The following is a 144,179-nucleotide window of genomic DNA, read 5'->3' as shown; positions in this document are numbered from 1 at the left end:
TATTTGGGGAGAGATTAAGGTCACTGGCCCTCATTTGAGTTGATTGGTCTCTTGAAATGAGATGCTAATTGTGAAATTGATAGGCAGATTTCCATTTGATTTTACCACCAATAGTTTATGTTTATAATTAAAATAATAAAAATGGAAAATGTCCAGTTCAATCAGCATAATCTCCCATCTATTCTCAAGCAACATAACTGAAGTCAGATGCATCTGTGCGTGTAAGTCGCAAATTCCTTTTCCTTTGCCTCTGCTGGCTGGAGGGAAGGGGAGGAATAAATTGCTTAGAGTCTAGATACGTTGACATCGCCTCAGAAACTAGAGGAGACCAACCACAATGTTAGAATAAAAAGAAAAACTAAAAAAGAATTAGGGCCATTTTTATATACATCGCAGAAGATTCTTGTTTGCAATTAAGGTTATATTTGATTCATTCATGCAAGCAGTATTTACTTGGGTACATACTCTGCACCAGGCACTGGGGATGCAGAGGTGAATATAACAGTTGGATCCCAGGTCTTATGGTGCCTGCATTCTGGTCAGGAAGGGTTTTAAGCAGGGGAGTGGTATGATTTGATGCTGTTTCTGGTGGCCAATCACCCTGGCTGCCCTGTGAAAAATACACTGGAGGGAAGACAGGTAAAAGGAAGCTAGAAGATTAGTCAGAAGACTCTTGCAGTGGTCCAGGTGGGAGATGACAGTGGTTTAGAACTGGTGGTGACAGCGGCGAAGGCAAGAAGTGATGCATTTAGCATACGTTGTGGAAGTTGAGTGGAAAGGACTTGCTGATAGATAAGATACGAGGGGCAAAGAACAGAGAGGAATAGAGTTTTTTCCCCTCTCAAATGTAGGATTGTGCCCTATGGCAGGTGGGAAGACTGAGGGGGGATTTACAAGTTCCATTTTGGATTTCTTGGCTGTGAGATGCATCTAAATTGACTGACAGGTTGCTAGTTACCTGGGTTCCGGAGGGGGCTGGGGAGTTCAATCCTTGATAAGGGCTTGCTTCAGTGACTGAGGGAGGCAGAGTCTTCCTAGATATGGGGAGTGCTAGAAAATGATTTGCATGACAATTTAGAATAGGAAAACAATCTTGGCCAGCTGGTACATTGGGCAGCACCTGAAAAAAGAAATTCAATAAAGATGAATGAACCCAGAGACAGAACGGAGCTGGGGAGGTGGGGAGGGAGACAGAGGTATTTTGCATTACAAAAGGAGGGGTTGGGGTGCCTGGGTGGCTCAGTTGGTTAAGCAGTTAAGCATCTGACTTCCACTCAGGTCATGATCTCACGGTTCATGAGTTCAAGCCCCGCGTTGGGCTCTGTGCTGACAGCTTAGAGCCTGGAGCCTGCTTTGGATTCTGTGACTCCTTCTCTCTTTCCCTCCCCCACTGGCACTCTTTGTCTCTCTCTCTTTCAAAAATAAATAAACATTAAAATTAAAAAAAATTAGGAGGGGTCTAGGGAAGAGTAGACTCCATAGAAACCTAATGTGAAGAGTATGAAAAATGCATGTGTGTCCTCTTTCTGATTCTAGAGCGGGAAGAGTCCTGATTTAGGAGTCGGACAGATCTGGGTTCTAATCCAGATGCCATCACCTATAAGCTCTTTGTCTTCAGGCCAGTTCCTAAAACTCTCTGCACACATACTTTGGAAGATTTCTGTCTCCCCAAAACATTGAGGTCGTTAGATACGAACTAATTTGTTTCCCCCATCTTGTGTTGAGCAAAGATATATCAAGCTGCAGCTTGAAATGTCAGGTCAACTTGAGAGAGTGTGACCACATGAATTGAAATAATTGCAGCCAAAAGCAAAGGCAGTTTTCTTTAGGCATGGGTCTTATCTTGCATGAATGGGTCATTTAAGCTGTGATTTTTAAAACCTTGAGACAGGCTTTTGTATCCTTCAGGCTGTCTTCTGAGATACTGAGAGAGGGACCAAGGGGCCATTTTCCAAGAGTATTCCAGGTGATAAGCTCAGGGATGTCCAATAACCTTGACTACTTCTGCAGGAAATAGAGGTACACTCTCAAGAAATAAAAGACCTTCATAGCAAAAGCAACAAAAGCCAAAATTGACAAGCAGGACTCCATCAAACTAAAAAGCTTCTGCACACCAAAGGAAACCATCACTAAAAATGAAAAGGCAACATACTCAGTGGGAGAAAATATTTGCAAATCCTATATCTGATAAGGGGTTAACATAAAAAATATATAAAGAACTCACGCAACTCAAAAGCAAAAAACCAACCTGGTTACAAAATGGGCAGAGGAACTGAACAGACATTTTTCCAAAGAAGACATACAAATGGCCAATGGGTACATGAAAAGGTGCTCAACATCACTCATCATCAGGGAAATGCCAATCAAACCCACAGTGAGATACTACCTCACACACCTTTTAGAATGGCTAAAATAAAAAAGACAATAGATAAGAGCTGGTGAGGATGTAGAGAAAAAGGAACCCTCATGCACTGTTGGTGGGAACGTAAACTAGTGCGGTGGCTGTGGAAAACAGTATGGAGGTTGCTCAAAAAAATTAAAAATAGAACTACTATACATCCAGCCATCCCACTTTTGTGTATATAGCCAACAGAAGTGAAAACAGGATCTCGAAGAGATACCTGCACCCCCATGTTCCCAACAGCCAAGATATGGAAACAACCTAAGTGTCCATCAACAAATGAGTAGATAAAGAAGATGTGGTATATGTCTTCTCTGTACAGAAACACAGAGTAGAAAAGTGGTTGCCAGGGGCCAGGGGGTGGGGGAAATTGGTAAAAGGGTACAAACTTTCAGCTATAAGATGAATAGGGTCTGGGGATCTAATGTAAAACATGGTGACTAGAGTTGATAAAACACAGTATTGCATAATTGAAATCTGCTAAGAGAGCAGAACTTAAATGTTCTCACTGAAAAAAAAAAAACCAAGATAAATCTGTGAGGTGATGGATGTGTTAATTAACGAGATGGGGATTCCTTTCACAATGCATATGTGTATGAAGTCACCATAATGTACACTTTATCTTGCAATTTTATATGTAAATTATACCTTAATAAAGCTGAAACAAACAAAAAAGGACCTTCAGATTTCACGAAGAGGTATGCAATGCTTCCCCTGTCTACTACATTCTAGGAGTGTCTTTAGCAAAGAGTATTGTCATACCCTCCACCTCTATCAATTTTTACATCCCATTGGGAATGAGAAGAGATTTTCTGTTGTGGGGATGGTCTTGGCTGATGTCTGCGTGATATCATGGCATCTCATCTTAATTCTAACTCTAGTTGTTTGGTTCACGTAATGCCAAATAATTCTTGATACTTTTTCACCACGGGTTTTTCCGGTTTGATGGCTTGTGCATGGACGCTAGCCATGATGAGTTAGCCACGCTTCCCTAAATGTATATCATAAACCAGTACTTTTCAAACTTTACTGTGCATATAGACCGCCTGGGCATCTTGTTAAAATGCAGACTGGTTCAGCAGGTCTAGGTGGGGTCTGATGTTTTGCATTTCTGACCAGCTCCCAGGTGATGCCTGCTCATACCTGAGTATGAGCCCTCACACCTGAGTACCAAAGTTGTAGAATTCTAGTCTGTTAGTGGGACCCAAGTTGCTGGAAAAAGAGAGAGAGAGACTTGGGGGAAATTGTATATTTTATCTCCTGTTGTAGGTTTAAAATGCACCTTATTCACATCTTAAAGTCTCTAAGAACTCCTGCAGTTAAAAAACCGTTTATTTGTTTTACTCAATGTGAAACTCATTTGATCATGAAAGTCCCTTTCGAGGAAAACCATCAACATTCAGTAGAATTAATGTTCTTTGTATCAAATTTTGGAGAACAATTCAAGGCACCAAAGATAATCATGTTGTTGCAAAGAGTCCCTAGGCAGTCACCTGGGAAAATGCCACAGTGTGCAATAATTAAGAACGTGGGCTCTGAAGTGGGGTCAAAGCCTGTGGTTGAATCTTGGCTTTTCGCTAAGAGCTGTGTGACTGTGGGTCAGTTAGGCAACTGCTCTGAGCCTCAATTTCCTAATGCATAAAATGGGGATAATAAAAGATCCTGAAAATGGAAGCTGATATATCATAGCATAGTTGCCTGGGTTGCAAAACAGATGATGTTGAGCATCTTGGCTACAGCGAAAAGTGTTCAGGCTAGAGGAAACCCAGGGGAACAGTAATATGGGACAGATGGAGGTTTGAGCTACCAGGGCCTCTGGAGACGGATGTAGAGCCCTCCCTCTGTGGGTGGGGAACCTGGGCACACGGTGGAAGGAGTTCACCCAAGGTCAGCAGCAGAGAGCGGACCAGGATCCGGAACTCTGGCCTGAGTGCACCATGCCCTCTGGCCCACTGTGCCGGCCCGTCACTAAGTCACCCAAGTAATGCCTTCCTTGCAAGGAGCCGCATCTGTTCCACCATAGTGTTTTGGGACGAAAACCTTTCATGCATGGGGTCCAGGATCAGCACTGTTTTGTCAGCACCAGTGTTTGAAGCTGTGGCACGGTGAGGGGAAAAGAAACAAAGATTTTGCGTGTTGGCACCCTTGCCCCACTGCTGCCGGTAAGAATCCTCGGTTACCAGGGTCCCAATGGAAGTGGTGGTGACCTTCCCAGAAAGGCAGTGCCCAGGGGGTAGGAGGGTGTCTGTAGGACATGGTATAGCGTGAGAGGGACCCTGGAGACATCGGGCCAATTTTGTAGAGACCAGGCAGTCCCCTGGCCCACCAGGACACTTTCCTGTGGTGAAGGCGGCTGGGTTTAAGAGCAAGAGAGGTGTGAACGAATTGCTAGTCCCCCAGTCTCCCCTTTTGCTGTGGGTCCCAGGGCTTGTTGCTTATTCCCTCTGTGCACAGGCCAAAAGGACATGAAGGAAACAAACACCCTGCTTTACAGTTCCTGAAGACCTTTCCGTCTGATCTCTACTTTGAGTCTCTGAACATCCCTGGAAGGTGCCTCGCCTTAAAGCATTCCTCATCAAGGGTCCCTCAGCCAGGAAGAAGCAGATGACACACTCCCGCTGCTGCCAGTGGTGAGGCTGGGACTTGATGCCCAGGTCCGCCTGCACCTCTGTCTTCAGCCCCAGCTCTTGTCTTCCCAGAGATGCCTCTCAACAACCCAGACAGGTGCATCTGGTCTGACAGCTGAGGGCTGTTACCTACCAGGTTTCCTGAAACCTGGTTCTTCCTTATCCCTCTCACTTCAGGCCCTGGGGCGGGTGCACAAAAGGACAGACGATCCAGGACAAAAGGACAGACCATCCAGGATAAAACCTCACCAACACCCTAATCACATGCTCACCAACACCCTAATCACATAGGAGAGAGCTTCCAGAGTTCATTCACATCCATTTTCCTACTTTTTCCCTCTGCTAGCCTCATGAGTGGGCGGGGCAGGGCTTGTAATTCTCTTTTGTACAGATGGAGGAACTCATCATGGGTCCATTAACAAGATGGCAGGGGAACCCAGGGCTCCGGGCTGGGCCAAGCCACCCCAGGAGCCGAACGGGAGGTCACCACTTGCTTGACAGAGCTCCTCTGCTGCTGCCACGTCCAGGAAAATCTGTGTCCCCTGAAGAGCTGTGAGCCCCACTCTTTCCAGAACTGCCCCTTGCCCTGTGCCAGAGGAAAGTGTGGGTTGTAAGAAACATCTTGTAATAGCCCAAGACTCTGCCTGGCCCCCAGGCAGCCCGAATGCGTGCATGTGTGCGGGTAGTGGTGGGCAAGCGAGGGCAGGAAGAATCCCGGGCTCCGGGCCCAATCCCTGAGATTTCCCAGGAGGGGCGCCGGCCTTCAGGCAGAAAGCCAGGAGTGTCCCTCATCGCTCCAGAAAATGGGTCCTGGAGGAGCCGTCTGTTCCTCGTCTCCACTGCTGATGGGTAGCGCAGGGGTGACAAGAGAGGGCCGGCCTGTGCCCCCCGAGGGTTGCCACCAAATCCGGGAGGAAGCACGTATTTATCTTATTTCCTGTGCACCATTTTGACTTATTTTCCAGGTCCAAAGAAAGAGCTGCCGCGTAAACTAAGGCACAGTTCTAGGGGGCCTGTTGGCTCCTCGGAGTCTGTAATTGGGGCATTGAAAGGATACAAAAAAAAAAAAAAAGCCCACAGAGGAGTGAATGATCTTTTATACTTAAAGTTCCCCCCTCTATAAAAGCGACATATTACAAACCTCTTTCTCCTCTCGAACATTTCTTGCTAAGTGCATTCTGATGCCACATTGAAACGCAAAATAGCTGGAATCAAGCAGGCACCGAAGGCTATTTATATGCTAATCTCTATTTCCCAAGCTGAAGCAGGAACCTGGAGCTGGGTGCTGCTTCTAATGATGGCTCAGCTTTAACCTCTCTGGAAGAAAGAAAAGTATTTTCCTTAAGAAAACAACTCAGTTTCTTTAAGATGAAATGTAATTATCTATTATCAGATGTCCCTTAAAATGCAAGGCCTATTAAGGCTGCTAAAAATATTGAAGCCCTAATTTCACCATAATAGCATTTTAATTTCAGCAAATCATGGTTCTATTGTTACAGGACATTTTGCTGTAGGAATGTGGTAAGAGGTCCATCTTAGCATTCTTTTTAACATTTTCCTTTCTTTGAGAAGTACAATTAAATCATTGCAATCACCTAACCTTGCTCGACACAAAATTTTACTTATCAAGTGCGAAAACAATGGTCATTAGCATTTAAAAGAATTTGTTTTAAAAGTAGCTAAAGTTTAATTGCTTTAAATATTCTTGTTGGAGCGTGCAGCCGCTGTTGGTTCAACGTTCATATTAAAGAGAGGCGGTGTTTAATTGATCGCGGAATTTCATTGAAAAATATTTACTTTCTTTCCGGGCAAAGTACGAAAGAGACGTTTCGACGGACCCTCGAGGCGGAAGGGTTTGGGGGAAAAGGACGGAGTGTGGGGAGTTGCTGGCAAAGTGGCCAGCTGGGTGCTCACCTGGGCATTGAATCCATTCTCGGGAACTTTTCCTCTGGAAGTTTGTAAAATGAGCCCCCCTCCCCTCCTTTCCCCGCCCAATCTTGTTCTGAATAGACCTCGACAAGAAGCCTCTATGCTCCACGCAAGATCCTTGAACTTGCAGTCTTGTTTTTCAGAGCCCCTGTGGGTAATGAAGACATTAAAGACAGGGGGCTTGATGTCTGAGAACCAACCTGTCCCCTCGGAACCTTTTCAAACTGGGGCCGGGAGGAGGGCTGGGTACAGGGGCCCCATTCTGTGCTGGGTCTTCTGCCCACACCTGTTGGTGAAAGCAAACTCTTTAATCCAGATCAATCCACACCTCCTTCCTCTCTTACTTAAGAAATTTTAGGCCGTTTTAGTGGAGCTGTTGCCACTGAGTCTCACCAATTTTGTGGAACTTCTGAGTTCCTGGGGGAGGCTCTGGCAGGCAGGAAGAATTGTGATGGATGAACAAGGTGGGGCAGGAGGGGAATCAGCTCAATAGGCTACTGACTGAGGTTGGCAAAAAGGGTGTCATTGGGACCCTCAGAATCAGTATTTATTGAGCATGTACTGTGTGCTGAGTTCTTTATTTGCATCATTACCCTTAATCTTCACAATACCTTCTGATGGACGTTATTGTCCCCAGTTTCCAAATGTGGCAACTGAGGTTCAGATAAGTTAATTTGTGTAAGCAGCCAATGGGAGAACCCCAAATCAATCAGGGATCCATCTGGCAACAACTTCCATGCTAAGTAGCCTCCTTCTATTAGTGTCTATCCTTCGTCATGACCTTAACTCAGGCCTCTAGCTCAGACCCAGTTCACACTAATGGCAAGTTCCCCTGACTCTGTTTTACTTCCTTCCTGCCCCCTTTGCCTTGGGACCCTCTGGGCCCATGTACACATGGGATTTGTAAAGTCTCCATTCTTTTCCCCTCTGGGGCTCTGTTTGCTGCCTGGAAAATGAGGGACTTGGATGACCCAGTCTTCAAGAGCTCGGCTAGGTCCAAGTTTCTGTGGACTCGGTTCTGTTCCACAAAGATACTGAGTGCCTAATCAGGGTCAGGCCCCGGGGTGTGCAGAGAAGGGTATCAGGGCCAGGCCTGGGGTGTGCAGAGAAGGCTAACGTGGGTCCCTGCCTTCTAGATGAATGCTCTCAACAGCCAGCTCAGTGCAGCTGACCATCTTCTGGCTCATGGGGCTGATAGGTGGGCTCATTCAGGGTCTCAGGGTAATCTGAGATTTTGCTTGGTGTTCCCCTTGGTTTGCTGGACCAATTCCTGCCTTTCTTCCAACATCCACCTCAAGAGTTACCTCTTCTGGGGAGACTTTTTGGCCCCTTTTCAAACCTGGATTCTCATGGCTTTTCTAGCATTTCTGTCATGTAGCACCTCTTCGTGCAATAGAAGAGGAAGGATGTAGCTCGGGTTAAATTCCTGCTTCCGCTATGTACAAATGGATGCTCTCTTAACATCACTGATCCTGTTCCTTTATCTCTACAGTGGGGTAATAATAGTGTCCACCTCCCCCTCTGGTTGTGTCAGTGAGATTTGTACAAAGCTCCTACAATACTGTCTGGCACATAGAAGCACTTAATGGGCATTACTTATCATCAGTGTAGTGAAGGTACTTATTTATGGGTGTGTGTTACAGCCAGGCTGTGTGCTCTGCCAGGTCGGGCATCACATGGTTGTCACTTTTGTATCTCTGTGGCTCACACAGAGACTGCTGCCTATGGGAAAGTATCGGAAAGTGGCCAAGGGCAGGTGTTCCAATCCGGGTCATGCCACTTACCAGCTGTGTGACCTGGGGTAAGTTCCATGACTTCTCTGGTCTTCAGTTTCATCATTTTTAAATGGAGATACTTACCATGCCCTCTTTGTGGGATTATCTGGAGGCTTAAATGAGGCCATGCTGGTGAAGTTAAGGCCTCGCTGGGCGCAGTTGTAAGAGCCCAACCCCACAGTACCTATTAGGTTAACAGGTACTCATTAATCACTGATGTCTGTATTCCCCTTTCACATTCTTATCTCATTTAATGACTATGACAAGGCTTCTGGGAGGGGCCTCTATTATCATCTCTGGTTCATTAAGATCCTACAGCTGGTAAGAGGCAGGTCACCTGACCTCACATCCCCTCATCCCCCATTAGCCACCCCCAATACCCCATATTATGAAGTCAGATAGACAAGGGAATGATTCTCAAACAGGCCAAATAATCTTTCATTAAAGTTAGGTGGGGTTTGAAAAAAAAAAAGTTAGATGGGGTTTGGACTCGTTAAGAATTCCAGCTAAATTGATTTCATAATGGTGGGTCCTGAAATGACACCTCCAACAAGAAACTGCACTTGGCTTTTCATACTCTTCAGGGGCTGTTATAAATATGATTATATCTGAAATAGCAGATTTCAAGTTGAAGTCCCCTTTGTCCACTCTGGAATTCAGATTTATTTCTAAGAGACCAGTGCAATTTTCTTATCTTTGTTACAAATTACCACGGTCTGGGTTAATCTCATGCAGCAATAAAGCTGTTTGCCTAGGAAGCTGCCTGCGGTGTCAGAGCTGATGAATGGCTCAGTCCAGAACGTTGAAGAAACTTGGGTCTTGTGCAGCAAACTCTGCCGATGCGTTAGGCTGCTCAGCTGTTAGAGGTCAGACCCTCTCTCCTGGGTCAGGGCATCGGACCCTTTGAAGCTATGAGGTCTGTGGCACTCCGTGCCGTCCCCTCTCCTTCACAAAGAAGCCATTCCTGTCCAAAGTTTTCTGAGTGTGGCTGTGGATCCGGTGGCCACAGTGGAAGCCAGAACAGGGAGTGGGTACAGACAGGGTGGCCGCAAGAAACAAGGGAGAGAGTGGGCTGGTCTCAGAAGTGGAGAAGAATGGGGTACAAGGGGAAGGAGCAGGGGGCTTGTGTTGTGTTCATTCAACAATCGCCATGGTTTTTCTTTTCTAAATTCACTTATTTTGAGACAGAGACAGCATGAGTGGGGGAGGGACAGAGAGAGAGGGAGAGAGAGAGAATCCCAAGCAGGCTCGAAGCTGTCAGCGCAGAGCTTGACACGGGACTCTATGTCACAAAATTGTAAGATCAGGACCTGAGCTGGAACCAAGAGTCAGATGTTGAACTGACTGAGCCACCCAGGCCTCCCAACAATTGCTATAGTTTTTTTTTTTTTTTTTAATGTTTATTTTTGAGAGAGAGACAGAGAGTATGAGTGGGAGAGGGGCAGAGAGAGAGGGAGACACAGATTCCAAAGCAGGCTCCAGGCTCTGAGCTGTCGGCACAGAGCCTGATGTGGGGCTTGAACTCACGAACAGTGAGATCACGACCTGAGCCGAAGTTGGACGCTTAACCAAGTGAGCCACCCAGGCACCCCTTAAAACCTAACACACCATTGATTAGAAAATGCACTATAGACTTATAAGAACCCTTTTCGGAGGTATGAGGGAATAAATACAATCACTTTCAATGTACGTTTGGATTTTAAGACCCGGCGTTGAAGGCATTCTAGAAGGATGGATATCTGAAGGATAGTAAGAGATGGTTGCTGTTTGTGTGCATATGTGCACACGTGACTGTGTTTATGTGTGTGTGTGGGTATTTCTGAGCACTGGGGGACGTTTGGGAGAAAGCATTCAGGAGAGCAGAAGCCCAAAGCCCTGGAGACAAGAGGACTTGCTGAAGAAACTTTCTGGGGGTGCCTGGGTGGTTTAGTCAGTTGAGCACCCAATTTCGGCTCAGGTCATGATCTCGTGGTTTGTGAGTTTGAGCCCCACATCAGGCTCTCTGTTATCAGCTTAGAGGCCACTTCATATCCTCTGTCTGCCTCTCTCTCTGCCTCTCCCCTGCTTGTGCTCTCTATCGATAAATAAATGAATGAGTGAATGAATAAATAAATAAATAAACATTAAAAATAATAATGAAAAGAAACTTTCTGAAAGAAGGTCAATGTGATTTTGGGAGAGGAGATTGTGGGAAGGTGATGCTGGGGATCAGCAGGTGACAACTCATGCATGCAGGTGGGATGAAGGGTTGAGATGTTCTTCTGAGGACAACGGAGAGGCCCTGAAGAGGTTTAAGTGGAGGACTGATATATTCTGTATGTGGGGCACATGGGAGGCAAAGCAACCACAGCTTGGAAGACAGCTGGGTCACGGAGAAGTTGGAGCTGGGGAGGACGCACACACCCAGAGGGTATCCCCACCCAGGACAAGCACTGGCTTAGCGGGCATCCGGAAGTGCCTCAATAAGACCACTTAAAGTACGATTTTAGAATTTAGGAGACAGCACACTTCTCCAATTCTGTAAGTCAGAATTAACCTCTTCTGAGTGTCCATCCCTCTAGGCTGGCAAGATCAAGTCTTCATGTGGGTTTCTGTTCCTTTCCTTCCCGCCATGGCTGAGTAGTACAAATGCCCTGGGGGCGGGGGTTTACCCGATCCACTCTGGTCTTCAGTCCCCTCTGGTCACTGTGGATTAGCTTTCTGTTCAAGCCTGCTCAGTATTTAAAAGGTGGGGTGCTCCTCAGCCCTTATGCTACACTTGATCACAGGGATCTTCTCAGGTGGGTCCAAAGGCCACAGATCTTAGTATTCACCCCTCCCCCTCCATCACACCTTCTCATTGCAGCACCTTCCTGTCATGGGTGCCGTGTACCCATTGGTCTGTGTCCCACTTGGAAACTTCTGAGAAACCTATCCTTTCTCTTCCTCCTTCCCCTAATGGCCTAGCCACTTTGGTCCCTTATATTCTAAGCATTCTCCCACTCTCCCAATCTGAGATGATCCAGTGGATAAACTCAGGGGTAGGTTGTCTTTTCCTACCTAGGAGTTTCAGCTTTTGTTGCTTTAATACCAAAGCCCTGAAGGTAAGGGTAAGAGGACATGCTCCCCCTGACCCTTTCTTTCAAACTTAAGATATTGTCAGAGTCCTAGTTTAGCTGATAGAGTCTTTTCCTGTAAAATGGGCTGAGCAGGGAAGAGATGGCCTTGTCAAATTTCCACACATCTACGCACCCATCCGTCCATCCGTCCGCTGCTTTTGAGCAGGAATAAACATTTTTTTTTAATGTTTATTTTTGAAAGAGAGCACAAGTGGGGGAGGTGCGGGGATGGGGGTGGGCAGAGGATCCAAAGTGGGCTCAGATGCTCACAGCAATGAGCCCGACGCAGGGCTTGAACCCATGAATCACTAGATCATGACCTGAGCTGAAGTTGGATGCTCCACCTACTAAGCCATCCAGGTGTCCCAGGAGTAAAAAGTCTTCAAGGATGCCATCCAATTCTTTGATGACTGCCCACTTCTGAGGATAGGTGCCTTGTCTCTCCACTAGGTGCTGTCTGTCGTCCATGATGTCCGAGACCAATACAGTATAATGTTAAAGCCCTCGGCTCTGGAGTCAGAGTCCGTGGGTTCATGTCCTGGCTCCATCACTTGCCAGTTATGTGAATTCAGTCATGCAAACCAGATTTTTGTTATGGAACTTACCTCATCTGTAGAATGAGGCTAACAGTAGCACCTACTTCAAAGGCTTGGTATAAGGATTAAACGAGTCAATATGTGTAAGACTTTGGAGCAGTACCTGGTATTCAAGAAGTACTCCATAAAAATTAGATATCGTGAGTGCTCTTGGATCAGGGATGAGCATCTGACACCAGCTGGGCCAGTCTGATTCTCTCTCTTCTCTTCGAAGTTTGGAATCAAGACTGGAGTGAGTCTGGGTCATACAAAGCTGCTGGCTTGAACTGAGATGTTGTAGTAAGGCTGCCCTGGACTTTGAGCCGGGAGAAGCTGGTCTATAGGGAAGAAAATAGGAATTGAATGTCTGGAGAGGAGACAAGAGGCCTGGTGGATCTGAAGAAGGGAGAGAGAGGAGGAGAGAAAACGAGAGGGAGGAAGGCAGATGAGGAGGAGGAAGGAGAGGAGGAAGGGAAGGAGGAGGGAAGAGGAGACATGTTTAAAGATGCTTAAGTGCTTGGGATCCCAGTCCCAGACTTGCTCCTGATGGTCAGTGTTCACCCTGTGTCCAGGTCAGTCCCCATTTGCTTGATTGTTTTTTGATTCAGTTTTACTTTGGAGCAGGTGTCTGAATGGGAATGAAAGAAACAAAGGCAAAGACAAGCAGATCACAGCCCTGCCTTTGAGGAATTTGCCATTGTTATAGCCTGAGTGTCCCCCACGTTCCTATGTTGAAACCTAATCCCCAGTATGATGGTGTTAGGAGGTGGGGTCTTTGGGAGGGGATTAAATCATGATGTGGAGCCCTCATGAATGAGATTAGCCCCTATGAAAGAGGCCCCAGAGAACTTTCTGTCCCTTCCTCCAGGCCTCCATGTGAGGATGTAGCCAGAAGATGGTCATCTAACTAGGAAGCAAGCCCTCACCAGATGAGGAATGTGCTGGCACCTTGATCTTGGATGTCCCAGTCTTTAGAACTGTGAGAAAGTTTGTTGCCTAATCGATCCAGCCTATGTTATTTTTGTCATAGCAGACTGAAAGGGCGAAGACAACCATGTAGCTGGTGAGGACAGGAGATACGATGTGGGTATAGCGAATGGGAAAACAAGGATGGATGGGTCTGTAGGAGAGGATGAAGAAGGGATATGCTAACGCTGAGGAGAAAGCCAGGGGGATGGCAGAGGGCTTGATGGGGGAGGTCACAATGGCATTAGGTCTTGGGGAATAGATTTTCCCTAAACTTCCTTTGCAGAGCTGAGCTACGTCCACTGCCTTTGGCCATAATGGCCCACTGGGGCTATGGACAGAAGAAGCAGGTAGACCATGAGAAAAAGACTCTCATAGTAAGGTTCCCTGGAAGATACAGTGTGTGTTTTCCCTCCCCAGTGTGTCAGGGCTTTCCAGTTTGACAAGGTACCGCTCAGTCCTCTGGGGTTTTGCAAAGGGTGACCTTATTTACCAGCATCCTTCGATCTCAAGGAGTGTCAGAAGGCAGCTCTAAGAGGGATTTATAATTTAAGCTTCCCCTTTCCCCACACCAGTCATCTTGAGTATTAACCTCACTGAAAAGGCTGAGGGAGCCAGCAGGGAGTTCCATGAGGCAGGCTCCTCCTGGAATCAGATCAGCTGCCCCGTGGGGTCAGATCTACAGCCCATGAACCCAGTGGGACTAGTTGCTGTTCCCCACATCCGCTCTGGGTAAAACTCCTCACTTCCAGGCCTTTTTTTTGTGCCCCCTCCCTGGGCCCCCCCATGTCCACCCATGGGAATACCACCCATTCTTCAGTGCCCATCTCCCTTTGTGCCTTTTCCGTAATGTTCTCTTCGCCCCCCGCCCTCCCAGATGAGGTATGGCTCTGCCCCCGTGCCCCCTCAGTTTGTACCTCTGATGCAGCATCATCAGAGTGTATTCTGAGCTTAACTGTAACACTACGCTGTTGTTTTATTCTCCTTTGTTCAACCCCCACCAGACTGGGACCTCTTCAAGGACAAGACCTATGGTTTATTCATTCTTGCATCTCCAGAACCTCCATAAATGTTTATTGACTGCATAATCAGACTTTGTAGTGCTTTAAAGTTATTGATAAACTACAACCAGAAACATGTGGTGCTAATCATATTCCAGGAAGAGGATTAAGATCAATCATTTTGTGTCATCCTGATGCCAGCCCTGTAGGTAGGTGGCACCATCATCACCATTTTGCAGATGAGAAGAACAGATGGGGCTCTGAAGAATTAAGTAAGGCAGGGCATGCAGCTGGTGAAATGGCAGAATTATATTTTCAGCCCCAGACTATTTGAGGCCAAAGCTTTCAACGCTTGAAAATGACAAGATGCCGTGACCCTTTTCGAGGACACCCCCTTCCCCAAAGCTAATTAAGACAACGAAGAGGTATCATTTCAATTAACCTATTAAGTGAATTAAAAAGGTAACATCGGCGTGGACAATGTTGCAGTGGATGCGATAGTCTCCCGTACTTGTGGTGATCATTAATGCCGGGTCCAAACGTGGGTCATTCCCTTGCACCCAGATATTGCATTTATGTGGAAAAGTCATCTTAAGGAAATAATCCCAAAGACTGGGGAAGGACACAAAAAATACAAAGATGTTCATGGCAGCATTGCTTAGGTTAGTGACATGCTCACCAAAGGAATAGCCGAGTGAGGGATAGCACCGCACCACTCCATGGAGTACGAGGCGGTCATTCAAATGACAGTCATGAAGATTGCATATGGTGCCGAAAACGTTTAGGATGTCGTATGGGGCCATGAAACACTGGGGACACCGTTGCAAGAGCACCACAGTTACCAGGAGGTAAGATCTAGAGCTGGGGAGAGAGGAAACCTACGGAGAATGCTAATAGGACTCATGTCAGGGTGAATGAGTTATGGCTTATTTTTGTTTCTTTTGTTTCTTCTATTTTTCACTTCTTCTGTAACATAGTTATATTATTTTTTATGATGAAAATGATGTGTTTTTTTTAAACCTGATGAATAATTCCGTAGCTGAGTTTTATTAGCAGCCCCAAAGTGACCTTGTCTAAAGAAGATGTTCTTGGCTTTGGACCGGACAGCATGTGGTATGTGCCCGGGGGGTGGGAGTGGGCACAGGTGGACACCTGTGTGTGTATGTGTGTGTGAGTGTGTGTGTGTGTGTGTCCCCTTATACGGAACACTACCAACACTGACCCTGGGGCCCCGGAAGGGCTGCACGCTGGGAAGGTTGCCTAGCTTTTCGGGTAACACAAGCACCCCAAACCTCCCTTTTCTCTCTGAGACGTACCAGCTTGTACACACCACTGTGCCTCCCTGTCGGCTCTAGCCTGTGAGTAGCAAGTTCGGAAGCTCAGGGAGGAAGAAGCTGGATACAGCACCTGTATTTTTAAGTAAAAGGAGACACCAACAACAGAAATGAAAGCTGAGGGACTAAAGATGTGATTGACGGTTTGCAACATTTTTATTATCTGCCCAGTTCATTGAAGAGCGCTCTGTGGTCTCTGACCACTTACAAGGCAGTTGGCCCGTGTTGTTTCTGATTTTCGGCCACTCTCAGTTTTTCCTCAGCTTGTAGGGCTCTTTGGCACGTTAAGAACAAGGTGAAGGAAATGGGTGTATAGAAACTGCCTCGGATTCCCATCTGGTTTATGTTGTGAAAGCCCTCCTCGGGGATGCTGTGCTCCCCTCTGAGGGAAGGTGACACTGTATGTAAGAAGGTAAAGCCAGATGTGAGCTCTGTTTTAGCTGTTTACTAATTGTGGTTAAATTATTTGGGCAAATTCCTTCATCTCTCTGAGCCTCATTTTCCTTATCTGTGAAATGGATGTTAAGGATGGCACCTGCTTCAGAGGGTTGTGATGAGGTAAAGTGAGTTGAGGGTATTGAGCAGTGCGGATCTGGGCCATTCTTTGTGCTTGAGAAGTGCCAGTCCTTATTATACTATTATGCAATGACCACCCCCTCCTCCGTTCCCATACTGAGATTCATGGGCTTTTTCAAACAGAACTTTGCTATGGCAGAAAGAAAAGGTGATGGTAGCAGGAGATATGGGAGATAATCCGCAGACTTCCTATGGTCTTTAACATTTTTGAGCCTCAGACTCTGCCCCTGCAGGAATTCTCTTTCCCAAATATCACCAGATCTTTGGGACTTTGGTCTGGCTGACACCCTCCTGACCTGTCTCTGTTGAAGACGACTTCTTATTTCCCGCCAAGAACAGTTGATCTCCTGAGCATTTCTTCATTCCTGCCAAGGACTCAAGACCATGGTGTATCATACACAAGGTACTGTGCTAAGAGCTATACATGCAACTTCCAATTTAATTCTCACAACCTTTGAGGTAGTACTTTTTTTTTTTAATGTTTATTTGTTTATTTTTGAGAGAGAGAGAGACAGAGAGACAGAGACAGACAGAGAGAGAAGGAGAGAGAATCCCAAGCAGGCCCCATGCTGTCAGCACAGAGCCCGACTTGGGGCTCAAACTCACAAACTGTGAGATCATGACCTGAGCCAAGATCAAGAGTCAGGTGCTTAAGTGACTGAGCCACCCAGGTGCTCCAAGGTAGCATTATTATTATCACCCATTTTAGAGCCAAGGAAATAGAAGCTCAGAAAGGACGAATAACTTGTCCAAGGTCACACTTTTTTGAGTAAAAGGCGGAGCAAGGATTCTAAATGAGGCCAATCTGATCATGAGCTCTTAACAACTGCAGCTATAGACGATGACACTAGTAGCTGCTGTCCAGGAGGCTGTGCTGGGATTATTAGTGAAGGTGAAAAGTACACATAACCTCTAATGTGCTAGGCAAATAAAAGGGCATAATAATGTATAACAACATAGACAGGAGGAACTACGGGAGGAAGTAGGCTTGTGTTCAAATTCTAGGCCATCCCTTATTGACCCCGTTTTTTTTAAATGTTTAAGCCTTCTCTGAAAAATATTGACATAAAGGTAGTGTATGTCAATTGCGTTTTTTTTAATGTTTATTCATTTATTTTGAGAGAGAGAGAGAGAGAAGGAACAAAAACCAGGGAGGGGCAGAGAGAGAGAGAGAGAGAGAGACAGACAGACAGAGAAAGAGACAGAGAGAGACAGAGAGAATCCCAAGCAAGTTCAGCACTGTCAGCACAGAGCCCAAGGCAGGCCTCAATCCCACAAACCGTGAGATCATGACCTGAGCCAAAATCAACAGTCGGACCGACTCAACTGACTGAGCCATCCAGGTGTCCCCTGCTTATTGACCTTCTCTCACTTAAGCAATGTTGGGCATATCGTTGAATGTTTCCAAGCCTCCATTTCTTTCTCTGTAAAACAGGGAAATCTGATGGGGTTATGGTGACAAATGTGGTAGCTTGGGGGAAGCCCTTAAAACAATGTCCAGCACATAATTGACAATAAATAAATAAAACTCTATAATGTGAACTCATTGATGGGAGAGGGTACTGTTTGTCCATTCATTCTTGCATACCCAGCACCAAGAGCACCTGTGCATCTCTGCATAAATGAATGATGGTGGTCCTAGTTGTAGCCACAATGTCTCTGGTGTGGCCACTTTTCTTCCAGGGATGCTCAGCTGGGTTGGATCTGTATGAAGGGCCGGGGCTGGCTCTGTTACTTTAACAAACAATTTGATGGATGGACCAGGGCAGCCTGTACACACAATGGTCTGAATGGCCTAATCCAAGGGCAGTACTCAGAGACAGTCACACTGACACTCCAAGGGCTGCTTCTACCTGAGATTTCATCATTTCGCTGTGAGCTAAGTCCATCTAGGCAGCTCTTTCTGGCCTAATTGGAGTTGCTTGTCCAAATTTATTGTCTAGAGTCAAAGGGAAGACCCTTATCAAATTAGGATTACATAGGGCTAGAGAGACCACCAGGGCTTGGGCCTCCTACCCCATTCTTCCCTAATAGGAGGCCACGAGTAGTTAGAATTCAATTAAACCTTGGTGAAGGGAGTCTTCGAGGCAAAGCTGGGGCAGGCCCGTGTCTGGGCTGAACAGAACAACCGATTTAAGCTAAATCAACGCCTACTTAAGTGAGCCGTAATAAGCATTCTGGGGGCAACGCCAGCCTGGGGGCGTCATTTATCACCGGGTAATAGAAAACCGTAATGAATAATAACTTGGGCCCAGCAGCTGGAGCACGCATACATTACGGGTTCGAGCTGCTGCTGTCCACTGAGCCAGGAGGGTGGGGTCCGAGGCCTGGGTGGTGGGGCTTGCATATTGAATTCTGCCTCTTTGCAGGAAGGCCTTTGTTATACATGAAAGCCATTAATCTCACGCCCGCTTTGCCAGTCTTGCAGTTGGCGTGGGGGAACACACGGGCTATTTGCTTGTGTTGTACCAAAAGGGACCAAGATGCCCCTGAGGAGAATACGTGTTCTTGAGAGATGCTAGTTTTGGCTTCTGCCTTGGCCAGTGTGTGAGAACAGAGACCTCAAATCAGCTCCCTCTGAGGCCTGATCCTACAGTCCCGTTAATTTACAGTGTGAGCACCAGCATTGCACACAATTCTGCGTGAGCAGTGGTGGGGTGTGGGGGTAGCACAGAGATGGGGACATAAAGTTCTGCATCAGCAGTATCTCATTTGCTGTCAACTAACTGCTTTTGAGATAGATGTTATATACGTGCCCCATTTTACAGACAAGGAAACTGAGAACCAGATGGGTTAAATGGTTTGCACACACAGCTAGGAAGTGGGAGTCCTGGAATTTGAATCCAGGCCTTCTGATGAAAGTTCTGAATCCTTCACCTTTTAGCACTTCCCCTCCAGGAAGTGTATTTGGTATCAGGTATCCAGGTATCTGATACCATTCCCTTGGGCTCTGGATCCACAGGAATTAGTTATTGCCCTCCCTGTCATGTCCTGGCAGACCTCTCCTCTCCTTTTGAAAGTTCTTCTAGTGTCTTCCATAATACACCTCTGCCAGTTCACCTCAGCCTCCACAGCAGGGTTATTACTATGTCTCACTGCTGTTGTGATGATAACGCAGCAATCTGTACTAAGTCAAGATTCTTCTGGTCCCACAGGTCTGGGTGTCAGAGAAGGCCACAAATAATAACCAAACAATGTCTTCCTGACTCAGACCCCACCACAGGCTCATTTCTAATCCATCCCCTCACATTCTTTGAGGAGTGCTGGGGTACCTCATGTTGCTGGCAGCTTCTGTTGTTTCCAGGGCACCACCGTGATTTCCTCCTGTCCTCTCTGTGAGTCCATCGAGTGGCTTCCAGTTCAGTGTTGGCCTCTTCTCCTGCCTCCAACACTAGTTTCTTAGTTCTGGGCCTTTGGAGTTGTCCTTGGTTCCTCCTGACTGGGGTTCACTTCTCTTTTGCTCTTTCCAAGTACCCACTTCAGATGATGGGGAGGTTGCCTTCCTGCTCATTCACTAGTTCATTCCACAAATATTTATTCATCTTCTGGTGGATGGAAATTCAAAGAGGGTTTAGACCGTGTCCTCCTACACCAGACAGATGCCTTCCTCGGGGGCTGCCCCTCCTTGCTCACCTTCATATTTCTTATGGATTCCATAGTTCAACTACAGAGCTGCAGAGTCTTGTGTTTTTTATTTCCTGAAGAATCTGCTACTCCTGCTTTTGTTGTTGTTGTTGACTGGCTCTTGACCATACACTCAGCTTTTCAGTACTGATGATGAGTTCATGGGAGCCTGGAGCAGAGTCAGTGCCATGAGCTATGCTGGGCTCAGATCTCCTTCCCTTCTGACCTCAGCCAATGTCCTCGGACCAAGATGGGACCTGGGCCTGAACTTTCATTGACACCTTACACTGAATAATCAACTGCAAGAGATTCATAAGCCATTGTAAGTAAATGGGAAAAAGTCACCTTGCTTTATTTTTAAGAAAAATTTAAAATTTTTAATTGAAGTAGAGTTGACATATAATGTTATTTTAGTTTCAGACATACAACATAGTGATTTGACAAGTTGATACATTACGAAATGCTCACAGTGATAAGGGTAGTTACCATCTGTCACCATACGAAGTTATTATGATGTGATTGACTATAATCCCTATGCTATCCTTTTTATCCAACCTCATTCTAATCAACCATAAATTGATAAAACCCAGTGGGGCCAGAAGAAAACGAGAAGTGTTCTAACACTCATGTGAGTTGTAATAGCTTTGCTTTGACCTATTTTCTTCTGGTTTGCTCTCTGCTATTTGAGACTCATCATCCCTTTGACTCTTTCATCCTTTGGCCACCTGTGTAACAAATCCTCTGAGAACAAAGCATCTTTATGATGACGTCAGCCATGTGAAGGTGGCCATTGGAGGTGGGCCACTTAGCTTTCCCTTCAAAAGAGCCATGTGACTAGAGTTGGCTGATGGGCTCCAGGCGCTGCTCCTTTGGACTTGCTGTGATGTTCAGCTGAGGATACATCGTCCCAGGGCTGCTCCTGGCCAATGACTGAGCACTGTGGGGTCACAGAGCTGGGCCATTTCTGCCTGGAAATGCAGGAGCCCTCTCTCGGGCCATCTTTGCCCCAAGCTTCCTATTGGCCTGGCCATGACATTCTCAGAGCTGAACTTCACTTTGTGGCTCTTTCTGCCCAATCCTCCTTTTGTCCCCCTCTCCTGTCAGAGGTGTCAGATCAGTATATGAAAGGCTTTCCTTGATCATTCCTGCTTCAGGTCCCCTTTATCCTTCACAGGCATTTTCCCACTATAAATACCTGGCACTTCTAATTCTGTCCTAGCACCTGCTTCCTGGAGACCTGGGCTGACATGCATACCAAGAGAGAAGCAAATAAAAATGTATTTAGGAATCATACCAACACTTCAGGTGGCTTCAAGGGACCAGAATAGAGGCTCTAGGGAGGATGGTGCTCTCAGCATCACCAGGGTATCCCCTGAGGTTTCTAGCATGGACCCAGCTTTTGACTGGGACTCAGTGAGTGAGGATCACTGGGACTCTTCCAGCCAGACCACACTTAGGATAAGCCTGTTGTGCCCAGAGGTAGAACTGGGAAGCCAAAAGGTCTTGCTTTGACCTACCTTGTTTAACTCCCCTTCCTATGCTATTATCACCAAGAACTGTGTCAGTCATTGATATTAAAGTGGTTGCCTGCATTCTGTATTCCAAGGGACCATGGGACCTCAGGAAGGATTCTCAAGAACCATCTGCCAGTTCTAGCTTCCAGAAGGCCTTGACCTCTGTGGGCTGAGGCACCTGTTGGTCCTCATACCCTGAGAATATGCCACCTCATTCTCCACACCACCATCCCCAATCTTCAGGAAAGTCTGCAGTTCCTTTTGGAGGGAGGCACTGTTCAAAGTCTGTTCCAACCTTGGGGACAGACTGACAGTGATCTGAATGACAGTTGTAGTGGGTGGTAGTTGGCTGGGGTGGCCAACTGGCTAAAATTGGTAAGCAGGGCATGTGGCCTGAGAAGTTGTTAAGGGGCTGCAGGAATGTCCAGGGGGCAGAGAGATACTGCTTCTGGAAGGTAGGAATAGTGGTGCTCCATGTTGCTAACCCCCAGGGTAACATCTCTATCTGCATTTCCCGCCATTGCAGCAGAATTCCCCACAGTTGGCACCCCTCCTGTTTGTTAAAGACAAGCTTGTGTCTGTGTTCGTGAGGGATCTTTGTCTGCACTTAATGTGCCCTCAGTAAAAAACAACAACAACAACAACTCCTGATTTACTCCTCTCTTCCCAACTTGTTCATCTCACCATCTTTTTATCTTAGTGATGGGGCTCATTCAGTAACTCATCATTCCTGCGGAGGTTCAAGGCAAGAACTTTGGAGTCCTCTTCTTTTTTAAGAAAAAAAACTAACACCACTAACAGCTAATCCATTAGTAAGTCCTGCAGACTCTTCAAAAATCTATTGCAGAGAGCATCCACCTCTTAACCACCAGCCCTGCTACCATTTCAGTCTGCGTCATGGCATCTCTTGCCTGGACTGTTATAACGATCTCCTGTACGATGTCCTTGCTCTGCTCCTGCAGCCCAAGTGGCCTCTTTAGAATTTTGATCAGATCATTCACTTCCCTGTTTGAAACCCTCTTATCATATTGAAAATGAAACCCATCATGAGGATGAAAGGTAGAGCATAGAGAATATAGTCAATTGTATTGTAAGGCAAAAATAAAATAAGGTCCAAATATCTTACCATAACCTATAAGGCCAAACATGAGGGCCTCCTGCCTATTTGTCTCAATCTCCTAGCATGTCCTTCTACCTACTCCACTCAGGCCCAACTCCTTTCTGAATCCTGAACACAATTAAGATTCTAAGATTTTTTTTCCTGTTCATGGCCTTTGCACATGCTGCTCTCACTGCTTATTGTGCTCATCTACCTAATCTTTGATGCATAGTTGCTCTTTCTTATCACTGTGGTCTCACTTAACGTATTATCCCTTCAGAAAGGTCTTTTCTGATCTAATATAAAGAAGCTTCTCATTCCTGTTGCTTTCTTATTCCATTATCCCCTTTTATTTTCTTTAAAACCCATGTTGTTAATTGCAAAATGGCCACAATTTTCAATTCCTCTGTCTACTGATGCTGCTTTGCAATGTGACTTTGCAACACTTTCCGTTGACAGGTAGAATCAATTTCCCCGTCCTTTGAACCTGGGCTGGAGTTATGACTTTGACTAATAGAATGTTTTAGGGGCACCTGGGTGGCTCAGTCGGTTAAGCATCTGCCTCTTGATTTCAGCTCAAGTCAAGGTCTCGTAGCTCATGAATTCAGGCCCGACATCGGGCTCTGTGCTACCAGCTTGGGATTCTCTCTGTCTCCCTCTCTCTCTCTCTGCCTCTCCCCCACCCCACCAAATAAATAAAGTTCAAAAAAAGAGAATGTTTTAGAAATAAAAGTGTGCCAGCTCTAAGCCTTGCAGCCCTCCACTGTTCCTTTTGGACCCCAACAACTGATATGTGAAGAAACCTGAGCCAGGCTGGGGGAGGATAAGAGAACACATGGAGGGAAAATGAGGTATCATTGGCCTTCCCTAGAAACAGAGCCACTTGGCTGATGTGAGCCAATTGTAAATGCATAAAGGAGCCCAGACAAGACCAGTAGGACTGCCGAGCTGACCTGTGGTCTCATGAGCAAGAATAAATGGTCATTTAAAAAATCACGGAATATACTATGGTTGGTTATGCAGCAAAAATGACTGATATAACTTATGCCATTATTTGAAGCTATCTTATATGTATGCTCATTTCTATATTGTGTCTCCTCCACTAAAATATAAATTCCTTGAGGGTAGGGGGGTTTGCTTTTCATTGCATTGTAGTGGTTATACCTATAGCATGGGTCAAAATGACAATATGACAATATGGTATTTTGAGAAAGACCAAACTGTTGGCATTTCATTAAAAAAGGTGAGATGTGGCCACCAAAATCTTCTATGCTTTATTCAAAGTTCTTCCTGAGGGAAAGCCAGGGTAGGACCGAGGCAATTTTGTTCTTCCAGGAGAATGATAGTAAAAGTAAAGTACCCAGGGGAAGAGGAATTGGGCAACAGTAGGGGATCCAGCCCTTTCCTGGGAGGGGAGCAGAGCAAATTTAGCCCTGGGGAAAGGAAGCTTGGAGGATCTGAGGACCTCATTCTTCACTTGTCCCTTCCCTACCCCCCAATCCTGCTGCCATATCCTCCTTTTGTTTGACTTAATGGGTTCCCTCATCTCCTATTCTAAGGAGACTCCACTGGGCCCTCAGAAAAACAGCAGAACCCAGACTGGCTTTGGGAACAGTATGACTTACTAATGGCACTCAGCCAAACCAACCGAAGGGAAAAGCAAACAATGACCAAAGACCCAGTGATCCAGGCCATGGGATTTTAACAATACCAGGGGAGAAATACAGACAGAGGGATTTCTAAGTGAGCGCTTCTTGGGCCAGTTAGAAATTTTGATGTAGCATAAAAATTTCTGGGTATCTGTCCAGATGTAAGTAATTCAGATTTCAAATTTTAAAAGATACTGAGATAATGGTACTGTGCCAATAGAAATATTAATATTTTGATTCTTAAAGCTAGTATGTGATACTGAAATGTCTGAACACCTACAGCCTGACTGCAATAGCCATCACGTCCCCAGCACTTAGGACAGCTCCTGGCAGGTGCTCAGTCTGTGTCTGAGTAGGTGAATGAAGAAATGCTCACCAGGATCCGGCTGTGGGAAGGGGCTGGGTGGACGTCCGCACACACACTTACACACCCCTCGAATATACACGCACACCACCTCCCCAAACAATAGTGGCCCCACTGCACAGGCTCCCGGATCTGACGGGGGAGCAGGAGGGACACCGTGGGTACTTCCTAGAACGTGCATTCCAGGACAGCATGCCTGGCAGAGGTGGTGATGCAAGGCCTCCGTATCCTCCTGGCTTGGTGGGGCTGAATCTTCTGGCAGAGGAACTGACGCCATAGGCTCCTGCGTCTCCAACTTACTGACTGCGGATCTTGGGACTTTTCAGCTTCCATAATCACATAAGCCAATTCCTTATAATAAATCTCTTCATATCTATATATACATCATCTATATCCATCTATATCATCTATATATCTATCTCTATATCATTTGTATCTCTATCTCTGTATCTCTATATTTGTATCTATACATCTATATCTATCTATATCTATGTCCCATTGGTTCTATTTCTCTAGAGAACCCTGACTCATACATCCAGAGAGGTTGCTTTCAACTGTGACTGCCTATTAGCAGCACTTGGGAGGGCTCAAAATCACGACTCCCTGGGCTCCATCCCCAGAGGTTCTAGTTCAGGCATGGGCATTTCTATTTTTAAGTTTATTAATTTATTTTTGAGAGAGAGAGAGAGAGACAGAGAGAGAGAGAGAGAGACAGAGAATCCCAAGCAGGTTCCTTGCTGTCTGAGCAGAGCCTGATGTGGGGCTTGAACTCATGAACTGTGAGATCATGACCTGACCTGAAATCAAGAGTCAGTCACTTAACCTACTGAACCACATAGGCACCCCATGGGCATCTCTACTTTTAAAAAGCTGTCCAGGGACTCCCTTGTGTAGTTGGGGTGGAGAATCTCTGAGTTGGAGCATGGGGCTGGTGGAGGAGAGGAAGGCAAAGGATGTGAATTCATTCAGGGACTCTGCATTGCAGGCATTTGCATAAGTTTGCTTGTATAATAGATACAGACAACCACATGTGGCAGTGATGATTCTTTTCCCTATTTTTAAGGTCAGGAAATCAGTTGTTCAGTGAGTGAGTGGGATGCGTCCAAGGTCACAAAGCTAATAAGTGGCAGAGCTGGGATTCACACCCCGGGCCGTTTGACCCTAAAATTTAGAAGATAAGCCTGGAAAGTTTTGCCATCTACTCTGAGAGCATGGAGAACAATGGAGCATGGTGACCCCCACTCTGAGGTCAGATCGCCTCACCCAGAACCCCAGGCTCCTGCCTGGGACGAGCTCTTTGAGCCTGGGGAGCCTGCAGGATTTATGAGTCCCATGATGATGTCTTGTGCTTTTTAGTGTCATGTTAGCAGAATATTAGCATTTGACTGGACCTCAGAAATGAAAGCATTCCCCATCCCCCTGCCTTTCTTCCAGGATAGGGACCGTGTCGCATTCATTTCTTGATTCCTTGACAGCAATGCTTGGCACACAGTGGGTACCCAATTAATGTTTATGGAATTGAAATAAATGGTTTTAAAGGTCACAAAACTGATGCAAAAAAAAAAAAAAAACGCTCAGTGAAGTTTAATTGTCTTTCTCACACAGAGTGAACTACAGCAGAGCTGGGACTAGAATCAGTTCTTCGGATTCCAGCCAGGTGGCCTTTCCATGCTGCTGTTCTACAGTATTGCTGGTTTCAGAATCAGAGCCTTTTGGGGCTGAATGGGCCTCAGAAAAAGTTTATACAGTATTTAAAAATAGTCTTCACTTTCCACATCCTTTGCAACTCAATAGCAATGGCTGTCTGCTGTGTTGCGTAGAGAAAGATTTTGAGACTCATGAGGAAATAGTGACATCATTGATTAGTGATGTCTGCCAGGGATGTAGGAATGGTTATTGGTAGCATGCATACCAGATATCTGCTGTTCCTGAGTTGATCCAAACCCTTTAATTTATGGTTAAGAACATTCCGGTCCTTTTTGCCATCCATAGAATGCCATCCAAAAAAATAATGGGAGGCCCTTCTATAAGTAATAGGGGACGGTTCCGCAAATCCCAGGTATTCTAGAGGCTCCTTAAGAAAAGCCAGCATTGGGGTTAATGGCAAACATTCTGGACTTGAAACTGAATGAAGAAATTGGTGCACACTCTCTTATGCTCAATGACAGTGTGATCTCACACATGTCCCTTCTTCTTTCTGAGTTTCAATTTCTCCATCTGTAAAATGGAAATATAATCACTATCTTTTAGGGTTGTTATGAGGAATAAATTCAAGAGAGTACGAAAAACGTCTCATCAGCTATGAAGCATTATAGGACTCATTCTTTATATAGATTGCAATATTGGTCTCACTTCTTTACCTTTCTCTGTATCTCTATGCCCTTTGCCATGTGACTTTGCAGTTCTTTCTGTAAGGCAAAGTATATTTCCCTGGCCCTTAACTTTGGGCTTGGCCATATGACTTGATTTATCCAATGAAAGGGGACAGAAGCCAAAGGGTACCAGCTTGGGCTAGTCCTCAAGAGGCATCAAATGTTTCCATTTGTTTTCTTGTGCTTCTGTCATTGTCATGAGAAGAGCATGTCTCAGCTAGTCTACTGGTCCAGTGACAATGAGAGAAATGAGGAGCAGACGTAGACCTAATTTGCAGTTTATTGCTGCCCAGATGAGCCCAAGCTGACCTTTAGATGCCTGAGCTAAATGATTGCTTACTGTGGTAAGTGACTGAGATTGTTTGTTATGCAACAATAGCTGACTGAGGCACCTCTGAAGGTGACATCTGGCGAGAAGTAGATTTCTCTCTCTGGGTTTGCAGTTCTATTGCAGTGTAAGTAAAGGACAATGTGTTACAGGGGAGTAAGGGCACCTTGTCACAGACTGGACTTCCCTCCCTTTTCTGCCTGTGGGAGGTGCCTAGAGGCTCTTGGATGCTACTGACATTGAAATATGCAACAGCTTGTGTGACAGCCTCTCAGCCCAGACATAGCTCCATGGCCTCCTGTAGTCCAGTGGCTCAGTGCAGAGAACATCAGTGATTTCAGTTTTGTTTCCTCAGTCTTGAAAACCATGGCTTCCCCCAGCCACAACCTCCTTGTACCCACACCCCACCTTCTGGGGTTCTCACTGACTGTTCCCATTCTTCACTCCTCTGCATCCCACTTTGGGCTGGACTTTTATTCTCTCACTGCAGGAGGAGGAGGAGGAGGAGGGGATGCAGGAGGAGGTCAGTTGCCCCAATTAGCTGTGAAGGGAATGGGCCGGAGCCTCACCAGGGTGCAGGGCTGCTCAGTGGTGGGCAATGGAAGGGCACAGAGGACTGAAAGAGTCCAGGAGAATATGCAAAACTCTGCATTAAAAAGGCAAAGGCTCAGCTTTCCAAGTCCTTTGCTCTGAAGTTCAAGCAGAAAATGTGAGAATTGATATGCTAAATGGATGCAAAGAAATTCTTCCAGCAGGTGCCTGGATCTGAGAATTTCCCCCTAGATGAAGAAAAGAAAGGTGATGTGTGTTCTGAAGCCATTTTCACTGATATTTCTCAGAGGAAGAGGCCATTTGACCTTGAGATCAACAGGTTGAGAGAAAGAAGCTAGGGCCAGAGAGGGTGGGGACTTGTCTAAGATCGCACAGTGATTTGAGGCAGTGCTAGGTCCTGATGGAGCTCTTCCTTTGCTGAGTGGGTTTTCAGACAACTTGGTTCAAGAACAGGGTGGGGTCGCCACCCTTACATGGTTCAATTTTCACTCACCTTCTTGCTGGAATATACCCCTCTTCAAGGTATTCTCATGGCATGGCCCTGCTCTCCTGGGTCTAGAGGGTCACTCCCATGCTCACACTGTTGGTGATGGGGCTATGCACCTGCTGCCTGTGAAGCTAACTGAACAGGGCTGCCTTCTCACATGGCTGGTGTTTGGGCTGCTGTCGCCCTTGGCACTGTGGATAAAATGTGGAGGCTTTCTGCACTGCTCTCTCTGGCCCACCTTGGATGGATGGGGGCAGCCCACTCTTCTTCAGTACTTCCTTTCTACAGAGTTTGGAGCCAAAGACGCCCTCCTGCTTTGGTAGACACAAAGGAGTCCCCTGCTCTCTCCACCTACAACGCTGGACTGTTTCTTTCTCCCAGATTAATGACATTGTGGGATAATTGACAGTGAGAATATTTACCCCCTCCCAGGCAAAAATCCATTCCTATCCTTGGTGTTTCCCCCACAGTCTTGGCAAGGTAATCACAGAACGGTCCCATATTGGTATCTTTCCCAGGGTTGGGTTTTCCACTTAGTTTTATCTGTGGTTACTTTATTATACCCATGTGTTAAATGGGAAGCCCTAAGGGTGTGAGTGGCTTGCCTGAGAGCAGGTCACACTACGGGTTATTCTTGGAGTATTGTATTGTTGGTTATTGTATTATGGGCTGAATATTTGTGTCTCCACCCCCCCTCCCCACTGCCGCCCCAGAATTCATGTGGGGAAACCCTAACCCCTAATGTGATGGTAATTTTTTATAAGTATTTATTTTTTTAAGTTGGGCTCCAGTGTGGAGCCCAACAAGGGGAATGGGTGTGGTTAGGTTTACATAAGATCAGGAAGCTGTTGTCTTCATGATGGGATTAGTGTCCTCACAAGAAGAGGAAGAGACATGAGCTTCTGCTCCCTGCATGAACACATGTTGAAGTGCAGACCCCACGGGCACACCGCGAGAAGGTGGGCTCACACGAGACCCAAATCTGCTGATACCTTGAGCTTGGACTTCCCAGATCCAGAACTGTGAGAAGCAAATGTTTGCTTGGGCTGCCCCATTGATGGCAGCCTGAACTAAGGCAGGAAGTAAGAAGTCAGGCCTCCTACCTCTCAGCCCAGCTTTCCTTCTGCTTCACAGCATCTCTGGGGGAAGGTAGGCTGTACAGTCTCACCACTGAAGCCTTCGTTTACCTGGCTCATCACGGGAGGGTGAACTTCATTCTATCTTTCTGCTGAGGACGATGGAGTGGGCTTTGCTGAGATCCATCAGCCATGGTGACACAAAGTTGGCAAAGTGTCTTTCTCCAAGAACACTTGTGACAAGAGAGCAGAAGCAGACATCTTGCTGTCCAACAAGTGAGGTAATTAATATTCCATTAACAAGGCCATTACAACTCCTGAATAGAAATATGCTTTCTCTTAAGGTGTGAAGCCCACTCCTAAGTGAGGTGTAACAGCTGAATAAGCATACCTGCTGATTTATGTCCATAAAACTTAATTTATTAGCAATGTCTTAATTGTGATGGTGCATACCGTCCCTAAGCCATTAGCAAAATCCTCTAAAAGCCGCTGACGAGAATAATATGCCCAATAAATGGGATGAGCAGCACTTTTTCTGCTTCTGAGGCTATAGACTTGCTAATAAGGCTAGACCAGTCTTTTAATGGAGTGGCCAAGTGCATGGGTGGGAGCTCCTGGAGAGTGTGATGGGGGGTGGCCCACAGCTGTGTCTTGAAGGATGGGTGATATTTGGACAAGTGAAGATAATGGAAGAGGGTGGAGGGAACAGCAGCGGATTCTGCAAGGCATAGAGAGCACGGCACAGAGGTGGAGCGGGAGGTGTGTAATGCCGATGAGTTGTTCAGTTTGAGAATAAGTCTGTGACTTTAAGTATTACCTCTTCCCTCCCTCCCTTCTTGCCTTCCTTCCTATCTTGCCTTCTAGTCCTACCAAGAGCTTGGCCTGTATTGAGCACACATAGCACTTTAGTATTTGGGTGTTTGTATGGATGCCAAGAGGTGGACCCTGATCCCTTCTCATGTGGATTCAGGCATACTGGCCTCCTGAAGTACCTGAACTCAGAACGAAAGCCTGGGAGAACCAACAACCCACGGGTTTTGGATGGCATATTATTTTGTGCGTTGCAATAGATGAATCTAGGTTGCAAAACAAGACGTTATCTCCTCTGGGAACTCTAATGGGCAAAGAAGAATCGTGTTCCTTCTCCCTGTCTTTCCCCCATATGGGAAGGAAAGGTGTTGGAACCCTCATCATTAGGGGAAGTACTTCCAGTTTTCTCTATTTCTTTTTTTTCTTTTAGTTAAATTTATTTATTTATCTTGAGAGAGAGGGAGAAAGCAGGGGAGGGGCATAGAGGAAGAGAGAGAATCCCAAGCAGGCTCCACACTGTCAGCACAGAGCCCGACACAAGGCTCAAACTCATGAACCATGAGATCATGCCTTGAACTAAAACCAAGTTGGACACTTAACCCACTGAGCCACCCTGGAGCCCCCTTCTCTATTTCTTTCATGGGCACCATTTTCTGAAAAGGACAAATGGAAGGAATGGATCGAATAGATATACTCCTAGGCAAACTTTGTTCTGGAGTGTCCTGCTTGCACCCTCCCTTATCGACTGCAATCCTTACAGGGGCACCAGAGGGGCCCAGGGCTTCAGTGCTCTTGGGATGGAATGCTCTAGAATCCCACAGAGCAACGCACTACAGTTCTACCCAAGATACTCATTTTGGTCAGCCCAATTTTTGTTCTTTTTTTTTTTTTAAGTTTATTTATTTATTTTGAGAGAGACAAAGACAGTGTGAGTGGGGGAGGGGCAAAGAGAGAGAGGGAGAAAGAATCCCAAGCAGGCTCTGTGTTGCCTATACAGAGCCCCATGTGGGGTTCGAACTCATGAACTGTGAGATCATGACCTGAGTTGAAACCATGAGTCAGACACTTAAGTGACTGAGTCACCTAGGTGCCCCAGCCCAACTTTTGCTCTTAAGCTAGTTTGGATTGGAGTCCTGTTACTTAAAACCTAAAGAATCTTGATTAACGTTATCTGCTAGGTATCACCCACCGCTTCTTACTAAACAATGTGGGGGGAGGAAATGTGAGAAAAAATCCAGCAACATGAGGAAAAGATACTGGCTTTGAGAAGTATCAAGGACAAAATCCTGTTCTAATGCGTTTTTTTTTTAAAGTCAACTTTACTGAGATGTAACTTACATTAAAGAAAATTGACATGTTTTAAGCATACAAGTTGATAACTTTTGATAAAGGTACACACCTGTGTAACTACCAGCCCAACTAAGATGTAGAACATTTCCATCACCCAGAAAGTTTCCTGTTGCCAGTCAACCACTGCTCTGATTTCCATCCAAGTACTAACCAGGTTGGACCCTGCTTAGCTTCTGAGGTCAGATGAGATTGGGCACGTTCAGGGTGGTATGGCCGTAGATTCAACCACTGTTGTGATTTCTATCACTGTTGATTAGTTTTGCCTGTTCTAGTATATTGTATAAATGGAGGCCTATAAATCCTACAACGCATGCTGCTTTTTATCTGGCTTCTTTTACTCAGCATAAGTCTTTTGTGGTGATTCATTCATGTCAGGTGTATCAATAGTTCCTTTTTTTTTTATTTTTATTTTTTTTGTAGAGTAGTATTCCGCTGTCTGGATACAGCACAATTTGTTTATTCATTTACCTGCTGATGGGCATTTCTGTTGTTCCTACTTTGCGGCTATTATGAGTACAAGTGTTATGAACACTTATGTATAAATATATATACATATATAATTATGCACCTAAATTATTTATGTATCACATACATTATATATAATTTCTCTTGGGTAAATAGGTAAGAGTGGAATTGTTGGGTTGTATAAGCATACATTTAACTTTGTAGGAAACTGCCAAATTGTTTCCCACGGTGGTTGTATTGTTATATAGTCTCACCAGCAGTGTATGAATACTCCAATTCTTCCACATCCCCATCATCTGATCTTAGAACTGTCTGGGTTTCAGATTTTAGCCATTCCAGTGGGCGTGAAGTGCTGTATCTCATTGTGGTTTCAATTTGTGCTTCTCTGATGACTAATGTTGTTGAATATCGTTTCATGAATTGATGGGCCTTTTGTATGTCTTTTTGTGAAGTATCTATTAAAATTTTGCCCATTAAAAAAATTGAGTAGTTTGTCTTTTTATTATTGATCCATAAGAGTTTCTTAAGTATTCTGGATGTAAGTAAGCTCCTTGACAAATATGTGTGATACAAATATTTTCTCCCGGTCTGTGGCTTGCCTTTTCTTGATAGTGTCTTTTAAAGAACACAATGTTTTATTTTGATGGAGTGTAATTTATCTTTTTTTCCCTTTTATGACTAATGTATTGTTTTCCTGTCTTAGAAATCATTGCCTAAACCAAAACTGCAAAGATTTTCTCCTATGATTTCTTCTACAAATTTTATAGTTTTAGGTTTTATGTTTATGTCTCTGATCCATTTCAAAATAATATTGGCGTATGGTATGAGGTAGAGGTTGAATTTCCTTTTCTTTTATATGACTATGTTCTGACACCATTTGTTTAAAACATAGTCCTTTTCCCATTGAGTTATGTTGGTGCCTATGTTGTTGAAAATCAATTGGCCATATATTGGCCAATTTCTGGATTCTCCAGTCTGTTCACTTGATCTATATGTTTACCCGTATACCAATATCATTTTATCTTGATAACTGTAGCTTTATAGCATAAATCTTGAAATCAGATAATGTAAATCCCCCAACTTTGTTCTTTTTTTTCCCTATTTTGCTTGAGCTATTCCAGATTCTTTGTATTTCCATTTAGTTTTAGAATCAGTTTGTCAGTTGGTACAAGAAAATCTCACTAGGATTTTGATTGGGATTGTTTTGAACTTATAGATCAATTTGGGGAAAATGAACAATGTTGTTATACAGAATCTTCTAATGTGTGACCATGTTATATCTCTCAGTTTATTTAAATCTTGTTCAATTTCCCCCAGTAACATTTTGTAGTTTTCAGTGTAGTGGTATTGGGATCTTTTAGAAAAAAATGTTTGTTTGTTTGTTTATTTATTTTGAGAGGGAGTGGGGGGGTGGTGGAGAGAGAATGACAGACAGACAGACAGAGAGAAAGAGACTCCTAAGCAGGCTCCATGCTGTTGGTGTAGAGCCCGATGAAGGGATCGATTTTACAAAGCACGAGATCATGACCTGAACCGAAATCACAACCAACTTAACTGACTGAGCCACTCAGGCACCCCTGCAATCTTTTCTTAAATTTATTCTAAGCATTTTTTTCTGATACCATTACAAATTGTGTCATTTAAAAATGTTTATTTTCCTATAGTTTGTTGCTAGGATCTAGAAGGATAATTGATTTTTGTATATTGATCTTCTGTGATTTTGCTAAATTTTCTTTTTTGCTCTATTAGATATTTTTTTGTAGATTACTTAAGATTTTCTACAATTATGTCAATTGCAAAAAAAAAAAGATCATTTGACTTCTTCTTTTCTAATCTTTGTACTATCTATTTCTAATCCTCTGTCTTTTCCTTGTCATCTTGGCTGGGACCTCCAATATAATGCTGTACAGAAATAGTGAGAGTGGACATCCTCACCTTGTTTCTGACATTAGGAGAAAAGCATTAATTATGTTAGTTGTAGTTTTTTGGTTTGTTTGTTTTTTCATATATACCCTTTATCAGGTTGAGGAATTTCCTTCTATTTTTAGTATGCTGAGAGTTTCTCTTTTGAATCCGAATCCCCTGTTTGTATTGATTTAAGTATTTTCCTGTATGTTAAAATTAATAAATACTACATCAGGAGGAATCTTAGAATGAAAAATACTAAAATGTAAAAATGAAAGCTTAAGGATAACTAAAAGGAAACATGGGAAAACATCTTTATATCTTTTTATAATTTAGTGGTGTGGAGGTTCTTTCTAAGCATGACTTCAAAAACAGAAACCATAAAAAAAAGTTATTAGATTAGGCTACATGAAATTATAAATTGCTATTCTTAAGATATTATAAACACATGTAGATGGGTAATTACCACCTGGTTAAAAATGTGCACAACATATATATGTTAGGTAAATGATTGTTGTTTCTAACATATGAAGAGTCCATACATATCAATAATAATAATTAGCACAATCTCATAAATAAAAGGGCAAAGGGCACACACGAGCAATTTGCAAAAGAAATAAAAAATATCAACAAAAGTAGGGAAAGATGTTCAGTCTCAACAGTAATAAAAGAAATCCAAATTAAACAATAACAAATGCTGTTTGGCAGCGTGGCAGAGGTAAACAGATTGATAATATTCAGTGTCAAAGAGGTTGTAAGGAAACATATTGGTGGGAAAGCAAATTGTTATATCATTGGAGGGCACGTGCTAATATTTGTCAAAAATTTTAAAACGTGCATATCCTGGAGCTCTACGATTCCATTTCCAGAATTTATTCCAAAGCAATAATCAAACAAGTGAAAAGAGATTTATTATATAAGGATGTTTATTGCAAGTCATTGTTAACATAAAATTTTGGGTACGACCTAAATATAAAATTTTGGGTACGACCTAAATATCCATCAACAGGGACCTGCTTATTAAATAAGTAAATTATGGTAAAGCCATTCAGTGGAATGTTATGTAACTATTTAAATGAATTATTTGGATTTTAATTTATCAAAATAGAAAGATGTCCCTTGTTAAATTAAAGATGGCATGGGTATATTAAGATCCTATTTTTTGTATTAAAAAAAGGAAGTGCGTATATATGCCCAATACAATGACTGACACATAGTAGGCACTCAATAAATGTTGACTGGCTAAGGTCCAAATCAAAAACAAAAGGCTAGATGTGTGTATATCAAGTATTAATGATGAATATCTATGGGTGGAAGGTGTTAGGTGATTTTTCCATTCTTCTCTATTCATTTCTGTATAGTCTGAAAAAAATTTTTAATAAGTGTGTGTTATTTTCATAATCAGAAATTGTAACAGATGTATTTATTTTCTAGAAAGTAAAAGAATCAATAGGACTCGATCAACTTTAAGTAGATGTGTTGAGGATGCCAGCCTGTATTTTGGCTTGAGTGACTGCCTTTAGGGTTCTGTTTTCATTGGAGACAGGACTATCAGGAGGAAGAAAAGGAGGAGGAACAGGGTGTGTATGTTTGTGTTGGTCTTTAAATTTTCCATCTGTTGTGTTTGGAGTGCTGGTGGGGCACCCAGTTGGATATATGGATCTGGATCTCTAAGAAAGAGGTTGGATGACCAACCAATGACTGTTGATCATAAGGTGTGAGTCAGCAGCCAACGTGTGGTAGTTATAGTCACAGTCCTAAATGCTGCTTGCCCAGCAGAGAGAGCGGAGTGTGGAGAGGGCAAAGGGGTAGTTCTTCAGAACACCAACACCTTCATGGAGGGTAGGAAGAGCTTCCAGGAAAGGAACCAGAGGAAGAGCAGGGAGTTAGGAAGGAGGAGAACCAGCAAGTGGTGTACTGAAATAATGGGACAATAATACATAATAAATAATAATAAATGCAGCTGGGCAGTCAAGCTAGGTGCAGAATGAAAAGTTCTCAGGGGCTGTGGTGGTTAGCAGGGCATCCATGACCTTGGTGGGAGTGGTCTTGGTGGAATGGTGGGTACGGAAGTCAGAATAAATGAAGTCAGGGGTGAATGCCATGTGAGTCTGTGGGGGCAGTAAGTGTATTTTATTCTTATGAGACACTTGGATGAGAAGGTAAGACCAGACCTACGGTGGTAGCTGGAGGGAGAGGGAAGGGCAAGATCTAAGATACTTTTTCTTAGGACGGGAATGATTTGAGCATGTTCAGAGGTTGAAGGGAAGCAACCAGTCACAGGGGAGCCATGAAAGATCCTGGAGATGACGAGAATGGCTCCTCCTGTGGGTCAGAACAGGTGGCAAGGGACGAGATCTGTGGCACTGTGAAGGTTAGTCCTTGACCAGGGAGGCACCCCTCTTCCACCATGCTAGAGCCGGGGGAGAGGACCGGTGTGGGTGCAGAGGCAGCTGTTAGGGTGGGGGACAATAATTAGAGGTGGTTCGTGCTTGATTTTCTCCAGCAGGCAAGAGACGCACTCCCTCTGGTTGGAGTTTCATCATCTCACCACCAGAAAAACCAGAGTTTTAAGGTTCCCGCTTGATGAAGTTGGCTTGACGCAAAGCAATAATGAAAGTTGCCAATGGAGAATGTGGCAGGAATCAGCCCGGGTGTCAAATTCACTCAGCTCCTGTGTGCAAATAGATAATTACGAGGCGTCTCTACCAGTCGAAGGGATCAAGATTCTTCTCCTGCGTAAGCCGGCACATGTTTAAGATTTCCAGAATACAGATTTCCGAAATAATGATTCTAATAAACAGCGGTTATCTTAACTTTATTTTCAGGCCATAAAACACATCCTTTGATAAATTATTTCGCCGTCTATCCCCAAGTGCACCTCTCCATGCAAGCCTCCCCTCCCCCGGCCAGCAGCCGCCCAACGGCAGCTCTCCATATATTATTCATTCCAATCAAATAAGACACAGTGGTGCCTCAGTAAACTTGCTTTTCATATCAGAATTGCTCTTATTGAGTAATACACACTGCAGACCCCAGCTTCCAGCACCAGGCCTGAAATGAGCAATTCTCTCATTGTAATAATGTGCCTCTGTCATCTCCTTATTATCAGCATGATAAAAGATGAAATATTCACAGATGCTGCCCTCCTAACCTGATCACAGCTTGATATTTGAGCTTTGGAAATGAGTTTTATAAGCTTTAATATACTCCTTGGCGGAGTGACCCCTGAAATTAAACATTATTACAGAGCGGATATTTAAAAAGCTGGGGCCGCAAATTACATCAAAATGAAAATATTAAGGAGTATTACGAATATACCAAGTGGGAGCTCACAGCTCTGGAAGCCGTGAACGCCGGAGAACTCCACACGCGAGTGTCAAAAACATCAGAAAAAATAATAACAGCAGAGACACCTTGACTTCGGTTATTTTATACTTAGGACTAAACGAAATTATTTGAATGGATTTTTTTTTCCTCCTGTAGGCTAGCTTTCCAGGAGGAAAAAAAAAAAGCCCATTATTCTCAACTTTAGGTTCCTAATACATTTCACGCTTGGTTTAAAGAGGCACCTTCCTTTTTCCTTTTTTTTTTTTCCTAGTGCATGGATAAATAAAAGAAATACCTAAATATAATGAAACCAAAGATCATGCTAAGAAAAAAGTGAGCAAACACGACTAGAAAGAGCCCCTGGATTCAATTTCCCCTGCGATTGGCACACTGATGGACAGGCTCCCAGAAACATTGGGGCTGCAGGAAACCAAGGAGGAGAGCGGGGAGGACTCACCAGCCTGCAGTAGGACTGTGGCAGCTTCCACATGGGGACCTGAGGATTGCCCAGGAGCACAGCACCGTCTGCTCCAACTTCACAAGGGATTTCTGTTTGCCTGATGGTGGGTCCTGGAGTTGGGTACTATGGGTGCAGACTAGTGATTACTGATTTAATGCTGGACTCTGTTGCTGGATTGAGAGCTTTATGAGGGCAGGGATTGTGTCTGCCATGTTCCCAACTGTATTCCCAACCATAGCCCCAGGACTCGGGTTGTCCTTAATAAATAATGTATTTGATGAATGAATGAAGTTCTTTTCCTTCTTGGCCCCCATGAAGAAGAAGTCTATGGAAGAAGGGTTGTTTGTCTCCATGGACCTGCAGGGAACTCACAATGAATCTTTCCAAGGTCTCATCCTTTTGTATTTACCTGGGGCTATAAAACTAAGTTGCAAATTATAATTGGAGACTATTACAAAAATTTTTTTTGATGCAATATACACATTTTGCTATTCTGTTTCCTTTTTTTGTCATTGCTTTTTTTAATATTAATTTCTCTGAGATTCTGTTTCCTCAGCTGCAGAACTGGGACACTAACACTCAACTTGCTGGTTACTGATAGGATAGAATGAGCAATACCAGACACATAAAAAAGTGCTCAATGTTGCTCCCCATCAGGGAAATTCCAACCAAAACCACGATGGGATACTGCCTCACACTAGTCAGGATGGTTAAAATGAACAACTCAGGCAACAACAGGTGTTGGTGAGGATGTGGAACAAGGGGAACTCTCCTACACTGTTGGTGGGAATGCAGACTGGTGCAGCCACTCTGGAAAACAGTGTGGGGTTTTTATCCAAAGGATATTTATCCAAAGAATATTTATCCAAAGGATACGAAAATGCTGATTTGAAGGGGCACGTGTGCCCCAATGTTTATAGCAGTGCTATCAACAATAGCCAAATTATGGAAAGTGCCCGTGTCCATCAACTGGTGAATGGATAAACAAGATGTGGTGTATACACACACACACACACACACACACACACACACACACAATGGAATATTAGTCATCACTAAGGAATGAAATCTTGCCATTTGCAACGACGTGGTTGGGACTAGAGTGTATTATGCTGAGAGAAATTGGTCAATCAGAGAAAGACAAATATCATATAATTTCATTCATACGTGGAATTTAATAAACAAAACAGATGAACGTAGGGGAAGGGAAGGAAAAATAAAGTAAGGTAAAAGAAGAGAGGGAGGCAAACCAGAAGAGACTCTTAAATCCAGAGAACAAACTGAGGGTTGCTGGAGGGGAGGTGGGATGGGCTAAATGGGTGACAGGCTTTAAGGAGGGCATTTGTTGGGATGAGCACTGTGTGTTTTATGTAAGTGATGAATCACTAAATTCTACCCCTGAAACCAATACTACACTCTATGTTAACTAACTTGAATTTAATTAAGATCTTGGAAGAAAAAAAAGATGGAATGAGTAAACATATGCAAAATAGTATGTTAGGCCCCTTCTCTCCTTTTTTTTTTTTTTTTTTTGGCTTGCAGATGGTGCAGATGTATTGACCAGTTTGAAACAATCTTTCTTTTTTTCTTTAAAAGAAACAAAAGAAACAAAAATCCTTCTCAGTGGCAGATCAGTTATTTTATAAATCTCAAATGCTTATGTGTGATGGGGAAGAGAAAAGAAATCCACAGCATAGGGGATAAAAATATGGATTTTGGAATGGCGAGACTGAGGTTTGAATCCTGACTATGTCTATCTCTAGCTTTGAGACTGTAGGCAAGTTATTTAATTTTTCTGAGGTTCAGTTTCCTTATTTATAAAAGTAGGAATAATGGTAATGCTTATCCCATTTGCCAGTTCCATGATAAGATATATACGTAAAAAAATTAAATACAAGGTATAAAGATTAGGAGAGAAGAAATAATAGTTTTATTTACAGGGTCTCCTGGCTGGCTCAGTTGGTGGAGCATGGGACTCTTGATCTCGGAGTTGTGGGTTCGAGCCCCACATTGGGTGTAGAGATGGCTTAAAAATAAAATCTTTTAAAAAATAGTTATTTGCAGATCTATTACTGACTCTGTAGAAAACCCCAAATAAACTATAGATAAGTTATTAGAATCAAAATGAGACTTTAGCAGGGTTGCTGGATACAAAATCAATATACAAAAGTCACTTGAATTTTTGTACATGAATACCAATCATGTATAAATTTAAAATTTAAAAGAAGGCATTCACACTAGTAACAAGAATATAAAAGTACCTAGGAGTAAATACAACAAAAGTATGAATTTTTATGTAGAAAATTATAATTTTTTGAAATATGTTAAATTACAAGCTAAGTAAGTAGATGTATCATGGTTCTTGGATAAAATATCCAACATTATAAAGATATAAATTTCCCAAACTGCTCTTTCGAATCAGTGCAATTCCAGTTAGATTTATAGTGAAGTGGGAACTTGACAAATTAATTCTTACATTAATAGAGTATAGAAAAGGGCCAAAATCCTTCCAAGGAAGAATAAGCGAGGGGGATATTCCTGTACCAGATTAGCAAGATTTATCATAAAGCTATAGTAATCAGGATAGTTATAGATAAATAAGATGATGGAATAGAAGAAAGAACCCAGAAACAAGTTATACATACATGGAAATTTGACTCTTGATGGTGTGGCCAATGCAAATTAGAAGGGTATGAATGGAATATTCAATTCATGGTGCTGAGAAAATCGGTAATCCTTCCTAAAAAAAAAAAAAAAAAGATTTTGGTTCTTAACCTTACAATCTAAAGATAAATTCTATGTGGATTAAATCATTAGAAATGAAGAGAAAAACTAGAAAATGTTTAGAAAAGAGAAATACTTCATAACCTTGAAGTCATGAAGCATACATGTTGTAAAGACAAGATTAATAAATTTGACTATATTAGAGTTAAGAACTCACTCATCACAAGACAACATTGAGTGAAAAGACAAGCCATACCCTGGGAGAAGATATTTATAACACACAAGACCAGCAAAGGATTGATATCCAGAATATATAAAGAATGACTGCAAATGTGTAAGGACAATACATTTGTATCAGACTAAGGGGCAAAAGACATAGGCAAGTATTTTCCGTAAGAGGAGATATGAACGGGCAATAAACATATGAACAGATGTTCAACCTCTGATAATTAGGAAATTGCAAATTAAAACAATAATCATTACACGTCCGTCAGAGTGCCAAAAATTAAGAATACAGGTAGCATCAAGTTTCTGGGGATGTGGGATAACAACTCTCATCTACGACTGCTGGGGGTTGTAAATTTGTGCAACCATTTTGGCAAAATTTTGGAATTACCTAGGAAAGTTGAACACGTCCATATGCTATGACCCAACAAATCCATTCCTAGAGTATATCCTAAACTCTTATACATGTTCACCAGAAGACATGTACAAAATGTTCATAACATCATTTTCTATAGTAGCAACGATAATGGACTTAACCAACATGTCTATGTATTGGATCGTATAATGGATAAAGAAATTGTGTTAAACTTATGCAATGGACTGCTATTTTGAAATGAAAGTGCACATATTACTACTATTTGCATTAACTAGGATGATCCTACAATTCAATGTTGGGTGAAAAAATGAGGTCATAAAGAACATCTATAGTATGATTCCATTTACAGAAAATCCATAAAAATGTAAGTAAAATAATATTTTGTTTAGGGATTCATACATAGATGAGAAAACTATAGAGAAAACATAAGGAATGGTTCAAACAACATTGACAGAGTGGTTAGCTTAGGGTGGGGTGGAATCCATAGGAGAATGTATGAGATGGTGAGTATTTAGGGGGCTTCTAAGAAACTGGCAGTATTCTATTTCTTGGCCAGGGTTGTGTGTACATGGATTTTCATTTTCTTGTCATTATTCACATTTACTTACGTGTTTTAAACCTTTGGTATGATATATTTCATAGTGAAAAACAAAGCAACAAACCCAGAGGGGAGAAACAACTTGCCCAGAGTAAGAAGTAAACAAGGACATAGACCACAGTCCTCAGGCTGGTGTCCTTTTTAGAAGCATTAATGGATAACCCTTAACCTTCTTTTGACTGTGGCTCTTTCTCTACACTTACACTTATGTGCTCATGACTCCCTGGGTCCTGGGGTGACTTCATCCAATGTGTAGTCTTCCCCATGGGATAAGTAGCTAAGTTATGAGGCCTTATGTCTAATCAGGACTGTGTATTTTCCTTCAATCTGTCATTAGGAGACAACATTGAAACCCAAGTATCAGATGTGTCAGTCATCAGCACAAGGGCAGTTTGCAAGTTCAGTTTCCTTCTATCAGACTGATGGCAATAACACTAATATTAATAAACATCTATTGAGCACCTACTGTGTGTCAGGCCTTATGGTAAGCACTTTTACTTAGTCCTTCCTAGAGTCCCTGAGCATACTATTATCATTCCACATTATTCCCCCAGATCTGGGATTCACACCCAGCCAGTCTGACTTCAGAACGTTGGCCATACTCCATACATTCAACTATTACATGCCTGCTATATTCAAGTGCATGAAATAAGTAATGAGCAAAACAGACATGGTCTCTGCCTTTTTTATATATATAATTTAAATTTATTTTTTATTTTTTAAAGTTACATCCAAATTAGTATATAGTGAAGCAATGATTTCAGGAGTAGATTCCTTAATGCCCCTTACCCATTTACCCCATCCCCCCTCCCACAGCCCCTCCAGCAACCCTCAGTTTGTTCTCCATATTTATGAGTCTCTTCTGTTTTGTCCCCCTCCCTGTTTTTATATTATTTTTGTTTCCCTTCCCTTATGTTCATCTGTTTTGTCTCTTAAAGACCTCATATGAGTGAAGTCATATGATTTTTGTCTTTCTCTGACTAACTAATTTCTCTTAGCATAATACCCTCCAGTTCCATCCACATAGTTGTAAATGGCAAGATTTCATTCTTTTTGATTGCCAAGTAATACTCCATTATATATATATATATATATATATATATATATATATATATATATATCACATTTTATTTATCCATTCATCCATCGATGGACATTTGGGCTCTTTCCATACTTTGGCTATTGTTGATAGTGCTGCTATAAACATGGGGGTGGTCTCTGCCTTTATGGGGCTAACAATCTGGTAGGGAAGGCAAACATTCCTCCAAATATAAAATCACAAATAGTGGTAGGGCTGTAGATGGGAGAGAAATGGGGAGCATGATGACATGGGTCGGGGGACCCATGTAGGTTGGGAAATCAGGGAGAGCTTTACTAGGATGTGACACAATGAAAGTGGGGAGGGCATCAGCCAACCTGGGGGTTTCATTTTCACACTGTCACTGAGGAAGGTGGATATAGGGCAGAGGGAGACCAGGGCAGTGCAGGAGGAGGGTACAAGCCTCTGGGACAAAGTCATAGGGACAGTGACACACTGTTTTCACAGGAGACTTCACGTTCATAGACCACTCCAGACTTAGCAAGAAAAATAAGGGTGCTGGAGAAACATCCTATTCCATCATACCCAGATGGGCTGATGGGATTTAACATTCTAACACCATCTTGGGCAGCAGCTTGTTTATCTGGGATGAAATGGGAAGGCAGGACTGATATCCTGCCCCTTCCAATTTCCCTTCCTGGGCTCAGGGGAGCTTCTCTCAGGATATTGGTTTCCTTCCCCTGTGATGGAAGTGACTGCTTTGGGGACCATGGCTGAATTACTTCTTTGCACCTGGCTTTAGGAGCTTGTTCATACAGGAAGCCAAGACATTCAGTCAGGTCTCAGTGTTATCCAGCCAAGTAGGATGTGGCTGGGACTCTGTCTTTTGTCCTTTTATCCTTTGACTTTAGTCACAACCAGGGTCTGCTGCTCATTGGGCCATCTCTTCCAAAGTTGCTGTTTTGTAACTTTATATGAATTAGGACCAATGCTTGCAACGGTCATAAACTCAGCTGGAGCTAGCACAAAAAATGGGGGCCTATTATAAGGGTGTTTCATGTTTTGGGGTGTTTCATGAAATCTGAAGAGAGTGATGAGGCCGGGTCTCAGAAACAAATGGGCCCACGTGGTGGAGCATTGAGCCCAATCCCTCCCCACAGCTACAACTGACAGGGAGAATGGCTTCTCTGCCTCATTCCCTTGGTCACAGGTAGTATAGAGAACAGGTGAGCCTGCCCAGGAAGCAGAAGAAAGCCCATGCTCAAGAAGAAGGGGGTGTCCTACTTCTTGCCATCAACCACGGAAACTAAGATCATCCATAAAATGTGGCTCAACGAATGTCTAGGTCTGGCCAATGAGATCCCTCATTTCTCTCCAACGAGAGAAGCAAGCGCCAAGATGTGGAGCACAGCTAGCGTGTTGCTAGATGTAGCCGCCTTTATGAGCGGAAGTGGAAATAACAAGGCAAAGAGAGAAGACTTCCTGTCAACCCTGGCAAATTGGGTAGGGTCTCAAAATGTCAGCGAAACCAGCAGGACACTCATGCAGTGGCCCTGGCCTATGGCCGGATCTCATTCCGTTAACAGTGCGGTCTGCTCTGATGTCAGAGTCGGTACTGGCTCCTCGTTAGTCCGTCTCCCACAAGGTGGCGATGTCAAAGGCGGGACTGACTTCCTATTGGCCGGCACACTCCCAGTGTTGTCATAGCGGAAGTGAAGGCTGACTGCTCATTGGTCCAGCTGCTTCTGTCTTTCTTAGGTCATCAAAATGAAATGCCAGAAATAAATACATTTTTTGTATTCGTATTTGCTAGTGGAAGTAAAGTTACTTTTGCTTTCTTAACTATAGTTCTTGGAGAACATGAGCATGCCCTGTATTTGCTTTTCTCTTTCTCTTTTTCTTTTTTATATTTTTAAAAAATGTTTTTATTTATTTTTGAGACAGAGAGAGACAGAGCATGAGCAGGGGAGGGGCAGAGAGTGAGGGAGACACAGAATCCGAAGCAGGCTCCAGGCTCTGAGCTGTCAGCGCAGGCCTGACGTGGGGCTCGAACTCACAAACTGTGAGATCGTGACCTGAGCCGAAGTCCAAGTTAGACGCTCAACCGACTGAGCCACCCAGGCACCCCCTCTTTATTTTTCAAGGTAAGATCATCATGAACAGAATTGTAAGAAAATTCTTGTTATACATTTTGAAGATCTAGGTTCAAGATGTGGCACAGAGTTGGAAAGAGGATTCCTTCTGTGTCTGCAGGGAACCCACCCTGACTCCTCCGCCCACCCCCCCATCCCCTCAATGATCTCCGCACAGGGTGTGAGGGGTTGGGGTCTCTACCCTGCCCTGGGGGGGGGGGTCGTAGTGGTTGCCCCTGACAGTGGCTAGTCCTCTATTCTTCAGGGTTCTCTTTACTTACCCTTTATTACTCCTGGAATAAACTCTTTTTGTGTGTGTGCACTAAAAAAACCTTAATTGTGGTAGGAAGTTAACATGAGATCTGTTCTCTTAAATTTTAAGCATCTAATATGTTACTGTTGACTCTACGTGCAGTGGTGTTCAAGGTTATTCAGCAGATTGCAAGTTTCCTCATCCTACATAACTGAAATTAGATGCTTGTTAATTAATGACACCATTTCCCTCCCTGACAGCTCCTAGTAACTACCATTCCAGTCTTTGATTTGATGAGTTTGACTATTGTAGAGAACTTCTAGAAATAAAATCGTGCAATATTTGTGTTTCTGTGCCTGGCTTATTTCCCTTAGTGTAATGTCCTCAAGGTCCATCCATGTTGTCACACGTTGCAGCATTTCCTTCTTTTTAAAGACTGAATAGTATTCCATTGTATGTATATGCCACATTTTCTTCATCCATTTTCTGTCTGTGGAAGTATTTACCTTGTTTCCACTTCTCTGCTATTGTGAACAGCGTTGCCATGAACTCGGCAGTGCTCATATCTCTTTGAGATCCTTAGAAACCTTATGATTCCTGTTACAGTTCTAATTCTTATATTAAAGTTTCCCTGTTCAAGTTACTGTGTACTTTCTCTCTCCTGATTGGACCCAAATGAATACATCCAGGCTGGAGAGATATGGTTACATCAAAGCATAATGTACAAAAATTTCAAATTAAGTTTGATTATTCCCATTTTACAGATGGGGAACTGAGACTAAAGGGGATGCACCTTTGGCAGCAGATGCCGGGGGTACCCTGCCTATTTCCCCTTGCCTTTACCATTTTGGTGCACCGACATCTGCCAGCACTAGTGATTCTGTGCCTGAGGGATTTCTCTGTCAATGCTCAACTTTCCCCACCTGTGCAATGGGGCCAGGGGGAATGACAGACTCTTCCAGAGCAGCCCTCAACCAATGACTGATGGGACTTGTTACATAAATACTCCTCCTGTCTCCTTGCTCCCTGGGGATGGGACAGCTGGCTGCAGGTCTACTCTGACCGCCGGAGTTTCCGTAGTGGGGTGAAGCTGCGTTGCAAAACGGATACAATAATGTACCCTTTATTGTTTGTCTTCCCTGCCCTGTCTCACTTCCCCCACGCCCCTGCCAGTGTCTCCTTCACCTTCAGAACAAATGGCTTGCGATCAGATCACTTGCTCCTGGGAGAACCATGCCAAAGCATTTATCCAAGGTCACACAGTGAAGCAGGGGTAGATAAGGGACTGGAACCCAGTTTTCCTACTCTGTAGACCACGTTCTTTGTGCTGCACTGCCTTGCTCTTCTGTTCCTTAGCAAGCCCTGCTTCAAATAAGACTTTACACTTGAACTCATGGTTATTTCTCACACAATTCTCGAACTTTCTATCTGGCTGAAACTATTGGATGTGTCAGTCATGACTTTCCCAGTTACATGCCCTCCCAAAGTAGCCTCTTCTACTCAGGCTCCTGCTCAGAGGGAGAGGGTTTAAGTGCCTGCTGATAATAACTTGGTGGCCCTTTGCGGAAATTTCCCTACATACACCAGACACTTTGTTAAGCACTTACTTGCATTGGCCCATACAGTCTGTACCACTATCTGGTGCAATAAGTCCTGCTCCCGTAATTCTTCCATTCCAAGACACATACATCCTCTGTGTATTAACTTTTTCGGGGGTGGGGGACACTATCACATTAAATGCACGAATCGATTATAAGACATAGCCCAATTTCAGAACGCTAAAACGTGGGGAAAAAATACAGGATAATCTTCACTTAACAATAAGGTGTTAGAGACTCAAAGAGATGAGTCATGTGCCCACCCTCAAACAGTAAGTGGTGGAGTTGGGATTTCTAAAATTTGTGGTGGCAAGCATCGACCTGGTTCCTTTTCTTCTCCTTCTTCCTGTACCTACTTCCAGCGGTGGCCAGCTGGGACAGGTATGACCCTCTGGTCTCCAGCTGTTGCAAGCTTTGTCTTTTTCTCCCAGACACAAAGGGAGACTGAATCTGCCCGGAGCTGCTGGACTAGGAAGCCTGAGAGGGTCAGAGACAGGACAGGCCAGAGCCTGGGACAAGCTGAAGTCCAGGGTAGCAGACAGGGTCCATAGAAGCGGGCAGTTGGAGGAAGGAGATAGATGGGGCAGACCAGCTGAGACGGTGAGATGGGGGTAGCCGCCCTTGTGATGGTCTCACTCTCCTTCCTCCGGGAGGGCTCTGAAACATTCTCCTGAATAAAAATCACATGTATTTGCCAGGTGCTGTGCCTCGCGTTTTACATACGTGATCTCGCGTTCCCTTCATGAGAACCCTTTGGCAAGCTGTTTTCTCATGCCATGTTACAGTGAGAACACAGGCTCGGAAAGGTGGCTTGCCTGGCTCAGTCTCACAGCTGGAAAGTGGCTGATCTGGACCGGGACCCACGAGGTCTGTGTCCAGAGCCGGGCTTCTCATCTCTACCCCACTTTACTTTGGGAATCACTAGAAACAATACCACCAAACAAACAAAGAAACAAACCAACCCCAAACCACCCTTATATTCACGCTGGTTCACGTAAATGTCTGATCCTTGGTAGCAGGCAATTGTATCTGGAAGTTTTCACAAAGGATTTTGTTTTCCCCTCAGGGTTTATCTTGTTTGACTTTGGTATCGGTGACAACATCTGCTTTGTGTTTTTACAGACTCCTTTTCAAAGCATGCACCTGAAGCATGACTGAGTATGTGGTTTTGGGGGCTGGGTGAGTGAATACGTTTTATTTCTCCGAGAACCCACATCTTTTGGGGCCATGGTGACTCAACTATCTGGATTGTCTGATTCATCTGAGCAGTCCATGCCCCAAACGCAGCTTACTCCTCCTGTATCCCCCTTGATGGATGAATCCATTTGAACAGGGTTTTACACTTGCCATATGATTTATTTACTAACTCGGGTGCTCATTCAGCAACTGGGCATTTGCTGAGCTCCTGCTTTTTTTACTAGATGTTGTGCTGCAGTCAGAGCCCCAGTGCCACACCCCTGCTCCAAGCAGCTCACGTGGTGGGGTATGGAGAGGGAGGGGAGGGGAGAAGGTCGCTGAGAACCCCACAGCATTGCAGGTGCTGTCACAGAGCTAAGCATAGATGACAAGACTTCAGAAGAGCAGTGCGTGCCTCAGCCTGGGGTCTTATCAAGGCTTCCCAATCAGTTGACGGTGGGGTTGGAGGACAGGTGGTGTTAGCTGTGTATGTGAAGCAGAGACAATACCAAGGATCAAAGTCAGGAGGAAAGTTAGGAAAACTGTGAGTCACCTGGCATTGGGAAAGGCACAGGTGACAGGGATATGGACACAATGACCAGGGATCACACTGGAGAGGTTTACAGGGGACAGACGGAGGAGGAGGCTTAATAACAAGGGAAAGAATTCCATGGAAGGTTTTATTTTTTTTTATTAAAAAATTTTGTAATGTTTATTTATTCTTGAGAGAGAGAGAGAGAGAGACAGAGCGTGAACAGGGGAGGGGCAGAGAGAGGGAGACACAAAAGCAGGAGTCAGGCTCTGTGCTGTCAGCACAGAGCCTGATGTGGGGCTCAAACTCACAAATGATGAGATCGTGACCTGAACCAAAGTCAGACACTTAACTGAGCCACCCAGGCACCCCTCCATGGAAGGTTTAAGTGTGGGAGTGTTGCATCTGGGCTGCTTTCTTTTTCTTTCTTAAAAAAATTTTTTTTAAATGTTCATTTGTTTTTGAGAGAGAGAGAGAGGGAGGGAGACAGAGGGTGAGCAGGGGAAGGGAAGAGAGAGAGGGAGACACAGAATCCTAAGCAGGCTCCAGGCTCTGAGCTGTCAGCACAGAGCCTGATGCGGGGCTTGAACCCACAAACTGCAAGATCATGACCTAAGCTTAGCCGACTGAGCCACCCAGGTGCCCCTGGGCTGCTTCCTGATGGTGGCAGTGGGGTGGGTGGGGTGGAGTGATTTTCACTGTCAGAAAATCCAGCTGGGAGGTAGATACTCTAATCTAGCAGAACAGTGACAGTCTGGATTTGAGAGCCATTTGGGAGGTGGAACTGGCTGGGCTTCTTGACAGAATGGAGCAGTGGGTGAAGGAGAGGGGGCATCTTTCATTCTTAGGTCATTGGTTTCGGTGACCATGTTGGTGGCATCATTTACTGAGATGGTGTTGGAGGTGGTGGAACAGGTGTGGAGGCCGGACTGAGATGGAGAGATGCGTCCGGATTTGCATATGCCAAAATAGAAGTGCCTGTGGGACACATGGGGGGTATTGGCAGGAGAACACCAGAGAGGGGCAGAACCCAAGAGACCCATGCTCAGACAGCATCCTATAGCTGTCCTGGGAGTGAGATGTGATGATGGGGTAAGGCAAACTCTTTTGCTTATCTTAGGCATCCCATTTCTTACAAGTTTTTTACTTGGAAAAACTCCCCTGTCTGTTTTGAGGGTAGGTGGTCAAATCGCAATGTCAGTGCACCCAGCACTCGCAGTTTCCCTGGAGAGATGCATCTTCCCACCCATTTGGATGCAGCACGTCGGAGCTGATGTGCAGGATTCCGCTTGCTTGCAGTTCATGGCTACGTTCCTTGCATTTGGTACCCACCGTCCTCTGGCCATCACCAAGTCAACGGGATTCTAATATTCCTTTCCCTGATCCAACCAAAGCTCTTTGTAAATTGGACTCAGCAGGAGTAAGTCCAGTGACCTCATAAATAGTGGAAATGATTGCAAATCAGAATTCATATATGTTCCCAACTCAGTGGGTATCCTTCTTCCCCACAAAGGAAGCAATCATCGCTTTCAAATTTCTGTTTGCCCTTTCACTCAGCTATGTTGGAAGAAAATATAGAGAGAGATTTTGCTGTATAAGCCTGAAAAGTCCACTTCCTCCAACCTGAAAAAATAAAAGTCTTATGTCCGGCTCTGTGTAGTCACGTGGTCGCACTTGGGGAATCACCCAGAGGTGTGGGGGATCTGGCTGGGGGCTCATAGAAAAGGTCTTCCATAAGCACCAGGGAAATACTTCATACTAAAAGAAATGCTTAAAAAAGTTGTGGCAGAGGCTGCTGATGCTCCACCAACACCTGTGTTTCCCCCTCCTTCCACAGCACATGGAGAAGGAGGGGCTGCCATGAATCATTTTGGTCAGTGGAATGTGGGAAGAAGTAGTTATTCCCCTTCCAGACTTGGTCCTTCATAGGACCTTCTGCATGCTCTTTCTTGCCTATTTTCTGGCTTTTGTAGTGATCCAGTGGAGGACTCTGAGTCCCTAAGAAGTGACGGAGCAAATAAATGGAAGGAGGTTGAGTCCCTGAATGACCATATGGAGCAGAGTTCTGCCTACTGGCCTGTATTGAATTACGACTCAAACAGGAACGAAACCTTTCTTGTGTTTAAGCACTAAGATTTGGGGCCTGTCTGATGTGGGAATTAAGTTATCCTTTCTGATACCTGTTTCTTCTCTGAGTACTGGTTTTGGAGACCTGCTTGGATTTGCATGACAAAGGCTTCTTCCCTCCACCTTCCTTGCCTGCACTCCCTCTGCTTTTCCCTGTAGAGAGACAGGTGAATCCAGTAACTGCTGGTTCTGATGCATAAAAGGTGCCTAAAATAGAGAGAGAGCAAGGGATTGCTTGGGAGACAGCATGAATAGTCCTGGATTCTCATCTTGCCTATACCATATATTAGCTGATAAAGCATTTAATTTTGTCTCATCTCAGTTCCTGCACTTGTGAAATGGGCACATATGAAGAAGAATTGCTATGAGGGTTTGATGAGATGATATATATGAAAGCCCTTTATAAACTGTGAAGCTCGGGGCACCTGGTTGGCTCAGTTGGTTCAGCATCTGACTCTTGATTTCTGCTCAGGTCATGATCGCTTGGTTTGTGAGATCAAACCTCGCATCGAGCTCTGTGCTGACAATGCTGAGCCTGCTTGGGATTCTCTCTTTCTCTCTCCCCTCTCTCTCCCCCCTGTTCCCCCACCCCGTGCATGCATGCGTGCACGCTCTCTCTCAAAACAAATAAATGAATATTTTTTAAAAATTAAAAAACCTCTAAAGCTCAATATGCCTGTGGCAGATTATCAGGGAGGTAGGAGGACGCTGCCACTTGGCTGAGTGATGCTTCACTGCTATTGTCCTCTCCTTTCCTCTGCAATTCTGGGCACCCACATTCCTTCATTGGAGGCACTAATGTTGAACCCCGGTTCTCTCACATCACACCTGCCAGAAATATTCTTTGGATAGCATTTATAGAAAGTTAAGGTTAATTTTGCTCACTCTCAATGCTTTTTTTTTCCTTTTCTTTTAGTTGTTGCTAGATTTATGGAAGGAGAATTCATAGAGCAGAGTTAATAAGTCAATTAAATTTCATTTGGTTCACAAAAAAAAAAAATCTCCATTCTAAAACCGCCCAAGAAACAAAACTACATCTATTCACACAAATTGCAATGCTTTTCTCTGAATAAACAATTTCTTTTTGTGTTTTATTGGTTTTATGTCCTAAAAGGACAGAGAGATTCACCCGTCTTGGAGTTTCCATAATTTAAGAACAATCATTTGCTTTTTCTAATTTGTCCTAATGAGCCCACATTTTTTCTTTATCAGACCCATTTTCTCTGGCAAAAGGTCATCACAGGCAATCATCCATGTCTGCTGGGTATAAATTGTTTTCATAACAATTTTCATTTGCCTTGGAAAATGCGCCAGGCTGAAAACATGGCCACTTTGTATCTATGACAGCATGCATCGTATTTCCTCCCATTTATTTTGGAATATCAACCCTCAGAAGAATAAGAAGCCTTGGAGTCTGGAACAGGAGCTGGTGATGTGGACTGACAACACCCCATTCCTGCCTTCCAGACCTGCACCACTGTCCTGTCTCTTCTTTGTGGTTCACTCATGGATCCAGATCCCCTTCTCACTTCCTTTGCCTCCTTGCTGAGCTTTCTGGCTGCCCTGACCTAGTCTTATGGGCATTAATTCTCCTTCCTTCTGTGCCCCAAAGCTGAGGCAGATCAAGCTTATCCACCACCCTCGCTCCATCTCAGCTCCTAGAGGTCCTGTCCCTGAGCTGGGAGCCTGTGATAGAAGAAGGGAGGAGTTTTAAAAACATTTCATATTTCATCTTCGTTCTCCAAAAGCTCAAGCATGTATTCTGTTGATTCATTCAACTCATTCATTCGACAGATATCACTGCGCATCTACTCTGTTCCAGGAACTGGGTACAGAGATTACATTCTTGCCCACACAATGCTTTTGGTCCAGAGGTGGAAATAGGCGATGGTACAAGAAATTATGTCGCCATTGTGGGAAGCTCAGAGGCACTGGGGGAGGAAGGTGTCTGGTGAAAGTTTCTGCCCAGACTCAGGGGAACAGACACAATGTGGTAAAGGAGGGGCTAGACAAGCACTGTCCAAGAGGGATATAATTTGATCCACCAATGTAATTAAAAAACTTTTATTTTAAAAATGATATGGTAGTGGCTCAGTTCCTTGAGCACTCGACTCTTGATTTTGGCTCAGGTCATGATCTCACGGTTCATGGGATCGAGCCCTGCATGGGGCTATGTGCTGTGCATGGAGCCTGCTTGAGATTCTCTCTCTCCCCCTCTGCCCCTTCCTCACTTGTGCACACATTCTCTCTCTCTCTCTCTGTCAAATAAATAAATAATAAAAATTTTTAAAAACTATATGGTAAAATTAATTTTGTTTTCTCTAGCAGTGTTCAGTTCTAAGAATTTTAACACAGGGAATAGATTCAAGTCCCCCCCACCACAGAATGTAGAATAGTCTGGTCACTACAAGAAACTTCCCTGTCACATCACCCTTTGTCACAACACCCTTTCCCACCCATAGTCTCCTGCAACCACTCATCTGTTTTCCACCACTACGGTCTGGTCTTTATAGGAACACCCAGATCAGTGGAATCATACAGTACAAGTGAGCTCTTGCGATTGACTTTTTTCACTCAGCATAATGTCTTTAAGAGTCAGCCCAGTTGTTTGTTAAGATTTCATTCCTTGTTGCTGTGAGTAGTTTTCCATGGCATGGATATACCACAGGTTGTTTATCCTTTCCCCTGTTGAAGGAGATTTGAGCTGTTTCTTAGCAAGACAAACTGCTGTCTTCATCTGTTCCAGCTGCCATAACAAAGTACCATAGACTGAGGGGCTTATAACCAACTGAAAGTGACTTCTCACAGTTCTGGAGGCTGGAGGTTCAAGATCAGGGTGTTGGTACCATCAGGGTTTTTGTTTGTTCATTTTTGAGAGAAAGAGAGAGAGAGCAAGCCAGGGAGAGGCAGAAAGAGGGAGACAGAGGATGGGGCAGTGAGCCTGATATGGGGCTAGAACGCATGAACCCATGAGCTGAAGTTGGATGCTCAACTGACCGAGCCACCCAGCACCCCTGTACCATCAGGTTTTGCTGAGGGTCCTCTTTTGAGCTACAGACTGCTAAGTTCTCTTTGTGTCCTCACATGGCAGAAAGAGAGAGAGAGCTCTCTGGGGTTCCTTTGTAAAGGCACCAATCCCATTCTTGAGGTCTCCACTCACATAAGCCACTCATCTCTCCAAGGTCTCACCTCCTAATACCATCACATTGGGGATTAGATTTCGGTATGGAATGTTTAGGGATGGGGGAACAAAAATTCAGCCCCTAACAGCTGTTCTAACACTTGTATAGGTTTCTGTGTAAACATACATTTTCAGTGCTCTAGGGCAAACACCTAAGGATGGGATTTCTGGAGTATATATGGTAAGTGTATGGCTAACTTGGTAAGACACTGCCCAACCTTTTCCAGAGTGTCCATACCATTTTGCATTCCCAGCAGCAATGAGAGCTTCAGTTATTCCTCATCTTTACCAGATCTTGGTATTGCCAATATCTTTAATTCCAGCTATTCTAATGGGTGTTAAGCAGTATCTCTTGTGGTTTTAATTTGCATTTCCCAATGACTAGTGATGCTGAACGTCTTTCCATGTCCTTATTTGACCTCCTCATACCCTCTTTGGTGAAGTGTCTGCTCAAGTCCTTTGGCTGTTTCTTATTATTGCATTTTGAGAATTCTTTATGTATTCTGGATACAAATCCTATGTCAGATACATGGTTGGAAAACATTTCTTCCTAGCCTGTAGCTTGCCTCTTCATTCTCCTGTTAGTGTCTTTGGTAGAGCAAAAGTTTAAAATTTTTATGAGGTTCCAGCTTATCAGTTTTTTCTTTTATGTATCATGCTTTGGTATCACTCCAAGAGCTCTATGTATGTTAAACTTTCTAAGTAGCCGTTTAAAGAAAAGTCAAAGGGAATGGGTACAATTAATTCTAATAATATATTTTATTTAACCCAGTATTTCCAAAACACTGTAATTTCAACACATAATCATTCTATTATTTTTTTAAAAGTATTATTTATTTATTTTGAGAGAGAGAAGACACAAGTTGGGGAAGGGCAGAAAGAGAGGAGAGAGAGATTTCCAAGCAGGCTCTTCAGTGTCAGTACAAAGCCTGACTTGAGGCTCGAACCCACGAACCAGGAGATCATGCCCTGAGCCAAAGTGAGAAGCTCAGCCGACTGAGCGAGCCATCCAGGTGCCCTAATCATTTTAAAAATTAAGGAGATATATTTCACTTATTTTTTGTACTTAGTTTTCAAAATCCATTGTGCATTTCATGCTTAGAAGTCATCTCAACCCATCCACATTTCAAGTGCTCGATAGCCACGTGGGTTAATGGCTACTGTGTTGGAGAGCATAGAGCCAGACCAGGTGACAGGTTTTCAAAGCTGACGGTTGACAACTCTTGAACGCCCCATGCCCACCAAGGGTACAAAAAGGAGAGGAATCCGACATTTGGAGCCAGTTGATGGGGAAGATTTCTTCAGGGAAAGCTGTGCTGTGAGTTCTGGCCTCCTTCCCTGGGGAGCCATGGGAGCTGCTACTTCTTAATCCTCAACCAGGTGACAGGGACAGCCAAGAAGAGGAGGATGTGGGAATTGGAGCTTCCGAAAGGGGATGGAGATGTACTTTGCCAATGGAAGGGCTGTGGGATGCCTGCCTCTTGCTTCACATCTTGAGAAAGGGCTTTACTTGGAGAGCTTATTGTACATCCCCTCCAGTTAGAGGGACACCGTTAACTGGCATACGATTCATACCTAAGAAACCTAAAGGTCAAGAGACTGACTGAGGCAGCCCAAGGCAGTCCTGGGAGAAGTAGCTGCATTTGGAGGCACTGCACTCCCATCTGTTGGGATAAAGAATACAAGAGTGTAGCTGAGAATGTGTGAGGGAGAGAAAGCCAGTGTAAAGTCCTATGTGGGACTTTGGTCATCAGACCTCAGCAGAGAGAAGCTCCAGGTGCCACCCTGGGACTGAGGCATGGCAAGTGACTGGCTGAGGCAGAGATACATGTGCCCCTGTCATGAGGACTGCAGCCGAGAGAGAGCATGGAGTCTCCCAAGGACCCATGAGAGAAAAAAAGGTCGGCTGTAAGCGTCTGCTGAGTTCAGAGAATGGCACTGCTAGATCTCCATGTACCCGTCAAAACAGAACTTTCAGGCTCCCCTAACCTCTTCCTCCTCTTCGCCTCCCATCTCTGGAGATGTCAGAAAGGTGGATGGCAAATGGGAGAGGAGGAGGAGAAGCGTAGGCGAGGAAAAAGAAGAGGTCTACCATGTCTCTCTTGTCTGACTGCAGGCTTCCCACCTGAAAGTAGTCTGGAGTAAGGAGTCTAAAGCCTCAATTTTCAATCAGGTTTAAGGGTTTGATTGTTATATGAGACAGAACATGTAAATTACTTAAAGTATTCTGTGACTTAAGTGACTGTAAGACTGTTTATGCTTCTCATCTGTCTGATGTCATGGTCTCATGACTAGTCTCCTGCCTCTAGACTCCCTTCTGCTCGCTCTGCTATCCCTTCTGCCCACTGACTTGGATGTAGCCTACTGAATTTCAACTCTGATCATGTCACACCTTTTCTCACAAACCTGTCATGTGCAAACCTCTCAAGCCTTTCCATGGGGTAGAAGATGATGCACCCTCCATTCAATCCACAAGCATCATGGTGGTGGTCATGGTGAGGGTCTTACTGGTGGTCATGGTGGCAGAGAGCACACTCGTGTCAGGTGCTCCTGGGGCCCTGGCCACAAAGTACAGATATAGTTTAGTTTACTTGCAGTAAGGAAAATCAAGCGCACTGTTAAGTGAAATTGATCAACTGGAAATGTTGACGTATCATTAGATTGTCATTGAGTGAAATAAACCAATCAGTCATCAAGCGTGTTTCATAGAAAATGTAAGAGACTAGATTGGGTGATTTATCCATTCAAGAATTGTTTGCTGAGCCAAACACCATGCTAAGGAGCTGGGCATACAACAATATGGTAGTCACAGCCCCTGCTCTCATGCAGTTTGCAATTTATTACATGGGATGTTTGCAAGAAATTATAGTGATGTGTGAGGATTGTTATGATGTAGAAAGGCCCAGGTGCTTTGGATGCCCATGGCAGAGACAGTGTCTAAAGCCTTACCAGCTTGAGTTTCCATCATTAGGGGATCAAATCTATAAGCATACACAGATGTGGAAAGGAGACACATGTTGAAGGGCCCCAGCCCCCAAGAGAAGTAGAAGGAAATAGCATTAGTGAGTAGGAACAGAATTAGGAGGCAAAAGGCAAGAAAAGATCTGACGTGTCCGCAGATAGATGGGGAAACAGGATGACACTCATCCTTCACGGGAAGAAGAAGGCACCGAAGAATTATCATTGGCTTTTGAGATCCTTTACTGATTCCTTGCAATGGAAATAAAGCACTCACATCTTCCAGATAATGGTTAACAGTGGGTGTTAGTGTGATGCAGTCCTTCTGTGGTGGCAGTGATGAGGAGCCTCTCACATTTCCAAAGCTTGGGAGTGCAACTGACCAGCGTCTCCATTGCTGAGCTCTGAAATCCTTGGTGCATGTGCCTGAAGGTCATGCTTCCTGTGTCAGTCCCCAGCTGCTGACAGAGCATGGCAGGGCTACTAAGGCAGGCTTGTTCTGAGGAGATCTAGGGCCCTTCTGATGGGTGACTTCCCACTTCCTTTTTTTTTTTTAAGTTTATTTATTTCTTTTTTGAGAGAGAGGAAGAGAAAGGGAGAGAGAGAGAGAGAGAGAGAGAGAGAGCAGGAGAGGGGAGGGTCAGAGAGATGGAGACAGAGAATCCAGAGAATCAGGCTCCTCCCTGTCAGCACAGAGCCCAGTGAAGGGCTTGATCTCACGAACTGCAAGATCATGACCTGAGCTGAAACCAAGAGTCAGAGGCTTAACTGACTGAGCCACCCAGGTGCCCCAACTTCCCACTTTCTTTCACTTTCTTCTCCCCCTAATGAGTTTTTGCACTTCTAATCTCAGAGGACACAGATTAACACACCTTCCCAAGAATGTTCCTGAGGAAATGAATAGATGTTTCTTAAACCATCAGTGCTGTGATGGTGGGCTCAGCAGGGGAGGGGCGCCAGGCCAGGCCAAGTGGCATGGCCTCACACACATCCTGGTTCAAAGCTCGGCTCTTCCACTTAGGGCTGTGGGACCTGGGGCAAGTTACTTAATCTCTGCTACTCTCCATTTCCTCGTCTGTGAAATGGGATACTCATTTCTTCCTCACAGGCTTTAATTTGGTGGGAATAATTGAGGAAACGCATGCAAAGTCTTACCACGGTAACGGGCACATAGTTGGGCTGGCTGCTTTCTCCTTCATCCTCGCCCCTGAGTGCATTGGTCCTCTTTCGTTTATGGCTCCTTGATGTACCACCTTTTAATAGGGCTTCATGGAGGCCCTACTTCTCCAAGAAGCCCTGACTACAACAGCTCCAGGGTTGAGATCTTTTGCCTCATCTTCTGACCTCCTGTTAGTGTCCCTCTTGTGGTTCTGATTGTGCTGGGCCCTACATGGTTTGCAGGGGATCTTTCTCACTCCCCTTTTCTAGAAGCCACTCTTCCTCCATCCATGTAATTATTATGGGAGCCATGCTGGTGCTTTGTAATTCTATCCCCTGGTTACAGTTTGTTGTTCCCTGGGTTCTGAAATGAGCCATCAGTGCCTTCCCTAGGAATTTTAGACTCAGGAGTGTCCTATTTGTCTCTCTGGGGGCAGCTAAGGCCATCACATCTCAAGCTGTGAAGATATTGGCAGCCCAGCCATGTGCTCCATTGCATGGAAGTCGAAAGCCAGGCCACAAGGCACTGCCACACACGAGGGGGAGAGATTGGGATGGAGAGAGGTCTGGCAGCGTTGAAGTCCCTGGTTCTGATTGTTCTACAGGTTCTGAGAGACACTCCAACATTCTCCTAACCAGTACCCTCCTTGCATAAGCTAGTTGGAGTAGGGCATCTGTCACTCACAGAACTAGGGTTCTGAGTAATCAAAGTGTTATTTTGTTCCATGTGTCTATCCTGCTTTCCCGCCTTGACTGTGGGCCTCTCAGGGAGCAGAGACCATTCCCCTCACTCTGCCTCTGCCCCCCGTGCCCGGAATAGTGCCTGGCCCCTGCAGCTGCTCCAGACAGATGTGCAGTTGACAAGAAGGCTAAATCAAATATTGTGCTCGTGGAAGGTTTCTATATATTCTGTGCATGATGTCACAGGACCACTTTAAATCTATGCTCAAAATTCTGGTTTATATGTGCTAAAAATGTTCGGCGGCAGGGACTGTGGACCCTTTTGGAGAAGAGCTCCTGGCAGGTATTTTGTAAGAGGCATGGTAGAGTTTTAAGTTGATGGGGGTTGCTAGAAGAATCACTGTGCCTGAGATGAAGCGATGTCGCTACCCGCCCCACCCTCAGCTCCACTGCTCCTCTTTCCTTCCCTGTTCCACCAGGCAGCCTGTTTTAAAAATGCAGGCACGAGGAGGGCACCAAGGCCTCAACCTGCCCATCTGTGGTTGTAGATGCACAGAGGGTTGGATTTGTTTTCAAGGCTCTTTGCACACATTATTCCATTTGACTCCTGATTAAGGTGAAAAACCCAGGAGGGCAGAAATTTTCGTATTTCATGCACAACCTAGAACAGGCTGGCCTTTTTGGTAAACATTAGGAATTCAGGTTCTGCTAATATTTGTTACAAGCCTCCATGAGCCGGGACTGAGGGCTTTCTCACATGCTCTCTCATTTCGCCCAGAAATCCCATGACCCAGGACTTGGGATCCCCATTTTACAAATAAGCAAGAAGACGCAGAGAGGTCAAGAAACTCATGTTGTATCGCACACCTAGCTGGTCAGTGGCTGAGCTAGAACTTGACTCCATGTTCGGTTCTGTTTTCTGTCATAACATGTGGGATAATAGACAATGGACGAGCCTCATGGGTGAGCTGTTCTTTCTAAAAGAAGAGAGTGGAAAATGATTCCCTCAAATTGGGGAAAAATTAGTCCCCAGTGGGGTTCCTCTTCTTGATTCTGCAACACAAGCAGGGCTGGGACTTGGGTGAGAGGACTGGACATTCACCTAGATGTAAACTGTAAGGGGATGCTGAAAAACTCGCCATTGAGGTACACAATATTTCAATACAGTATTTTAAAAAGTTAAAATCGATGACAAGAAATCTGTGATGAATGAGATTTTAGTTAAGGATGGGATCTGTTGATGGGGCCAGGACCAGGGTGTGGTGGATGGGACAGACCAGGTGAGTGTGGGGTTAGACCTTGGAGGGAAGGTCCAAGGACAGAAGACTCTGCTTTGGGTTCACCAGGAGCCATTTGTCTTCCTCCTTGGCTTATAGATGACAACATGTTTCATTCTCCTTTGCAGTTAGGTGTGGCCATGTGACCAAATTCTAGTGGAAAGTCAGTGGAATTGATGTGAGTGAGTCACTCCAGACCTGGCCACGGAAAACTCCCACATTTGATTCTCCGTAGCCTCTTCCAGCTCAATACCCACGAACATGGGGACCTCAGAAGCCAAAGGTTGAATGTGACAGAGTCACCAGATAAAAATAACCCCGAAAGTGGGGTCACTGGTCACTAGGAAAACAGCCCAATAGTCAGATCAAGACCCCTTTCCGGACCTGAAGAGAATTAGAAAAAACTTATATTGTATTAATGCACTAAGAACTGGGGGGGGGTGGGGGGGTGGGGAGGGTTATTCTCCAGCAGCTAGCATTGCCTCAACTGATATATAATCCAGTACCAGAGTGGGATGGTGCTGTGACAAAAACCTAAAATATCAGACGTTGCCTTGGTGGTCAGGTGGCATGCAGCAAGGAAACGAATCTCAGAGGCTGGAAATATGGAGACCCAGGATGTGCAGGTGCAAAACCTTTGGTACAACCGTTACCTTGTGAGAAATTGGAAGGCAGACTATGTGCCTAATGGGCCTGAGGCTCTAGGGGACTCAGCTGGCAAGAGTCAAAGCGATAACATGCTGGATTTTACTCTCTGCTTTTGGCAACGTGCTACAAGAAAGAGATAGACTTGAGACAGATTTGGCTGAGTAGCCTTGAAACAACTCCTGAGTCCCCAAACGTGCACGAGAAGGCTGCTCCAGAAGGTGCACAGCCTTGAAGGAGGGAATGGTCTCTGCCACCTGCTTCAGATGTGGCCACAGAAGATGGTGGGCCAGGAAGGGTCTCTGAGAGCCCGGAGACAGGAGCCACAAAAAAATAATGAATGTGGACGATCCTCCCAGAGGACAGAGCCAGCACCTGGTTTAGGACATTTCCCCATCTTGAGGGTGGACACACCTCTGCTTGCTCCTCTAAAGTCTGGTGGCGGAGTGTTTATCTGGGCCTTTCCCACCTCCCCTCTTGGTGGGCTGTGTGCCGTTCCATGCTGGGGTGGTGCGGAAAGTGTTGGTGAGATTGGCGTTGCCCATTCCATGAGCAAACAATATAACCTTTCCTGGAACACGGCACCAACCAGGCGGCTTTCAAGTGCCTGTGGTCTTTAGCCCAGTAATTCTACGTGTAGCAATCTGTTCCAAGGAAACAGTCCGATGTGTTAAGATGTATCAAGATTTAAGCATAAAGATATCCAACGCAGTGTTATTTAAATAGTAAAAAATGTGGAGACTACATAAATATCCAACAGTGCATTAAATAAATGATTTAGTAAATGTATCGGATATTTTATAGCATAGAATATTACTCACCCATTAACCTTTTTTGTATATGAAAGTTTTTCATGACTTGAGAAAAGCTTATCGTGCAAAATTATACATAAATAAAGATTGCAGCTCAGGAAAGACATGCACACAGAAAAAAACTGGAAAAGGAATCTGTTAATATGTTTGTGGTGATTTTATAGGGAATTGTAGGGTTTATAGAGACAATGTTGTAGAGTTTTCATTAATATACAGATTTGCCACAAAGGGTGTAGATAGCTTTTATAATTAGGGAAAAGAATCTCCCTTGAAAGAGAAAGAATTGATGATGTTATTAAAGCCTTCTTATTCCTGCTGCTCTTCTTTTTTTTTTAAATTTTTTAGTGTTTATTTATTTTTGAGAGAAAGAGAGACAGAGTGTGAGTGGGGGAGGGGCAGAGAGAGAGGGAGACACAGAATACGAAGCAGGCTCCAGGCTCTGAGCCATCAGCACAGAGCCTGATGCAGGGCTCAAACTCACAGAACCGTGAGACCATGACCTGAGCCGAAGGCGGACACTCAAACAACTGAGCCACCCAGGCGCCCCTGGCTGCTTTCCCTCTGATTGCAGCATTTGGCTTGATGAGCCGGGGACACCATGGGCCTGAGAAGCAGGAACCCTGACTTTCGGATTGAGTTGCTGGGTGAGCCTTAGCCTCGCTTGGGCCTGTTTTCCTATTTGTACAAAGAAGGGGCCGCATGGGATAATAGTGAGCTGGCCTTTCTGGTTCAAAAAGTCTGTATACAAATGTGCTGAATCACCCTCTACTTTATCATTCTTTGAGGTAAAACCAACCCTAAATCTTGGAGCCTGATAGACTTTGAAATTGGCCCTCATTTTAATTCTCAAGTTCTTAGCGTGAGAGCAACATTCAATATGGTTCTGAAATATCTCATGCAAAAAAGTGCCAGAGTCATAGACTGAAATATTTATTTGAATATAAATGAACTCAGATTTGCCAAAATACGTTCCCCCTGTTGTCATGGACACAAATGCCTGACTTTCTGATTTGCATTTCTGTTTTAATGGGTACAATATGTTTCAGCTCCTCATTGGTGCTGGGATTGGATATGAGAAACTCACCCTTCTGTGAGCTCCCCAAAATGTCAGCCAGTGGGGAACTTTTGTGCCTCTAGTTCTGCTTCACTGAGCCAGTGGGAAGTAAGTTTGTGTCCCCACGGGGTCAGGACGGTGGCTCAGAAGACTCCTGTCCCCTCTCCCTGCCAGCTTCTCTGGAAGATACTAGCAGTGGATTCTAGAGAGGTCAGGGTGCCTTCCACCTGCTGCCTCTCGTGGTCTCTCTTCTTCCTGCCTCCTCGGAAGACCACCTTTGCAACTTGTTCTTGAATAGTGAGGGTTGTAGGAATTCTTGCACAGATATTCCTGGTCCCTGCCAACAGTGTTCCTTTCTTGTGCTCCCTCTTGGTCCTAGGTCACCAACTGCCCTCCCTCTAAGCTCAAATCCTCAGACTCACATTCTCCCTTGCCTCTTCACCTCAACAAAGACAGTCGCCAAATCTCCTGATTCTAATTCTACCCCCAGTCATTCTCCCTGCTCTCACTGAGCTTTGTTTTCCATGTGCCAGGGAGAAAAGTCTTTCTAAAATGCTAACGGGATCTTGGTATAATTTTTCTTAAAACCCTTTAGTGGTTTGACCCCGATGTTAGGAAAAAGTCCAAAATCCCTGCCATGGCTTTTGAGACACTGCCCTCTCTGGCTCCTTATCTTTCTTTTCAATCTCATCTCGCTGCATTCCAGGCACACTGGCCGTCTCTGTGTGTCATGCTCCAAATCCCTCATGGCCTTTGCACAGGCTGTCCCCTCATGTGGAGCTCTTTCGTCTTGCCCCCAAGAGGACACTTCTCAGTTTTCAGGTTTTACTTTAGATGTCTCTCGTTCAGGGAAGTCTTCTCTGATATGCCCGATAGGTTACAGAGTCCTTAGATAAATGTTCAGGCATCCCCTGGACTTTTTGTCTATGGACTTGTCACAGTTGGAATTAAATAGCGATCTCGTGTCTAACTTGTCTGCCAATCCCTAAGCTCAGTGATGGCTGGGATCAGGTTGGCGCAGTTTGCCATTATATCTCCAGCCCCTTGTGGAGTGTCAGGGACATTACTTGAATGAAAATGAGTTCTTTGGACTGGTTGTCAGAATAAATTTCTAAATCACAAATCTGACCCCATAAGCCCCCAACCCACAACAAAACCAAGTAACTCAAACTTATCCCAGGGCTCGTTGAAAAAAAAAAAAAAAGGCAAAATTCCCCCACATCACACACATGGGCCACTGGAGTCAGACTCCCAGCCCATCTTCCCAGCCTCATTGCCTCACAAGCCTGCCGGACCCTGCACCCTCCAGGTACACCTGCCCCTTCAGAATCTTGTGACCCACACGTGGCTGCCATGCTCTGGTCTTGGTGCTTACTGCTGTATTCTTCTTTTCCCTTCTCTGTGGAGAACTTCAACATACCCTTCAAACCCAGCTTGGATGAAGGAACCAAGGCCTTCCCCTCCTCTGAGAAGCCTCTTCCACCCCCAACCAGCTGGTTCAGCTCTGCTGGGTTGTATTACTCATGTAGAAGCTTACAGCCTGTGTAACCCTCTTGCGAGTTGAGTTGCTTTAGGACAGGAAGCCCATCTTATTCTCCTGTGGCACCTGTGACCAGGCCCACAGTGTGACAAGGGGACATCGTTTCTCCTCTCCCCATGCTTTCTCTCTGCTCCTGCCTCCCTTCGTGCCTGGAAGTGTCCCCTCTCCAACCCCTTCTTAACTGTGCCCTCCCACGGGAGATGTTGATAATCTGATGGGTCAGAGTAAGGACATTCTCTGGAACAAATTGCACTCGTGGGTGGCATGTCTGGATCTTAAAAGCAGGGATGGAGGCTCTGCCCCTCTTCCACCTGCGAAACCAGCCAGGCATGCAGTCCTGCTTCCTTCCTCTCTGATGAGAGAGGTGTCACATGGGGCCTGCTCCGAGGGTCTCACCATCCTAGGTTTGGAGGTTCAGGCCCCCCCGCCCCCGGCAAAGCTTTCCTCCTGGTCTCAGCTTTTTTTGCAGAACCCTGCATATAAAGAGGTGAGGGATAGACACTGGACCCATTACCAGTTGCCAGGAACAAAGGCTGCTTTGTTTCCTATGTGACTACGGTGCCTGATGTGTGTGCTTCACCAGCCAGGCCTCTGTGGCCCACGCTGACACCCTCATGTGGTCACTGAAATGCATGTCCCCAATTCAGAGTGCCTGGGTTCAAATCCTGGCTTGGCTACTTGCGGACTGAATGACTTTGGGCCAGGGACCAGGCCTGCATTTCTTCATCTAAAGAACGGGGACATCCATGGTGTTCACCTGTGAGGGCTGTTGTGAAGATCAGGTGAGAGATTCTGATCATGATGCCTGGCACCCAGGAAGCACCAAGTGGCAAGGAAGGCACCCAGAAAGCACCGAGTGGCAAGGAGGGGCACCCAGGAAGCATCGAGTGGCAAGGAGGGGCACCCAGGAAGCACCGAGTAGCAAGGAGGACACCCAGAAAGCACCGAGTGGCAAGGAGGGCACCCAGGAAGCACCGAGTGGCAAGGAGGGGCACCCAGGAAGCACCGAGTGGCAAGGAGGGCACCCAGGAAGCACCGAGTGGCAAGGAGGGGCACCCAGGAAGCACCGAGTGGCAAGGAGGGCACCCAGGAAGCACCGAGTGGCAAAGAGGGGCACTCAGGAAGCATCGAGTGGCAAGGAGGGGCGCTGGTAGGGTGCCGGAGTATAAGCTTTCTGAGGGCACGCATGTGCCAGCCTTGTTCGGGGCTGCATCTGTCACTCCTGGAACCGAGCCCCACACATAGCAGGTGCTCGGTGAATGCCAGTTGTATGAATATTAGTGTTTCCGTTGTTAATAATGTGTGGGAGGCACTCTATAAAGCTTTTAAGATGAGTGAATGGATACATGAACGTCTCTCCAAAGCCAGCCTCCGGTACACAGGCTCACTGAAAGATATAAAAGAGTCTGTTTTAATAAAATCACACACTACATGGGCATAGACCGGGGAAACCTCTCTACTTCGCGGTTATCTGAAATGTGGGCGGAATTCTCTAGTTTTGGACAGCACTGACATTTTAGAACAGTCACGCGACAGGAATGATGTCCTTCATTCTTTCCTCAGGGGTTGTTGACCTCCTCCCTGTCTCAAGTTCTCTTCTGGGTCCGACAGACACAGATGGGCCTCAAGGAGCTCCAGGCTCACAGGTGAGATTGTGGGCAGCACCTGGGGGACTCTGTGAGGTACCCCCCATGATCTGTGACTTCATCTCCAGCTCTGTCCCTTTCTAGGTGAATCCCCTGAAGATTCCCCTTCCTCTCTCTGGAACTTTTATGGTGGGGCTGGACTGGGTCAGTAGCGTTCCTTCCTGTGAGCAGAGGAATCCTTTGTTCTAGTGAAAATCCTATGTGGAAAGTGAGGATAAAAACAGATGAAAGGGAGCTGATGCGGAAAGGAGAGGTGGGCTCCGTCCATTTGCTGGGTCCCTGCCCTCCCTTCTCCTACTCCCCCACCTCAGGCACTCCAAGGGTGGGCACAAGGGCCCTCCAGCAGTATTCATGATTTCGTGAGGTAATGCAACGTAAGCAGGGTGTTCTGGACTGCCCGAGGAGGTTTTGTTATTTTTTGTTTTCTAAATCAATTTTTATTTATTTATTACTTATTTATTTAATTTTTTATAATTGTTTTAAAGTTTATTTATTTATTATTGATAGAGACAGAGAGCACAAGCTGGAGAAAGGCAGAGAGAGAAAGAGAGAAACAAAGAATCTGAAGCAGGCTCCAGGCTCTGAGCTGTCATCCCAGAGCTAGACAAAGGTGGCAGGGGGAGGAGGGAAGGGCCTCGAACTCACCAACCCGGAGATCATAACCTGAGCCGAAGTCAAACGCTTAACTGATTGAGCTACCCAGGCACCCCTAAATAGATTTTTATTTTAAATCAGTTTTATTTATTTTTTTAAATGTTTACTTTTATTTTTTTTACTTTTATTTTTTGTTTTTTAAAAATTTACATCCAAATTAGTTAGCATATAGTGAAACAATGATTTCAGGAGTAGATTCCTTAGTGCCCCTTACCCATTCAGCCCATTCCCTTCCCACCACCCCTCCAGTAACCCTCAGTCTGTTCTCCATATTTATGAGTCTCTTTTGTTTTGTCCCCCTCCCTGTTTTTATATTATTTAAATGTTTATTTTTGAGAGAGAGAGAGAGAGCACATGCATATGCACCCATGTGAGCAAGTGGGGGATGAGCAGAAAGAGGGAGACTGAGGTTTGGAGGTGAGGTGGGCTCTGCACTGACAGGAGAGAGCCCAACACAGGGCTCGAACTCACTAACCAAGAGATCATGACCTGAGCCTAAGTCGGACGCTCAACTGACTGAGCCACCCAGTTGCCCTAAATTAGTTTTAGATTGAGAGAAAAAGTGTGAAGAGAGTACAGAGAGCTGCCATATAACCCACACCAAATTCCCCCTATTATTAACTACTTATGTCAGTCTGGTACATCTATCACAATCCCAACCAATACTGATGTGTTGTTATTAACTAAAGTCCATACTTCATGAACACTTCCTTAACTTTCCCCTAATGTCTTTGCTCTGTTCCTGGACCCCATGCAGGACACCACATTCCATCATGTGGATGATGAGGACACCAACTCATCATGGCTTCTCAGGCTCCTCATGGCTGGGATAGTTTCTTAGACTTCCCTTTTCTTGATGATCTTGACAGTTTTGGGTAGAATGTCCCTTGGCTGGGATTAGTCTGGTATTTTTCTCATGATTAGCCTGGGGTTATGGATTTTTGGAGAAAGATCCCGGAGGTGAATGCCATCCTCATCACATCACACCATATCAAGGATGTATCCGATCCACGTGACTCATCACTGCTTGATCAGCTGGGTGAAGCATGTTGGTTTCCCCACTGAAAAGTTACTCTTTATCCCTACTTTCCATACTCTTTCCATACTCCGTACTCTTTGGAAGGACGCCCTAGGACCTGAAGGTGGAGAGTTATGGTCCACCTCGTTGAGGACAGAGGATCTACATAAATTATTTGGAATTCTTTGCATCAGACATTTGTAGCTTCTCCCCCTTTATTTATTGGTTCACTCATTTATCTTTGTATGGGCTCATATATATTTATTTTATACTTTGGTTGTAGTCCAATACTATTTTTTTGTTGATTAAATCATATCCAGAGGGTTTTGATTTCAGAAGGACTTGGGCACCGGCTGGTCCTGCCCCCAGAAGGAGCCTGTCGGTGGGGAGACAGAGTTTGGTGCAGGAGGAGGGATGGGGCTATTGGTTATGGAGGCCTCCACTCCATCTGTGCTCTGTGCTGGAGGAGGGTCCCTGGCAGCTGCTGCCGAGGATATTTTGGGGAGGTGGGAAAAGTGGAGGCAACCCCCACCCCTGCTCACCACCCTCGAAGAATCAGAAAAGAAGTAAAGAAGCTAAAGAAAAGCCGGCTTAGCTGGAGCCCGCTCTCTGTTCTCCTGAGTGGTGTTGATGGTGGAAAGTAAAGGGCCTGCTACGTGCACTTACACCGTCTTCTGTCACTGTGTCACATGTTGACAACCCTGTTGTGTACACTGGGGCGCAAAGCAAAAGGAGAGGCTCAGTGATTTCACCTGCATGTGCAATTCAAAAGCAAGACCTCCTTAGTGGGAAGAAAACAGAAGTGGTGTGTGTGTGTGTGTGTGTATGTGTGTGTGTATGTTAAGACTGGTCCTGATGATTCATGGCATCTGCAGAGGGAACGGACCCCAGCACCAGCATGGGGATTTAGCTGCTCGAGAGGGGCTGTTGGGGGGCAGGAGACTTGAGTTCCAATCCCTGCCCCATTGTCAGCTTGCCAAGTGGCACTGGGCAGGATGCTCTAAGTCACACATCCCTGGGTCTTGGATTCCTTACCTGTGAAGTGTGGGTCTTAGGAGCAAAGAGAATATACCATCAGCAGCAAGGCCAGTGATAATACTGCCTTTATGAAGTTCTTACTGTGTAGTAGGTGCTACATTAGGTGCTCTCTACATGCATCATCTCATTTCGTCCCCACAACAAACCTGAGAGGGCAGTGCTATTCTCAATCAACACAGATGAGGAAACAGGTTCAGGTATTGTGAGGCCAATAGATCAGGAAACAGTTGCCACTGGAAAGACAGGTTGGTACTCACAGTTACCAAGAGGAGGGAGCCACGCAGGGCCAGGGGAGGAAGCCCCAGGGCTGGTCAGGTAGAAGAGATCACAGTTGATGGCCGATCTGGGAATTGGATCTTCTCCCCAGGACTGGGATGCTTATGATTAAGAACACAGGTGCTGGTGCAGATTCCCTGGGCTGAGATGCTGTGCAACTCAGGCCATTTGCCTCAGCTTTCTGTGCCTCCACTCCCTCATCTGTAAACAGGATCAGTAATAGAATTTTCCAAGAGGACAGAGGCTCTGTCATCTGAGACATGGTCCTGGAAGGAAAACCTGTGCAGGGGAGCTGAGACAGCTTCAGGATACAGATGCATACAGTTCAAGCTCATTAATTCAGACTTTGGTGGTCTGCAGTCTAGGGTGATTTGAAGCCAGTAAAACCGGGCTTCCTTTTCACTATTAATAAGAGCGTAAACAAGATTGGGGGGGAGGCGCGCAGGGAAACTAAGGTAGGCCATTGTTATCATAATATTGCAAGGGAATGTTAATTCACACAAGCAAACAAACTATTTTCAACTACTTTGAGGCTGCTGTTTACATATCAACAGTGTGCTAATTGCAGATGACTCCTCTCTTTCTCTGTGCCGCCTTGGGTCTATTCTGTTAGCTTTTGGTGGGAGCATTTTTTACATTTGAAGACAGTTAGTTATCCTGCTTTTCTTTAAAAATACTCTGTAATTTGGACTCTTCTCTTCACCTCGCTATTTACTAACCATGGAGGATCCCCAGGATTGAGGTAGGGTTGCTCACGGGAGAGCGTTGCCTTGGAGAGAGGTGGGCAGGGGCTGATGGAGAGCTACAGAGAGCTCTGGGCATGGAGGTGCGTGAGCAAAGCCTTCTCAGAAGGGACCCTCTGCTTGGATCTTGAAGAGTGATGGGTCTGACTTGATCTGGGACCCATTGCTCAGCTCACACCCCTCTTACCTGTCTTGTGCACTTCACCTGTCTGTCCAGCTCCCCTTTCTTATTTGCCCCACCTTTCAGGTGCTCGGCTGCCAGATTAGATCCCCAGGGCCAACCCCCCTTGGAAGGCATCACCTTTTGGGGGATGGGGCTGGGCTGTGTGGGACCTGGGAAGCCCAACAAATTGCCCCTCTGAACTCATAGGACAAGACTTTAGGGCAGGAGGGTAGAGTAGTAGTTCTCAAATCTGGCTGCACATTAGAATCACCTGGGAAGCTTAAAAAATTTTTTTTGAATTCCCAGGTCCCACCTCAGATCAATTAAGTCAGTAGGGTGGAGGGTCACAGCTGTAGAGTTTATTACTTACACTGCTTGAAGGAACGCTTGATCCCACTATATCTTACATGGCTGTCACACTCTTCTGTGTGTTTTCCTTGCTTCTCCCTCATTAACGAGCATAACGAGTTCATTACTTCCATTAAGTCAGCCAACCTTTATTGAGTGTCTGCTTTATACCAGGCATGAAACCATAATTTGGAGGTCCAAAGATGGATGGCGTAGTTCCTGCCCTCAGGACTTCGTAACTGGGGAGAGAGAAACATGCAATGAAAATGGTAACTCTGGTGTGGCCAATGCTGTCATGGAGGAGGGGCACCATTGTGCAGGAGCATAGAGGAGACAGTGGAGGACTCAGCTTGGAGGGGACGAAGAACATTTCCTAGAAGATCTAATAGCATCAGCGGTGCACCTTGAAAAGAGAGTAGGAATTCTCCGGGCAGAGGGAACAGCATGTGCAAAAGCCAGGAAGTGTGAGGCTGGGTTGTGCATTTATCCCTCTGTGTCAGACACCGCGTTGAGCACTTCACGTTCATGAACTCTTCCTAATCCCACAGGGTAAGAACTATTTTTACCTCTAGTTTACAAATTGGGAAACCGAGGCATAGGGAAGTCAGACAATGTGGCTAAAGTCCCACGGCTGGTGAGTAGAGAGGTTGAGATGGAAAACCAAGCTTCACCCAACCCCAGAGCAAGATCTAGGTAAGGAGGGTGGGAGGGGGTGGGGAAGGGCGGGCAACAGGGTGGGGGATGTGTGTGACAAGGATAGTGCTCAAAATGGGACCTCACATTTATAGACTGTTTATGTAGTGCTTCATGATTTCTAAAACACATTTCCATTCCCTTGGTGCCCATCCGTTCCTGGTTGGACTGACTTTCCAGCACCACCACTCAGCCCCCCTAAAGCCAGACGAATACAGGAAGGGCAGTCAGGGCTCTGGACCAGTGTCAGGGTGAGCGGAAACTCTGCGTGGGGGGTCAGTGGCCTTGGAGCTCCCAGGCTAGACTGTGGGACTCTCTGGCTCTGACTGGGGAAGCGCTATGCTGTGATTGCCTGGGGCACAGAGGGCATAACTTGGTGACTTTAGGGATTCCTGCGGTCAAGGGTTAAAGACTGTCATTGATCTGAAGCAACACAGACAATCGTTTTGGTGCCACTTTTGGATCCCCATGAAATACCCGCAGTTTCTCTGAGGTTGTCCATGGTTGTGATACTATATGTATATCTTTCGTAAGAATGACATTCTTGGGGCAGAGCTAAGAGATCGCTTTTACTCTTTTTTTTTTTTTTATTTTTTTTTTCAACGTTTATTTATTTTTGGGACAGAGAGAGACAGAGCATGAACGGGGGAGGGGCAGAGAGAGAGGGAGACACAGAATCGGAAACAGGCTCCAGGCTCTGAGCCATCAGCCCAGAGCCTGACGCGGGGCTCGAACTCACGGACCGCGAGATCGTGACCTGGCTGAAGTGGGACGCTTAACCGACTGCGCCACCCAGGCACCCCAAGAGATCGCTTTTAAAAAACAAGAGCTCTGGGCTTTGAGTCAGTGGAGCTCGTTTTGCTCTTAGGGCAGTAGGTAAGTGACCTGTTCATAAGGCAGGAGGGGTAAGATGGTCTCACAGTGCATAGGGTCAATCTGCTTCCTAGAACTTGGCTGCGGGGTCATTTGTAATTCCTGAGGCCGGTTTTGAGGGACAAGGACCACTTGGTATTACAACAGAGCTCAAGTGGAAAGCTATAATCACATATGTTACCCTGATGAAAGTGAAGACTTGTTTAAAACGCGTATCTCTGAAAATCTTCTCTTGCAGAGACAAATGAAGTAGTTTGAGGAATAGGCTGAGTCTATGTTAAACACAAAGGGGATGAAATTAACTAAAGGGGAGGGGTGGGATTGATCCCCATGCTTGAAGCCGTGAGTCTTGCTTGGTTTGACCTATCCATGACAGCCTCTGATGTCTGTGAGGGGACACACCTCAGAATGCATCCTCTCTTCACAGGGCAATGAGGAAATGAGATTAGCAGATGTCATAGGAGGCATTAATGGGCAGTGGTTCTTATGCAGGGCTAGTCTATACAGCATCTGAGTAAGAACTACAAAAGGGAGCCCCTTCTGGAAGGAAGCAGCCTTGAGAGTGCCCGCTTGGCCAACAATGAGACGCTGGTTTCTCTTGTCTCCCTGCTCTGGTGGCCCAAATGCCTTTGTGGAAACTGTGTACCAGTTTCTGTGCCTAGCAGCCCTGTTTGCAGGGGTCCTGAGGTTGAGGTTGGTTCTTTCTCTGTCTCTCTGCCTCAGTCTGCAACAAACATGTGGCTGGATAGGAGCAGCACAAGCCAAGAGGAGGTGGAGTTTGGTTGCCAGCCAAAGACATCTCGGGACACTCTTCCCCCAGGTCTATCTGAGAAGCCATGGGCCTGAGGACTGAGCATCCCAAGAGACCTTCTTGAAAGCTCCCTTGGGCCTGACACTGGCAGTGTCACCAGGGAATCATTGGGAGGCACCTCTCGTGTGCCAGAGGATGTCTTAAGAGCCGGGTACTGAGCTAAGGAAGGACCACAGATTTTGTGGCTTAAAACAACACAAATTTATTCTCTTCTTGTTCCGGAAGTCAAAAGTCCAAAATGGGTTTTATTTGTTTAAAATCAAAGTGTTGGCAGGCCTGCGTTCCTTCTGGAGGCTCTTCAGGAGCATCCATTTCCTTGTATTCCTGGCTTCTAGAAGCCGTCTGTATTCTTTGGCTGGTGCCCCTTCCCTCCTCTTCCAAGTCGGCTACGTACAAGTAGTATTTTCACAGCTTTCTCTTTGATGCTGACCTTCCTGCCTCTCTCTTATAAGGATCCTTGTGATTAGTTGTAATTGTAACAACCTGGATAATCCAGGATTGTCTCTCCATCTCAAGATCCTTAACTAAGTCACATCTGCAAACTGCTCTCTGCCACATAAGATAACCTAGTCACAAATTCCCAGACATAGGACTAAAATGTAGACTTCTGTGGGGGCCATTATTCTGTCTACCATGGCACCTATATGTTTTGCCTTTTTTTGGTTTGTTTGTTCACAATGTCTATGTCTCTGTCAGACTATGAGATTCTCGAGGATGAGAATTGTATAAAGTTCATATCCTTGGCATGTATGACATTACTTAACACAGCAAATACTAGTTCTTTAACAAGTACATCCTGACTCTTCACCTTATGCATAAGATCACTGAAGCCTAGACAGATGTGTGGCTTGTTTAAGGTTATACTGATCTAGCTGGGTTCAGAACCCAGGTCATCTGAGTCTTTCCACTTTCCTGTTCAAATAGACAATGGTCCAAAGTCTCAGTGTACAAGACAGCCTATCCTTCTCCCTTAGGATGACATTGACATCCCTCCCAACTCTGTTGCCTGGGGTCGTTTAGAAGGACGTTACCTGTCCATACAGAATGGAGCCGCCTCTGTGTGGCTTCTTACCATACAGAGTAAGAATCCTCCTCCTATGGATTTCTTCCATAAGAAAGAATCCAGGCTATGGAACCTCTAAGACCTCTGTCTAATTCTGCTTCCACTTTATAGCAGCTAGCTATTGCTGTGTAACAAATCATCCCATAATCTAGTGACTTAAAACAACAATAATTTATAATTTCTCATTAGTTTATGGGTTGGTGAGGGTCCTGCTAATCTAGGCCTGACTCAATTAACCTTTGCTAGGTCTGCTTGTGTCTGTGGTCATCTACTAGGTCAGGTGGGGGCTGGCTGGTCTGGGATGTCCTGAGCTGGGACAAACCAGCTTTGTTCCATGCAGTCTCTTATCCTCCAGTGGGTAAGCCAAGGCATGTAGTCATGGCTGTGGCAGGTTCTGAGAGAGAGAGAGAGAGAGAGAGGAAGGGCCACCAGCTCACAACTGGTGCATCATCATTTTTGCTGTATTCTCTTGACCAAAGCAAATTGGAGACTAGATTCAAAGGGTATGGAAATGTCTCCACTTCTTTATGGAAGGATCAGTGAAGTCTCATTGATACAGGGAGGGGTGGAAAATTAAGGACAACTGTATAGTTAATCTAGCTCATGCCTTGACCCCATGACAATAATAAGACCAGCAATTACTATTATTACTGTTTTTGTTACTGTTATTATATAATAATCATTCCTATGATTACAGTTACTACAAGGACTGGCAGAAAACCATGGTCCTGATAAGAGGTAACAGATACTGGCGTGATGTATCTCAGTTGGTGAGGACAGGGAAGAGGCCAAAGCATGGCCGTTTTTCAGGTTACTGAGCACCTATTACCTTTTCCTTCCATCTCATAAGGAGGTGACTATCATCAAGGATAAATATGAAAACAGCATTTAGGGGCAGCGTGGGACTTGAATTCAGAGGACCTGGATCCAAGAACTGGTTCTTCATCTTGTTGGCTGTGAGAATTTGGACAAATTATGGTACCTCCCTGAATCTCAGTTTCTTTACCCATTAAATGGAGATAATAGTACATACTTCCCAAGCCTGTGATGTGAGGTGACTCAATTGTGATGGGTGAAGAAGAGCTTTGTGAGCAGGAAAACACTAGGCAAATATTCCATAATCAGTTCTTTCCTCTTTGTCTTCTGCATTTGTGCCCTCAGAGGCTCAGACTGTCTCAGGATGATGAGCTTTAAGAAGCTGATGGAAGTTACTTGGCTCTCTGGCTGTCTGTGAGCAGGAAACTTACTTTAACTTGTGTGTTTTCCAGCAGTTATTCAAGCTGAAAAGTTTCATAAAAAGGGACAAACTCTGAATGTTCAACCTTCTAAAAATCAAAAGGGATGACTCACAGGTCATTAGCATCCCTGGAACACAGTGGCTTCTGTTTTATTGCTATTAAGTAGGATTTAGCTCTATTTTATTAAGGCAATTTCTACAATCATATGAGAGGTTAATGCATTTCACACATAATCCACTACCTAGCTCACTAAATGCTGAACCCATTAAAGCCAAGCCATGCAGGGGAGGGTTTCAAGACAGAGTGACAAATTATGGGTGGTATGCAATGAGTGACTAAAAGTATCTGAGGTTTTTTTTTTTCTCTTTAAAATTTGAAATGTGTTCTCCAGCAGGAAAATAAGAGGGCTGTCTTAGCAAAAATACTTAGGAGTTTGTTGCTGCAACTGGCAAGCTCTGGTGGGCATCGATGGACTGATGTCCAGGTGCTGAATGACTAAGAGAGCATCTTTTCAACAGTTCCCAGCCCCCTGGCCACTTAGGTCTTCTTTTATTATTTCCCTACATCCTGGGACCTGAAAGACAGTATTTGCCAGGAATCCTGCATGTATTAAGCAATAATGGACTGCCCCGCCCTCTGTACTTCCTGCATCGAAGACATAGCTGGTTGGTTGGAGTTTTGAGCAGTAGCAGTCACGGCTATCCATTATATGGATATCTGAAGCCTGGAGAAGGAGACAGGAGCCAGATCATGGAAAACTTTGCCAATTATTTTTAGAGTAAACATCTAGATAAATACCTAGATATTTTGGGTAAATATCCAGGGGCGGAATTGTTGGGTCAAATGAGGAGCATATGTTTAACTTCTCCCATACTGTTTTCCAAGGTAGTAACATTTTGCATTCCTACCAGCAATGTATAATTCCAGGGGCTCTACATCTTTGAAACCTGAGCCATTCTGATGGGTTTCTAGTGGCTTCTCATGCTGTTGCAATTTGTGTTTTCCTGAGGACAGGGGATATTGGCATCTACCTGTGTATTTACTGAGGGCAGGATTTTAAACAGTGGACTCATGGGGTCCAGTCTGTGTTTTAGGCTCTTGAACCAAGATGCCAACTAAGTTCTTGAATTTGGTTTCTCCTCATTGTTCCTGCTGAAGTTGTTACAACCAAAGTAACAGGGAAATTCTACATAATTTCTGAAAACCACAAAGAGATCTTAGCCACTTCTCTGAGACCTCTGAGAGTTTTAGCAAAACAAAACAAGATAAAAATGGAAGTGGACAACTCAGGTAGAGGCAGGTACTGGCTGCTTGCTCTGCTATCCATTAGTTGGTGGAGGGAATGAAACAATTTTACTCTGCCCTGCTCCTTAGTTCTTCTTGGATCAGAGTGGTACAAATGGAAATAAGGGAAAAGTTCTATGTTAGAAATATCTGGTGGCAGAGGAAGGAGTAAGATTCAGGCCTTTTATGGCCATCTCCAAGAATGCAAAAATAAATAAATAAATAAATAAACCCTAAACAAAACATACCTAATATCCATTCTCCCTTTTTTTCATAGCAGACTTTTTAGTTGGTCAAGTGGCCACTCAGAATAAAAATTACATTTCTTAGTCTCCCTTACAGCTAGGTATGTTTATATGGTTGAGGTTTAGCCTCTGGAAGATAAGTAGAAATGATGATGGCCATCCCCAGGAAGTGTTCTTAAAGGGAGGTGTATGAGTTTCCCCCCCAGCCTCCTACTTCTGGCTGGATTATGGACTTGAGGGCTGGAGTTGAAGCATCCACTTTGAGCTATGAAGTCAGACCCCATGCTGAGGGAGCTGCAGCAGCAAGACTGAATGAGCCAGAACCCTTGACACTGTGGAACACTGAATCAAAGCTACACTGACAGGGACACCTGGGTGGCTCAGTTGGTTAAACATTCGACTCTTGGTTTCAACTCAGGTCATTATCTCACGATTTGTGAGTTCAAGTCCCACGTCGGGCTCTGTGCTGATAGTGTGCAGCCTGCTTGGGATTCTCTGTCTCCCTCTCTCTGACTCTCCCCTGCTTGCTCTCTATCTCTCTCTTTCAAAATAAACATTAAAAAAAAGATACACTGACAGCTTCTGAATTTCTGTTTCTTGAGAGAGAAATGAACTTATATCTTCTTTAAACCACTGTTATATATATATTTTTAATTTTGTCATTGTAGCTGAAGCTAATTTTAATTTATGAACCCCAATTACTCATTGCCCTTGGTCACTTTTGGGGAAGATATAGTAACTTACTAATTACTAGCGGATTACCCAAGGTGAAGATCAACAAGTATGAGGAAATGGTGAAAAGACTTAGCAGTTCAAAGAGAGGGGCTGCCCATTCAGCACAAACATTGTATGTGATGGGAAAAATATTGCAGAAAGTATAGAAGAACTTTAAAAATCCCTCCTTATTGTATGAGATGCCATTATGTTGATTTTAAAAGCTCAATCCGAAGGGGCACCTGGGTGGCTCAGTCGGTTGAGTGCCTGATTCTTGATTTCAGCTCAGGTCATGATCCCAGGGTCATGGGATTGAGCCCCACATCAGGCTTTGTGCCGAGTGGAGCCTACTTAAGATTCTCTCTCTCTCTCTCTCTCTCTCTCTCTCTCTCTCTCTCTCCCTCTGCCCCTCTTCCCTGCTTGTGCTCTCTCTCTGTAAAATAAAAATAAATAAAATAATCTGAAAACAATAAAGAGGTCTTAGGAAGAAAAGGTAGCTTTTCATTCGCTTCTACTCCATCAAGGCTGTACCTAGCCAAATGAAAACTTTGAAGAGCAGCTGATTAATTAGAAAACTAGCTTAAGAAATTCTCCCAAAACTCAGATGAAGATTTTGAAGAGGTAGTACACAAATGATAAGCAAAAAGGAAAAGAACTTCAGAATGAATGTGGAATATAAGTAAAAGTAGACAGGGAGGGCCAGAGCCCCAGGAAATTCACTGTCCATTTGGTGGAAATCCCAGAAGCAGACTGCTTTACAGAGGTGACTCTATAATTGAAGAAGAGAGTGTCCTTGAGTTGAAAAACAAAATACATCTTCAAGTAGGCTTGGGGAAGGAACATTGAAGGAAGTTCAAAACTTTAGAGAGGGGCGCCTGGGTGGCTCAGTCGGTTGAGCGGCCGACTTTGGCTCAGGTCATGATCTCACGGTCCATGAGTTTGAGCCCCACGTTGGGCTCTGTGCTGACAGCTCAGAGCCTGGAGCCTGCTTCGGATTCTGTGTCTCCCTCTCTCTCTGCCCATCCCCCACTTGTGCTCTGTCTCTCAAAAATAAATAAATAAATTTTTAAAAAAAAATTTTAGGGAATCAAATTGTTGACTGCTTTGCCTTCAAATTATGCTGACATATGATGGAAAATATTTATGAAGTTTGGAGGCTAAGTAATTGTGACTCTATAGTTTTTCCTATAAATAAACTATTAAAATCGTAACTGCTTTGGTTACTTACTGAAATAAAACTATTAAAATAATAGCTTTGGTTACTATGTGACAGGCACTGTTCAAATCATATAGGTTGAATAATTTCACTTAACACCCTCAGTAACCACACAAGGTAGGCACTCTCATCCTTTTTATAGATGAGGAATTTGAGGCACAGAGAGGGTAAGTAACTTGCCCAAAGTCACACAGGAGAGGCAGAAGAGACGCAGTATAAACTCAACTCATGCTCCTAACCACCATACTACATTGCTTCCTAAAAAGTGTTGAGAAATATTAATCTCCTAGTAGGTGAACCAGACTTTAACAGATATATGTTAAGCTGCAACTATGATAAGTGCCAGTAGGGGGTGCTATAGAATTTTTATGCTTGGGAATCCAGCCTGTCATTTCCCAGATGAATGGCATGTAGCGACTGTTTATTGAATGCTTTCTATCAGGTACTGAGTGTCACCCAAAGGGAAAAACTAGGGGAAGGATCTGGGTGATGATTTTCCACTTACATGCAGCACAGAGAAACTCAGACTTGGGAGGAACCCTATCAGAGGAGAAGATTGTCTTCACCATATCCACTGTCTGCTGATAAACCCCATCAATGGGGAGCTCACTACCTCTTGCAGCACCCTACGCCTTCATTGGACACCTGGAGACCAAACAGTCCCAGACTTCAAATCCGAGATTGTTCTTGAGGGTTTGAGATAGAAAATGATCATGAAGTCCTGACTAGTTAACATTAAAGAGAATGGGACAATGTGCTTTAAATTGTCTTTCCAAAAGGCAGGTCACGCTTGTAATGGAAAAAGGAAATGTTTATAAAGGCTGCGATGCAGGTTCTCAGGGGCTGATCTCGCAGTCTTGCCTCCTGGATGTCTGGAGTAGCCTCTAGTGCTCAGTGGGTCTCCCGACTTCCTGATTCACTCATTTATCCATTTATACTATCATTCATGGATTTTTTGTGTGTACACACATCCATTCATTCGCTCCTCCATTTACTTGTTTCATTCATTCATTGATTCAGTAGGCATTTGCTAGGCCCCTGCTGGCCTATGCGCAGGCCAGGGGAACAGGATCCATCCCTGGGAGGTTCTGCAAGGTATACGCTAAGACTCAAGTTACTAACTATGAAAAAGCCTGCAGATTCCCAGAGCGTGTGGGGTCTGTGAGAGTGGGGACTGCTCCCAGCATCCAGTCAGAGGACCGGAACTGGGAGCTGAGGGGCAATTGTATGTGCTGTCCAGGCCCAGATAGGCAATTCACTGGAGGCACATGGCCCCAAGGACTTATGAGTAAATAAAACAGCACGTGAGTTTTCCAGTTAGCTCCCATTTTATCATTGAAGATCCAGGCCCAGACCTCATGGTCCTACGCCGCTGTCTGAAAGCAAGGTATGGGCCTTGCGTTAGTGCACGTGGACAGTATAGGGAACAATTATGTAGCAATCAGTTTGAAACCATTGACACTCTAACCAAACTCACAGTGTCAATATCTGAAGCCAGACACGAGGGGGAGGTGGGGAGAGACCGGAACCAAGAGAACAATCGACTTGGTTTTAACATAGTTGTGAGGATGAAGGAAAGGCAGGATGCCCCTTGTAGGCCAGGGGAGTGCTTGGTCAAGGGTTGGGGTCAGGGCCACTGGGCAGACTGGCAGATGGACCACAAAGCCTGAAGAGTAAGTGGAATTCAGACCCCGGGTTTTTGCTACAACCTGGCGTGTGACCAGGGTTGATCTCGGGTTTGGCTTAGGGGCCACTTGGTACCAACAGCGCCTTCTTCAGGCACATCTTTTATGGAGCTGCTTCTTTCGCCCCATACTGCATCTGGGTGTCTCCCAGGGCCGCCATCCCCAGCCTTCAAGAGCAGCACCCGGAGCAAGGAGCCGCCCACAGAAGGTATAATGGGGCCCGGGTCCGTGAGCCACCAGCCTATCCCCACTTCCCCATCTCTAAGCTCACTCTCCCTCCATCTCATGCCTCTCCCTTCTTCTTCCCTCCTTCTCTACTCCCTTCTTTCTCTTTTTGTCCCTCAGTTTCTTCTGAGTCGTTTCTTATCTCTCCCCATTGATCTGTCCTATCCTCTGACCTGAAAATATTCCTTTCCCATCATTGCGATAAATACATAGCAATGCCTCCCAGCTGCCAGATGCCAGAGGTCCCCTAATGTGGGTCAGGGTCCCCTAAATGTGGAGGAGCTTGCAGGGGAGACAGAAAAATACTTTGCAAAGTTAGGAGGAAGCTTCAGGTGAAGTGGGAGCATGGGGGAGGGATCAAGGATTAAATCAGTGGGTATTGGGAAAGGGGGAGGCAGGGGAGAGAAGGAGGTCAGGGAGAGTTACAAAGAGGAATGGATGCTTGAGATGGGCACTGACCAATGCTTGGGAGTTCACAGTGGGACGCAGGCCTTCCAGGGAAAAGGAACAGCATGTGACAGAAGCTTGGAGGCGGGGAGAGGATGGTGGGTCCATGAGCCTGGATCTCGGGGGGTGTGGACTTGGTGGGAAGTAACTGATCACAGAAGCTCATTCCACACTCCGAGCAAAAGCATTCTGCAGAGGTTCAGTCTCCTGGCCAGAAGGAATTGGGGGGAGAGCTCCACCTTCCCCTCCAAGCTGGAGGGAGCTGATGAGCTATGAACATGCAGGAAATAGGGGCCAGGTACTGGGCCAGGGGGAGCTCCTTGCTGGGCCCCTGCCCACCTTGTCCTGTCCTGCTGCCTTTGGGACTGTGAGCTATGGGGAGAAAGGGAGGCAGAGGAAATTGCGGGGAAGAAAGCATTTTAGCTGCCTCTCAGCTGAGACTTCACCGGGCCTGTCTGCTTGCCCATTGGTTATTCAGGGTAAGGCAGGGGCAAATTTCCAAGGGGGCAGGGGGAAGAGATCACCTTTCTGAAAAGGAAGATGTCGACTCCTTGTGTCACAAGCTTCACGTGCACCGGGGCTTCTTTCAGACCCGGACAATTCCCGTGAGGCCTTGCCTAGCACTGGCGCTTTCCTGGTGAAATCATTGGCTGCTCAGTGCAGCCCTGGCATGGGCCCAGCCAGGCTGCATAGGGGTCTGTGGCTCCTTATGAAGCCAGGCCCATGCAGAGATCCTTAATGAGCCACAGAAGGGCTTCCACAGGGCCCAGGCTGCTGGGACAGGGTCCTTGCAACAGGCTGGGAACCCTGCAGTCCTCCTGAGGCTGCCGCCAAGCCCCCTTTCCACTGCGCGTCCCTGAGGGGCTCTCCTCTCCCAGGTGCCACAAGAGACAGTCTTCCCACAATGTCCTTGGACTGTACCCACACGGCCAACTGTGCAAATCTCTGCTCAGCCTTGCAGCCCGGAGCTGAGCCAGAGGCCTCTTGACTCATTGCTGTAGCTGTTCTGGAACTTGGCACAGTTACTAGTATTCCTCAAAGTCGTAATTACCACCACTTAGCCTGGGTTAGTGATCTGGAGCAGGGAGCAGCCCAGCCCGCGTTGCCTCCTGCTGCCAGCAGACCAACTACTGGTGATAGCTTCGTGGTTCGTAATAATAATAATGATGATAATAGCTATCATTTATTGGACACTCGCTGCGGACCTGGCTCGGGGCTAGGTGTTTTACATGCGGAACAGAGCCTACTCCTGTTCCTCCTCCGATTCTCTCCACCCTCCACCCCCCAGCCTGGGTCTGGTTCATAACCAATGATTTGCATGACAGCTTTTATTTTAGAGCAGGGGAGGAGAGGGTGTTCTGAGGACGAGGTTGGAGTGGATGATATGTATTGTTTCCCATCTGGCCTTTCATGTGGTCTGGGTTTGAGCTGTTTGGTCAGCAGAAGGCCAGGAATGGGCAGAATGCTTTTTTTTTTCTCCCCCATGAGACACCTGCTAAGATTCTGGACAAGAAATCTGGGACAGAAATGGACACAGAAATCCAGGGAGACTTTGTGAGGCTCTAGGCAAAGCAAAGCTGCTTTGGAGGGTGCCCCTCTCCCCACTTCTGCCTGGACCCCAAAGGTCGGTGGCTTTGGAAGCAGCCAGCTGTTGGTGGCCACCTTACAATGGACGGGGCAGGGGTGAGGCTTCTCGTTGCAGATTGTGTTCTCCAGAGGCAGATGCTGATAGCGAGATGTTTTGGGGGTCAGCACCTACGAAGGAGAGGGAGCATGTGCAGGAACGGGAGGAGGAAGACACTCCAATACCACACAAGCCCGACAAGGTCTTGGCCAACTTGATGGGGAGCTTTGAAATGAGTTTGTCCATCAGAGCAGAAGTTGGCAGAAGTTGGCAGAAATGCACAGCCCTCATACGCCCACCTCGCTGTCACCAGACACGGGTTGTCCAGGAAGGAAGCCGAGGGTAGAGCTTCTGGGGCAGACCCTGAAGGAGCTGGGGGCTGTGGTGGCTGCAGGCTCACCCGTTGTAGCTGGAATTCTCCAAGTAGCTTCATGGTGGAGGGTGGGGGTGATGTGGGGGCCAGAAATGAGGGGGAGAAAAGGAACAAATGGGGAGGCCGGCTGTCTGGTTTTGTGAAGATGTGTGAGATTCCCTTGGACAACTCCTAGAGAAATTGCAGCACGCTTTGGAGAGACTAATTTTCATCAGTCAAGTGGCCTGGAGCCACCATAATTTGGTCACGAGAAGTCAATGTGACCTTATTTTCTGGTCAAGGGCTGGTGAGATTACACATATGTGTTCGGTTAATCCTCCCCCCACCCCCCAATATCCCCACTTAAGAGATGGGAAGACAGAATTCCTTGAGGGTGAGGTAGCTTGGGTGTTCAGTTCACCATGGAGCCAGGACTTGAACTCAGGTCTATCTCATATCTTTCCCTGTGGTCTGCTGCCTCTCATCATTGGTGTGGGGAGCTGGGGCCTTGGGCAAAGTTGCCCCTGGTGGATCCTCATTGTGATTAGCTCCATTTCAAAGAATGGAGGGCAGGACCCCATGAGTCTGCCGGGGCTGCCATAATAAAGCACTACAAACTGGGTGTCTTGAAACAACAGAAATGCACTGTCTCAGTTCTGGAGGCTGGAGGTCCAGAGTCAAGGTGCAGGAGGGTTGGATCCTTCTTAGACTTCTGAATCAGAATAGGCTCTACAACTCTCCTGGCTCGGGTAGCCCCAGGTGCCCCTAGGCTTACAGATGCAGCACTTTAATCCTCTGTCACATGGCCACCTTCCTATAGGGACACCAGTCATATTGGATGAAGGACCTGCCCTACTCTGGTATGACCTCATCTTAACTAATTACATCTGCAATCACCTTTTTTGGCGAATAAGGTTACATTCTGAGGTATTGGTATTCTGGGACTCTAATACATCTTTTTGGGGACACAATTTAACCCAGAACAGACTTCTAAGACTTTAGATTCTGTCTGCCCTCCTGAACCCATCAATAAATTCTTCCACTGCCATTGGTTCAATGTGCCAGGAAAATAAAGCTGAATGTTGGGGTTCACCTGCAGGGAAGGTGGCATGCGGGACCCCTCCTTGCTGGAGGACGTAATTTTTCCCTAAACCAAGGGTGTTTATTGTATCATAAAGCATCCTAGCAGGGTCTCACCACAATGGCAAACTAAACCCTGAATCCCCAGACAGCGGGACTGGAGACTCACACTTACTACTGTCCCCCGTGGTGCCTGGTGCATGGCAGAGTTTGAGAACGGGAAGGGACTCTGGAGGAACTGGCCTGCCACATAAAGTGCAGCACAGTGGTCTGGCAGGACAGGAGTGAACGGCGACCAGCAGACTTGGCAGGGTGGTGGCCGCTGGTGAGTCGGGGATAGCAGCTTTGTGGAGCTGGGGACAGTCACCAGTCATGCTGCGATGGGCTCAAGAATTGGGATGAGGGTTCGACAGTAGTTTGGGGGAGTTTGCTGTGACTGAGGGAATTTAGACAATAGTTGGATGTTAGGAAGGGGACCGTGAAATAAAGTGAGGGTTTTTTTGAAATGGGAAGAGTTGAGCACGGTTGCATGCTGACAGCAAGTGCAGGGTAGGAGAGAGGGCTTGAAGGCGCAGGTAAGAGAATAGAGGACATTTGGCTGAGGCTGGCAGGTTTGTCTACCCTGAATGCCTCTAATCTACACCATCTGCTCCCACCTAGAGATTTAACGCCCCCCTCAGCTTGCCCCCATTCAATTACAGCCCGTCATCCTTGGCAGGGGCACCTGGGGGGCAGTGGTGGGGTCTCCCTTGCAGTTTTGGTCCCAGGGTGGGGCCTGGAGGCCCCGTGTGCTGTAGGATGATACCTCCTCCCTCCCCCGAGCCTGATACCCGCGGTGGAATTTCTGTGGTTTAGTTACCAACCTCCTCTGTGATTCTGTCGATTTCTAGGCCCTCAATCAATGTTTGCTGAACGGTGAATGAATGGACGGATCCCAAGGACAGGGTTACCGTGGGGCTCCCAGGCATTTATCTTGAATCTGGAAAATGCAAGAAAAATTGGGCCATCTGTTTCTGTATTATATCAGGATAGCAAAAAGCCACAGAACTTAACTGTAGCCAACTCAATCATGTGTGACAACCTGGCAGTAATGCAGGACGCCTTTGTGTAAAACACTCTGTGTGTGTGTGCGTGTGTGCGTGTGTGCGTGTGTGTGTGTATCTGCAAGAGTGGGGTGTGATTGCATATGCAATCACAGGCGTGGAAGAGTGTGTGGGTTAACGACTGTGTGCGCCTATTTGTGCGGTTGTGTGTATCTGAGCAGATCCGTGCAGGAGCGCATGTGTGTGAGTGTATGTGAGTCCCCACGTGCACACGCACCGCAATATGGGCTCCAATGAGCAGGTGCACTGCCGATTGCCGTCTGGTTGTGTCCATACATTATGTCCCCCTGAAAAGTCTCTTGTTACCGTGCTCGTGGTGCCGAAATGTATCTGAGAACTGCCCTACCTCACTCATTCGGCCCAAGCTGAGCTGAGGGCCGTGTGAATTGATTAAAAACCAGAATCGTCAAACACTTACTGTACAGAACAGCTAGTAATTAAAACAGGCTCACCTTTTGCCCAGTATGAGCATTGTTTCATCTACCGGCGCTTCTGACAGAATATTCTGTGATGATGAAATTGTTCCAGGTCTGCACGGTGTTTTGCAGGACACGATGCCGTCCACATGTTAGACATTTGAAATGCAGCCGCTGTGGCTGAGGAACTGAGTTTTTAATTTTAAGTCCTTTCTCTTTTATAATTTTTTTTAATGTTTATTCATTTTTGAGAGAGAGAGAGAGAGAGAGAGAGAGACAGAGACAGAGACAGAGTGTGAGTGGGGGAGCGGCAGAGAGAGAGGGAGACACAGAATATGAAGCAGGCTCCAGGCTCTGAGCTGTCAGCACAGAGCCCGATGCAGGGCTCAAACTCACGGACTTTGAGATCATGACCTGAGCTGAAGTCGGACGCTTAAGTGACTGAGCCACCCAGGCGCCCCGAGTTTTAAGTCCTTTTAATTAATATACATTTAAATACAAATAGCCATATGTGGCTAGTGGCTGCAGTATTGGACAGTGCAGACCGACGGCCTGTGTTCCAGGCTTTTCTTTCCACACTGTGTCCCTAGAGCCTAGCCTAGGCCTGACACTGGGAAGGGGCCCAGTAAATGCCAGCTGGCTGAAGAACCCGCAGTCAGGGCAGACCTTTGGGGATTTGCATGAATGAAGAGGATAGAAGAAATGTGGTATAATAAATGGAAAAATAAATGATGTTTGTAGGTAAATGAGTGCTTCTGAAGTCTCGGATAAATATCTTCTTCCCTAAAGAGGTATACGATATTTTCGTGGTGGAGCTTATCCTCAGGGTTTATTAAGACTTTGCCATTTCTCTCTGTCTCTTTCTCTCTCTCTCTCTCCCTCAAGCTTAGCATGAGCAAACCTCAGACTCACATTTGCATGAGGTATTAATTTCTCCCCAGGGGACGCTCCGTTGGTGATGGAATGAAGCTAATGTCACCCCCACACGCACCTTTGTGTGTCCTTGTGAGCTCGCTATCTCGAAGCCTGGGTCGTTGACAAGACGCTCCCTCTCATGCACATCATGGGAACGACGGAATCTCTGAATTAGAAGGGTGCTCAGCAGCGACTCTGTCTATTCCTAGAAGTCGTCCACTCCAAGCTCATCTCACCAGGTCACAGTCGCATGTAGGAGGTGCGCCGGTTCCTACTGATTTGGCAGCCTTCTACAGGGACCCCAGTCATGTTGGATTAAGGACCTCCCGACTCCAGCATCTCTGCCCACTGAAAAAGAACATGAAGTCTTCCAGACGCCCTCCGCCTCTCTCACCTGGACCGCTGTGTCTCTGCAGCTGCGTTGCTGGTGTTGTTCACCTGAAGTGCATGATCCCGTGTGCATCACCTCCCATGAGCCCTCTGTGCCTCAGTTACTGCACCTATAAAATGCGGATGATGTTAGGACCCATGGTACCTGCATCATGGGGTTGTAGGGACAAGCACATAAATGAATGCGTGGAAAGTACTTAGAAGAGCCACTAATGTAGTAAGCTCTAAATAGATGTTAGTTACCAATATTAGCCTTATTATTATTTTAACGTTTATTTATTTTGTGAGAGAGGGAGAGAGAGAATGAGAATGAGCAGGGGAGGGGCAGAGAGAGGGAGACACAGAATCCGAAGCAGGCTCCAGGTTCTGAGATGTCAGCACAGAGCCCAACGTGGGGCTCGAACTCATGAGCTGTGAGATCATGACCTGAGCCTAAGTAGGGAGCTTTACCAACTGAGCCACCCAGGTGCCCCTACTTAGTTACTTTAAATGTCCTAAGTGAAGATGTCAGTTGACTTCATTTTTAATGCTTTTTCTTCCTCCCCATCTGGAGCCTTCCTCCATTGTCTTTGGCTGATTTGCCACAAAACCCTTCCTTAATCTCTTTAGATAGAGAGACTCTTAACTTCTGATATCCAAAGTTGTTCTTGCAGGGAGTTTATGGACACTCATTAGAGATGCTGCTATTTCTAGCCTGTCAACATTTCACATCTCTCTACCCCACCCAGCAATCTGAGTTTCCAAACACAGGGGCTAGTGCTGAGGTCTTCCTATCCTTTCTGCAGCCCGCCGAAAGGCCAGGATCAAAGTAGACAATAAACATTCGCTGAACAAGACATTTTCTTAGGAAAGAGCAAGAAATTTGGAGCCAGAAGACCTGTAGTTAAGTCTTGGTTCAACCATGTGACTGGGTCAGTCCACTCAACCTCTCTGAGGTTCAGTTTCCTCATCTGTAAAGTACAGAAGTGTGTCTCATATAAGGCTGGTGTGAGGAGTCAGTCATATGAAGTTGTGTCGCTGAACTTCAGTCGTATGAAGTTCTTTGTAAACCGTAAGGGGGTGGATGTGAGTGAGGGGATTGTTGGTACCATATCTACGGGGGGCAACTTTGGCCTGGTGAGCCTTCTGGGCTCCCTTCTGGGGCTGAACAACAGGGATGGATTCATTTGTAGAAAACATTTGCTAATTATTGTCTGGTTTGAATAATTATCCTGGGATCCTGGAAACAGCCCTTCCCACGGATCAAACTGTCACATCTGCTGCCGACCTTTAAGTAATCTGAGTGGGGGTAATTACAAAGGGCTGGTTTTCTCTAAATATAGCTGTTCCCCAGCTAAAGGTCAACTTGAGGGAGCACAGTTTGATAATTGCAAGCGGTTTGATAATGAATTAGGGCAAAGATTCCCAGGGGTGCAGTGAGAGGTTTCCTCTTGCAAAGACCAGAATGTGGATGTCCTGATGGGGAGGCCCTGGCTTTCTGACCCCTGCTGGAGAACCTCACAGTTCCCACTTTACTAAAATTCTAGTCCTAACGTGATAGCATTCCTGGGAAAGATAACTGTAGTAAAAACTGTTACAGAGGGTGGGGTTCGCCCTTCCACCCCCAGGCTCCCTGAGTCCTGTGTATTCCAGTGCTCTGCTGTGGTCTACTATTTGCTTCTTAGCAGCATGCCTCATATCCCCAGTGGGACTGTTTACTCCCTAATGGCTGAGACCCCAAAACAAAAATATCTGACAGTACAAAATCAGAGATGACTTAGGTGTGAGTCCTGGCCAGTCAAGGGACTTTGGACAAGTCACTTTCTTCATCAGGTTCAAGTTTTCTTATCAATAAAACAGAGCTTGTGAATGACTGCCCTGCCCTGCCCACCAGGATAGGTCATAGGAAGATCCAATAAAGAAATAGATGGGAAAGTGCTCTGCAAGCTTCAAAGAGCTCTGAAGATGCTAGACGTCAAGACAAACTCAGTCTGTGCTATCTCCTTTTTTTTTTTAAGTTCATTTATTTTTCTTGAGAGAGAGAGAGAGAGAGAGAAATGGTGAGGTAAGGGAAGAGAGAGAAGGAGAGAGAGAATCTCAAGCAGGCTCAGCGCTGTCAACACAGAGCCCGACATGGGGCTCAGTCTCACGAACTGTGAGATGTGACCTGAGTCGAAATCAAGAGTTGGATGCTCAGCCAACTGAGCCACCCAGGTGCCCCTGTGCTATCTCCTTAGCTTGGTGTTAAGCTTCTCTGGGGTGGGCCTTCTACTTCCCTTGCAACTGTCTCCTCTCCTCACCTTCTCTCTCCCCACTTGATGCTTAAATTCAATAAAAATTTGAGAGAAGTCAATTGAAATAAAAGAGGTAGGGGAGGAGAACCAAAGTGAAGGAAGGCGACAGCTGTGCAGAATGTGAGGCTTGGGGGCTACAAGGTGAGAGTCAAAGATCTTACGTTATCATCCCTTTTCTTTGTAAGATGCATGCTTCACTCCCACCCCTTCCCCCCCGCCCCCCATACCCAGGCTCCCTCTTAAGTCTGTATCTTAGGTCCAGACAAGTTTCTCCCTTGCCTGGAGTTTCCCCAGTCCTATCACTTACAGTACCTAGGAAGGGGCTCCCTCCTTTTGGCTCAGCAGCGGTAATGTTTAGTAGAGTTGGGCTGCAATATCCCCTTTGCCAGTAGGTGTCACCACTGAGCACACAAACTGCTCTCCCGCTCCTGTGTGTTGAGGCTATGCCCTCTTCTAAGCATCAGAACAAACAACGTCCCTGCCCTCAGGAGTAAGGACAATAACTAAACATTTGGTATCTGAGCATTTATTTAGTTATTGTCAGATAATGGTGAATGCTATGGAGAAAGGGCAGGTGAAGAGGAGAGAGGCTGCATGGAGAGGGAAGGCTATTTCCGATAAAGTGAAGGAAGGTGATACAAAACCATCTTAAGGCCACCTTGCGTGTTTCCCCATTCATGTGTGTGACGTCTATTACCTTAAATGGGTTTCTACTACTAAATTGACTTTTGGCCTCTGAATCCTTGTTTCATAGAGCTTGAGGGATAGAGATCACTCTCCATTTTCCTTAGAGATCCCCACTCACAGGGGAAGAGTTGCGATTCTGGGCTCTTAGGCAGAGCCAAAGCATTGGGAAGGAGAGTGAGGGAATAGGCCTCTTGCCCCTGGTCATTGGTCCCCATGGCACCCTCTTCTACGGCTGCCTATAGGGCCTAGTGGTATGTTGGTGCTTCTGGGTCATGCTTGAAGTGGGGGAATGATTTAAGAGTCACTCACAGTTCCACCTGCCTAAGTGACCCTCCCAGAGGCCAATGAGAATGGGGTCCACCCATCGTCTCTCCTGTCTCTCTCTTCTGTGCCCTGGGGGCGGGGTGGGGTGGGATGGGGTGGGTGGGATTTCTACCCAAGGAGGGGATGGAAAGAGAACCCCAGCTCTCCCCCCCTGCTTCTGGACACTTCTTCAGGCCTGAGAAATCCCCTTCCCCCATGGAACACAAAAGCCGGAGAGATTTGCAGGCTATTTCTGGTTTTTGCCCTGTTGCCCGCCTCTCTCCCAAAGCAGTAAGCACAGTGCTGACGACCGGCTTGGGGGTGGGAGTGAGTGGGGAAAACACAGGGGAGCAAAAGCCCAGATTGGAGAGCTTCAGATCTCAAAATATCCTCGCAGCCACACCTGTTGGAGAAATTCCAGCCTCACTTCACTACTCCTCAAAGTTCAACATTCTGTGTGTCCGGTGGGCTTAAACCCAGGGTCGCCAGACCTCTGTGCGTTTGTGCCCACGCACTTGTTCAAAGCCACACTTGCTTCCTCTAAGGTAAAGTATGGTTTCTTCTAGCTCAAGTGTGGGAAACATGCAGTGATATTAATAGTCACCCCCCCCCCCCCACAATGAAGAGTGATACTGCCAGGCAAAAGGCAACAAAAAGCATTTCATTAGCTTTCGGGTGACTTGGAAACTCTTGTCTAAAAATACGGACAAGCAGGAGTGTGAAGGAGTGTGTGGGAGGGCTGTCCCCACAGTTCCCCACAGTTAGGACAACTGGGACCAGTTGTGGGAAATGTGCCAAAATGTCCCTGCCTAGAGCCTCTTTTAAAATAAGCTCCCCTCCCACCCCGAGGTTTACAGGAAACTTCTCAGCAGATGCGGGCAATTTTCCCCCAGCCCTTGAAATGGAAGACAAAGGAAGCTGAGTGACAGGGCATCAGAATGCGGAGAGAGGGCTCACTGGGCAGGCCGGACCAATTAGCTGCCTTCCGCCCCTCGGCTCTCTGCGGTGGTCTCGGGGCGTTTAGTGGAGAAGTGAGGGGAGCCTGTGGGCCCTGGTGTGCTTGACACCCAATTAGTGCTCATCCCCCAGCTGACCGGCCAGCCTGCTCCCTTCCAGCTGCTCAGAAGCCCTCTCAACAGCAGCTCTGAGAACAGAGGGTGCTAATTGGATGCTGACACCCCGACGACACCTCTCCATCAGCCCAGCCCGGCCTTGTCCAGGCCCTGGCTTTCCGGAACGAGCTCCTGTCCCTGGTCCTATCACCAACTCATCGTCCCTGGGAAAAGGCCGTTCCTTTCAAGTAGAAACAGAGGAGCTGGCCTGCAGCTTCTGCCGGGATTCCTGAAGAGCCCACGACAGGCCAGAGGCAAGGTCAGCGGGGGATACTGGGAGGGCATGGGACTGGGAGGCCTGTGGTCATGGGGTTCTCTGGGGCATTGGAAAAGCCCTGAGGTGGGAGACAGGGAGGCTTGCTGCTGACTGTCTCTGGTACCTTTCCTTTCTTGGGCCTCAGTTTCCCCATCTGTGTACAAGGGGGTCCAGGGAGATGCCCTGCACATACCCTTCCTGTCCTGGTGTAGAGAGTCTCTGCCAGCTCTCTGGGGTGTCCGACAGACCCCTGCGGGGAGGTGGGCTTGAGCCTCTTGGGACTTTGAGCCGCATGAGGCCTTTTTGAGCCAATGAAGCCCTGGCTGTGGACGATGAGGGCCCGAGCCTGCCTCCCAGGAGACTGGGTTCTCCAGGACAAGTCCAGGTACTTGGGGGACAGACACTCGTCCTGGGAATCCAGATGCTCAAGTTGTTCTATTGTTTCAATGATTCAGTGTCACAGTGGGTCCACAGTGGGGTCATGTGCTCTCTGGAAGGAACCACGGCCCCACGCCTGTTCCCGTGGCAGCTCCAGATGTGTGTGCACGTGAACAGCCTCAGTGTCTGGCCTCAGTGCTCACCGAGGACGGGAGTGGAGGGCCTCAGTGAGAACTCAGATGATCGTGTTTCTGTGGCTCTGATTTTTCACTCCATCCCGGGGTTAGAATTACACATCCACACCCTTTATCATGTGACTTTGCAGGGTGTTTTTTTAAAGTTTATTTACTGAGAAAGAGAAAGAGAGAGGGAGGCAGGGAGGGACAGAGAGAGAGGGAGAGAGACTCCCAAGCAGGCTCCGCGCTGACAGCACGGAGCCCGACGTGGGGCTCAGACTCACAAACTGTGAGATCACGACCTGAGCTGAAACCAAGAGCCGGACACTCAACCGACTGAGCCAGCCAGGCGCCCCTACTTGCAGTTTTTGCAGCCACGGTGGCGGGTGTGTAGCATGGCGATGACCTGGGCCAATTGACTTGCTTTGGCCACTGCAACATGACTAGTAGGGACCGTGCACTAGTTTGGTGCATAGACCCTGAGCTCTGTCCCCGTTCCTCAGACTTCTTGTGCGCCTGTGATCTGGTATGAAAAGAGCATGCTCCAGGCAGCCACTGCCGCTCCAGCCTGGACCCTGGAGTGTCACATGCCTGGGAGACTTGAATCTACCCCAAAGCCTGGGTCCAGTTGGGGCCACGTGAACTCAGTCTAGAGTAGCCAAACCTAGGTCGACCTGTAGACCCATGAATTCAAAAATAAACGTGCGTTGTGGGAAACCACTGGGATTGGGAGGTTGTTGTGTGACAAATGACAGACTAATATACCAACAAAGGTGAGAGAAACTGCCAGAAAAGGGCTGAGGAACAGCACTTCACAGGCATCTAGGAATGGGGTGCGATAGAAAATGGTGCTATCACACCATTAACGCCAGGGAGCTGGAAGCCCACATCACCACAGGCCAAACGTGGTCACCCAGGGGCCTCCTTATAGCACACCCAGGCCAACCCAAGCTCCACTCTGAATGGCACTGGGGAGAAGCTCCTGAACTGTATTTCTGGAAATTCCCCAAGGTGAGAGTGGAAAGGAATGAGTGGGTAGTGCTGTTAAGCAAGTAATATGTTATGAACGAACCCGGCAAGGGGAAGGGGCAGAAACAAAATCCCCAGGACTGCGAGGGGCATCTGGAGATGACCCTGGGATGGTTGGGATCCATGCAGATTTGAAAGCCTGGGCAGGAGCCCTACTCATTGCTGAGACTCAGGCATGATGCTAAAACAGAGCAAGTGATTCCTAATCAGTTTAACCAAATGCCAGATGACTCTTTCCCGGGAGTCTGTGGCACTGAGAGAATTGCTATAATTGCAGGCACTTGGCAGAGAAATCAGGTGCCTGCCTCCAGTCCCTTAGGCTGCATACCCTGGGGACCCCCGGTTCAGAGACCCTCCCGCTGAGACTTGGTTCCCTGAGCTGAGCCGATCCCCGCACCCGTGCCCCCCCCACCCCCCACCCCACTGTGGATGTTGACCGCAGCCTGTTAGCATGTGGCTTGAATTTTGGTTAGGGGCTTTCTAATTGCAGCCTGATTTGTCATTTAAAATATGCACAGAAATTAGGATGCTCATGGAATTCTGAATCTAGCCTTTCTTTGTGCTTGGAGAGACCAGGCTTCTGCCTTTTCCCAGGGAAGGCTGCAGAATGTGCTATGCGAGGCACCCCTGTGGCTTTCCAGGAGTTTCAGTTACACAGGGAGACATGACAAGCCGGCCTCGATGTCAGCAGTCAGGGTTCTGGTCCCGGCTCTGCTACAACCTCTATGCCACTTTGGGCAAGTCTGGTCATCGTGCTGAGCGTCGGTTTCATTCTTTACCACGTGGGGAGAATAAAAACCAGCCTCTGAGGGGTGTTGGGAAGACCAAATGAGATAATGCAAGTAAATGCTTATCACCCTGTCTGGCACCTAATGTCATGTTTGGTTTTTTTTAATGTTTATTTATTTTTGAGACAGAGAGAGACAGAGCATGAGCGGAAAAGGGGCAGAGAGAGAGGGAGACACAGAATCTGAAGCAGGCTCCAGGCTCTGAGCTGTCAGCACAGAGCCCGACGCGGGGCTGGAACTCATGAGCTATGAGATCATGTCCTGAACCAAAGTCAGATGCTTAACCGACTGAGCCACCCAGGTGCCCCTCGTTGTTATTAATAAAAGCAAAGCAGATAGCAAGTACTCCATCACTGGTAGGCTCTAATGGTTGTGATGATGATTATTAACACGTCTGATTGTGTGGGTCTCGTGTCTGAAATCCTCGCGCGTGCTCAAGCCCTCGGAAGTGGTTTTCAAACTGCCTCGCTCGGTGCCCAGGTGTTCCAATACTGAGCACTTGTCCGTGTGATGTTCAGGAACTGAGTTCGGGTACTTAACTGTGTCACTGTGAAGTTACACAGCTGGAAGTCCAACCCAGTTCCCAATGCGTTCATTGTCCAGGCACCCTGGACTTCTGGCACCTTTTCCTAGGACTTCTCTGGCACCTTCATACTCATGCTGCATTGTGCAAATCATTCCCTCTCCCTGGCAACCTTTTTCCACCTCTCTGCTTGTCCAAAACACTCCCTGGTCTAGGAAAGCTCCCTGAGCCCCTCAAACAGTCATTGCTTCCCTTTCAGGTGTCTCTCTGTTAGACCCTGACCCCAGCTTGTGAAGGTCTGTCCTTGCATTTGGCTGTGAACCCCCAGGGCCCCGGGCCTAGCTTCCTCCTCATTATCCCAACCTCATCAGTGACTAGTGCAAGACAAGTGGTAAGCCAGCCACTGAGGCCGATCCTAGGCTGGTTATAAATGCGCCAGGAGGCTTAGACCAGGTCACCTCACCCCTGCATCCACCACACCCTGAGCTCATACTCATGAGGAGAGAGCAGGCAGGACAGCCAGAGTCGTACAGGAACCCAAGTCTGGGCCATGTCTGTACATATTAGCTTTACGTTAAGCACCACAGTGAGATTGCCAGATAAAATACAGGATGCCCAGTTAAATTAGGATCTCAGATAATTTCTTTTTTTTTTTTTTATATAAGAATGTTCCATGAAATATTTGGGACTTACTGAAACAAAAAGTTTTTTTTTTTATCTGAAATTCAGATTTAACTAGGTGTCCTGCATTTTTATTTGCTAAATCTCCCAACTCAACAGCATAGGCACATCTACATGCACCGTCCTGAGACAGGAGTCTGGACATGTCAGCAGACAGGGTCTCTGAGGCAGCTTCCCAGGGCGTGTCTGTACACACTAGCTCTGGGTGTGTGTCCACATGGACCAACTAATTTTCTAATATCATATCTCATATAGATGCTACGAAATCCACTTCTTCCTATTTTAGCATCTCTATAACCAGGACCCATCTTGTGATCTTAAAATCATTGTTCTTCTGGCAGCGATGGTGGCGTGGCCAGCACTTACCCAACACGTGTGATCTTTGTGGAGCTGCAGGGACGCCTGACCAGGCACCCACAGCCAGCCCCTGGATGGGTCAGTCGACAAAATACCCTATGGCTGTTTGAGGAAGGCATAAGTCTTGTTTGTGATCTGAAAGCCTTCTGTGGACACCTTCTGGGAAGATCAAGAAAGAGCCAGCGTCGCAAATGCAAAAGAAGTATCAGTAGCTCGGAAGAAAATCTCGGAGATGCGGGCGGAGTGCTCTGTGAGAAAGTGCAGCATCCTCTATGCCTGGCGTCTCAGAGGATGACACTGCGTGGGAGACGTGGACACGGATGGCTCTGAGTTGAAACATGATCCGGAGCAAGCTGGACCCTGAAGCTGGCAGGTGTGGACCCTGAGTAGGAAGGCTCGAGATACTGTAAGCAATTCATTGCATTTAAAATATGTGCACTCACAACATTCCATGACATATAACAATGATTAAATAAGTATTAACGAACATTGTCAATAAGTATCAAGTAAAAATCGAAGTGATGAGTAAGCACTGGGTCACAGCATCATTTCCTTTCTCAGCAGTAACTGAAGCAGTGATTCCCTTTACTAAAATCAGTGACATCCCTCCCAGTCTGGCTGAAATACAGGTGGCTGAATTCAGTTCAACTGACTAATGAACTTAGATTTAAAGGAGCCCAGGAGGTCATGAACCTTTCCTTGGTGAGATGGCCCCTGCCGGTCGGTGGCAATGGGTCTTGATAGACGGTCATTTTGCAGGATGATCATTTCTTTGTATGGAGACTATACAGAGGGGGAGCCAAGGGCATTTTAGGAGGGATAGTTTTGTGGGAGTAGTCCTGTGTTGCAGGATGTTTAACATCCTTGGCTTCTACTGTGTTCTGTAGTGCCTCCCAGGCATTATGACCGCGGACAAAATCCCCAAAGTCACCATATGTTTCAGACGCCCCCTTGGGGGCAGCACCACTCCTGATGAGTCCACTGGGCTGTAGGATGTGGGAGGTTTGACCGAGCCCCGCCGCCTATTGGTGCACAGCGCTCCCCCCGCCTCCCCGCTGCCATGGGTTCCTCATCTTCCAAGAAGCTACAGCCCCGTCAGGATTATTCCAGCCTGGGGTGTGTGCCCAGCCCTAGTTTGGAGGGGCTGGGGGCAGAGCCCCGGACATTTCTGCCTCCCCTGTCAGACCCCAGCCAACCTTCCTCTGCCCTGTGTCCTCCTTCCAGAAGCATTTTCTCGGCATTCCTAAAGGCAGCCTCAGAGAGAGAGGCACGTCGTCAACTCCTTTTCATTTACATGGGGATTACTGGAGACCAGAAAAGTGCTTTAAAATGATATAATGTCTCTGCACCTCATCAAACCCTTCCCCTTCCACCAATTTCTGCCTGATTTACAGTTAATATTGCACACTCCCATCACCCTGCCGGAGAAGCGGTGATTATTTCTCCATTGCCATAAAGAATGTAAAGGAGATGGGAAAAATCAGGTGAATTCAGAGAAAGTTTAGTGTAAAAAAAAAAAAAAGGTGCTGGGGGAGGGGGTGTCAGGGAAGGCAGTATAATAATGGGAGCAAAACTGTTCCTGGAACCAATTTCAGAGTCAAGCAATTCCTGCGGGCCTGGCGATGAAGCCTGCAGGCGTGAGGCCCTGGCTGCCTGACAAAAGCACTGGGGCCAGGGCTGGGGCTGGGCTAGGGTGGACCCTGTTGTGGAGCCTCGCCAGGATATTCATCCTCTGGTGGGGAGGGGGTCTGGTCCAGATAAAGGAGAGTCAGCTCACCCTAAGGAGGTGAGAGCTCAGCCTGTCTGTTCCCTCTTTCCCTGGACAAGAGGGCTTGGGGAGCATGTAGGCTCCTATCTTTGGGATGCAGACGTGGCTCTGACTTCAGAGTTCCTGGGCAGGCATTTATTCATTCTGCTTGTTTTAGTTGCTTGCTCACAGCCTAATATGGGGTCTGGGCTCCAATCGTGGCTCTGATGAGTCCTGGCTATGAGATCTCCGACAGTCATTCACTCCCCGGAAAGAGCCTCAGTCTTTCATGTCTCTAAGGGAATGGATTGGCCTGTGGTCAGTGCTAAAACAACCACCCCTGACTGTTTTCACCACCATCACTCAATCAGTGTTCAACGGTAGCATTGTAGTTACCATCTTTGCCGGGCAAGTGTGCGCGTGTCCATGTCCTTCTGAGTTTGCTAATGGCGGACCTTTGCTGACTTTCCCATTAAGGAGCTGAGTATCATTTGTGTTTCTTCAGGGGAAAGAGATAAAGAGATGTTCTTTATCCATTGGCCAAAGGAAATGATGGAATCCACTGGGTTTATTTACTAAATTAACCCAATGTTTCAGCTATCTGCATAACACACTACCCCAAAGACCCTGACTTACAACGCAACCATTTCATTATTTGCTTGTGGTTTTGCATTTGGGCAGGGCTTGGTGGGGAGGGCTCATCTCTGCTCCATGTGGCTTCAGCTGAGGGCTGGCTGGCATAGCTCGATTTGTGTCCTGATGTCTGAGGTCCTGGTTCTCATTTTTGTCTGAGCTCCTCTTTTCTTCGTGTGGTCTCTCCAGGTGGTTAACTCAGGCATCTTCACAGCAGCAAGATGGCCTCAGTATAGTCATGCTGCCAACATAGTGGTTGGCTTTCTCCCCAGAGCACAAAAGAATGGAAGCCGCCGTGACTTCTTAAGGCCTTCTTGGAACTGGAATAGTATCACTTCCACAACATTCTACCGGTTGAAATATGTCCCAGGGCCAGCGCAGAATCAGGAGGAGGTGGGTACCAAAAAGCATGAAAACTAAGTGGTTCACTGCAGACCATACAAGTAACAGTTTACCACACCTGGACCTTCAGCATCATTATTTGCTCCTTCTTCCATAATAGTTTGGCTTTGAATTTTTACTTCTGTGGTTACCCCTTATTACACAAGAATCTTTATTGCAAGTGATCTCAGATCAAATGTTTTTCTTTAAAAGTTTTTTAGATGTTTATTTTTGAGAGAGAGTGAGAGAGCATGAGTGGGGGAGGGGCATAGAGAGAGGGAGACACAGAATCTGAAGCAGGCTCCAGGTTCTGAGCCTGACGCAGGACTTGAACCCACGGACCATGAGATCATGACTTGAGCTGAAGTCAGCACCCAAGCACCCCATCAAATCACGTCTTTTTCTTTCTTTCTTTCTTTCTTTCTTTCTTTCTTTCTTTCTTTCTTCCCTTCTTTCTTTCTTTCCTCCTTTCTTTCTTTCTTTTCTTTCTTTCTTTCTGTTCTTTCTTTCTTTCTCTTTCTTTCCTTCCTTCCTTCCTTCCTTCCTTCCTCCTTTCTTTCTTTCTTTCCTTCTTTCTTCTTTCTTTTTCTTTTTTCCCTCCTTTTTCTTTCTCTTTCTTTCTTTCTTTCTTTCTTTCTTTCTCTCTCTTTCTTTCCTTCCTCCCTTCTTTCTTTCTTTCCCTTTCTTTCTTTCTTTCTTTCTTTCTTTTCTTTCTTTTTCTTTCCTTCCTTTCTTCCTTCCTTCCTCCCTTCTTTCTTTATTTCTTTCCTTCTTTCTTTTTTTCTTTCTTTCTTTCTTTCTTTCTTTCTTTCTTTCTTTCTTTCTTTCTTTCTTTCTTTCTTTCTTTCTTCTTTCTTTTGAATTAAGCAGGAGAGCAGTAAGTACAAGTGTTCGTGGTCCTGCCTGTCTGTTGGCCTGTTTTTCTGGGTCTTGGGCACCTCTTAGTGCTTCTGCGACTGGCCACTCAATCTGTGAGCACCTCTCTGTCTCTAGGGTTGTCTTTTTATGTTCTTATCTTTGCGCCTCTCACCTTTATCTCTGTGAGGCTGTTTCTGACTGTTTCTCTGCTTCTGTCTCTCTCTCTCCATCTCCCTCTGTTCTGGGCCTATTTTTCTCTGGTTTTACTTCTGTTGGTCCCTCTCTCCTCCTGTGAATCTTTGGCTTTTTCTCTCCATCTCCCGCCATCACCATTTTAGCCAGAGACTTAGTACTAGGATTGTTATAAAATGTGGCCATCTTGCTGGTGTTCTCAGAGAACCTCATGTCTGGTCTTCAGCCAATAATCAGGGATTTCCTGAGTAGGAGAGTCCTAGCCTGCACACGGGGTATTGCCTAATGCAGAGAAGCCATTGAGAGATTCCTCTTCATCCTCTTGTGTTGGCACCTAGCCTCTGGAGCCTGAGAACTGCCTGGACCCCATAGCCTTGCCAAGCCTGGGGGCGAAGGCCTTGTCTTTAGGGCTCACTCTGGGGAAGCAGGGGATAGAGAAGAGGTGGCAGGTGGGGGCAGGCCTGGGATGTGATAAGGGAAATGGAGACAGAGCTCTCCAACTTTTGAGGGGCTGTAAAAGGGAGGGGGATGTTTGGTTAGAGGAAAAGGGGTGTGCCCACTTCTGCAGGGACTTCTGTGGAGTGGGGGGTAGAGGGATCCATTAGCCTGAGCAGCCTCTAGGGACATGAAAAAGTGGCTGTGCCTCTTCCCTGCTGTGATGTGAGCTCAGGGAGGGTGAAGGCCTTTCCTGACTCTCCTCTGTACCCCAGGGCCTGGCATGTGCTGGGCACACAGTAGGTCAGGAAATGCCAAATACTCTCATTTCCTAATAGCTGTTCAATGGGAACCAGTGGTTTCAGGAGGCAATGGGTTGCCCATCCCTGGGTTTATGCAAGCTGAGGCAGAACGACCACTGGGACAGGGTTTAACCAGGGGCCTGTTCAGAAGACAGTACAATCCCGAATTTCATGTTTGGAGACACTCAATTCGAGGGTGAAATTATAAACCAGAGTCTCATTGAAGCAGAGAGGGAGGGTTCGGTGCTCTCACCCCTGCCCTGGCCTCACAGTACAGCCAGGCCCTCCCTCACCTCTTCCCAGGCTCCCACTCTGCAGCCCCCTCCTCTCCTTTCCCTGTAAATTTCTGGCAGAGGTGGGTGCAGGGACAGGGCAGAGGCAGGGAGGGAGGCAGCTGATACTTCTTGAGCCTGCTGGCGGTGGCATCCTCTGAAGAGCTAGCTCACCTGGAAATGACCTTCACCTGTCCTCCAGCACTGGCTCACACGCAGGCTGCACTAGGTTGCACACGGCACCCTCCAAGGTGCTGCAGGCAATTTCCAAATGCTCTAAAGCAAACGGGGAAATAATTCAGAGTTTAGGGAACAAACACGTATCAATTTTTCCACTTTCAAAACTGCTTTTCAGCTGAGTTTCTGGTGATGCTGGTGCCGAACTTGGACTCTTCAAAGGAGCTCTGCTAGCTCTGGGGTTCCCTGTGTCTCCCACTGTGGAGCCCTGACCGGTGTTGGGCGGGGCAGAACAGACCCCCAGGGGAATGTGCGCCCCCGGGCACACCAACACAGCCGCAGACACCAGCATAGAAAGAAGCTGGCGTCCCAGCTTTCAAAACCACATCCATCTGCAAGGGCGCATGCTCAAGGTCCCACACACCTGCGTAGTCACACACACCCTGAGAAAGCATTCTTGCACCCCTGGCACACACGCGTGGGCAGGCGCAGCTACACTAACAAGCCCATCCCTGTACACGGGCACATGGAAGTACACACACCAGTGCCTGTGTGCAGAAGAGACACCTACAACCACAGCTGGATGCTCATGAATGCAGAGGTACTCAAAAAGCAGGTGCACAGGCATTCAGCAAAAGCAGACCCGCACACACACCCAAGGGTGCATACGCACACCACCGTACCCACGTGCACCCATCGACACACTGCTGTACACGCAAATATACACACAGTGTGCTGTGTTCACACACCTCTCCGTCCTCCCCTCCCTCCCACAAATGAGCGCCAGATGCAGTAATGCATAGTGGCAAAGACTGCTTGCTTCAAATCTTGGGCCTGCTGCTTTCTAGCTCCATGTGACCTCGAGCAGATTATTTCATGTCCCTATGTGTCTGTTTCTTCATCTATAAAAATGGGGCTAGTAATGGTCATGGGTTTTTAAGTTAATATGCATCAAGCCTCAGGACAGTGCCTGGAATGTGGCGAGCTCTCCTGGGGTTGCTTTGGACTGCCCCAGGAGCCGAGGAAGAGGTCAGAGGGCACAGAGTTTGTGGTGAGAAGAGTCTGCTTTGATTCCTGGCATTGTCATTTAGGCCTCCGTGACCCCAGCCTCAAACTTCATTTCTCTGTGCCTCAGTTTCCTCCCTGGGGAATGGGCATTGGCAGCTTTGCCCTGACTGCTTCCTGCATCTCAGGTGAGGTACAGCTCTTCAGGAGCTGGAAGGTGGTGGCAATTCACCACGCGATTCACCTGGTGGAGAACCACAGTGTCCGAGAGACTCTGCTGGGCCTGGTAATGGTCTAAATGTGACGACACATGCGGGCTAGTGCCCCAGTGCCTGGTGATCTCACCATTTGAGCCTCCCATGTAGATTTAGCTCGTGTGTATGTGGAAGGCCAGTGACGCTTGGAAGGGAGAGTATAGAGGCTTTTGTTGTACATGGAGGCCCAGAAATTCAGGCAGGGAAGCCCGACTACTGGTTGTCCTGGACCACAGGGTCTCCTCCTCTTCTTTGAGGGGGGGGTCTTCTTTTTCTTCCAGGTGTGATTTGGGAGCAGGGCTGTGGAAAATGGGAAGGAGAGGCACATGTCCAATCAGCCAGATGAGCCAGCTCTACAGGGTGGTCCCTGGGGCTGTCAGAGAGACATCAGATCACAACACTCCCCTGAGGAGCACTCCAGGGCCTTCCAGTGTCCTTAGAGGAAACTCCCGACCTCTACTCTGGGCCTTCACGGCCTCCCAGGGGCTGTCCCTTTCCACCTCTCCTCCTCGTTGACCATCTCCCCTCGTTCATTCTGCTCTGGCCGGGCAGAATTCTTTCTGTTCCAAGACTGCTTCTGTTTCATGTTTTGTCCCTGCAGGTCCCTCTGCTTGGAACGTTCTTCTTCCAGACATGCAGAGCTGACTCCTCGCCATTCAGAACTCAACTCCAATCAACCTCCTCCAAGAGGTTGGCCCTGCTGTTGTTCCTCCCACTCATCCCACTACCATGTTTTATTTCCCTTACATGTATTCCACGTGTCACCTATTGAAATGATCTTTTAAAAATATATTTATTTATTGCCTGTCTCCCCCACTGCCCCCCCCAACACTAGAATGTAGCTCTATGAGAGCAAGATCTTCCCAGTGTCTGGCACAGAGTAGATGTTCAATTAACATATGCTGTCCAAATAGCTAAATGGCCGACCATTCCTACCCACTGCTGTGTAATTCGGCAGTTCTCGGCAGTAGAATGTACCATGAGTGATTTGTGGTGAATAATAAAGGACCACGGCTGGGAGTGATTTATTTTGTAAGAAAAGGATAAATCAGAGGAGATTCAAGGTCCTCGGCATCATGATAGCTCTCTTTATCAAATTTCAACACGGTTTCTGAGTGAAAGAGACAGAGGAGGAGTCGCAACAAGGGAAATAGGAACGGTGTCCCCAGCCCCATCTCTACCTCAGCTTTTCAGAAATAACAGCCACTGAGGGGCACCTGGGTGGCTTGGTTGGTTGAGCATCCAGCTCCGGCTCAAGTCATGATCTCACAGTTCGTGGGTTCGAGCCCCATGTTCGGCTCTATGCTGACATCTTGGAGCCTGGAGCCTGCTTCGGATTCTGTGTCTCCCTCTCTCTCTGCCCCTCCCCTGCTCTCTCTCTCTCTCTCTCTCTCTCTCAGAAATAAATAAACATTAAAAAAAAAAAGAAATAACAGCCACTGAAATACCGTTAGCAGGGTTACAAACTCATGTAGTGCTTCAATGTCTTGAAAGCACTTTGGTCTCATCAGAATCTGGGTGTGCTTGTGAGACTTTACTATACAGGTGAACTTTTTAATATATTTGAGAAGATAAAAAGATAAGACCCCTTGTGTAGGAGGTAGGCTCATGTCCAGAGACACCAATCTGCAGACATGGGTGAGAAAGAAATGATTGCTGTTGTAAGCCACTCAAATTTGGGGGCTGTATGTTATGCAGCATTATCATAGCAATAGTTGGCTAATAGTCAAAGCATGAGAATCAAAGTGCCATGTTAGTAAGAAAGCTTTTGGCTAAATGTCTGTGATGTGAGGGCCAGGGGACCATGTCAGGTGGGGTGATCCTGATGGTATTGGTGGGTGTTGGACTCTTACTTTATCTGTCCTTTTATTTTTCATTAATTTTGTCCTAGTCCAAGGCTTGGCACATTGTTGGTGCTTAGAAATGATTGCCGAAATAGTGACAAAGGAAATGGATAAGTAGCAGGCCTGAACCTTGGTTCACAAATTCAGCTGTTCAAGAAGAATTACATTCTTTCTTTAATTTTTTTTATTGAGGTGTAAGTGACATACAACACTATATTCGTTTCAGGTGTACCACATAATGACTCGGCATTTGTATATATTATAATGTGATCATTGCAGTTAAGTCTAGTTAAGTTAGTTAAGTTAGTTTCCATCACCACACATAGTTACACATTTTACCTAGTGTCGAGAACTTTTAAAATCTACGCTGTTAGCAACTTTCACATATACAGTACAATATGATTAACTGTAGTCACCATGCTGTGTACATTTATTATTATTAATTAATTAATTAATTAAAAATGTTTGTTCCTTTGTTTGTTTAGAGTGCACGTGGGGAGGGGCAGAGAGAGATGGAGAATCCCAAGCAGGCTTTGTGCTCTCAGCATAGAGCCTGACACGGGGTTTGATCTCATGAACCATGAGATCTTGACCTGAGCCAAAACCAAGAGTGAGATGCTTAATGAAGTGAGCCACCCAGGCACCTCTACATTTCTTATTTTAAACAATCAGATTAATTTCTAATTTGAGCCCCTCCCCTGGGACTGTGCCTGGGAGGAGCCTGGGAACTAGCCAAGATCTACAAGAGAAGCCCATCTTCCCTTTCACTTAACTTCCTGCCTCCAAGGGCATAGATGACACAGTGGAAGGGTCAGATCCTACTCTGTACTTCCCGGTTATGTGGCCTTGGGTAATCCATTTGGATCTCAATGCCATCATCTGTAACGTGGGACTAGTATTTCCTTCTTCCAAAGGTGCTGGTAGGGCTCAGTGGGATGACACAAGTCTTCTAGGGTAGTGCCTGGCACAGGAAAGGGGTCCTGAAATGACTGCCCTTTGCCCCCTAAGCTGTCAACCAGGTCACATCACTTCTACAAAAATAGAGAGAACCTCCAACTACAATGGTCACCAACTTATGGCCACTCTCATTGGATCTATGACCTTCCCTACCCTCTCTGCACATTGTCTTGAAGCAAATCCCAGAATCAATATATTTATTTTTCGCTCCTCTTGTGTATGTTTGAAATTTTACATAATAAAAAATAACAAAGTGGGGATGACAGGAGATAATTTACACAATGTGCCTGGGACTCAGGAGGGCTCTGACCCCACTCTGGGATGGGGAAGGACTTCCCAAAGAAAGCAACAGCAACCACAGCAAGAGGGTTAAAGATCTGTATATTTCAAGAAGCAACAAAAACACAACAAAAGGCGGGCAGGCTCAAAAAATATTTTTTTCAACAAGTATAAAAAATTACCAAAAGAGTTAATATTCGTCTTATATACCAAGAGCTTGACAATTCCTGAAGATAATTCTAACACTTCAATTACAAAATGGGAAAATAACATAAACAATTTATGGGAGATGAAATACAAATAGTCAATGAACACGTGAGAAGATGTCCCATCTTACCAGTAATTAGAGAAATATAAATTAGAATAGCATTTTTATCTACCAAATGAGCAAAGATTTAAGAAATATAAAACCCAGTGCCTGCAAGGACGAAGCGACACAGAGCTCTCATATTCTATTGTTGATAATTTGAATTGGCATCTCTTTTCTGGAAAACAAGTAGGGACTATGTATAAAAACCTTAAAAAAAAACACTACACACCATATCCTTTGGGGCTAGGATACTGCCTCTAGGAAATATTCAGAAATTCGCGCATTCATACACAATGACATTCATTATTTATAATTGAAATTTAAAAAAAGGAAACACTTAAATATTACATAGTCAGAGATTAGTTAAATAAACTAGGTTCATCTATATGATATTAATTCCATAGCCATTAATAATTATATTTTCCAAGAATTATTAAAGACATAGAAAAATACTCTGTAATGTTAAATGAGAAAGCAGGATACTGAACTATGTATGTTGTCATGCTGTGTAATCCTGATTATGTAAATAAATAAATATACATGTAGAAGGGTGATCAGTGAGGCAGAACAAAAATATTGTAGGGAGATTCTGCAGTTTTTAAAAGTTGCTAGCAGATTAAAGTTCCTACCAGTTTCTGGTGTTAGAGACAGAAGTCACCTTGGAAAAATGATTCTTTGTTTTGGATGTTCTTTAGTTACATAAATGTAGGATAAATATCCATTGAATGTTCTTGGGGGTAATACTGAGCATGGGGGAGTAATGAAACTGAGAAGTAAAATAGTCTATTATTATTATTAATTTTCAGGGAAAAAGACTGTTTCATGGTAGGGTGTGTACATCTCTGAAAGAGGTCTTTTTGATAATAACGGAGTTCTCCTTTTTTCTTAGGGGAAGAACTGTAGGGAAAGCTTGATAAGAAGGTTCTAATTCATTCATTAAATAAGGGGTGATTGCCTGCTTCATGTAAGGCACTGTTCTAGACCCCAGAGCACTGTCAGTGCAGGCCAAGTGTCTGTTCCCATGGGGCTCACTCTAGTAGGAGAGACAGACAGTAAACCAATGTAAGTATAATAATATATTAGGATGTGGTGAGTGCTATGGAAAATAAAGAGGGTAAAGGGCTAGAGAATTATGGGGTGGGTGTTATTTTATGTGGAGGGGGGGCTGGGGCCAGAGAAGGCCACACTGTTAGGTAGCTTTTGAGCAGAGATCTGGAGGAGGTGAGGGAGTGAGTGAGGTAGACACACGCAGGGAGGGTTTTGCAGGCGGTGGAGACAGCAAGGGCACAGCCCTAGAGATGGGAATGTGTTTGGATGATGGGAAGGATAGCAGGGAGGCTGGTATAACCTCCTCCTCCTCCTCCTCCTCCTCCTCCTTCTGGGTGGTGGGCTGTCCAGAATGAAGGGGGCAAGGGGGGTGGCTAGGAGGAGAGGTGGGGAAGGGCAACAGTTGGATCATATAGACATGGCAAGTACTTTGAATTGTGTTTAAAGCAACCTTACTGAGATATCATTTATATGCAATAAAACTCACCCATCTTTTAAAAAAATTTTTTTAATGTTTATTTATTATTGAGAGACAGAGAGACACAGAGCGTGAGCAGGGGAGGGGTAGAGAGAGGGGGAGACACAGAATCTGAAGCAGGCTCCAGGCTCTGCGCTGTCAGCACAGAGCCTGACGCGGGGCTCAAACTCACAAACTGTGAGAGTTTGTGAGTTCACAAACCTGAGCCGAAGTCGGTCACCCAACCAACTGAGCCACCCAGGTGCCCCTAAAACTCACCCATCTTAAGTGTTCATTCAATGGGTTTTGACAAATGTCTGCACCCATGTAACTACCATTCAAATCAAGATACAGAGTATTTCCATCACCCTTGTTCCCCTTTGCCATCAATCCTTGCCCACCTCAGCCCTGGGCAGCCATGACTCTGCTTTCTGTCACTGTCATCACTCAGTATGCACTCTTGCGTCTGGCTCCTTTTGCTCAGCATATCAGTTTTGAGATTCAACCACATTGTGCGTATCGGTATTTTGCTCCTTTTTATTGCCAAGTAGTTTTCCTTTGTATTTATCCAGTCACCCGTTGATGACTTCCAGAGGTTTCCAGTTTGGGGCTCTAATGAATAAAGCTGCTCTGAGCATTCTTGAGCACCTGTTATGCACCCAGCACACTCATTTCTCTTGCGTAAACCAAAGAGTAGCATTGTGGGTCCTGGGGTAAGTGTATGTTTAACTGTATTAGCAACCGCCAGCCTTCCAAAGTGGTTGTGCCATTTCACACTTTTGCCAGCAGTGTATGGGACTGCAACTGCTTCACATCCTCGCCAACACCTGGTGTGGTGAGTCTTTTTAATCGCACCATTCAGTGGGTGTGCAGTGGTATCTCAGGGTTTACTTGGCTAGTAGCATGGCCTGAGGCAACTTTTGGGTTCCCTTAAACTGGTTTCTTGTCGGTAAAATGGGAATAATAATCGTTCCCACCTCACGGTGATGCTGTGAGGATTCAGCGGCATGGTGGAGGTGAAGCATTAGCCCAGTACTGGGCACATGGCCAGTGCTCAATAGAGAAGAGCAGGTTATGTCATCTGTGGCCCCCAAACACAACCACCTCTTGTTTGTCATGAACCTTCTACCACGTTGCTGGAGCCCACTGATCCCCCTCGATGATGGTTGTCTTTCTCGTGTCCCCTATCCCTGTCCCCTGACCTCTAAGCCTTGAAAGAGGAAGGCTCCAGGTGACTATACACCCTAATGATGTCCGTGGTGGGTCTCACCTTCTCTACCAAGTACCTCTTCAGGGCATTTTCCCGAGGAACGTGGTTTTTGCCTGAGAAGAATTTGAAGACCGCTATTAAGGTAATAAAAAATTTTCGGTGATCTAATTCTGCTTCTTACAGGAATGAGGGCTCTCTCAGGGACAGGTGGGGTAGCCAGCAGCGGAGGCTGCGATCCAGAGGGGACTTGAAGGAGAAGGACCCGTGTCAGCCCCACTGACTGCCTCCACCCAGCAGCCGTGCGGATCCCGCCCCAGCTCCGCTCGTGTTTCCTCAAGGAGATCTTGAATATTTATCATGTATTAGGTGAAAAAAGAAGTAGAACAGGAGGAAATTGTGTTACTGCATATGAAATTTGCCTGAAAAGTTTCCACTTTCCTCTCGTTGGAAAATAGTTTTGATTTGAAATATGAAGCTTCTCTCCAACTTATTATCTCAGAGACGAGAATGGAAAATGATGCTCCTTGCGCTTCAGGTGGAAGCGCCGGAGGTGGTGGGCGTTTCCGGACCCCAGGAATTGTCTGTAGAAATTGCCCCGCATGCAGCAAAATTGTAAATTTTTTTTTCCTCTCTTGTTGCTCCCCCAACCCAAATCTGCCTATAGCTAACAGACGGGAGCCAGCCAAGGGCAGAATCTGGTGGGAGGCAGCAGGGTCTCTGTATCAGACAGAACAGCTCAGTTTGTCCTGGACACACATTTTTTAAAAACAGTTTATTTATTTATTTTGAAAGAGAGAGAGAGAGGGAGAGAGAGAATCCTAAGCAGGTTCCATACTGTCAGCACAGAGCCCCACATGGGGCTCGATGTCACCAACTGTGAGATCATGACCTGAGCCGAAATCAAGAGTCAGACGCTCAACTGACTGAGCCACCCAGACACCCCTTGCGCTATTAATATTCTTGTTGCAGGTGGTCCTTGTCTCTCCTTCTGTACCTGCAGTGACAGGGCCCCTGCAATCACTGAAGCTGGGTGCCTTTCCATGTCTGGATTGTCCTAAATCTTGGAAAGGCTTTCCCTTACCTGAGGCCCAGACTTACTTCCCAATCTTAGCCCCGTCCTCTCTGGCTATACAGCGCATAGGTACTACTGATGCCCTTCAGCAACTCTGCAAAGGTTTGAACTCTGTCTTGCTTTCTCCTGGCTCATTTCCTTCCATTGCATCCTGGAGACCAGCTCAAGGTCACATGCCTTGGAACTGGTGGCGGCAGGATTCAAACTGGATGTATTAGTCTCCTGTGGCTGCTATAATAAATGACCATAAGTTATTTTTAAACCACCGAAATATATTCTTTCACAGTCCTGGAAACTAGAAATCTGAGATTGGGGTGTTGGAAGTATTGGTTCCTTCTAAGAGAGATTGTTCCTGGCCTCTTCTAGCTTCTGGTGACTGACAACATTCCTTGGTTTATAGACACATGACTCCAATCTCTGCCTCTGCCTTCACATGGGCCTTCTCCTCTGTGTGTCTTCTCTTCCTTTAAGGATGCTTGTTACTGGTTTAGCCCCACCCATATGATCCAGGATGATCTAATCTCTAGATCCCTAACTTAATTACATCAGCAGTGACCCTTTTGCTCACTTACATCACATTTACAGGTTTCTAGTGGACATGTCTTTCTTATTTTTACTTTTTTTTTTGTTTTTGGCAAGGGACATCATGCAACCCATGACACTGATCTAGGCTCTTTCCAAAGCTTTGTGCTTGACCGTGATGCCCTAATGAAGAAATCCTGTGCTGCCATACCATGGGCTGAATGTGACCCACAGATAGATTTGATCTAACAATCTTTTTTTTTAAAATCAAGCCTATTTGTTTATTTTGAGAGAGAGAGAAAGTGCAAACAGAGGAGGCTCAGAGAGAGAGGGAGAATCCCAAGCAGGCTCTGAGCTGTCAGCACAGGGCCCAATGTGGGGCTTGATCTCACAAACCATGAGATCATGAACTGAGTTGAAATCAAGAGTCAGATGCTTGACCGACTGAGCCAGCCAGGCACCCCTAATCTAACAATCTTTTAAGAGCAATTTGAATTGATCACTATTATTTAAAAACTGGTAAAGGCTTCTGATCTATGGCGGAAAACAGCATTTTCCTCTTCTCCTAGAAAGCATCGCAAAGCAACAAGACAAAAAGTCTGCAAACTTCATTTTATAGTGAAACTAGAAGGCAGGCCTAATCCCCAGACTCTAATTTATGTGAAATTAGGGCGGCCAAAGCCAGCTGAGACCAAGCAGGGTATCAATGAAGGAAAAGGATACAAAAACTGACAGAGAAATCTTAGCAGTAGGAAGAGGGCTCATCGCTTGGAGATCTCAAAACAAAAAGTCTTCTGAAAAAGGTCATACAAGTGGGTGCAATCCAGTATGTCTGGTGTCCTTATAAAAAGGGGGAATTTGGATATAGAGGCAGACACACACACGGGGAGATGGCATGAAGACACAAGGGAGAGGGAGGCCATAGGATTTGTGATGCGTCTATAAGCCAAGGAACCCTGAGGATTGTAGGCCAACAGCAGAGGCCAGAAGAGGCAAGGAGGGATTCTCCCCTAGAGCCATTAGAGGGACGTGGTCCTGCCCACATCTTCGCTCAGACATCTGGCCTCCAGAACTGTGAGCCAACACATTTCTGTTGTTTTAAGCCCCCCAGTTTGTGGTACTCTATTATTGTTGCCCTAGAAAACTAATGCAGGTGCTAAGGCCCAGGTGGTCGGATTGCCATCAGATAAAGTAGAATTCAGAATGAAGTAATTAAATGAGGCAAAGAAGAGGACTTTCCAATTCTAATAATACAATCATGTTTATATGTATATTAGTAATATTATATACTTAATTGCAATAAAAATGTAATGGTTATGAACCACCTATGTGCCAACTAAAAAGTCACAGCCATGCAAAGCCACAAGTAATGAGAACATGCTAATAGAAGAGTTTGCTTTTTTTCTGTGTGACAGATTAAGTGGATAAAAAAGTGTAAATGAACAATGGGGCGCCTGGGTGGCTCAGTCAGTTTATCTTCCGACTCTTGATTTTGGCTCAGGTCATGATCTCCCAATTCGTGGGATCAAGCCACATTCTCAGGGTGGAGCCTCCTTGGGATTCTCTCTCTCCTCTCTCTCTGTCCTTGCCCTTCCCCTGTTTGCATGCATATTCTCTCTCTCTTCTCAAAATAAATAAACATTTTTTAAAAACCTGTTTTGGGGTGCCTGGTGGCTCAGTCAGTTAAGCGTCCGACTTCAGCTCAGGTCATGATCTCACAGCTCGTGGGTTCAAGCCCCACGTCAGGCTCTGTGCTGATAGCTTGGAGCCTGGAACCTGCTTCGGATTTTGTGTCTCCCTCTCTCTCTGCCCCTCCCCTGCTCATGTTCTGTCTCTCTCTGTCTCTCAAAAATAAATAAACATTAAAAAAATTTAAACCTATTTTATTAAAAATACACATATATAAACAAACAAGACCTAAATAATATACTTAACAAGGTACAACATGCACATGACAGTGGGAGACAGAGAGAACTCCTTGGCTATGGTTTTCCTTTAAGTGCCCATGGGACATATCCAAAACCTTCCCATATATAAGGCCATAAATTAAACCTCAATAAATCTCTCCCTCAACTAAACATAGTACAGACATCATTTTCAGATCACAATTCAATAAGGTAGAAAATAATAAAAATCAGAAAACAAAAAGGCCCTGTTTTACAGGGGTAGAGGTGCAGTGGGAACAGACTGGCAAGGCCAGAGGGCAAATGTACACCTTAAGTGATCCACCTTAAATTCTATAAACAAGAATGAGAACAAAGCATCTAACCCAGGAAGTTAGAAAAAGAATAACAAAAGAGACCTAAGGAAAACAGAAGGATTCCTTAATAAAGTACCTTTAAAGAATAGTTTAATTAGCTGGAAAATAGAGTAACAGTAACATAAGTAAAATCCCAAAAAAGGTTCAATAGCCATCAGGAAGGTAGATGAATTTATAGCTCTAATAAAGAAAACATTTAGAAGGCAAATATACACAGAATATGAAATAATGAAGAGGAATTAACACAGAGACAGAATTAATCCCATACACCATTGGCCCAACTCTTTGAAAACAAATTTGAAAACCAGGATGACTATGGAATTTTCTAAGAACACATAATTTACCAAAATGATTCCAGAAGACATAAAACATTCTAGATGTACCATATCCATGGAAAAAGAGAGAAAGCTGTCAAAGAGCATTAGGTCAAATAGTTTCTGCTTTAAAAACAAATAATCCCGATATTCTAATGCTAATTATTCTGTTCTACAAATTTAAAAGAAAGGAAAAAGCCAAATCATGTAAATTAATTAAGAAATTCATTGGTACCAAATCCCAGTGAAGACCGCACACAAAGGAAATGCCAGGCTAATTTCATTCGTGGTAATTTAAAAATCCTAAAGAAAACTTTAGCAAGCAGAATTAGCAGCCCTTAACGTATAATAAGTTGTATCCAAGTGGCCTTTACTCTGGGAATACAAGGATGGTTTAACATTAAGAAACCAATCAAAATGCTCCATGATACTGAACTGATGAAAAGGAATGATCAGCTCTTGATTTTTAAAAAAGTACTCAATAAAATAGGAATAGATGGACATTTCCTTAAGATGAAAAGAATTTATCTCAGCTCAAACACCAGCATTGTTCATAGTGGGAAAACGCTAGAAGATTTCTTACGAAGGTCAGGAACAAGAGTCAGGGATGGGCAAAATAGAGAAAGGGGTGGGGCGCCTGGGTGGCTCAGTTGGTTAAACGTCCACTTCAGCTCAGGTCTTGATCTCACAGCTCGTGGGTTCAGGCCCCACGTCGGGCTCTGTGCTGACAGCTCAGAGCCTGGAGCCTGCTTTGGATTCTGTGTCTCCCTCTCTCTCTGCCCTTCACCTGCTCACGCTCTGTCTCTTTCTCTCAAAAATAAATAAATATTGAAAAAAAATAGAGAAAGGAGATTAAAAGGCACAAACTTTCAGTTACAAAATAATAAATCATGGAGATGAAAAGTACAGCATAAGGAATAGAGTCAAAAACATTGTAATGACATTGTATGGTGACAGATGGTGACCACACTTATGGTGAACATTGAATGATGTATATAATTGTTGTGTAATGTATAGAATCAGTATGTTGTATACCTGAAGCTAATATGACATCGTATGTTAATTAAAAATTTTAATTAAAATAAAGTCAGGAACAAGAGAAGACTTTCTACTTTCAGTAGTCTTATTTCATATTGTACTGGAGGCAGCAATGCAATTAGGTAAGAAGAAGAAATTAGATGTGTGAACATTGTAAAAGGGGAAATAAAATTATAATTCTCAGATGATAGTATTGTATATCTGGAAAACCTAGAAAGACACATTTTGGAATTACTGCAAACAATAAGAAAATTCAATAAAGTAGCAGTGTATAAGGTAAATATATAGAAATCATTAACTTTTATATATATAAATAACCAGTTAGAGAATAAAATGGGAGGGATGCACTTATTTACAATATCCACAAAAAGATAAAATACCTAGTAATAATATTTTTTAAATGTCCAAGGCATATATGAAAAAAGCAAAGTCCTGGAAAAAAACCATCTCTGAAGGCTACAGAAAGAATCTTGGACAAATTACAAGTCTGTATGCATGCTTGGATGGGGAAATCTGACCTCATAACTATTTCATCGCTCCTAAGTTAATTTTTTTCTAAGCTAATACTTAAGCTTCGCACAATCCTAATAAGAATTCCAACAGCTTTTTTGGGGGGAGACAGGGGGAATGGGGCACTAGACAGACAAGGTGATTATAAAATTCATATGGAAAAATAAACAAGTATAATCCTGCAGTTTGTTCTTTTTATTCAAATTATGTTTAAAAAATTATCCATGTTGATGCATAGAATTATACGTTGTTCATCCTACATGCTACATAATACTTTCCCATTGTGTGAAGACACTATAATTTATTAGTTCGCCTGTTGACAGATTGTTTCCTGGGTTGTGGTTGTGGAATCTCCTTTAGATCAGTGTCCCTGTGTGTGTGTGCAAGGGAGAGAGGGAGAGAGAGAGAGAGGGAGGGAGAGAGAGGCAGGCAGCTTGGGGCTCCTGCACCATCTAAGGAATATAAATTCAGGCCTACACATGAGAGTCACCTGGGATTTTGAATTCTTGCAGACGACTTAAAATTTGTTTCCATCCATGGCCCCAGCAATTTGCCTGATGCTTCCTGGGGTTGATGGAAAAAGGTTTTCTTGACTCTTTATGAGAGTTTTAGGTTTTCATCTCACATGGGCTGGAGGCCACAGTGCTGCCCTACAAGTATTAAAAGCCCAGCCCCCAAGTCCCTGGGTCCAAGCAAGACCTGTGGACCACCATAGTACCTATTTCTGCTCACTGCTTTGGCTCTGAGGTCCCTTTTATCTGACTCCTGGGACTTTCAGTTATTTTCTTCTAATCTTGACCACACGCTTGTCATCTTTACCTTGTATGTTACTTAGCATTTCCATGTAGCTGTGGGCAGTGGGAAGGCCTTTTGTGTCGGCTCCGTTCACTGCACTGCTACAAGTCCAGGGCCCCCAACAAGTGCCCAGTACCTTCCATCCTGTCTCTTCTCTCCAGCCGGTAAGTCCTTTTTGTGTTGCGATTCTGGCTCCTGGCCTCCTACTCTGTCAGCCCTGGATGCCTTTATCTGGGTCATCAGGGATGGGATTTGTGAAAATGCTGTGCACAGCAACCGGCACAAACACTGCCCCAAAAAAGTGGATGCTGATTTAGGACATTAAAAACAGACATTAAGAGAGGTCTTTAAACTGTTCTCCAGGTGGACACCAATTGATCGGTATAGATAGTCGACTGTTTCCGAACCCACAGGATTATATTACCAACCACTCCATCCGTGTGGTATCTGCCCTGGGCATCCAGAACCTCTGTGCGGGGTGCTGGGGAGGATGCAGGGTGTAGGAACAGGGCAGAAGACCTGGCCTACAGGTCTGGCAAAAGAACAAGGCCTGTCTAAGGCTGAGAAAATTAAGTTCCTGATGGGTTTGCTCTGCACGAGTCCTAACTCACAAACCAGAGGAAAAACAGGTTTCATGTGCCCCACAAAGACTTTTAAGGGTTCTGCTTTGAGGTTTGACCCATGGCCAGCAAGGTCCCTGGGCCAAGGTCCTTCTTATCATAAAAGGTTTTGCAGAACCAGGTTCAGGGTGATCTACGTAAGTCCAGAAGAACCAGCGGAGACGAACCCATCTATAAGGCAGAGACTCAACAAAGGGCCCCCACTCCCAGTGACCTGGGAGGACAGTGCAGCTCGGTGAGCCCCTGGGGGCCTGGCATGGGCCACCCTGAGAATGGCACTGCCACTTGCATTGTACGTCCACTGGCAGGAGGGGTGAGTGGGACCCCTGGTACCCAGCCAGGCAGCTCCCCAGGGCAGGAGCTGGGCAGGATCAGGGCAAATTGTGCGATGGAGGCCAGGGCACATCAGGCCCAAGAAATCATGGGCTCAAGTCTGCTGATGACCCAGGCCTTCCCACTGAAGCTATCATGCTGCAATTCCAGACCTTTCTATCAAGGCCAGTGGAGCCTCAGGACAAGGGGTTCAGGCAAATGAAGAAAGAACTATGTCAAACATAGAGATCATTTACATTTTCAGTCATTCTGTGGCCATTACTTGGCCATATTCCTTTACAAATTTGGTTGGGATGTGATCTTGGAGGCCCATGTGCAGAGGGTATCTGTGGGAGCCTGGGGTTTCGCAAGGGGGCGGTGGGGGTTGAGGTACTGTGACACAGCTGTAGTGAAGCATGTCTCAGCACCTCTGGACAGAGAGGGCCACCCGGTAGGACCAGTGTCCCCTCATTCTGGTGTCAGCCTACCTTTGTTGGTAACGGACAGCCTCCCCACACATCCCCCACCCACTGTATTTAGCAATGGGCAGATGATGGGTAGGTCATCACTCAGTGGACAATGTGACCTTTTTGCTGATATTTACCACTGTAGAGACTGGGAGACAGAGGCAATCTCTGACATGCTTTAGCCAAAGTGTCCTAAGGGTTGAACCCATTTTGACTTTGGTGATCTCACTACTTGAGGAATGGACAGAGAAGCCAATGTGGACACCTCAAGCCAGGAAGAAGGTATTTTCTCTGGGCTGTGGCCTGTGAAGGAAGGAACCCTCAGAAGGGAGTTACAGGACCCTTCTGAAAGCATTCTAGAAGGATCCCTCCACAAACAAAAAGTGGTTTAAGGGAGCATATTAAGGAACTGTTAGTTCAGAGCATTATTTGCAAGCCCGTGCACCTGTGACTTCGTCTATGGTTGTACATAGAAATTTGGGGACATAAGAATGTATGTCCATTGCAGGACACTGAACAAACCAGGAGCGATGGAGGCAACATGCCCTGAGTTTGGGATGCCTTAGATAGATTAGCAGGAATCCAGGGACATTCAGGTTATTTGTAACAACTGGAATTACCAGACACTCCTGGTAGAAAAGGATAAAGTACCCTCTATTTGTCCAGTAAGATTTACCAGGTGGAAAGGACGCCTCTGGAAAGCCACCTGCCAGCAGCTGTTGGAAAGTGCTGGTGTGCTTAAATCAAGTCACTTGTTCACAAGGACCTCAATGGAGCAGGAGATTCCATAAAGTGCCAGATCATGTTGAGGAGGAGGGATTGAAATATCACTCATTGAACAGTAGTCATTCTCTTACACTCAGTAGAGGACTTCTTTCTGACAAGGAGGGAGCAGAGATCCAGCAGACATGTCAGTCATTTCCAGAAGATTCAGACTTGGAGGATTAAAGACATTTAGAGGATTCGGGGGATACTTTAGGCAGTTTGTCAAAAACTACCCTAATGTGGGGTGCCTGGGTGGCTCAGTCAGTTGAGCATCTTGACTCTTGATTTCGTCTCAGGTCATGATCTCACAGTTCATGAGTTTGAGCCCCGTGTCAGTCTCCACACTGACGGTGCAGAGCCTGCTTGGGATTCTCTCTCTCTCTCTCTCTCTCTCTCTCTCTCTCTGCCCCTCTCCTGCACACTCTTTCTTTCTCTCAAAATTAAAGAAATAAACTTAAAAAAAAAACCCACAAAGTACCTAATGTGAATTGCCAAACTTCCCACAGACAAGATCTGAGGGTGTGTGGCTCCAGTGGGGCCTCCTGACAGCAAGAGGCAGCCAAGAGCAGTTTCGAGCGCAGAAGGACAAGTTCACTGGCCCGTGAACCCAGGCAGGTTAGTGTGGGGAAGCATATAAGCAGTTAACCCCGGGCAGAGTGGGGAGGGACTGAGGAGACAACACCCCCGATGCCTCTGGAGACTCCAAGGCTCCCTTGGAAGACTCGGGGGCTGTGCTCCCTAGTGGAATGCTGGGAAAATAGACCTGTGGTTTTTTACTGGATGTGACCTGTCCTGCAGCAGGAAGGAGGAGACAAGTGTTCCCTGTGGCTCCTGGAACCTTGAAACATCCCCCTTCCCGGTCTAGGGGAAGCTTACCCAGTCTCCAAGTTTGTGGCAATTTCCATAGGGCCCCTCCTCTATCTTTTTGGGTGCATAATCTAGAAGAGTGATTCTAGTCAATGTTGCCTCCTGGGGACAATGTCGGGAGACATTTGGTCGAGCCTCCTTGTTGGGGTGAGAGGTGGGTAGTGCTAGCTGGCATCCACAGGCCAAGGATGCTACTAAAGATCGTGAATGCCCAGGAGAGCCTCGAAGCAAAGAATTCCATTCCCGAGTGTCAACAGCACTGAGGGTGAGAAACCCGGATCCAGAAGAATCTCGCTGAGTTTATGTTTTCAAAGTCAAGTACCAAGCTTTGGGCTACTTTCACTTTCAGCCTGGCCTACGCCACCGTCCCCGAGGCAAGACATCCTGGGGATTTTCTTAGAATTGGTGAGGAAAACATTACAGAGACTAAAATACACACCGTTCTCTGATTCTTCTACATCAGGGAAAACAAAATGTAAATTAAATTTTCAATCCATTATTCTGCCACACCTTCAACCTGCCAAGCTTTGAGGTGTCTAAGGGCTTCCAGCTTGACAATTTTACTTTTCTTCCTTTTTTTTTTTTTCCTACTTTCGGCTTCATGCATCAGTGTGGGGATGGAAGTTTTAAGTGTGGGAGTGGATGAGATCACTCAGGGAGCGTTCTCTCTGCAGAGTGGGAAGAGGAGAGGAACAAGGAGAGAGCCCCAAGGAATGCAAACATTTAGTGAGGGGCAAAAGGGAGGGGGGAGAGAATGAAATCCCATCCAGTTCTGGCAGGCGCGGGGGGAGGGGGGGGGCAGGGGGTGGTGTGCAGGGGAGAGAGGGGGTGGGGATAAAACCTGCCTGCAAAGGGCCTGGGGAAGGCCTGGCACATAGTAGGCCTCACCAAGCCTGGGACAAACAGCCCTGTTTCTGGGTCACTGCCTGGAAATAGTCTCCATCTCCTTCCTTCCCAGGTGATTGACTGAAGTTGCTGTTACAGCCTTTGTGCTTTTTCTGCAAAGTTTTGCATAAAGCGGGAGACAAAAAGTGCTGGAGTCCTAGATTCAGAAAGGGGGAAGGAGGTACTTATTATTCCTTTAGTATAAGACAAGGCACAGGACCAGGAAAGGAGTAATCAAAGTTGACAGCTCAGAGGGGATGACAGGGAATGGTTTGGAGAAGTCTCCTTTGGTCACGAATGCTAAGAGAATTCGTGCCATACCAGGGAGTTAACTGTGGGAGATTTTGCCTCAAAAACATGTCTAATTTCATTTTTTAAACCCTTCTAGTAGAGGTGAAGCGGGCTTGTATCTGTGGATTATACCACCCCGGGAGGGCTCCCTAATAGACATGAAAATAAATTAGTTATGACAGTCACTTCCTGAAGCCAGCAATGCTAGTACTCACTTGAGGTCCGATGGCCATCGGAGTTGCAGTAAAAGAGTTCAGGAAAGCCTTTGTGTGGGTGTTTTTTAGGGCCTGGAATCCGAAGGCTGTTCAGAAAGTCCACCGCGATGCTAAGACCTCCACGTATGACGTGAACAAGAGTTGGACCTTGAGGGTTTGTTTGAAGAGGAAGGATCTGGATACCAAAGCCTGATGAGACTTGACGTTCATACCACACCCGGAGCCAGGAGGTCTGTGTCTGTTCCCGGGTGACCACGCTTGCCCTTCTGAGCCTTCTGCAAAACCAGGGGATTGGACCCACGATCTGTGAGGGCCTGACCTTGTTTTCACCTGTCCAGCACCCATCCTGCATTTGTTGGGCTGGGTAACAGTACCTCCACTTTTCCATCTCCCGTCACGGAAGCTGCTGGTGAACTTGTCCGTCAAGTCCTCGTCACATCCCCTGACCAAAGGGGAGTCCCTTCTGCCCCTCTTCTCAGAAGCTTGGTTCTTCATTGTGTCCCTCGATCCATCACATTTCTCCTTCCTGCCATGGAATCCCCCGCCGTGTGCCTCCATTAGCAAGAATGTTTCTGTTGCTTGCAATCGATAAATACTAGTGGTACAGGGACCTTTGAGCTTTGAAATTTGGGAGGAATAATCCCACCGCATGGCATCACTACAGAGAAGCAATGTGTAGGAAGCCCCAGGCCCAGTGCCTGGCAGGGCAGGGCCCCACTCAGGGGGAAGTGTCTTTCCCTCCCGTGTCTCCATGTGTTTTCCAGTGAACATATCATCGGTGATGGAACTTTCTCTGCTCTATCCTTCCATGAGAAGCTTTTGTGGGAATTAAATTGAGCAAGGGGGGTTGCAGAGAATAAATGAGATAATTCGTGTCTTTATTTGGAAAATATTTATTTTTTTTAATTTTTTTAAATGTTTATTTATTTTTGAGACAGAGACAGACAGAGCGTGAATGGGGGACGGTCAGAGAGAGAGGGAGACACAGAATCTGAAGCAGGCTCCAGGCTCTGAGCTGTCAGCACAGAGCCCGACGCGGGGCTCGAACCCACGGACTGTGAGATCATGACCTGAGCCGAAGTCGGACGCTTAACCGACTGAGCCACCCAGGCGCCCCATTTTATTTGGAAAATATTTAATACACATCTACTATGTGCCAGGCCCTTCTAGGCATTGGAGATGCAGCGAGTGAGTGAGACCAAGATCCTGCCTGCAAGGAGTTTACATTGCTGGGGTGAGATACATATAATAAACAGACAGATTTAACTTTAAATGGGGTGGTCGGGCAATGTGTCACTCTGGAGATGACAGTTAGGCAGACGTCTGATTGAAGTGAGGGAGAAAGATGTGCCAATATCTTGGGGAAGAACCTTCCAGGCAAGGGGGAAAGCCAAGTGCAGAGTCCCTGAGGTGGGGATGTGCTTGGTGTGGCCGGGAAACAGCAAAGAGGCCGGTGGGGCAGGAGCTCAGTGAGTGGGGAGGAGAATGATAGGAAAGGAGGCTGAGGAAGTAGCAAGGCTCTACAGCGCCCCTCCCAAATGGGGGGTCCTGCCTCTGCTTGCATGCCTCCAAGGATGGGGGAACTCACTTCCACCTGAGGCCACATCGCCCATATCAGGACAGGCTTCACTTTCAGTATTTCTTCCTTACTATGAACTTCTAACCATTGGCCCCATTTTGCCTCTCCAAACCCCACAGAACCCCTGTGCCCTTGCCTTTCTTGGCCAACCCCTTGGAGATCCGAAACCAGCTCCTCTTCATGTCTTGATCTTACTTCCTTGAGATATTCCTCCTACTACATCCTTTGGAGTCTCTTTGGAATTCATCAGGATATTTCTTCTCTTGTCCTAGGCACCATACCTCTATTAATTCTGCGTATGATGACTTTGGCTTTTATGGCAGTCATACCTGCCAGTGCCCTTCACGCCCAGCTTTTCTTTTATGAAAGGGGGCGGCTCTCCCTCTGTCGCCTCTCCTCTCCCCGGTTCCTGTTCTGAGGCTCTCGGTTTGAAATACAGGTACAAGACATGACACGTCTTCCTGCTAAATGCCCTCTTGTTGGATTAGGTCCACTGATTGTGCAAGTCAGACCTTCTGACATCCCACCACCCAACATGTTTGCTATTCTTCTACTTTGTGTCACCCACCAGTCCCATCCCAAAGCCACCCACGTCTCGTATGCGCCTTTACGAGACCAGATTGGCCTCAGCTCTGGGTTCTGGCCAAGCGCTGCAGATGCAGAAATCCCCTTGGGGCACCTACAGTCTGGTTCGGCGGAGGGCACAAAAGCAGTGCATGAATTACAGCAAAGCGTGTTGGTTCTGTCAGAACCTGGTGGTGGTGGGGACGGGTGTCGGGAAACACAAGCAGAGGTAACCTGGAGCAGGTGTTTGTCAGGAGCCCAACTGGGAGGAAAGGCATTTGGGGGGAGGGGTGGGGAGCACGGCAAATACAAAGACAGGGAGACAGGAAAGTTAGTGTCGTGTTCAGGGAGCCGCTCGAAGCGCGATGCATCTAGTGCGTGCGGCCGAGTACGTGGGAGCTCTGCCCGGTGGAAAAAGTGGGTGAAAGAGAGAGCATCAGTGTCTTGAGTACTTCCGAAGGGCCAGCTGAATCTGGGGGACCCTCAGTTTTCAATGTCAATACAACCTGGGGGATTTCTGCCGTGGCACTTGCAGGCACACAACGCTCATTTGAGGAGGGGTGGGTACCATCTGAGATATCCAGGTATCAGATGGTCCCTCCTGGGGGTTTCTTTATGAGCCGCACCTGGACCAGGATTGGCTTGGTCTCTGGGTATGGAGGACCCAGGCAGGAACACACAAGTCTCAGTCAACACTTTCCGAGGTCTGGATCCAAATCTTCCAGTCCTTCCCCATCCCCCCAGGCCTGTCCCTGTAAGATCCTTGAAATCCTGGGTGCCAGGAATGACTTCTGTTCTGAGTGTAGCACCTTAGCCCAGCAGCGCTCTGTCTTGCAAAACCACCACTCTGCCAGCTTCACATGAAGGGGCCGTTTAATATGCAGCTGAGAAACAGCCCTACAAAGCAAAGAAGATAAGGTGGGAATGTTGAATATTCATTTTAGTGGTTAGAGGGTGTTTTTCCTATGATTCTGTTATTCAAATTAGCTTGGATTGTAACTTCCATTTCAACAACAAATGCTTAAAGAAACACAACAGGATAATCCTCAGTTTGTTCTCCTGAGATCTCCTCCAGAGTGACCTGTTTCCCAGAAGACTCCATCTTGGAAGCAGGGACCTCACTGATCATTTCTTCTACCCTCACAGACCTGACACACAGACGGGTGGAGGAGGAAGGAGAGCTAACTGGTCTCTGGTCCTGGGGTCGGTCCCAAGATCTGACCGTTGATCTATGGCCTTTGACGGGGCCTGACCCCCAACTCAACTTAGGAAGCAACTGGATAGGGAGGCCAGGTAAAGATCCCCAGGGGGTCACAAGTCCCATGTTTGTAAGAGAACTGGTGAAGCCCATTCTACCAGACCTGGAAACTGAGCCCGAGACCAGATAGCACTGATGAGTGATGGCAGGGTGAACGGCAGTTAGCATTTATGTCGTAATAACATAGTTTGGCATCCATTCATGTCTTTCCATCTCCCCTGACATCTCTTGGTTCAAGCCCGAGTAGACACTTACTTCCTGACAACTTCCGGCTTTCACTCTTTCTTCTCTCCAGTTTCCACCTGGCCACCATGTTAATTTTTGAGAGTGTAGATTGGATCACGTCACTCCCGCTTAAAAGTCGTCCATGACTTCCCATTGAGCTTAGGATAAAATCCATGGCTTAGATGACCCTGGGGGGCCAGGCTCCTGCCTGCCAGTCTGAACCCCTCTTTTGTCCTTGTCCACGTGCTGTGCTTCTGCTACCAATTCCTAGAAGGAGCCCAACTCTTTTCTGCACCTGTGCCTTTGCACTAGCTGTCTTTTCTCTTGGGACGTGGTTCCCAGCTCCTCTCCTGGTTAGCCCCATCTCACCTTTCATTTTCGATATCACCTCCTCACAGAGGTCTTCCCAGATTTCTCTGAGCCAGTTTCCTTACATGAATCCCTTCACTTTCTTCCTAGCCTTCCTAGTCACAATCTTAATGAGTTGTTTGTGATCTGTCTCCCCTATTGAGAGTCAAGTCCCCTTACAAGGGCAGGTAGCTTCTCCTAGTCATCACCGTATCTTTAGGACCCAGCAGAGTGCTCAACAAATATGGCCAAATGCATTTACTGGGCACCAACCATGTGTCAGATTCCTCATATCCTTTTTCTCATTTAATCTCTACAATCCCCTTGTGGAGTTGGTCAACATTCCCCATCGCAGAGAGCTAAATCACTCTCGAAACATCACAGTGGCAGAACAAGACATTGAGCCTCAGTCTACCTACACCAGAGTCCATGTTCTTTCCACTGTCTCCTCTGAAAGCCCAAGTATTAATTTTGCTACTGCAAAGCCCCAACTTTTTGAACCTTCTTTCCCTCATCTGTAAAATGTGGGCAATAATTAAAGCATGCCCCTGCACTATAGTGTAACACGGATTCTGGAGCCGTATTGTCAGCGTTCGCACAGCCTGTGTGAACTTGGGTGAGTGCCTTAACCTCTCTGTGCCTCAATCTTATAATCTGTAAAATGGGCATAAATGCAGTTGTTAAGAGGATTACATGAGCAAATGTGTGTAAAGCCTTCTGAATAGCGTCAGACACTTACATAGTTGTAGAACGGTTAACTATTATTATTATTATTATTATCATTACCATCACTAGTTAGCATTTACGAACTTAATGGCTTTCCAAACCCCTTCACATTTCAGGCTCACAAAAGACCCTTTGAGGTAAATAGGGAAGGCTTTATTTTCCTGTTTATAGTAGAGGAAACTGAGGCTCAGGAGGTCTTGCTCAAAGTCTCCCTGCGAGCAAGCGGAAGCCCCCAACTCAAGCCCAGGGCCTGGCCCAGCCCTTTCCTCCGCGGCGGCTCTTCCTCTGACTTCATCCCGGGTGCCCGCGCTCCCCCTCCAGCCCCACCTGCGCTTCTGCTGATCTGTCTTTTGCTCCATTAGGCAGGGCCACGGCCCCGGCCGCCCGCGCCCCGCTCCCTGTGCGCTCTCCCTGCCCGCGCCTGCCCGGCCGGCCAGGGAGGTGACGGCAAAGTGAATTAGCGCGCAGCCAGGGGCGCAGGGGGCGGGGGGCGCCGAGGTGCCCGGCAGCGCCGCGGGCGCAGCACTTCCCGGCCTGATATTTGCACAAAGTGCTCTCAGGGCCTCTTTACATTTGCACTTGCCCGTGGAGTTAGCGTTTCTGCCGAGCGCGACTTCGCCAAAGGGCGCTCGCATTGAGTGTTTGAGGAACCCAAGCGGACCCGGACCCCGTCCCTCTGGCTCGCTCTCTTTCTCTCTGCCTCACCCGCTTCCGGTTTCTCTGTTCTCCCGGTGGCCTCCCTGCTCCCCTCTGGCTCTCTCCAGCCCATCCTCTCTCCTTCTAGGTTCTCCCCATCTGCCTTCCTCCAGTCCCCTCCGTCTCTTCTGTGCTTCATCCCTTTCCATTTCTGCCTCTATCCGCCCCCCTCTCCCAAGTCCAGCTCTCTCTCCCCATCGCTGACTTCATCTGTTTCTTTTCCTCCATCCCACTCTCTCCCCTCCACTTGGCCCTCTCCTAGCCTCCCCCCCCCCCCATCCACCATGTTCTGTCCTTGTCTCTTTCTCTTCCTTTTCTTCAAACAATAAGGATGCAGGTCTTGGCTTATGTTCCCACCGGTGGCGTGGGCCTGATGCTTGGCCCCAGTGTACTTTTCAAGTCCTTTCCGAGGGTCCCTGGAGACCCAGGAAGGTAGAGGGGAAGGACTCTTGGATCTCAATTCCGACCAAACACCCCATTATCCATCTGACTTCAGGGACAACCAGCGTATGCTCAATCTTCCAAGGGGTTGGCTCCGGGCACCAGTCCAGTTTGCCGTTGCTGTTATAGTTGTTCTCTCTGTTCCCTTGGCTCCTTTCTTCCAACCTCCCCTCTTCACCACTGTTCCAGAAGCTGGCTGAGAATTCCTGCTGGGAGATTCCAGACCTTCCCTCCTCTCTTAGCAGTTGGGACCTCTAAGCCAGAACCACTCACCTGGTCAGCCAGGAAATACCATTCCCCACCCCCACCCACCCTCAGAATAGCCACATGGTCCTGGGCCACCTGAAACTCCCGAGCTGGTTGTCTCTGGCAGGGAGCAAGCAGTGATGGGGGTTCCTTGGAGGGGCTTGGGAGGGGGCACCCTCAGGTTCCTGCAAGTGGCCAGCAGGGTGAACCACTGCATCTGCTGAAATGGGCTGGGTGTGGTCAAGGAATTTCCTCCACCTGGAGGTCGGCTACCTCAATCAATTTCAGAGTACTGTCCATGGTGCCCAAGGGGCCCCAGGGGTGTCTGGAATTTGTGTGACAGGTGTCCAAAGTGTCCCCAGCCCCGGTGAGGTCAAGAAGGCTGGAAGGTGGGGTGGGGGGTAGCGGTGAAGCTCCAGCAGTGACCCTGAATCTCCATTTCACCTGTGCTTGGAATATTTCTGCCCTTCCTCACCTGATTTGCCCTTTAAGAGGCATCTGGGCTGCCTGCAGCCTGGCTCCCTGCAGCCTGCCTGCTCTACCCGTGCCTGCTGCCTGGTCTGCAGATTAGAGCTGCGTCATTTTGCAATACTCTGTGTGAAAAAATTCGATTAGATCCTCCACCCTTTGCTTTAGCGCAAGAAATTCCAGCATTACTGTTGTCAATAAAGACCTATTCGAGTCTGTAAATATAATTGCAACTGTTGTGTTGAACGCATGCTTGTTTAAAAATGATTTTTAAATATTTCATCACGGACACGTGGGAACAAACTTTCTCATTGATGGTACTTGTCAAGAATTTGAAAAGGTCCTCATTAAAAATTGTGATGATTTGTGTGGAGTCATTTGATAAATTGTGTGTACTCATTTCCAGTATAAAACCTGATGGTAAAAGAAATACGTTTCCAGAAGCAAACTCAAGTTTCTCATTAAAACATTTGAAAGGATTTAATTTGGAACTTATATACAAATTCAATATTTAATATCTTCTCTAGTGTTTTGTATTTTTTTCTTATCGTAATTACATTTTATAAAGAAAATATAATTAATTTTTGACGCCTCCCCATGGATCTGCACGAGGGCTGTGGAGGAGCGAAAGAATTGGCCTTTTGGTGAGACGGTGGTAGCAAATGGGGAATTTCTAACTGAAGGTCAGGTCAGAGGGTATTTTTTTTCCCCGGGCACGGGGAGCCGTGCCTGGTCAGGAACAGTCCCGGATTTGGGGGCCGCCGCTGCGCTTCTCCCTCCCGGAGTACAGCGCAAGAGGATGGACTCCCCGATTCCACTGCCAGAGGCTGGACCGCCCCCCGGGGTCCAGGCCCTGCTGCGCCGCCCTGCCAAACCCAGCCCTGCGTCCGCCCGCGCCGCCGCGCCCCGCCCGCCCTCTGGCCGCCCCGCCGCGCGCCACGACCTGGTTTCCTCGGGCCTCCGTGGCAGACGCGCCGGGATGGTGCCTGCGGGACCTTCCTCGGAGCGCCCCCGAGCACTGCGGACCCCAGACAGGAAATGCCGCGCCCCCCAAACCTGCCTTTCTGCGGACGGACCCGCCCACGTGCCTGGTTAACTCAGACGCCGTGTCTGATCCGCGCTGCGGGAGAGATTGGCACGCCCTGGGGGAGTTAGATCTGGCTTGAGCGGAAGGGCTCTACCCTTTGCTAGCTGTGAGACCTTGACCTTGACCACCTCAGTTATTCTCCAGTTTGTTCATCTGTTTTTAGGAGGCTTAAGGAGAAAGTGAGGGTCTTAAGGAGAAAGTGATGATTGCTGTCAGCAAAAGCAGGACCCCATGAGTCCTACTCAACCGGGAATGATCACTGGAAACTCCCTAGGGGCAACTCTACTGTTAGAAGCTCCCTCCTCTGGAGGTCCAGTGGCGGGGAGGGGGTTGGGGGGGGGAAGGGGGTGCTGGACTGTCAGGGGTTCACTTCAGCTTCGAGATCCAGCCTCAAATGAGAGTCTGGTAACACACCAGAGCCCTGTTTTTTCATTCACTAAACACACATTTACTTATTTATTTGTAAGTAGCTTTTCTCCTTTTTCCCATTGTGAAGGTAATACATACTCATTCTAGAACACTTAGAGGTACAGATATGGTGAAAGAAGAAGCTAAGAGTCACCCCACATCCTGCCTCCACGAATGAATGTTCTGGGTGCACGCACATCTCTCCACACTCCTTCAAGTACATTTTAGAAAAATGGTGTATGATACTTCCTGTTTTGTGATCTTCTTTTAAAAAATTCCGACAGTTTGTGAACTTTGGTTTGTCGTAAACTATTTTACAACGTCATAAAAATCACTTCCTATCTGCCCATACCAGTAAACAGTGGTGCCTACTGTGTGCAGAGCTGTGAGGGAGCCCCCCGCTGGAAGAGGGCGGGGATGAGTGGAGAAAGGCTATCTGCCTCCTGGACCTCACCATCCTGCAAAGGAAAACAGAGCACCTAAGAGAGATGGGACCAGAAACACAAGACAGGAGGTGTTGAGCCCTGAGGGAGGAGTGCCAGGAGGGAGGGGACATTTCCAAAAGTGGGGGCAGCGAAGGTATCCTGGAGGAGAAGGTTGGCATAGAAAAGTGGGCTAAGTTTAAATGTGAAAATGGAGGGGCGCCTGGGTGACTCATTCGGTTAAGCATCCGACTCTTGGTTTCAGCTCAGGTCATGATCTCGTGGTTTGTGGGTTTTGAGCCCCACATCGGGCTCCATGCTGACAGTGGGGAGCCTGCTTGAAATTCTCTCTCCCTCTCTCTCTGCCCTGTGAGCGCTCTCTCTCTCTCTCTCTCTCTCTCTCTCAAAATAAATACATAACCTTAAATGTGAAAATGGAGAAGGAATTCCGGATGGCAGGAAGAACGTGAGTTAAGCAAGTGTGTGAACCCACACATCTTCAGAAAAATAGCAAAATCACAGCATGCTCTCTGTGCTTTTGTAGTGACTAGTAAAGGGGGTGGGGTGTGGCATCAGGATTGGTGAGCTAAAACCTGTTATCCCACCCAAAGAATGGGGGGGGGGCATATAAAGAGGGATTATATCTGTGACTTGGAGCAACTTTCAAAATGTTAAAGCAGGAAAGGCTTGATGATTGCCCCAACTTCATATTTTATAGATGGAGAATTGAGGCCTAGAACAGGGGGTGACAGGTGACACAGCAACTGTTTGGGGGTGATGCTAGGAGCGGGTGGGCCACTTCAAAGGCAAGGGCAAGTTCTTCATAGAAGCCCACGTTGGCACAGACCTGAGACAGGTCCCGAGGAGACTCCCGAGACAGATTCATTAAACCAAGATGAGCTGGTACTGCCTTCCGGCACTGTCTTGGGGGAGACCACAAGAGGGAACAACACGCCATTTCTAAGACCTGCTGGTGGTGCAACGAAGAGGCAAGTATTAGTTACTGCTCACCCACTATATCCTCCCACCCACCTGGGAGGGAGGAGGGCCCCTATCTGAGTCAGGCTCTTTTGGTTAAAAGAAACGGAGATCCACCATACTGCCTCCAATAGAAACAGGTTTATTACAAGGATACAGAAAATTCTCTTGGGAATCCGAGGATGGGAACCATAAGGCAGTCAGGTCTCATGGAGATTGGAGCTGAGACAGGTCAAAGCAGCTCTGTCTTTTCCCCAGACACCAATCTCTCAGGCTAAGGATTCTCCTACCTAAGCATCCGTCCAACCGTCCATCTACCCAAAACTCTGTCACATGATCTATCCATCCATCCCTCCCTCCTTCCCTCCCTCCCTAGCTCCTTCCCTCCCTTCCTCCCTCTACTCAATCAAATGTTACATAGCTTCTGCCCTCCAGTGAGCCTCTCTTGAGGGCCATCACGTACTATGGTAGAAACAGAAATGAACACAAATGGTCGACAGTCTAACAGAACATTGCTGCCATATTTATTAATCCCCTCATTCTTCGGGAAGCATTTCTGTGTGCCAGGTTAGGACCGGCTTGGTGATGCAGGGATGAATGAGGTGCCCACATCTCTCTCCAAGGACTCACAGTCCAGGGAGGGGGACCCAAGGATACGATCATAATACAATCTGATAGGTGCTAAAGAGAAATGGATTGACTGATTAATTGATATTCTGCCTTGTTCCGTGAAAGATTTAAGATTTAAAGATATGTAGATTAAGACTCTGGGACGTGTATCACTGTGCAACTATCTTGCGATTGTATTGTTGGGGTCATAGGGCCGGAGCATATCCTTATGGATGGGAGTGGGGTTTTCACAAAAGGAAATGAAAATGTCCATTGTCAGTCTTCTAAGAAAGATGTCATTCGCACAACAGGAAATGAGGACTTTGGCAGGCGGTCGTTGGGTGGGGGTGAGGAAAGACTTTCTGTCTGTGGTTTGAAGGGCAGTATGTTCTGGATTCTGAGGTATTGCACCAGTCCCCAGAACATCCCTAGAGGAGGTGGGGTGGGGGAGAGGGCAGAAGGTGAGCTCATGGGAGCAGGCCAAGAGGAAGGCTACCAGCCTGACCCAGCAGGTCTGGGTCTATGCCGTCCTCTCTAAGGTACTTTCTTCTCTTATGACAAGGTGACAATTAATAGTCCAAACTCGCACACCCTTGAGAGGAAAAGGGGAGCCATTAATAAATATGCTTGTGCAGGAACTGATGGCAGCATGTAGCCACGTGACCATGTAACCACTCATCACTAATCCTTTGGTAAAGTCTTTTTTTTTTTTTAACTGTTTATTTATTTTTGAGAGAGAGAGAGAGAGAGAGAGAGAGAGAGAGCGCACAAGCCAGGGATGGGCAGAGAAAGAGGGGGGACTGAGGATCCAAAGTGGGCTCTGTGAGATCATGACCTGGGCTGAAGTCGGACGGTTAACCGACTTAGCCACCCTGTTTCCCCGTAAGTGTTGTTAAAAGTTATAGATCGATCTCTGCCATCCGGGGCTGGTGCTCATGCTAGAGGCCATGAAAATATCTGAATTCTGAAAGAAATTGTTATTGATTCCAAAATGCAAAGCACAACCAAACTTTGTGAAGATAAAAAAGAATGGGTGTTTAATGTCTATAGAATGCCAGGTCAACTTTGTTCCTTCCTAGATTCATAAGAACTGCTTTACATTTGAAACCTGCTTGCAGATTTAATTCTCCCTTTTTCTCAAGAATCCTCAAGAATGACTGCTGAGAAATCATAGCCAAACATACATCAGCTACTCATAGCCAAATAATGGCAAGAGTCAAATTATAAATATTTTTTTCAAAATATTTTTGCAGCAAGAAATTATGCTAACTGAAGTATATGGGTAACTTTTATAATATGGGGATTTTCATATGGGGTGGGACCTTCAAAAGTCAGAGGATCCAGAATCAATGAAAGTCTTTAAAAGGCCCCGTACCCAAGCACGGCCGCTGTGGCACACAGAGGCATCATTCAGACCATGGTCTACATGCATGGCACCAGGGACTTGTGCAGTGCACAGCCTACATAGCTGTATGAGGTGACCCTGGTCATAGGGTCAGGCAGAGTGCTCTTCCAGTGTCCAGAGAGGGGGTGGCAGTGGGTGGGACAGTTCCCAGGGAGGACAGTTGTGCCCAGGAAGCAGTGTGGCGACGAGATAAGGAAGACAGAGCTGAAAATACTCAGCAAATTAGAGCTACATCTTGGTTCTCTGTTTGCTCACAGTCCAGCAGGGAGGCAGCCCTGCACACAGACTATTGGGGTCAGAGGTTGGCACCGTGACAAGGGCTATAGCAGTGGCCAGAGAGAGTGCGAAGGGGGGGACATGGGGGGCGGCAGAAGAAGGTAATCCCAAATGAAGGGACTTGGAAGCTGCATAAATAAGGGTTGATTCACATCGAGCCGTGCAGCACAGCAAGGATTTATTCAGGCAGAGAGCTAGCCGTGGCAAGCTCAGGATATAGGGCACACTGGGGGTCCCCGGGGGGTTCCGCCAGCCTGTTCTTCTGGCCCTTTCCTTGCCAAAAGATGTCAGCCATCAGGTGCTGTTAAATCCCAGCTGGACAAAACCCGCTGGACAGGAGAGCGGGCTGTGACTTGGCTGCAGGCAAAGGTGTTCAGATGGGCTCAACCTCTCCTCTGACACCGGCCCCCGTCTTGGCAGAACGCGCAGCTGCAGGGGAGTATCCTGGAACTGCCTCTTCCTTCCACTCTATTCCGGGGCCTCTGGACCAAAGATGATTTTTTTTCTTCCTTTTTACCATAAAGCAGGCTCCTTATATACTGTAAATCTGTAAAACTGCTCCCGGTGGGGGAAGAAGTGTACGGGTGACCTTTAGAACCTATCCAAGGAGGACTGACCTTTGAGTGCAGAATTGCCCAGCCGGCTTCAGAATCGGACACGGCCAGCCCCTCATCTGAGGGCTAAGGAAGCGATTACCCCCTCCTACCAACAGGGAAGCTAAGACAAAGAAGATAACTGCCCTGTCCAGGGTCGCCCGACGATCACTGGCACCAGCATCCCAGCCTCCGTCTGTCAGGCACAGCGGCAGAGGTGACAGCTGAGCTAGACTTCAACATGGAAAGGATTTGAGCATGCGACGATGGGAAGGGGAAGATGTTAAAAGGGCTAAGGGGCCGGGGCACCTGAGTGGCTCAGTCAGTTAAGCATCCGACTCCTGGATTTGGCTCAGGTCCTGATGTCGTGGTTCCGTGAGTTCGAGCCCTGTGTCGGATGCTCTCTCCCTCTCTCTCTGCCCCTCCAGGGTACCACTCGCATGTTGAGCGCCTGCGGCCGAGTGCCTTATTCGCTAAGTGCTTTCTATGCACAGTCACACTCCGTTCTCGTCCCAACGCTAAAGGTAAGGCCATTACTATGACCATTTTACAGGCACAGAAACTGAGGCCCAGACGGGGCGACGATCTTGCCCACAGTCCCGCTCTGCCTTCCATCCTGGGAGTTGGTCCTGACAAGCTCCTGCTTCATTGAGAAAAGCCTTGCCCTCCCCCCACGATTCCACATGCCCAGATCAATCGCTCCCCCCGGCTTGCCACGGAGGCCCGTGTCGCCACTAGATCAGTTTTAAGGTTTTCAATAATTCTGTGAAGAGACAGAGCAGCATAAAGCAAAGCTAAAAATATCATTTTTCTGTAGCTGTCATAACAACATTTGGGCTAATTGATTCTCAATAGAATAATGACATCCAGTGTGTAGTGAGAAATATTCATGAAGAGATCTGTGAAACCCTCGAGGTGCCGGGCCGCACTGGCAGCCCAGGACAACTCAGGATGGCGTCCGTGTAGACGGCACCAGGCCGGGCCGGGTGAGCGAGGCCTGACCGCCAGCCAGCCAGCCAGCCAGCGCCGCAGCCCCCGGGCCTGAGTTCGGACATCAAAGCACTTTAGTCACTGAGGATTGTGGCTCCCAGCCCCAGGCTGCTTTAATCACAGAAAGGTGATGAAAAGATTAGAGGGTATGATTTATGGAGAGAGATTAGCATCAGAGGAGTGGAGGGGGAGAGGAGCGAACTCTCTTAAAGTAGTTGAGATAACAAAGGCTGAGGAGGGAGGGGGGAAGGTGCGGAGGCGGCTGCGGGGCTGGAGTCCTGAGTGGGTGACGTTGGGATGGGCAGGAGAGGGGGGACGCACCTCTGGGTCAAGGCCGCTCAGCCCCCATCTGCAGACCTGCTCCTGGACGTCTCTGGGTGGCTCGGACTTGGGCACACTCCCGCAAAACTGCCTCTGCAGGGCTTCTTTCACAGGGCCTCCCCCAGAAGGAGAGCCAGGTTCGGGGTCTTTGGGGTGGCGTCCGGGTGGCCGCGTCCCCGCCTGGTGGGATGGCCTTCCGGGCTAGCTGCTGTGCCACCCGGTGGCGGCGGGCATGGGTTCCACAGAGACAGGCGCCGTTTGTGGGGTGCAGGCGTGCACGTGTCTGTGGGCTGGGGCGTGGGCCACTCACATTTGTTAAGCGCCTGATGGGTGCCATATATAGTTTTAAGGACCTGACCTGCAGGAGCTCATTTCATCCTCACGGCAGCCTTGTGAGGAAGGGACACTTAACAGTTCCCGCTTTTCCCCTTTCTAGGGGAAACTGAGGCTGAAAGAGTTTCAGCAACACTTCCCAGCCACACAGTTAAGGCAGAGCTGGGATCGGGGCCTGGGCCTGGGGGTCAAGCCCCAAAGCCCACACGGTGCTGGAGAAGAGGGGGCAGCGGGAGGGGTGTGGGCAGGAGGGGGTGCTCTTGTGTGGGAGGGACACACCTGCTGAGTACCCCGAGCTGCGTACCCCCGTGGGGAGCTCAGTGTGCAGCAGGGATGGTGGGCGATGTTGTGTTCCAGTGCGTCTGTGTCTGAGGAGGGCCATGCGGGGGGCACACACCATCCCTCATTGAGGGTGTAGGACCCATTCCACACCTCCATTTCCCCAAGTTCCGGGGGCCACTTGGTGATAATGTGGACCCTCAACTATCACAGCCCTGAATTCACTCATGCTCCCACCCGCAGAATGTCTGCCCATCCACAGCCTCACCCCGTTATTTCTGGAAGCCTCCTGGGGTGTCTTGTGTGAGCTCAGTGACTCTTCTCTGATGTTCTGACCCCCTAAACTCCTCCGTGAATGTCTGCAGCCTGGAGCTGGTCAAGGGGACACGTCACCCTGCCTCTGCCACTGGACACCCCAAGACCTCCAAGGTTCACCCCCAGGGAAGTGGCTCTGAGTGCACAGGCCCAGAAGCTCACTAGACCATGCGCTCCAGGAGGGCAGGGCTGCGTTTCCTGTTCACCACTCAATCCTCAGCACCAAGCACAGGCCCGGGGACATAGTAGCTGCTCAATAAAGAGCTATCTTAGATTCACTGGAGATGCCAGTGCTCTAGCCTATGTCACCTTTCGTAACCCAGGTGACTGAAAACATGGCTCCTTCACCTTCAATCCCTTTGCTGCCCACCCACTCCTCAGTGGGTCCTAGACACCAGGCGTGCCAAGGACCCCAGACAATAACTCATTTCCCTTCTCATTCCCTTAGCCAAAACCTCACGGAAATCAGCTCCTTCCACACTTGGCCACCAATCCACTGGCCTAGTTAACAACGGCTAATAATTAATGGGTAACATTTTTAAAGTCTGGTTAAGTGCCAGACCCTGTGCTAAGCCGTTAGCGTGAATTATCTCCTTTTATTGCAAAGTAGCCCCGGGTATCTTATTGCATTTTACAGGTGAGGAATCAGGGGCTCAGAGATGGTGAGTAACTTTCCCAGAGACACACAGCGGGTGAATAAGTGCAGAAGCTGGGAGGGAGATCCCAGAAGTCTGACTGTGAACCTTGCTTTGAAGTGTGTGTGGCATGCCCTTCACACTGGTCTGGATCCCAGCTAAATGTGGTCTGCAACCTCAGCCGCACGTATCAGTGACTTCGTGTCAGCTGGTCTTTGATATCAGCATCGCGTTCCTCATCTTACAGGTGAAGAAACTGAGCCCTGAGCAGCTAAGCAGCAGACAGCCAAGAGGCAGGCTAGCGTTTGAACGTGGGTCTGCCAGCTCCAAAGCCTCGTTCCTTCATTCCTTGTGCTGTGCCCTCCCTCTGGGGACTGGGACAGTCCCTGGTCGCAGGGAGGTGGGTGGGAAGAGGGAGCAAGGAGGAGACCCAGCCGGTAGTGTGTGCTCCAGAGCTGGGCGCCAGGGTCCTGGAAGATAAAGAAATCCCAGCGCTCCCAAGAGACCTGGGCGGAAGGGGTAGGTAGGGACTGGCATCTGTAAAGGGGCATTCGGAGTTGCTGCCACTCACGTCACGGGTGTGTTTTGGGTTCCAGCCCCTCAGCAGGGAGCCCCTCAAATGATTTTCCAGCCGTGCCCTCCCTTGTGGCAAGAGAGTTACCAGCACACTGTCCACTGACCCCTCCTTGGTCTGGGAGGGGTGGGACTCCTCATAATGACTAAATGGTCATCATGAACGGCATGGCTTCCTTCTCCAGAGGTAACATGGGATTAAATAGAGAAGGAAGAAAAAAATAGGTTTTGGCTGGCACAAATCCAGGCCCTGCTGCTTATCAGCCGCGTGTGACTGTGGGCCAGACATTCTTTTTTGAGCCTCAGTTTCTTTATGCGTAAAATGGGGATATTAATGCTTGCCCTTCCTACCGGCAGGGTGAGGCTTCTGTTCCTGTTGCCAGGGTGAATGTGCTACTCACGCAAGGTGCATCAGAACGGGAGGGGTCTGGTAGGGAAGGTGGGAGGAGCTGGGGAGTAGAGAAGCCATGGAGAGACTTACCCCAAAGGCATCTAATCTACGGGGTCAGGTCACAATGGAAATCCTCACTCCAGCCTGTCCTGAATCCCTGAGTATAGCACCTCCGTATCAACAGAGATGTTTTCATTTCACAAGATGAGCCTTTTTTTTTGTAGTTCATTCATTCATATATCTATTCTTTAAATCAATGTTTATTGATAAGGGATGTATGGGAGACTTTGGACCCTCAGAGGTGGAAGGAGCAAGGACCCAAATATGCCTCAAGGACTTTATGGCATAAGTGGGGAGATAAGACATACGGTTTCCGTAGCTGGGCCACCACTTCCAGCCGAGGCAATCAGGGAGCACCTCCTGGAAGGAGTGGCATTTGGAATACAGAAGTAGCTTTGAAAGATGTAAACACTGTAACTCAGGGGATGAGCCTTCTAGGGAGATTGCATTTCATGTATTTGAATTCAGCCATGTATATGCACACAGCATAGCAGTAACAACAACAAAGAGTGTGTATGGAGTTGAAAGTAGGGGTCCTGACCCCCATTTCACTCAAGGAGCTATGCTCCAGAGCTGGGGAGATGGGAGAGGGATCCTGCTGTTTCCCCAGTGGCTTTCAGGTTCTCTGCGCCTCTTTTCCTGTGAGTATCACCCTGAGGGTGATTTTCGTGTTTAAAGACATGCATCTTTCATGTAATGCGGTCCCTCAAATCAAGCCAATAACCTCATCTGGTGCTTAACCCAAAGACAAGTGATTTGTTCCAATGCTGAAGGAAGCCTGGCTGTGCTGGGCTTGCTGAAAGATGACATATTGGTCTCCCTCCTAAGGGATTTGTAAGGGTAATTTTGACCATGCCTGGTTTTTCCCTTTATATGCCGACTTTAAACACCATCTCTACATCACACAGACTACTGTCGTGGGAGCCATGCGGCCAAGGCGTGGAAGTGGGGACAGCGAGACCCACAAGGAGCGTAATTAGAGGGCTCCACGACTGTGAAGGGCCCCTCAGATTCCAAGAGCTCGTGCGTCGGCTGTGATCTTTGGGATCCTCATTAGAAATTCTCTCCAGAGCCCGGGGCATATGCTTTTGCTCGTCTTTAATAATGGCAAATCTTCATGCTTTGAGGTTGGATTTGATTTCGGGAAACAACCACAAGAGGCATTTGGAGCCCAGCCTGGTGGAAGAACAAGCTGGAAAATGTGCTTCTGGTTAAATGGGAGGTGTGACTCCAGTTGGCACACGGGGCTGCCAAGTTCAGGTAGAAGCCAGAGCGGGAAGCTCCAGGGGGAAGCTCTGGAGTTGCTGCAGGGAACGCCGGGCTGAGGGCAGGCAGAAAGGGAATTCTGTCAGCCTTGGCTTGGCCATGTTGGGTACCCCACCAACGTGATGGGGCTTTGGCCCCCTCCTGCAGCTCAGTCATAGACTCGGTGTTATGAGTGGCTTAGGGCCGTTTTCAGGGTTTCCGGGCCCGGTGGAAACCAGCAAGAGTACTCTGAAGGCAGAGTCTACGAAACCATGATGGGGGAGGGGGCGGGCAGGGGGAACCCCCAAGCCTCTCTGAGCTGACTCTGGCACACTGCAAGACCTCGGGGTCACCCTATGAGGGGGCCTCTCTGGACCCTGTCAGCCCATTAGCCGGAGGCTAGCCAGAGGACAACTTGAAGACCTATCACCCCAGGCCTTCAGACGGCAGCCCAATTGCCAGATGCTGCCCAGGGTTCCGCTGCCCGGGATGAAGGATCCTCAGCAGCCCCAGGGATCTGCCTCAATGTCCCTGCAAGTTTTTCATGGCCCCGGGGCAGTGACAGGAGGGTCCGACAGGGATTTGGCTCACCTGCTCCTCCCTCCCTCCGCTCTGCCTCCGCCATCTGGGGCTACTGGCTTCATTCCATGGTGACCTTTCCGTGCCCACACCCCACACCTGCAAGACGACGGGCCTTCTTTTCTGGGTGACTCCATCCCTGACTCCAAAGGCACTGCCCAAAGACCTACTCCAAAAATTTGGGGCATGTCCTGAGCTTGCACGGGGAGATTTCTTTGAGGGGACGGCACATGTTCGTTCGAGTGTTTGTGATACGGTCACCCCAAACAGTCTGCAAACAGTGGCTCATCTGGGCCTCTGTCCTAAGAGGCTGACACCCTAGGCTCCAGACTCCGAAGATGAAGCGTAGAGTGGTCCTCCCGAGGGGGAAGCAGACCGGAGGCTAATACCGCGTGTGTGCACACTCCCACACACCACGCGCCCCCACGGATATGCTCCCACGCCCCCCCCCCCGGCACTCTGCACTCCAGCCCACTTCCTCACACATGCACGCTCAAACTGCACTGAGGCACAGACCCACCCACTCCCAAATATCTCTACACCCACACAGCTACTCACGCCTCTCTCCGACACAGACGCAATTAACCATGTGCTATCCGCTGCACGCTTGAGGGACACTGGGACGAGTGGAGCCATCGGAGAGCATCTTCTAAACGCCCCTCTCCCCACAGGGGCTTGTAGGCGAAATGACATAGGAGAAAAAGTACATTCTCACAGTCTGATGAGCGGGGCTCAAGGGACGGAACCGCCACACGTGAGCCACACAAGTCACTTCTCAATGCCTTACTCTCCATATCTGTAAAGTGGGCATGATAATAATCCCTCTCACACAAGGCTGTGGTGAGGATGGTATGAGTTAACGGAAGAAAATGCTTTGCTTTGTACGCGGCAAAGTACCCGAAATGGTCATCACCAGAACCACCAGTGTTAACTTCCCGCCGAGAAACGAGCCATATTCACATGAAATGGACCTTCCTCAGCCAGCCTGTCCAAAGTAGGGTGGCCATTCAAGTCCATCTCAGGGGGTGGGGGTGGTGGAGCCATTTGTCCTCGCCACCTGAGTGGCCATTTGACTGTGTCCTCCCCCAGCCTCTGGCTCAGGTGGTTTGGCGCCCTGACCCAGGAGATCCGAGATGTGTGCTGGAGGTGGAACTGGTCAGTGAGGACCCAGAAATGGCCAGACGATTCCCAAAAGAACTTTACATAATCAATGCAGCATCTATTACAAAACATCTATATGCAAAGATGACTCTTGCCCCAGCAGATGAAAAAGTGGCTATTGGCAAATCCCTGACAAATGTTTCTGGGATGTGAGGGCTTTGGGGAAGGTAAAGAGGGGAACGGAAGGGGGAGATCCACAGCCCTTTCAGCGTGCAAGAAAGGGTGGGGGTCAGGGTCTGGTGGGCCAGGGGCAAGAGGATCTGTGGGGGGGGGGGGCGGGAGAGCAGCTGAAGCAGGATGGCTACTCCCCAGGCTCCCAGGAAGGTGACCTGAGGTCACCGATGGCTGGAAGGACATGCACTTGAATGATGCGTAGATTATGCTGGAGAGGAGTGGACATAGGCCATGGACTTCCTGTAACTACTCGAGAAGCAAACAGTTCCAATAAAACAGTTGGGGTAAGGAGAAGGGCCGGGGTGGGGTGATGCACACCGAGTGGTGGGGAGGCTCAAAGAGAAAAACAGTTCTGCCTTCCAATGACAGGAACTTTCTAAAGGGGAGTGAGCAGATGAGCTTGGGAAGCAGGACCCAGGTGTCTGCTTTTGAAGCAGAGCGTAGGAGAGATGGGCCCCCCCAAGGTAGGACCCTCCTCCCTCCCAGTTTCCAGTCCTTCCAGGACAGACTGAGGTCCCGGGCGGGAGGGCCGTGCCTGAGTTTCACAGTGAGCGAGCTGGGGCGGCAGAGTCCTCAGGACAGATGAGGTACACGGTGGGTGCATCTGTCCACACTGAAATCGTGTGGCAAGGTGTGTATAGATACGTGCATTTTTTCAAGAAACACCTAAGCTTTCATCGTATTTTCAAAGGGTTTTAGGACTTCGGACGCGTGGGAGAGTATCATGAAAGGCCAGAATGCTGAGCTCTGCCACTCTCTGGGTGCCTCTGGGCAAGTTACCAGCCCACCACGCCTCACTTTCCGCATCTGTAAAATGGCAGTGGTAAATTCCCCACTCCATCGGGCCGTCGAGAGGATTCATTAAGTAAAATCATGCCAAGTGTGGAGCAAAGTGGCACACGTACAGCAAGTCCGGAGACAGTAGCTGTTATGATTTACATCACTGTAATAATTAGATTATTATCTTGAAGATAAGGCAAAAAAAAAAAAAAAAAGAAAAAGAAAAAGAAGAAAGCGAACACGTCTTGCTCGCACTTGGGCGCAGTGTCTGGTGGTGGGGGCGAGCCTCGAGTCCGGCCGGGCCTGGCCTGCCCATTCCCAGAGGGCACAGAGCCAGGGCCGGCTGGCAGGAGGGCGGGGAGGCCGCCCCACACCCGCGGGTGGTTTGTATGCAGCGGCTGTTGTGAGAGTGTGTCCCGGGGAGGGGAGGGCCGCTCCGTAAGACTGATTTGTTGCCGCTGAACCTCATTAATCAAATCTTACCGGAGAGAGCCTCCTGCAGCTGCTGGCAGGTCAGCGTCGGGGAGATAAGTGATGAAGCCAGACCCAGCGAGGGGAGAGACGAGGCGGCCATAAGTCTTGATGGTGGCAGGTTCGGAAGCAGGAGCCCGGAGCAGGCGCGTCCTCGGCGCCCGGGGCCAATCTCCGAGTCAGGACAAAGTTCTTCCTCCCAAGGGGAGGCTCTGGGGAAATGGGGAGCGGGGATAACACGAGTCTCAAGAAGTCCGGGGGGGGGTGTCAATGCATTTTGGGGACAACTGAGTCACAGATGCCCCGCGGCATCACCAGGGTCACGGGCCTTCAGGCCACTGGACTCCCCCACAGACACCCCTGCACACCCACAGCCCTGGCCGCAGCCCGGCTGACCTAGCAGGGCTCAAATGCAACACTTTTGGTGTCGGCTTCGCCCGCTGCTGCTCAGTGGGACAAGTCACGTCACTGCTCTGAACCTCGGTGTCCTTCCCGGTAACAACAACGAGAACAAGAACAGAACTGAGAACTCTGTGCCAGGTACAGTCTGCTTTACTTAAGCCTGGTTAACGATCACGTGACGCAGGTGCTGTGACCTTCCCGTTTTACAGAACAGGAAACTGAGGCCAAGGGCGGACAAAGCTGCCGAGGCACTTTTTGTCACTCTGCCAGGACCAGCCACACTTTAAGGGAGTGGTGGGCCGCTCCCTGGGATGGTCAGGGAATGGGCTTTCGGTGGAGTTCAGGTGGCTTTCCCTGATTGTTGGGAGCTGGGCAGGGGTCCTGAATGGGTCTGGGGGGAGGGCGCTGCCCCTAGTGAGCTGATAGGAGGCTCGCAGCTGACCTGTCTACTTGGGCCAAAGGGACCATTCTGCTTCTCCCTAGGGACCATTCTTCCTTCTCTGCACCGGGATGCCCCCTGACGCCAAAGCCTGTGCTAGTGGAGGTGGGTAACTGAGCAGGGCTCTGGAGCCTGATCACTCGGGCTGGTGTCCCAGCCCCATCACTCACTGTCTAGCTGTGTGACCTTGGGCCTTCACTGCTCCGAGCCTGTTTCCTATTCAAAAATAATACCACTTCCATGACGCTCATGTGGGACGAAACCCCCCACAGCTGTAAAGCATTTAGAACAGTGCCAGGCACCTAATAAGCTCTTTGTAATTGCTACTGTTACTGGGGATCCAGAGAAGAACCAGCCAGGTTGCTCCCCCAGGATCCTCGTTGCTCGGCTCCTGCCTGTAGTGACCAAAGTCCTATGCTTCCCGGAGTCCAGTTCTTCTCTCCAGGCTGTTCTCTCCTCCTCTTACCCTCCCCCCACCCCTTCCAGGCCTCTCTTGCCACTACTCTGCTTTTCACATTCCTGGGACCACTGGTTATCTTCAGCCCCTCGAAAGAGGTGGGTTGGACACCCCCAATCTCAGAAGCAGAAAAATGAGGAAAATAATCCTCACTGCCCCAGTAGATGCGCAGATAATAAGTATAGGGTTTTTGTTTTGTTTTGTTTTGTTTTGTTTGGGGTTTTTTTGCACCCTTCGTACGTGATGGGCATCATGCCGCATGCTTTACAAGCATCAGCTCACGTTACTCTTACAACATCCTGCAAGTTTAGGTCCTATTTTGGGCCTGTTTCACAGCTGAGCAAACTGGAGCTCAGAGAGGGTGACTAACATATCCAAGGTCACCCTGTAGGGAGTGGCAGAGCTGGACTTCAGTGTCTGGCTGGCTGACCATGAAGATCCTGCCCTTACCCCAGCCCTGCCCCTAAGGTTAAGCCCCCAGGCACAGAAAGCCAGGCCTACATCAGGAACTCAAAAGGAGCTGGGCCCTTCCCTCCTCACCCCACGCTGCTTTGGAGAAAAGCCTCCACATTTAGAGGGTTGGCTGGGCCCAAGTTCGGGAGTTGTTAACTTCTTAGTAGTTCTCTCTTTGCCTCGTTATGGGGTAAAACTGCATTTGGTTTTTAAAATTCCCTTTTTATTTAGTCGCTGTGAATGTTGAGAACTGCCAGTACTGGAAGCTGAGATCCCATCCATATGCCAGGTTTTAAATAGCAGACTGGAAACAAGTTTACACAGGAAGACCAAACTCATCCCAAACATGCCGCTACTGCACTGTTCCGACAAGAAACCCGTGCCCCCCACCCGCCCTGCCTGCGCGCCCCTGTCTTCCCACTTCAAACGATTCGGAGAGTAATCCTTCTTGTTTTAGAGAAACATTTCTGAATTCCGTCTGCTATGCTTCATGCATGAAGAAGCAAGCGGTGACCCAGTCACTGCAAGGTGTGCTTTGGTCTGGTTTCCTCTGGGCGCGGGCGGGGGCGGGGGTAGGACCTGGGTAACCTATCTGTAATCTACCTGCACTCACCCCAGAAGTGATTCCCACCTGCACACGCTTGCTCCCGGAAGTGGTTCCCCCTGTCCTCACTCTCTCCCGGAAGTGGTTTCCGCCTGCCCGCTCTCAGAGGCGCTGTGTCTCTGTCCTGAGCCGCACGTAGAGGGTTCGCGCCGGACTTGGCAATTCCCGTGCTGCCGAAAGAAATTTGGCTGTGACCGCGGGCAATGACTTCATCCCTCTGAGCCTCAGTTTTCTCCTCTGCCAAAGGGACGCAGCCGACAGAGCACGATGGTTAGGCGCCTGGACTCTGGCATCACATCACCAGTGTTCAAAACCCTCAGCCCTGCATCTTGCTGACTGATAACCCGGAACGGGGCCTCTCTGAGCCTCAGTTTCCCTCCCCGAAGAGTGGATGACCTCGTAGTTGGTGCCTGCCTCTGAGATACTTTGTTGTGAGGGTTAAGAGCCACGATGCCACAAAGTACTGAATGCAGGGCCTGGCACATGGTGAATGGCAGCAAATGCCAGTTAGGATCACGACAGCCTTGGGCCACCTGCCTTGTGAGGGGCAGTGGCGACTGCCAGTGGGCATGAGGGCCTCAAGTCCGAGACTTAGCACTTGCTTCCAAAACTCAGCGCTGCACTCTGACATGGGTCTCCAGGGTGGTGGATCCACAGAAGATCTGGTCCTCACCCACCTATTTTTTTCCCTGCCTGAGCTCCCTCCTGCCTGGAGGCAAGGAGGGGGCGGGGTTGATCTATGGGCCTGGTAACCTGCCTGGGGGAAGGGAGGGGGCCTCTGACCCGAGGGGTAAATCATGGGCTTCCCCAAGGGCCCAGCAGTTCCCTAGGAAAGAAGCCCTGGGCATTTGTTATCTCAATGTTTCCCCTGAGGGGCTGACCACATGATTCATTTCACTCACACTAATTGGATGTAAATTAGATGAGAAATCAGTAATTTGTCCTAAGATTTGTCATTCCGGATGGCTTTCCAGGCAGACCAAAGCAAAGCTGGTCCCAGTGAAGGCGCCCCCAGCCGTAAGGGAGGCACAGGCGGTTTTAGGAGAGGGAAAGGTTTTCCTTGACGACTTCTAAGTTTGCATTCTTCTTAAAAAGGGAGGTAAGGTGGAGAGAGCAAGGGGTGGAGAGAAAGAAAGAGACAGGGGGAAGGATGGAGGGAGGCAGAGAGAGGGAAAAGGAAGGACAGAGGGAAGGAAGGAGGCAGAGAGAGGGGGCAAGGTGTTGGAGATGGAGGAGAGCACAGCAGAGGAGCATCTGAGGAGAGGTGAGGCGGACAGGGTACATACAAGACTAGGAAGACCGAGCGGGAAAGAACAAGAAAGAAGAGGAGGGGTAACCGGGGTTGGGAAAAGAGGCAGAGAAGAGACAGACCAGTGGTTCTCATTTCTCTGGCTGCTTTTGGCCTCTGGAGGGGTGAGGGAGCCTTCAGGTAATGTTATTTAGTGCCAATAGGAAAAGTGATTACTCCGGACTTCCTTCCCCACAATAATATGCTAATCAACCCCTTGGACCCGCTCTGGTCTGGAAGCCAGGCAGCTGGTCTCCGGGAGGTGGTGGCCAGAGGTGGTGGCCGCAGATTTGGCGAGGAGAAGGCACAGAGGAGTGGGGGTCAGGAGGGGTGGTCTGACCCGGGGGGTCTGCCAGGAGAGGAGCAAGTGAGAGCAGCAGGGCTCCCCGTGACCCCCCCCCCACTGCAGTGCTGCCCCCCCCCCCACCCCGGGCTGGGCGTCAGTCAAGGCTCATGTTCTATTTATTAGAGAGACAGGCGAAGTCGCCTAAAGAAGGGTAGAAATGTAAATATTTTTTCAAAGGGATCTGAGGCCCGAGTCAAGGGTGTATAGGAATAGATCGAAGGTGCTGAGGTGGCAGATGGAAAAAGATAAAGGGGTCACTGGCCTGGAGACCCCTCTGGAATAGCTGGATCTTAATTGTGATAGACACAATGCTCCACGCTGGGGCACCTGGCCACCCTCCAGGAGAGAGGCCCTGAGTGTCACCGCCGAGGAAGGAGGGAGCTGCTCTGGACTCCAGGCTGGCTACAGAGCCGAGAGAGCCAGAGGGCTAAGGCCCTGGAGGCAGAGCAGACAGGGCTGTGGCTGGGGTAGCCTACAAGGTCAAGGAGGGGGTCTGAGGTGTTGTGACCTTGCATTTGCAAAGGCTTGTTGCTGCGCTCACTCCTTTGACATCGGACACATATTTATGAAACTCTTACTCTGTGCATGGTGCTAGGTGCTGGATGACCCACAGCCTTGGGTCCCCAAGCTCTGAAGCAGCAGGTCTAGGAGGGGAGGCAGACAGTAATCAAATAACCGTGCACATCCATGTGTGATGATGAACTATGCCAAGTGCCATGCAAGGAAGCTGGGGGCTTTGACAGCAGGTAAGAGCAGCACTGGACTCATCTGGCAGGTGGGGGAGGCTGGGGGGAAAATAATGCTAAGATAATCAATTCAAAGAGATAAAAGGGTAACTGCTTTTGATTCCCACAAGGAGAAGCGTTGACCTTGGCCGCGCAGACCTCGTCGGGTATGCATGTGAATGCGGGGAGGGCGTGCAAGTGAGCCTTTGAAAATGCCTTGTGCATGTTCATGCACATGTGCTTGTGCGTGTGTCTGTGTGGGTCTCAGGTGGGGTGGGGGGGCACTCTTCCCAAGGGTGCGTACTGGTTTTGGGGTGTATTGCAAAGCAGCGTAAGTGGCAGCAACAGGAACCGGTGGGGGGGGGGCGGTGCGTAGCCTAAAGACAATCCCCATCTCTGCCTCTTTGTGTCTTCAAATTTGGGAAAGAGAGAGGAAGCAGCCCAGTCTCTGAATTTCCATGACAAACGTCTCCCTGATTCTGTGTATTCTGTTCTTTGCGGTTTATGTTGTTGAAAATGCCCAGCTCATGCTCAGTGGGGGGTTCAGTCTGGGTTCCCCTCCCCACCTTTCCGCAACCTTCTTGCATTTCTTTTTTCACTCTCCCTCTTTGTTTCATACTCTGTGTTTCATTGAGTGTGTATTAAGTACCCAGCACTGTGTTGTGCCCTTCAAGTATGTAATTCTGTTTACTCCTCATGTTAACTCATACCCCCCTTTTACAGATGAGAACATTGAAGCCGAGAGAGGTTAAGTGACTTTCCCAAGGCCTTGCTGCCAACGAGTGCAAGAGCAGACTCAAACTTGCCATTCCTGACTCCAAAGTGCCTACTTTTAACCTCTTCCATTCCTTCCTCCCCTCTCTCGCTTCGGTTCTTCTCTTCCTCCTTCTCTCCCTCTCTCTCCCTTCCTGGCTTCTATAGACATGTACAAGCTCACAGTGAACTGGAGGCTGGTTATTC

At 47.0% G+C, this 144,179-nt stretch overlaps 1 long non-coding RNA gene across 1 annotated transcript in view; it reads left to right on the top strand.

Moving 5' to 3' along the window:
• Positions 1 to 140,744: 140,744 nt before the first annotated feature.
• LOC113599110 (uncharacterized) overlaps positions 140,745 to 144,179 on the top strand; it is a 4,824-nt gene continuing 1,389 nt past the window's right edge. The window contains exons 1-3 of the long non-coding RNA XR_003419841.2: positions 140,745 to 141,959; positions 143,090 to 143,240; positions 143,943 to 144,179. The exon at positions 143,943 to 144,179 is cut by the window's right edge and continues 1,389 nt beyond it. This is a non-coding gene — a long non-coding RNA (uncharacterized LOC113599110). The remainder of the gene's footprint in view (positions 141,960 to 143,089; positions 143,241 to 143,942) is intronic.

The sequence above is a fragment of the Acinonyx jubatus genome, chromosome C1 (assembly GCF_027475565.1).
Source record: "Acinonyx jubatus isolate Ajub_Pintada_27869175 chromosome C1, VMU_Ajub_asm_v1.0, whole genome shotgun sequence".
Classification (NCBI taxonomy): Eukaryota; Metazoa; Chordata; class Mammalia; order Carnivora; family Felidae; genus Acinonyx; species Acinonyx jubatus.
Note: the sequence above shows the minus strand (reverse complement) of the source record. Positions and strands in the feature narration are given on the sequence as shown.